The sequence below is a fragment of the Electrophorus electricus genome, unplaced genomic scaffold (genome assembly GCF_041902795.1).
Source record: "Electrophorus electricus isolate QZ-2024a unplaced genomic scaffold, ASM4190279v1 Scaffold35, whole genome shotgun sequence".
In the NCBI taxonomy this organism is placed as follows: Eukaryota; Metazoa; Chordata; class Actinopteri; order Gymnotiformes; family Gymnotidae; genus Electrophorus; species Electrophorus electricus.
In genome coordinates, this window is record NW_027658638.1 from 582942 (window position 1) to 727120 (window position 144179).

Here is a 144179-nt window from a genome sequence, read left to right on the forward strand (position 1 = left end):
AGAGGTCAAACACAGTCATGCCCAGCAAAGTAGCTCTGGGCCTGGGCACACTTCAAGAAGTTTGACCCTTTATATAAGCCTAGAAATAGACTTCCAGGCCCAAGAGGTCAAACACAGTCATGCACAGCAAAGTAGCTCTGGGCCTGGGCACACTTCAAGAAGTTTGACCCTTTATATAAGCCTAGAAATAGACTTCCAGGCCCAAGAGGTCAAACACAGTCATGCACAGCAAAGTAGCTCTGGGCCTGGGCACACTTCAAGAAGTTTGACCCTTTATATAAGCCTAGAAATAGACTTCCAGGCCCAAGAGGTCAAACACAGTCATGCACAGCAAAGTAGCTCTGGGCCTGGGCACACTTCAATCACTTTGTGCCTTTAAATCATACTACTACTACCAGACTTCCAGGGCCAAGAGGTCACACAGTCATGCCCAGCAAAGTAGCTCTGGGACTGGGCACACTTCAAGAAGTTTGACCCTTTATATAAGCCTAGAAATAGACTTCCAGGCCCAAGAGGTCAAACACAGTCATGCACAGCAAAGTAGCTCTGGGCCTGGGCACACTTCATTAACTTTGTACCTTTAAATCATACTACTACTACGACCAGACTTCCAGGCCCAAGAGGTCAAACACAGTCATGCCCAGCAAAGTAGCTCTGGGCCTGGGCACACTTCATTCACTTTGTACCTTTAAATCATACTACTACTACTACTACCAGACTTCCAGGCCCAAGAGGTCAAACACAGTCATGCCCAGCAAAGTAGCTCTGGGCCTGGGCACACTTCAATCACTTTGTGCCTTTAAATCATACTACTACTACCACCAGACTTCCAGGGCCAAGAGGTCAAACACAGTCATGCCCAGCAAAGTAGCTCTGGGCCTGGGCACACTTCATTCACTTTGTACCTTTAAATCATACTACTACTACCAGACTTCCAGGCCCAAGAGGTCAAACACAGTCATGCCCAGCAAAGTAGCTCTGGGCCTGGGCACACTTCAATCACTTTGTGCCTTTAAATCATACTACTACTACCACCAGACTTCCAGGGCCAAGAGGTCAAACACAGTCATGCCAAGCAAAGTAGCTCTGGGCCTGGGCACACTTCAAGAAGTTTGACCCTTTATATAAGCCTAGAAATAGACTTCCAGGCCCAAGAGGTCAAACACAGTCATGCACAGCAAAGTAGCTCTGGGCCTGGGCACACTTCATTCACTTTGTACCTTTAAATCATACTACTACTACCAGACTTCCAGGCCCAAGAGGTCAAACACAGTCATGCCCAGCAAAGTAGCTCTGGGCCTGGGCACACTTCAATCACTTTGTGCCTTTAAATCATACTACTACTACCACCAGACTTCCAGGGCCAAGAGGTCAAACACAGTCATGCCCAGCAAAGTAGCTCTGGGCCTGGGCACACTTCAATCACTTTGTGCCTTTAAATCATACTACTACTACCAGACTTCCAGGGCCAAGAGGTCACACAGTCATGCCCAGCAAAGTAGCTCTGGGACTGGGCACACTTCAAGAAGTTTGACCCTTTATATAAGCCTAGAAATAGACTTCCAGGCCCAAGAGGTCAAACACAGTCATGCACAGCAAAGTAGCTCTGGGCCTGGGCACACTTCAAGAAGTTTGACCCTTTATATAAGCCTAGAAATAGACTTCCAGGCCCAAGAGGTCAAACACAGTCATGCACAGCAAAGTAGCTCTGGGCCTGGGCACACTTCAATCACTTTGTGCCTTTAAATCATACTACTACTACCACCAGACTTCCAGGGCCAAGAGGTCACACAGTCATGCACAGCAAAGTAGCTCTGGGCCTGGGCACACTTCAAGAAGTTTGACCCTTTATATAAGCCTAGAAATAGACTTCCAGGCCCAAGAGGTCAAACACAGTCATGCACAGCAAAGTAGCTCTGGGCCTGGGCACACTTCAAGAAGTTTGACCCTTTATATAAGCCTAGAAATAGACTTCCAGGCCCAAGAGGTCAAACACAGTCATGCCCAGCAAAGTAGCTCTGGGCCTGGGCACACTTCAATCACTTTGTGCCTTTAAATCATACTACTACTACCACTAGACGTCCAGGGCCAAGAGGTCACACAGTCATGCACAGCAAAGTAGCTCTGGGCCTGGACACACTTCAAGAAGTTTGACCCTTTATATAAGCCTAGAAATAGACTTCCAGGCCCAAGAGGTCAAACACAGTCATGCCCAGCCAAGTAGCTCTGGGCCTGGGCACACTTCATTCACTTTGTACCTTTAAATCATACTACTACTACTACTACCAGACTTCCAGGCCCAAGAGGTCAAACACAGTCATGCCCAGCAAAGTAGCTCTGGGCCTGGGCACACTTCAATCACTTTGTGCCTTTAAATCATACTACTACTACCACCAGACTTCCAGGGCCAAGAGGTCACACAGTCATGCACAGCAAAGTAGCTCTGGGCCTGGGCACACTTCAAGAAGTTTCACCCTTTATATAAGCCTAGAAATAGACTTCCAGGCCCAAGAGGTCAAACACAGTCATGCACAGCAAAGTAGCTCTGGGCCTGGGCACACTTCATTCACTTTGTACCTTTAAATCATACTAGTACTACCAGACTTCCAGGCCCAAGAGTTCAATCACATTCATGCCCAGCAAAGTAGCTCTGGGCCTGGGCACACTTCAATCACTTTGTGCCTTTAAATCATACTACTACTACCAGACTTCCAGGCCCAAGAGGTCAAACACAGTCATGCCCAGCAAAGTAGCTCTGGGCCTGGGCACACTTCAATCACTTTGTGCCTTTAAATCATACTACTACTACCACCAGACTTCCAGGGCCAAGAGGTCAAACACAGTCATGCCCAGCAAAGTAGCTCTGGGCCTGGGCACACTTCATTCACTTTGTACCTTTAAATCATACTACTACTACCAGACTTCCAGGCCCAAGAGGTCAAACACAGTCATGCCCAGCAAAGTAGCTCTGGGCCTGGGCACACTTCAATCACTTTGTGCCTTTAAATCATACTACTACTACCACCAGACTTCCAGGGCCAAGAGGTCAAACACAGTCATGCCAAGCAAAGTAGCTCTGGGCCTGGGCACACTTCAAGAAGTTTGACCCTTTATATAAGCCTAGAAATAGACTTCCAGGCCCAAGAGGTCAAACACAGTCATGCCCAGCAAAGTAGCTCTGGGCCTGGGCACACTTCAATCACTTTGTGCCTTTAAATCATACTACTACTACCACCAGACTTCCAGGGCCAAGAGGTCAAACACAGTCATGCACAGCAAAGTAGCTCTGGGCCTGGGCACACTTCAAGAAGTTTGACCCTTTATATAAGCCTAGAAATAGACTTCCAGGCCCAAGAGGTCAAACACACTCATGCACAGCAAAGTAGCTCTGGGCCTGGGCACACTTCAAGAAGTTTGACCCTTTATATAAGCCTAGAAATAGACTTCCAGGCCCAAGAGGTCAAACACAGTCATGCACAGCAAAGTAGCTCTGGGCCTGGGCACACTTCAAGAAGTTTGACCCTTTATATAAGCCTAGAAATAGACTTCCAGGCCCAAGAGGTCAAACACAGTCATGCACAGCAAAGTAGCTCTGGGCCTGGGCACACTTCAATCACTTTGTGCCTTTAAATCATACTACTACTACCAGACTTCCAGGGCCAAGAGGTCACACAGTCATGCCCAGCAAAGTAGCTCTGGGACTGGGCACACTTCAAGAAGTTTGACCCTTTATATAAGCCTAGAAATAGACTTCCAGGCCCAAGAGGTCAAACACAGTCATGCACAGCAAAGTAGCTCTGGGCCTGGGCACACTTCATTAACTTTGTACCTTTAAATCATACTACTACTACGACCAGACTTCCAGGCCCAAGAGGTCAAACACAGTCATGCCCAGCAAAGTAGCTCTGGGCCTGGGCACACTTCATTCACTTTGTACCTTTAAATCATACTACTACTACTACTACTACCAGACTTCCAGGCCCAAGAGGTCAAACACAGTCATGCCCAGCAAAGTAGCTCTGGGCCTGGGCACACTTCAATCACTTTGTGCCTTTAAATCATACTACTACTACCACCAGACTTCCAGGGCCAAGAGGTCAAACACAGTCATGCCCAGCAAAGTAGCTCTGGGCCTGGGCACACTTCATTCACTTTGTACCTTTAAATCATACTACTACTACCAGACTTCCAGGCCCAAGAGGTCAAACACAGTCATGCCCAGCAAAGTAGCTCTGGGCCTGGGCACACTTCAATCACTTTGTGCCTTTAAATCATACTACTACTACCACCAGACTTCCAGGGCCAAGAGGTCAAACACAGTCATGCCAAGCAAAGTAGCTCTGGGCCTGGGCACACTTCAAGAAGTTTGACCCTTTATATAAGCCTAGAAATAGACTTCCAGGCCCAAGAGGTCAAACACAGTCATGCACAGCAAAGTAGCTCTGGGCCTGGGCACACTTCATTCACTTTGTACCTTTAAATCATACTACTACTACCAGACTTCCAGGCCCAAGAGGTCAAACACAGTCATGCCCAGCAAAGTAGCTCTGGGCCTGGGCACACTTCAATCACTTTGTGCCTTTAAATCATACTACTACTACCACCAGACTTCCAGGGCCAAGAGGTCAAACACAGTCATGCCCAGCAAAGTAGCTCTGGGCCTGGGCACACTTCAATCACTTTGTGCCTTTAAATCATACTACTACTACCAGACTTCCAGGGCCAAGAGGTCACACAGTCATGCCCAGCAAAGTAGCTCTGGGACTGGGCACACTTCAAGAAGTTTGACCCTTTATATAAGCCTAGAAATAGACTTCCAGGCCCAAGAGGTCAAACACAGTCATGCACAGCAAAGTAGCTCTGGGCCTGGGCACACTTCAATCACTTTGTGCCTTTAAATCATACTAATACTACCACCAGAATTCCAGGGCCAAGAGGTCACACAGTCATGCACAGCAAAGTAGCTCTGGGCCTGGGCACACTTCAAGAAGTTTGACCCTTTATATAAGCCTAGAAATAGACTTCCAGGCCCAAGAGGTCAAACACAGTCATGCACAGCAAAGTAGCTCTGGGCCTGGGCACACTTCAAGAAGTTTGACCCTTTATATAAGCCTAGAAATAGACTTCCAGGCCCAAGAGGTCAAACACAGTCATGCCCAGCAAAGTAGCTCTGGGCCTGGGCACACTTCAATCACTTTGTGCCTTTAAATCATACTACTACTACCACCAGAAGTCCAGGGCCAAGAGGTCACACAGTCATGCACAGCAAAGTAGCTCTGGGCCTGGACACACTTCAAGAAGTTTGACCCTTTATATAAGCCTAGAAATAGACTTCCAGGCCCAAGAGGTCAAACACAGTCATGCCCAGCAAAGTAGCTCTGGGCCTGGGCACACTTCATTCACTTTGTACCTTTAAATCATACTACTACTACTACTACCAGACTTCCAGGCCCAAGAGGTCAAACACAGTCATGCCCAGCAAAGTAGCTCTGGGCCTGGGCACACTTCAATCACTTTGTGCCTTTAAATCATACTACTACTACCACCAGACTTCCAGGGCCAAGAGGTCACACAGTCATGCACAGCAAAGTAGCTCTGGGCCTGGGCACACTTCAAGAAGTTTGACCCTTTATATAAGCCTAGAAATAGACTTCCAGGCCCAAGAGGTCAAACACAGTCATGCACAGCAAAGTAGCTCTGGGCCTGGGCACAGTTCATTCACTTTGTACCTTTAAATCATACTACTACTACCAGACTTCCAGGCCCAAGAGTTCAAACACATTCATGCCCAGCAAAGTAGCTCTGGGCCTGGGCACACTTCAATCACTTTGTGCCTTTAAATCATACTACTACTACCAGACTTCCAGGCCCAAGAGGTCAAACACAGTCATGCCCAGCAAAGTAGCTCTGGGCCTGGGCACACTTCAATCACTTTGTGCCTTTAAATCATACTACTACTACCACCAGACTTCCAGGGCCAAGAGGTCAAACACAGTCATGCCCAGCAAAGTAGCTCTGGGCCTGGGCACACTTCATTCACTTTGTACCTTTAAATCATACTACTACTACCAGACTTCCAGGCCCAAGAGGTCAAACACAGTCATGCCCAGCAAAGTAGCTCTGGGCCTGGGCACACTTCAATCACTTTGTGCCTTTAAATCATACTACTACTACCACCAGACTTCCAGGGCCAAGAGGTCAAACACAGTCATGCCAAGCAAAGTAGCTCTGGGCCTGGGCACACTTCAAGAAGTTTGACCCTTTATATAAGCCTAGAAATAGACTTCCAGGCCCAAGAGGTCAAACACAGTCATGCCCAGCAAAGTAGCTCTGGGCCTGGGCACACTTCAATCACTTTGTGCCTTTAAATCATACTACTACTACCACCAGACTTCCAGGGCCAAGAGGTCAAACACAGTCATGCCCAGCAAAGTAGCTCTGGGCCTGGGCACACTTCAATCACTTTGTGCCTTTAAATCATACTACTACTACCAGACTTCCAGGGCCAAGAGGTCACACAGTCATGCCCAGCAAAGTAGCTCTGGGACTGGGCACACTTCAAGAAGTTTGACCCTTTATATAAGCCTAGAAATAGACTTCCAGGCCCAAGAGGTCAAACACAGTCATGCCCAGCAAAGTAGCTCTGGGCCTGGGCACACTTCAATCACTTTGTGCCTTTAAATCATACTACTACTACCACCAGACTTCCAGGGCCAAGAGGTCAAACACAGTCATGCCCAGCAAAGTAGCTCTGGGCCTGGGCACACTTCAATCACTTTGTGCCTTTAAATCATACTACTACTACCAGACTTCCAGGGCCAAGAGGTCACACAGTCATGCCCAGCAAAGTAGCTCTGGGACTGGGCACACTTCAAGAAGTTTGACCCTTTATATAAGCCTAGAAATAGACTTCCAGGCCCAAGAGGTCAAACACAGTCATGCACAGCAAAGTAGCTCTGGGCCTGGGCACACTTCATTAACTTTGTACCTTTAAATCATACTACTACTACGACCAGACTTCCAGGCCCAAGAGGTCAAACACAGTCATGCCCAGCAAAGTAGCTCTGGGCCTGGGCACACTTCATTCACTTTGTACCTTTAAATCATACTACTACTACTACTACCAGACTTCCAGGCCCAAGAGGTCAAACACAGTCATGCCCAGCAAAGTAGCTCTGGGCCTGGGCACACTTCAATCACTTTGTGCCTTTAAATCATACTACTACTACCACCAAACTTCCAGGGCCAAGAGGTCAAACACAGTCATGCCCAGCAAAGTAGCTCTGGGCCTGGGCACACTTCATTCACTTTGTACCTTTAAATCATACTACTACTACCAGACTTCCAGGCCCAAGAGGTCAAACACAGTCATGCCCAGCAAAGTAGCTCTGGGCCTGGGCACACTTCAATCACTTTGTGCCTTTAAATCATACTACTACTACCACCAGACTTCCAGGGCCAAGAGGTCAAACACAGTCATGCCAAGCAAAGTAGCTCTGGGCCTGGGCACACTTCAAGAAGTTTGACCCTTTATATAAGCCTAGAAATAGACTTCCAGGCCCAAGAGGTCAAACACAGTCATGCACAGCAAAGTAGCTCTGGGCCTGGGCACACTTCATTCACTTTGTACCTTTAAATCATACTACTACTACCAGACTTCCAGGCCCAAGAGGTCAAACACAGTCATGCCCAGCAAAGTAGCTCTGGGCCTGGGCACACTTCAATCACTTTGTGCCTTTAAATCATACTACTACTACCACCAGACTTCCAGGGCCAAGAGGTCAAACACAGTCATGCCCAGCAAAGTAGCTCTGGGCCTGGGCACACTTCAATCACTTTGTGCCTTTAAATCATACTACTACTACCAGACTTCCAGGGCCAAGAGGTCACACAGTCATGCCCAGCAAAGTAGCTCTGGGACTGGGCACACTTCAAGAAGTTTGACCCTTTATATAAGCCTAGAAATAGACTTCCAGGCCCAAGAGGTCAAACACAGTCATGCACAGCAAAGTAGCTCTGGGCCTGGGCACACTTCAAGAAGTTTGACCCTTTATATAAGCCTAGAAATAGACTTCCAGGCCCAAGAGGTCAAACACAGTCATGCACAGCAAAGTAGCTCTGGGCCTGGGCACACTTCAATCACTTTGTGCCTTTAAATCATACTACTACTACCACCAGACTTCCAGGGCCAAGAGGTCACACAGTCATGCACAGCAAAGTAGCTCTGGGCCTGGGCACACTTCAAGAAGTTTCACCCTTTATATAAGCCTAGAAATAGACTTCCAGGCCCAAGAGGTCAAACACAGTCATGCACAGCAAAGTAGCTCTGGGCCTGGGCACACTTCATTCACTTTGTACCTTTAAATCATACTAGTACTACCAGACTTCCAGGCCCAAGAGTTCAATCACATTCATGCCCAGCAAAGTAGCTCTGGGCCTGGGCACACTTCAATCACTTTGTGCCTTTAAATCATACTACTACTACCAGACTTCCAGGCCCAAGAGGTCAAACACAGTCATGCCCAGCAAAGTAGCTCTGGGCCTGGGCACACTTCAATCACTTTGTGCCTTTAAATCATACTACTACTACCACCAGACTTCCAGGGCCAAGAGGTCAAACACAGTCATGCCCAGCAAAGTAGCTCTGGGCCTGGGCACACTTCATTCACTTTGTACCTTTAAATCATACTACTACTACCAGACTTCCAGGCCCAAGAGGTCAAACACAGTCATGCCCAGCAAAGTAGCTCTGGGCCTGGGCACACTTCAATCACTTTGTGCCTTTAAATCATACTACTACTACCACCAGACTTCCAGGGCCAAGAGGTCAAACACAGTCATGCCAAGCAAAGTAGCTCTGGGCCTGGGCACACTTCAAGAAGTTTGACCCTTTATATAAGCCTAGAAATAGACTTCCAGGCCCAAGAGGTCAAACACAGTCATGCACAGCAAAGTAGCTCTGGGCCTGGGCACACTTCATTCACTTTGTACCTTTAAATCATACTACTACTATGACCAGACTTCCAGGCCCAAGAGGTCAAACACAGTCATGCCCAGCAAAGTAGCTCTGGGCCTGGGCACACTTCATTCACTTTGTACCTTTAAATCATACTACTACTACCAGACTTCCAGGCCCAAGAGGTCAAACACAGTCATGCCCAGCAAAGTAGCTCTGGGCCTGGGCACACTTCAATCACTTTGTGCCTTTAAATCATACTACTACTACCACCAGACTTCCAGGGCCAAGAGGTCAAACACAGTCATGCCAAGCAAAGTAGCTCTGGGCCTGGGCACACTTCAAGAAGTTTCACCCTTTATATAAGCCTAGAAATAGACTTCCAGGCCCAAGAGGTCAAACACAGTCATGCCCAGCAAAGTAGCTCTGGGCCTGGGCACACTTCAATCACTTTGTGCCTTTAAATCATACTACTACTACCACCAGACTTCCAGGGCCAAGAGGTCAAACACAGTCATGCCCAGCAAAGTAGCTCTGGGCCTGGGCACACTTCATTCACTTTGTACCTTTAAATCATACTACTACTTCCAGACTTCCAGGCCCAAGAGGTCAAACACAGTCATGCCCAGCAAAGTAGCTCTGGGCCTGGGCACACTTCAATCACTTTGTGCCTTTAAATCATACTACTACTACCACCAGACTTCCAGGGCCAAGAGGTCAAACACAGTCATGCCAAGCAAAGTAGCTCTGGGCCTGGGCACACTTCAAGAAGTTTGACCCTTTATATAAGCCTAGAAATAGACTTCCAGGCCCAAGAGGTCAAACACAGTCATGCACAGCAAAGTAGCTCTGGGCCTGGGCACACTTCAATCACTTTGTGCCTTTAAATCATACTACTACTACCACCAGACTTCCAGGGCCAAGAGGTCACACAGTCATGCACAGCAAAGTAGCTCTGGGCCTGGGCACACTTCAATCACTTTGTGCCTTTAAATCATACTACTACTACCACCAGACTTCCAGGGCCAAGAGGTCAAACACAGTCATGCCCAGCAAAGTAGCTCTGGGCCTGGGCACACTTCAAGAAGTTTGACCCTTTATATAAGCCTAGAAATAGACTTCCAGGCCCAAGAGGTCAAACACAGTCATGCACAGCAAAGTAGCTCTGGGCCTGGGCACACTTCAAGAAGTTTGACCCTTTATATAAGCCTAGAAATAGACTTCCAGGCCCAAGAGGTCAAACACAGTCATGCACAGCAAAGTAGCTCTGGGCCTGGGCACACTTCAAGAAGTTTGACCCTTTATATAAGCCTAGAAATAGACTTCCAGGCCCAAGAGGTCAAACACAGTCATGCACAGCAAAGTAGCTCTGGGCCTGGGCACACTTCAATCACTTTGTGCCTTTAAATCATACTACTACTACCAGACTTCCAGGGCCAAGAGGTCACACAGTCATGCCCAGCAAAGTAGCTCTGGGACTGGGCACACTTCAAGAAGTTTGACCCTTTATATAAGCCTAGAAATAGACTTCCAGGCCCAAGAGGTCAAACACAGTCATGCACAGCAAAGTAGCTCTGGGCCTGGGCACACTTCATTAACTTTGTACCTTTAAATCATACTACTACTACGACCAGACTTCCAGGCCCAAGAGGTCAAACACAGTCATGCCCAACAAAGTAGCTCTGGGCCTGGGCACACTTCATTCACTTTGTACCTTTAAATCATACTACTACTACTACTACCAGACTTCCAGGCCCAAGAGGTCAAACACAGTCATGCCCAGCAAAGTAGCTCTGGGCCTGGGCACACTTCAATCACTTTGTGCCTTTAAATCATACTACTACTACCACCAGACTTCCAGGGCCAAGAGGTCAAACACAGTCATGCCCAGCAAAGTAGCTCTGGGCCTGGGCACACTTCATTCACTTTGTACCTTTAAATCATACTACTACTACCAGACTTCCAGGCCCAAGAGGTCAAACACAGTTATGCCCAGCAAAGTAGCTCTGGGCCTGGGCACACTTCAATCACTTTGTGCCTTTAAATCATACTACTACTACCACCAGACTTCCAGGGCCAAGAGGTCAAACACAGTCATGCCAAGCAAAGTAGCTCTGGGCCTGGGCACACTTCAAGAAGTTTGACCCTTTATATAAGCCTAGAAATAGACTTCCAGGCCCAAGAGGTCAAACACAGTCATGCACAGCAAAGTAGCTCTGGGCCTGGGCACACTTCATTCACTTTGTACCTTTAAATCATACTACTACTACCAGACTTCCAGGCCCAAGAGGTCAAACACAGTCATGCCCAGCAAAGTAGCTCTGGGCCTGGGCACACTTCAATCACTTTGTGCCTTTAAATCATACTACTACTACCACCAGACTTCCAGGGCCAAGAGGTCAAACACAGTCATGCCCAGCAAAGTAGCTCTGGGCCTGGGCACACTTCAATCACTTTGTGCCTTTAAATCATACTACTACTACCAGACTTCCAGGGCCAAGAGGTCACACAGTCATGCCCAGCAAAGTAGCTCTGGGACTGGGCACACTTCAAGAAGTTTGACCCTTTATATAAGCCTAGAAATAGACTTCCAGGCCCAAGAGGTCAAACACAGTCATGCACAGCAAAGTAGCTCTGGGCCTGGGCACACTTCAAGAAGTTTGACCCTTTATATAAGCCTAGAAATAGACTTCCAGGCCCAAGAGGTCAAACACAGTCATGCACAGCAAAGTAGCTCTGGGCCTGGGCACACTTCAATCACTTTGTGCCTTTAAATCATACTACTACTACCACCAGACTTCCAGGGCCAAGAGGTCACACAGTCATGCACAGCAAAGTAGCTCTGGGCCTGGGCACACTTCAAGAAGTTTCACCCTTTATATAAGCCTAGAAATAGACTTCCAGGCCCAAGAGGTCAAACACAGTCATGCACAGCAAAGTAGCTCTGGGCCTGGGCACACTTCAAGAAGTTTGACCCTTTATATAAGCCTAGAAATAGACTTCCAGGCCCAAGAGGTCAAACACAGTCATGCCCAGCAAAGTAGCTCTGGGCCTGGGCACACTTCAATCACTTTGTGCCTTTAAATCATACTACTACTACCACTAGACGTCCAGGGCCAAGAGGTCACACAGTCATGCACAGCAAAGTAGCTCTGGGCCTGGACACACTTCAAGAAGTTTGACCCTTTATATAAGCCTAGAAATAGACTTCCAGGCCCAAGAGGTCAAACACAGTCATGCCCAGCCAAGTAGCTCTGGGCCTGGGCACACTTCATTCACTTTGTACCTTTAAATCATACTACTACTACTACTACCAGACTTCCAGGCCCAAGAGGTCAAACACAGTCATGCCCAGCAAAGTAGCTCTGGGCCTGGGCACACTTCAATCACTTTGTGCCTTTAAATCATACTACTACTACCAGACTTCCAGGCCCAAGAGGTCAAACACAGTCATGCCCAGCAAAGTAGCTCTGGGCCTGGGCACACTTCAATCACTTTGTGCCTTTAAATCATACTACTACTACCACCAGACTTCCAGGCCCAAGAGGTCAAACACAGTCATGCCCAGCAAAGTAGCTCTGGGCCTGGGCACACTTCAATCACTTTGTGCCTTTAAATCATACTACTACTACCACCAGACTTCCAGGGCCAAGAGGTCAAACACAGTCATGCCAAGCAAAGTAGCTCTGGGCCTGGGCACACTTCAAGAAGTTTGACCCTTTATATAAGCCTAGAAATAGACTTCCAGGCCCAAGAGGTCAAACACAGTCATGCACAGCAAAGTAGCTCTGGGCCTGGGCACACTTCATTCACTTTGTACCTTTAAATCATACTACTACTACCAGACTTCCAGGCCCAAGAGGTCAAACACAGTCATGCCCAGCAAAGTAGCTCTGGGCCTGGGCACACTTCAATCACTTTGTGCCTTTAAATCATACTACTACTACCACCAGACTTCCAGGGCCAAGAGGTCAAACACAGTCATGCCCAGCAAAGTAGCTCTGGGCCTGGGCACACTTCAAGAAGTTTGACCCTTTATATAAGCCTAGAAATAGACTTCCAGGCCCAAGAGGTCAAACACAGTCATGCACAGCAAAGTAGCTCTGGGCCTGGGCACACTTCAAGAAGTTTGACCCTTTATATAAGCCTAGAAATAGACTTCCAGGCCCAAGAGGTCAAACACAGTCATGCACAGCAAAGTAGCTCTGGGCCTGGGCACACTTCAAGAAGTTTGACCCTTTATATAAGCCTAGAAATAGACTTCCAGGCCCAAGAGGTCAAACACAGTCATGCACAGCAAAGTAGCTCTGGGCCTGGGCACACTTCAATCACTTTGTGCCTTTAAATCATACTACTACTACCAGACTTCCAGGGCCAAGAGGTCACACAGTCATGCCCAGCAAAGTAGCTCTGGGACTGGGCACACTTCAAGAAGTTTGACCCTTTATATAAGCCTAGAAATAGACTTCCAGGCCCAAGAGGTCAAACACAGTCATGCACAGCAAAGTAGCTCTGGGCCTGGGCACACTTCATTAACTTTGTACCTTTAAATCATACTACTACTACGACCAGACTTCCAGGCCCAAGAGGTCAAACACAGTCATGCCCAGCAAAGTAGCTCTGGGCCTGGGCACACTTCATTCACTTTGTACCTTTAAATCATACTACTACTACTACTACCAGACTTCCAGGCCCAAGAGGTCAAACACAGTCATGCCCAGCAAAGTAGCTCTGGGCCTGGGCACACTTCAATCACTTTGTGCCTTTAAATCATACTACTACTACCACCAGACTTCCAGGGCCAAGAGGTCAAACACAGTCATGCCCAGCAAAGTAGCTCTGGGCCTGGGCACACTTCATTCACTTTGTACCTTTAAATCATACTACTACTACCAGACTTCCAGGCCCAAGAGGTCAAACACAGTCATGCCCAGCAAAGTAGCTCTGGGCCTGGGCACACTTCAATCACTTTGTGCCTTTAAATCATACTACTACTACCACCAGACTTCCAGGGCCAAGAGGTCAAACACAGTCATGCCAAGCAAAGTAGCTCTGGGCCTGGGCACACTTCAAGAAGTTTGACCCTTTATATAAGCCTAGAAATAGACTTCCAGGCCCAAGAGGTCAAACACAGTCATGCACAGCAAAGTAGCTCTGGGCCTGGGCACACTTCATTCACTTTGTACCTTTAAATCATACTACTACTACCAGACTTCCAGGCCCAAGAGGTCAAACACAGTCATGCCCAGCAAAGTAGCTCTGGGCCTGGGCACACTTCAATCACTTTGTGCCTTTAAATCATACTACTACTACCACCAGACTTCCAGGGCCAAGAGGTCAAACACAGTCATGCCCAGCAAAGTAGCTCTGGGCCTGGGCACACTTCAATCACTTTGTGCCTTTAAATCATACTACTACTACCAGACTTCCAGGGCCAAGAGGTCACACAGTCATGCCCAGCAAAGTAGCTCTGGGACTGGGCACACTTCAAGAAGTTTGACCCTTTATATAAGCCTAGAAATAGACTTCCAGGCCCAAGAGGTCAAACACAGTCATGCACAGCAAAGTAGCTCTGGGCCTGGGCACACTTCAAGAAGTTTGACCCTTTATATAAGCCTAGAAATAGACTTCCAGGCCCAAGAGGTCAAACACAGTCATGCACAGCAAAGTAGCTCTGGGCCTGGGCACACTTCAATCACTTTGTGCCTTTAAATCATACTACTACTACCACCAGACTTCCAGGGCCAAGAGGTCACACAGTCATGCACAGCAAAGTAGCTATGGGCCTGGGCACACTTCAAGAAGTTTCACCCTTTATATAAGCCTAGAAATAGACTTCCAGGCCCAAGAGGTCAAACACAGTCATGCACAGCAAAGTAGCTCTGGGCCTGGGCACACTTCATTCACTTTGTACCTTTAAATCATACTAGTACTACCAGACTTCCAGGCCCAAGAGTTCAATCACATTCATGCCCAGCAAAGTAGCTCTGGGCCTGGGCACACTTCAATCACTTTGTGCCTTTAAATCATACTACTACTACCAGACTTCCAGGCCCAAGAGGTCAAACACAGTCATGCCCAGCAAAGTAGCTCTGGGCCTGGGCACACTTCAATCACTTTGTGCCTTTAAATCATACTACTACTACCACCAGACTTCCAGGGCCAAGAGGTCAAACACAGTCATGCCCAGCAAAGTAGCTCTGGGCCTGGGCACACTTCATTCACTTTGTACCTTTAAATCATACTACTACTACCAGACTTCCAGGCCCAAGAGGTCAAACACAGTCATGCCCAGCAAAGTAGCTCTGGGCCTGGGCACACTTCAATCACTTTGTGCCTTTAAATCATACTACTACTACCACCAGACTTCCAGGGCCAAGAGGTCAAACACAGTCATGCCAAGCAAAGTAGCTCTGGGCCTGGGCACACTTCAAGAAGTTTGACCCTTTATATAAGCCTAGAAATAGACTTCCAGGCCCAAGAGGTCAAACACAGTCATGCACAGCAAAGTAGCTCTGGGCCTGGGCACACTTCATTCACTTTGTACCTTTAAATCATACTACTACTACCAGACTTCCAGGCCCAAGAGGTCAAACACAGTCATGCCCAGCAAAGTAGCTCTGGGCCTGGGCACACTTCAATCACTTTGTGCCTTTAAATCATACTACTACTACCACCAGACTTCCAGGGCCAAGAGGTCAAACACAGTCATGCCCAGCAAAGTAGCTCTGGGCCTGGGCACACTTCAAGAAGTTTGACCCTTTATATAAGCCTAGAAATAGACTTCCAGGCCCAAGAGGTCAAACACAGTCATGCACAGCAAAGTAGCTCTGGGCCTGGGCACACTTCAAGAAGTTTGACCCTTTATATAAGCCTAGAAATAGACTTCCAGGCCCAAGAGGTCAAACACAGTCATGCACAGCAAAGTAGCTCTGGGCCTGGGCACACTTCAAGAAGTTTGACCCTTTATATAAGCCTAGAAATAGACTTCCAGGCCCAAGAGGTCAAACACAGTCATGCACAGCAAAGTAGCTCTGGGCCTGGGCACACTTCAATCACTTTGTGCCTTTAAATCATACTACTACTACCAGACTTCCAGGGCCAAGAGGTCACACAGTCATGCCCAGCAAAGTAGCTCTGGGACTGGGCACACTTCAAGAAGTTTGACCCTTTATATAAGCCTAGAAATAGACCTCCAGGCCCAAGAGGTCAAACACAGTCATGCACAGCAAAGTAGCTCTGGGCCTGGGCACACTTCATTAACTTTGTACCTTTAAATCATACTACTACTACGACCAGACTTCCAGGCCCAAGAGGTCAAACACAGTCATGCCCAGCAAAGTAGCTCTGGGCCTGGGCACACTTCATTCACTTTGTACCTTTAAATCATACTACTACTACTACTACCAGACTTCCAGGCCCAAGAGGTCAAACACAGTCATGCCCAGCAAAGTAGCTCTGGGCCTGGGCACACTTCAATCACTTTGTGCCTTTAAATCATACTACTACTACCACCAGACTTCCAGGGCCAAGAGGTCAAACACAGTCATGCCCAGCAAAGTAGCTCTGGGCCTGGGCACACTTCATTCACTTTGTACCTTTAAATCATACTACTACTACCAGACTTCCAGGCCCAAGAGGTCAAACACAGTCATGCCCAGCAAAGTAGCTCTGGGCCTGGGCACACTTCAATCACTTTGTGCCTTTAAATCATACTACTACTACCACCAGACTTCCAGGGCCAAGAGGTCAAACACAGTCATGCCAAGCAAAGTAGCTCTGGGCCTGGGCACACTTCAAGAAGTTTGACCCTTTATATAAGCCTAGAAATAGACTTCCAGGCCCAAGAGGTCAAACACAGTCATGCACAGCAAAGTAGCTCTGGGCCTGGGCACACTTCATTCACTTTGTACCTTTAAATCATACTACTACTACCAGACTTCCAGGCCCAAGAGGTCAAACACAGTCATGCCCAGCAAAGTAGCTCTGGGCCTGGGCACACTTCAATCACTTTGTGCCTTTAAATCATACTACTACTACCACCAGACTTCCAGGGCCAAGAGGTCAAACACAGTCATGCCCAGCAAAGTAGCTCTGGGCCTGGGCACACTTCAATCACTTTGTGCCTTTAAATCATACTACTACTACCACCAGACTTCCAGGGCCAAGAGGTCAAACACAGTCATGCACAGCAAAGTAGCTCTGGGCCTGGGCACACTTCATTCACTTTGTACCTTTAAATCATACTACTACTACCAGACTTCCAGGCCCAAGAGGTCAAACACAGTCATGCCCAGCAAAGTAGCTCTGGGCCTGGGCACACTTCAATCACTTTGTGCCTTTAAATCATACTACTACTACCACCAGACTTCCAGGGCCAAGAGGTCAAACACAGTCATGCCAAGCAAAGTAGCTCTGGGCCTGGGCACACTTCAAGAAGTTTGACCCTTTATATAAGCCTAGAAATAGACTTCCAGGCCCAAGAGGTCAAACACAGTCATGCACAGCAAAGTAGCTCTGGGCCTGGGCACACTTCATTCACTTTGTACCTTTAAATCATACTACTACTACCAGACTTCCAGGCCCAAGAGGTCAAACACAGTCATGCCCAGCAAAGTAGCTCTGGGCCTGGGCACACTTCAATCACTTTGTGCCTTTAAATCATACTACTACTACCACCAGACTTCCAGGGCCAAGAGGTCAAACACAGTCATGCCCAGCAAAGTAGCTCTGGGCCTGGGCACACTTCAAGAAGTTTGACCCTTTATATAAGCCTAGAAATAGACTTCCAGGCCCAAGAGGTCAAACACAGTCATGCACAGCAAAGTAGCTCTGGGCCTGGGCACACTTCAAGAAGTTTGACCCTTTATATAAGCCTAGAAATAGACTTCCAGGCCCAAGAGGTCAAACACAGTCATGCACAGCAAAGTAGCTCTGGGCCTGGGCACACTTCAAGAAGTTTGACCCTTTATATAAGCCTAGAAATAGACTTCCAGGCCCAAGAGGTCAAACACAGTCATGCACAGCAAAGTAGCTCTGGGCCTGGGCACACTTCAATCACTTTGTGCCTTTAAATCATACTACTACTACCAGACTTCCAGGGCCAAGAGGTCACACAGTCATGCCCAGCAAAGTAGCTCTGGGACTGGGCACACTTCAAGAAGTTTGACCCTTTATATAAGCCTAGAAATAGACCTCCAGGCCCAAGAGGTCAAACACAGTCATGCACAGCAAAGTAGCTCTGGGCCTGGGCACACTTCATTAACTTTGTACCTTTAAATCATACTACTACTACGACCAGACTTCCAGGCCCAAGAGGTCAAACACAGTCATGCCCAGCAAAGTAGCTCTGGGCCTGGGCACACTTCATTCACTTTGTACCTTTAAATCATACTACTACTACTACTACCAGACTTCCAGGCCCAAGAGGTCAAACACAGTCATGCCCAGCAAAGTAGCTCTGGGCCTGGGCACACTTCAATCACTTTGTGCCTTTAAATCATACTACTACTACCACCAGACTTCCAGGGCCAAGAGGTCAAACACAGTCATGCCCAGCAAAGTAGCTCTGGGCCTGGGCACACTAAATTCACTTTGTACCTTTAAATCATACTACTACTACCAGACTTCCAGGCCCAAGAGGTCAAACACAGTCATGCCCAGCAAAGTAGCTCTGGGCCTGGGCACACTTCAATCACTTTGTGCCTTTAAATCATACTACTACTACCACCAGACTTCCAGGGCCAAGAGGTCAAACACAGTCATGCCAAGCAAAGTAGCTCTGGGCCTGGGCACACTTCAAGAAGTTTGACCCTTTATATAAGCCTAGAAATAGACTTCCAGGCCCAAGAGGTCAAACACAGTCATGCACAGCAAAGTAGCTCTGGGCCTGGGCACACTTCATTCACTTTGTACCTTTAAATCATACTACTACTACCAGACTTCCAGGCCCAAGAGGTCAAACACAGTCATGCCCAGCAAAGTAGCTCTGGGCCTGGGCACACTTCAATCACTTTGTGCCTTTAAATCATACTACTACTACCACCAGACTTCCAGGGCCAAGAGGTCAAACACAGTCATGCCCAGCAAAGTAGCTCTGGGCCTGGGCACACTTCAATCACTTTGTGCCTTTAAATCATACTACTACTACCAGACTTCCAGGGCCAAGAGGTCACACAGTCATGCCCAGCAAAGTAGCTCTGGGACTGGGCACACTTCAAGAAGTTTGACCCTTTATATAAGCCTAGAAATAGACTTCCAGGCCCAAGAGGTCAAACACAGTCATGCACAGCAAAGTAGCTCTGGGCCTGGGCACACTTCAAGAAGTTTGACCCTTTATATAAGCCTAGAAATAGACTTCCAGGCCCAAGAGGTCAAACACAGTCATGCACAGCAAAGTAGCTCTGGGCCTGGGCACACTTCAATCACTTTGTGCCTTTAAATCATACTACTACTACCACCAGACTTCCAGGGCCAAGAGGTCACACAGTCATGCACAGCAAAGTAGCTCTGGGCCTGGGCACACTTCAAGAAGTTTGACCCTTTATATAAGCCTAGAAATAGACTTCCAGGCCCAAGAGGTCAAACACAGTCATGCACAGCAAAGTAGCTCTGGGCCTGGGCACACTTCAAGAAGTTTGACCCTTTATATAAGCCTAGAAATAGACTTCCAGGCCCAAGAGGTCAAACACAGTCATGCCCAGCAAAGTAGCTCTGGGCCTGGGCACACTTCAATCACTTTGTGCCTTTAAATCATACTACTACTACCACCAGACTTCCAGGGCCAAGAGGTCACACAGTCATGCACAGCAAAGTAGCTCTGGGCCTGGGCACACTTCAAGAAGTTTCACCCTTTATATAAGCCTAGAAATAGACTTCCAGGCCCAAGAGGTCAAACACAGTCATGCACAGCAAAGTAGCTCTGGGCCTGGGCACACTTCATTCACTTTGTACCTTTAAATCATACTAGTACTACCAGACTTCCAGGCCCAAGAGTTCAATCACATTCATGCCCAGCAAAGTAGCTCTGGGCCTGGGCACACTTCAATCACTTTGTGCCTTTAAATCATACTACTACTACCAGACTTCCAGGCCCAAGAGGTCAAACACAGTCATGCCCAGCAAAGTAGCTCTGGGCCTGGGCACACTTCAATCACTTTGTGCCTTTAAATCATACTACTACTACCACCAGACTTCCAGGGCCAAGAGGTCAAACACAGTCATGCCCAGCAAAGTAGCTCTGGGCCTGGGCACACTTCATTCACTTTGTACCTTTAAATCATACTACTACTACCAGACTTCCAGGCCCAAGAGGTCAAACACAGTCATGCCCAGCAAAGTAGCTCTGGGCCTGGGCACACTTCAATCACTTTGTGCCTTTAAATCATACTACTACTACCACCAGACTTCCAGGGCCAAGAGGTCAAACACAGTCATGCCAAGCAAAGTAGCTCTGGGCCTGGGCACACTTCAAGAAGTTTGACCCTTTATATAAGCCTAGAAATAGACTTCCAGGCCCAAGAGGTCAAACACAGTCATACACAGCAAAGTAGCTCTGGGCCTGGGCACACTTCATTCACTTTGTACCTTTAAATCATACTACTACTACCAGACTTCCAGGCCCAAGAGGTCAAACACAGTCATGCCCAGCAAAGTAGCTCTGGGCCTGGGCACACTTCAATCACTTTGTGCCTTTAAATCATACTACTACTACCACCAGACTTCCAGGGCCAAGAGGTCAAACACAGTCATGCCCAGCAAAGTAGCTCTGGGCCTGGGCACACTTCAAGAAGTTTGACCCTTTATATAAGCCTAGAAATAGACTTCCAGGCCCAAGAGGTCAAACACAGTCATGCACAGCAAAGTAGCTCTGGGCCTGGGCACACTTCAAGAAGTTTGACCCTTTATATAAGCCTAGAAATAGACTTCCAGGCCCAAGAGGTCAAACACAGTCATGCACAGCAAAGTAGCTCTGGGCCTGGGCACACTTCAAGAAGTTTGACCCTTTATATAAGCCTAGAAATAGACTTCCAGGCCCAAGAGGTCAAACACAGTCATGCACAGCAAAGTAGCTCTGGGCCAGGGCACACTTCAATCACTTTGTGCCTTTAAATCATACTACTACTACCAGACTTCCAGGGCCAAGAGGTCACACAGTCATGCCCAGCAAAGTAGCTCTGGGACTGGGCACACTTCAAGAAGTTTGACCCTTTATATAAGCCTAGAAATAGACTTCCAGGCCCAAGAGGTCAAACACAGTCATGCACAGCAAAGTAGCTCTGGGCCTGGGCACACTTCATTAACTTTGTACCTTTAAATCATACTACTACTACGACCAGACTTCCAGGCCCAAGAGGTCAAACACAGTCATGCCCAGCAAAGTAGCTCTGGGCCTGGGCACACTTCATTCACTTTGTACCTTTAAATCATACTACTACTACTACTACTACCAGACTTCCAGGCCCAAGAGGTCAAACACAGTCATGCCCAGCAAAGTAGCTCTGGGCCTGGGCACACTTCAATCACTTTGTGCCTTTAAATCATACTACTACTACCACCAGACTTCCAGGGCCAAGAGGTCAAACACAGTCATGCCCAGCAAAGTAGCTCTGGGCCTGGGCACACTTCATTCACTTTGTACCTTTAAATCATACTACTACTACCAGACTTCCAGGCCCAAGAGGTCAAACACAGTCATGCCCAGCAAAGTAGCTCTGGGCCTGGGCACACTTCAATCACTTTGTGCCTTTAAATCATACTACTACTACCACCAGACTTCCAGGGCCAAGAGGTCAAACACAGTCATGCCAAGCAAAGTAGCTCTGGGCCTGGGCACACTTCAAGAAGTTTGACCCTTTATATAAGCCTAGAAATAGACTTCCAGGCCCAAGAGGTCAAACACAGTCATGCACAGCAAAGTAGCTCTGGGCCTGGGCACACTTCATTCACTTTGTACCTTTAAATCATACTACTACTACCAGACTTCCAGGCCCAAGAGGTCAAACACAGTCATGCCCAGCAAAGTAGCTCTGGGCCTGGGCACACTTCAATCACTTTGTGCCTTTAAATCATACTACTACTACCACCAGACTTCCAGGGCCAAGAGGTCAAACACAGTCATGCCCAGCAAAGTAGCTCTGGGCCTGGGCACACTTCAATCACTTTGTGCCTTTAAATCATACTACTACTACCAGACTTCCAGGGCCAAGAGGTCACACAGTCATGCCCAGCAAAGTAGCTCTGGGACTGGGCACACTTCAAGAAGTTTGACCCTTTATATAAGCCTAGAAATAGACTTCCAGGCCCAAGAGGTCAAACACAGTCATGCACAGCAAAGTAGCTCTGGGCCTGGGCACACTTCAAGAAGTTTGACCCTTTATATAAGCCTAGAAATAGACTTCCAGGCCCAAGAGGTCAAACACAGTCATGCACAGCAAAGTAGCTCTGGGCCTGGGCACACTTCAATCACTTTGTGCCTTTAAATCATACTACTACTACCACCAGACTTCCAGGGCCAAGAGGTCACACAGTCATGCACAGCAAAGTAGCTCTGGGCCTGGGCACACTTCAAGAAGTTTCACCCTTTATATAAGCCTAGAAATAGACTTCCAGGCCCAAGAGGTCAAACACAGTCATGCACAGCAAAGTAGCTCTGGGCCTAGGCACACTTCATTCACTTTGTACCTTTAAATCATACTAGTACTACCAGACTTCCAGGCCCAAGAGTTCAATCACATTCATGCCCAGCAAAGTAGCTCTGGGCCTGGGCACACTTCAATCACTTTGTGCCTTTAAATCATACTACTACTACCAGACTTCCAGGCCCAAGAGGTCAAACACAGTCATGCCCAGCAAAGTAGCTCTGGGCCTGGGCACACTTCAATCACTTTGTGCCTTTAAATCATACTACTACTACCACCAGACTTCCAGGGCCAAGAGGTCAAACACAGTCATGCCCAGCAAAGTAGCTCTGGGCCTGGGCACACTTCATTCACTTTGTACCTTTAAATCATACTACTACTACCAGACTTCCAGGCCCAAGAGGTCAAACACAGTCATGCCCAGCAAAGTAGCTCTGGGCCTGGGCACACTTCAATCACTTTGTGCCTTTAAATCATACTACTACTACCACCAGACTTCCAGGGCCAAGAGGTCAAACACAGTCATGCCAAGCAAAGTAGCTCTGGGCCTGGGCACACTTCAAGAAGTTTGACCCTTTATATAAGCCTAGAAATAGACTTCCAGGCCCAAGAGGTCAAACACAGTCATGCACAGCAAAGTAGCTCTGGGCCTGGGCACACTTCATTCACTTTGTACCTTTAAATCATACTACTACTACCAGACTTCCAGGCCCAAGAGGTCAAACACAGTCATGCCCAGCAAAGTAGCTCTGGGCCTGGGCACACTTCAATCACTTTGTGCCTTTAAATCATACTACTACTACCACCAGACTTCCAGGGCCAAGAGGTCAAACACAGTCATGCCCAGCAAAGTAGCTCTGGGCCTGGGCACACTTCAAGAAGTTTGACCCTTTATATAAGCCTAGAAATAGACTTCCAGGCCCAAGAGGTCAAACACAGTCATGCACAGCAAAGTAGCTCTGGGCCTGGGCACACTTCAAGAAGTTTGACCCTTTATATAAGCCTAGAAATAGACTTCCAGGCCCAAGAGGTCAAACACAGTCATGCACAGCAAAGTAGCTCTGGGCCTGGGCACACTTCAAGAAGTTTGACCCTTTATATAAGCCTAGAAATAGACTTCCAGGCCCAAGAGGTCAAACACAGTCATGCACAGCAAAGTAGCTCTGGGCCTGGGCACACTTCAATCACTTTGTGCCTTTAAATCATACTACTACTACCAGACTTCCAGGGCCAAGAGGTCACACAGTCATGCCCAGCAAAGTAGCTCTGGGACTGGGCACACTTCAAGAAGTTTGACCCTTTATATAAGCCTAGAAATAGACTTCCAGGCCCAAGAGGTCAAACACAGTCATGCACAGCAAAGTAGCTCTGGGCCTGGGCACACTTCATTAACTTTGTACCTTTAAATCATACTACTACTACGACCAGACTTCCAGGCCCAAGAGGTCAAACACAGTCATGCCCAGCAAAGTAGCTCTGGGCCTGGGCACACTTCATTCACTTTGTACCTTTAAATCATACTACTACTACTACTACCAGACTTCCAGGCCCAAGAGGTCAAACACAGTCATGCCCAGCAAAGTAGCTCTGGGCCTGGGCACACTTCAATCACTTTGTGCCTTTAAATCATACTACTACTACCACCAGACTTCCAGGGCCAAGAGGTCAAACACAGTCATGCCCAGCAAAGTAGCTCTGGGCCTGGGCACACTTCATTCACTTTGTACCTTTAAATCATACTACTACTACCAGACTTCCAGGCCCAAGAGGTCAAACACAGTCATGCCCAGCAAAGTAGCTCTGGGCCTGGGCACACTTCAATCACTTTGTGCCTTTAAATCATACTACTACTACCACCAGACTTCCAGGGCCAAGAGGTCAAACACAGTCATGCCAAGCAAAGTAGCTCTGGGCCTGGGCACACTTCAAGAAGTTTGACCCTTTATATAAGCCTAGAAATAGACTTCCAGGCCCAAGAGGTCAAACACAGTCATGCACAGCAAAGTAGCTCTGGGCCTGGGCACACTTCATTCACTTTGTACCTTTAAATCATACTACTACTACCAGACTTCCAGGCCCAAGAGGTCAAACACAGTCATGCCCAGCAAAGTAGCTCTGGGCCTGGGCACACTTCAATCACTTTGTGCCTTTAAATCATACTACTACTACCACCAGACTTCCAGGGCCAAGAGGTCAAACACAGTCATGCCCAGCAAAGTAGCTCTGGGCCTGGGCACACTTCAATCACTTTGTGCCTTTAAATCATACTACTACTACCAGACTTCCAGGGCCAAGAGGTCACACAGTCATGCCCAGCAAAGTAGCTCTGGGACTGGGCACACTTCAAGAAGTTTGACCCTTTATATAAGCCTAGAAATAGACTTCCAGGCCCAAGAGGTCAAACACAGTCATGCACAGCAAAGTAGCTCTGGGCCTGGGCACACTTCAAGAAGTTTGACCCTTTATATAAGCCTAGAAATAGACTTCCAGGCCCAAGAGGTCAAACACAGTCATGCACAGCAAAGTAGCTCTGGGCCTGGGCACACTTCAATCACTTTGTGCCTTTAAATCATACTACTACTACCACCAGACTTCCAGGGCCAAGAGGTCACACAGTCATGCACAGCAAAGTAGCTCTGGGCCTGAGCACACTTCAAGAAGTTTCACCCTTTATATAAGCCTAGAAATAGACTTCCAGGCCCAAGAGGTCAAACACAGTCATGCACAGCAAAGTAGCTCTGGGCCTGGGCACACTTCAAGAAGTTTGACCCTTTATATAAGCCTAGAAATAGACTTCCAGGCCCAAGAGGTCAAACACAGTCATGCCCAGCAAAGTAGCTCTGGGCCTGGGCACACTTCAATCACTTTGTGCCTTTAAATCATACTACTACTACCACCAGACGTCCAGGGCCAAGGGGTCACACAGTCATGCACAGCAAAGTAGCTCTGGGCCTGGACACACTTCAAGAAGTTTGACCCTTTATATAAGCCTAGAAATAGACTTCCAGGCCCAAGAGGTCAAACACAGTCATGCACAGCAAAGTAGCTCTGGGCCTGGGCACACTTCATTCACTTTGTACCTTTAAATCATACTACTACTACCAGACTTCCAGGCCCAAGAGTTCAAACACATTCATGCCCAGCAAAGTAGCTCTGGGCCTGGGCACACTTCAATCACTTTGTGCCTTTAAATCATACTACTACTACCAGACTTCCAGGCCCAAGAGGTCAAACACAGTCATGCCCAGCAAAGTAGCTCTGGGCCTGGGCACACTTCAATCACTTTGTGCCTTTAAATCATACTACTACTACCACCAGACTTCCAGGGCCAAGAGGTCAAACACAGTCATGCCCAGCAAAGTAGCTCTGGGCCTGGGCACACTTCATTCACTTTGTACCTTTAAATCATACTACTACTACCAGACTTCCAGGCCCAAGAGGTCAAACACAGTCATGCCCAGCAAAGTAGCTCTGGGCCTGGGCACACTTCAATCACTTTGTGCCTTTAAATCATACTACTTCTACCACCAGACTTCCAGGGCCAAGAGGTCAAACACAGTCATGCCAAGCAAAGTAGCTCTGGGCCTGGGCACACTTCAAGAAGTTTGACCCTTTATATAAGCCTAGAAATAGACTTCCAGGCCCAAGAGGTCAAACACAGTCATGCACAGCAAAGTAGCTCTGGGCCTGGGCACACTTCATTCACTTTGTACCTTTAAATCATACTACTACTACCAGACTTCCAGGCCCAAGAGGTCAAACACAGTCATGCCCAGCAAAGTAGCTCTGGGCCTGGGCACACTTCAATCACTTTGTGCCTTTAAATCATACTACTACTACCACCAGACTTCCAGGGCCAAGAGGTCAAACACAGTCATGCCCAGCAAAGTAGCTCTGGGCCTGGGCACACTTCAATCACTTTGTGCCTTTAAATCATACTACTACTACCAGACTTCCAGGGCCAAGAGGTCACACAGTCATGCCCAGCAACGTAGCTCTGGGACTGGGCACACTTCAAGAAGTTTGACCCTTTATATAAGCCTAGAAATAGACTTCCAGGCCCAAGAGGTCAAACACAGTCATGCACAGCAAAGTAGCTCTGGGCCTGGGCACACTTCAAGAAGTTTGACCCTTTATATAAGCCTAGAAATAGACTTCCAGGCCCAAGAGGTCAAACACAGTCATGCACAGCAAAGTAGCTCTGGGCCTGGGCACACTTCAATCACTTTGTGCCTTTAAATCATACTACTACTACCACCAGACTTCCAGGGCCAAGAGGTCAAACACAGTCATGCCAAGCAAAGTAGCTCTGGGCCTGGGCACACTTCAAGAAGTTTGACCCTTTATATAAGCCTAGAAATAGACTTCCAGGCCCAAGAGGTCAAACACAGTCATGCACAGCAAAGTAGCTCTGGGCCTGGGCACACTTCATTCACTTTGTACCTTTAAATCATACTACTACTACGACCAGACTTCCAGGCCCAAGAGGTCAAACACAGTCATGCCCAGCAAAGTAGCTCTGGGCCTGGGCACACTTCATTCACTTTGTACCTTTAAATCATACTACTACTACCAGACTTCCAGGCCCAAGAGGTCAAACACAGTCATGCCCAGCAAAGTAGCTCTGGGCCTGGGCACACTTCAATCACTTTGTGCCTTTAAATCATACTACTACTACCACCAGACTTCCAGGGCCAAGAGGTCAAACACAGTCATGCCAAGCAAAGTAGCTCTGGGCCTGGGCACACTTCAAGAAGTTTGACCCTTTATATAAGCCTAGAAATAGACTTCCAGGCCCAAGAGGTCAAACACAGTCATGCCCAGCAAAGTAGCTCTGGGCCTGGGCACACTTCAATCACTTTGTGCCTTTAAATCATACTACTACTACCACCAGACTTCCAGGGCCAAGAGGTCAAACACAGTCATGCCCAGCAAAGTAGCTCTGGGCCTGGGCACACTTCATTCACTTTGTACCTTTAAATCATACTACTACTTCCAGACTTCCAGGCCCAAGAGGTCAAACACAGTCATGCCCAGCAAAGTAGCTCTGGGCCTGGGCACACTTCAATCACTTTGTGCCTTTAAATCATACTACTACTACCACCAGACTTCCAGGGCCAAGAGGTCAAACACAGTCATGCCAAGCAAAGTAGCTCTGGGCCTGGGCACACTTCAAGAAGTTTGACCCTTTATATAAGCCTAGAAATAGACTTCCAGGCCCAAGAGGTCAAACACAGTCATGCACAGCAAAGTAGCTCTGGGCCTGGGCACACTTCATTCACTTTGTACCTTTAAATCATACTACTACTACCAGACTTCCAGGCCCAAGAGGTCAAACACAGTCATGCCCTGCAAAGTAGCTCTGGGCCTGGGCACACTTCAATCACTTTGTGCCTTTAAATCATACTACTACTACCACCAGACTTCCAGGGCCAAGAGGTCAAACACAGTCATGCCCAGCAAAGTAGCTCTGGGCCTGGGCACACTTCAAGAAGTTTGACCCTTTATATAAGCCTAGAAATAGACTTCCAGGCCCAAGAGGTCAAACACAGTCATGCACAGCAAAGTAGCTCTGGGCCTGGGCACACTTCAAGAAGTTTGACCCTTTATATAAGCCTAGAAATAGACTTCCAGGCCCAAGAGGTCAAACACAGTCATGCACAGCAAAGTAGCTCTGGGCCTGGGCACACTTCAAGAAGTTTGACCCTTTATATAAGCCTAGAAATAGACTTCCAGGCCCAAGAGGTCAAACACAGTCATGCACAGCAAAGTAGCTCTGGGCCTGGGCACACTTCAATCACTTTGTGCCTTTAAATCATACTACTACTACCAGACTTCCAGGGCCAAGAGGTCACACAGTCATGCCCAGCAAAGTAGCTCTGGGACTGGGCACACTTCAAGAAGTTTGACCCTTTATATAAGCCTAGAAATAGACTTCCAGGCCCAAGAGGTCAAACACAGTCATGCACAGCAAAGTAGCTCTGGGCCTGGGCACACTTCATTAACTTTGTACCTTTAAATCATACTACTACTACGACCAGACTTCCAGGCCCAAGAGGTCAAACACAGTCATGCCCAGCAAAGTAGCTCTGGGCCTGGGCACACTTCATTCACTTTGTACCTTTAAATCATACTACTACTACTACTACTACCAGACTTCCAGGCCCAAGAGGTCAAACACAGTCATGCCCAGCAAAGTAGCTCTGGGCCTGGGCACACTTCAATCACTTTGTGCCTTTAAATCATACTACTACTACCACCAGACTTCCAGGGCCAAGAGGTCAAACACAGTCATGCCCAGCAAAGTAGCTCTGGGCCTGGGCACACTTCATTCACTTTGTACCTTTAAATCATACTACTACTACCAGACTTCCAGGCCCAAGAGGTCAAACACAGTCATGCCCAGCAAAGTAGCTCTGGGCCTGGGCACACTTCAATCACTTTGTGCCTTTAAATCATACTACTACTACCACCAGACTTCCAGGGCCAAGAGGTCAAACACAGTCATGCCAAGCAAAGTAGCTCTGGGCCTGGGCACACTTCAAGAAGTTTGACCCTTTATATAAGCCTAGAAATAGACTTCCAGGCCCAAGAGGTCAAACACAGTCATGCACAGCAAAGTAGCTCTGGGCCTGGGCACACTTCATTCACTTTGTACCTTTAAATCATACTACTACTACCAGACTTCCAGGCCCAAGAGGTCAAACACAGTCATGCCCAGCAAAGTAGCTCTGGGCCTGGGCACACTTCAATCACTTTGTGCCTTTAAATCATACTACTACTACCACCAGACTTCCAGGGCCAAGAGGTCAAACACAGTCATGCCCAGCAAAGTAGCTCTGGGCCTGGGCACACTTCAATCACTTTGTGCCTTTAAATCATACTACTACTACCAGACTTCCAGGGCCAAGAGGTCACACAGTCATGCCCAGCAAAGTAGCTCTGGGACTGGGCACACTTCAAGAAGTTTGACCCTTTATATAAGCCTAGAAATAGACTTCCAGGCCCAAAAGGTCAAACACAGTCATGCACAGCAAAGTAGCTCTGGGCCTGGGCACACTTCAAGAAGTTTGACCCTTTATATAAGCCTAGAAATAGACTTCCAGGCCCAAGAGGTCAAACACAGTCATGCACAGCAAAGTAGCTCTGGGCCTGGGCACACTTCAATCACTTTGTGCCTTTAAATCATACTACTACTACCACTAGACGTCCAGGGCCAAGAGGTCACACAGTCATGCACAGCAAAGTAGCTCTGGGCCTGGACACACTTCAAGAAGTTTGACCCTTTATATAAGCCTAGAAATAGACTTCCAGGCCCAAGAGGTCAAACACAGTCATGCCCAGCCAAGTAGCTCTGGGCCTGGGCACACTTCATTCACTTTGTACCTTTAAATCATACTACTACTACTACTACCAGACTTCCAGGCCCAAGAGGTCAAACACAGTCATGACCAGCAAAGTAGCTCTGGGCCTGGGCACACTTCAATCACTTTGTGCCTTTAAATCATACTACTACTACCAGACTTCCAGGCCCAAGAGGTCAAACACAGTCATGCCCAGCAAAGTAGCTCTGGGCCTGGGCACACTTCAATCACTTTGTGCCTTTAAATCATACTACTACTACCACCAGACTTCCAGGGCCAAGAGGTCAAACACAGTCATGCCCAGCAAAGTAGCTCTGGGCCTGGGCACACTTCATTCACTTTGTACCTTTAAATCATACTACTACTACCAGACTTCCAGGCCCAAGAGGTCAAACACAGTCATGCCCAGCAAAGTAGCTCTGGGCCTGGGCACACTTCAATCACTTTGTGCCTTTAAATCATACTACTACTACCACCAGACTTCCAGGGCCAAGAGGTCAAACACAGTCATGCCAAGCAAAGTAGCTCTGGGCCTGGGCACACTTCAAGAAGTTTGACCCTTTATATAAGCCTAGAAATAGACTTCCAGGCCCAAGAGGTCAAACACAGTCATGCACAGCAAAGTAGCTCTGGGCCTGGGCACACTTCATTCACTTTGTACCTTTAAATCATACTACTACTACCAGACTTCCAGGCCCAAGAGGTCAAACACAGTCATGCCCAGCAAAGTAGCTCTGGGCCTGGGCACACTTCAATCACTTTGTGCCTTTAAATCATACTACTACTACCACCAGACTTCCAGGGCCAAGAGGTCAAACACAGTCATGCCCAGCAAAGTAGCTCTGGGCCTGGGCACACTTCAAGAAGTTTGACCCTTTATATAAGCCTAGAAATAGACTTCCAGGCCCAAGAGGTCAAACACAGTCATGCACAGCAAAGTAGCTCTGGGCCTGGGCAAACTTCAAGAAGTTTGACCCTTTATATAAGCCTAGAAATAGACTTCCAGGCCCAAGAGGTCAAACACAGTCATGCACAGCAAAGTAGCTCTGGGCCTGGGCACACTTCAAGAAGTTTGACCCTTTATATAAGCCTAGAAATAGACTTCCAGGCCCAAGAGGTCAAACACAGTCATGCACAGCAAAGTAGCTCTGGGCCTGGGCACACTTCAATCACTTTGTGCCTTTAAATCATACTACTACTACCAGACTTCCAGGGCCAAGAGGTCACACAGTCATGCCCAGCAAAGTAGCTCTGGGACTGGGCACACTTCAAGAAGTTTGACCCTTTATATAAGCCTAGAAATAGACTTCCAGGCCCAAGAGGTCAAACACAGTCATGCACAGCAAAGTAGCTCTGGGCCTGGGCACACTTCATTAACTTTGTACCTTTAAATCATACTACTACTACGACCAGACTTCCAGGCCCAAGAGGTCAAACACAGTCATGCCCAGCAAAGTAGCTCTGGGCCTGGGCACACTTCATTCACTTTGTACCTTTAAATCATACTACTACTACTACTACCAGACTTCCAGGCCCAAGAGGTCAAACACAGTCATGCCCAGCAAAGTAGCTCTGGGCCTGGGCACACTTCAATCACTTTGTGCCTTTAAATCATACTACTACTACCACCAGACTTCCAGGGCCAAGAGGTCAAACACAGTCATGCCCAGCAAAGTAGCTCTGGGCCTGGGCACACTTCATTCACTTTGTACCTTTAAATCATACTACTACTACCAGACTTCCAGGCCCAAGAGGTCAAACACAGTCATGCCCAGCAAAGTAGCTCTGGGCCTGGGCACACTTCAATCACTTTGTGCCTTTAAATCATACTACTACTACCACCAGACTTCCAGGGCCAAGAGGTCAAACACAGTCATGCCAAGCAAAGTAGCTCTGGGCCTGGGCACACTTCAAGAAGTTTGACCCTTTATATAAGCCTAGAAATAGACTTCCAGGCCCAAGAGGTCAAACACAGTCATGCACAGCAAAGTAGCTCTGGGCCTGGGCACACTTCATTCACTTTGTACCTTTAAATCATACTACTACTACCAGACTTCCAGGCCCAAGAGGTCAAACACAGTCATGCCCAGCAAAGTAGCTCTGGGCCTGGGCACACTTCAATCACTTTGTGCCTTTAAATCATACTACTACTACCACCAGACTTCCAGGGCCAAGAGGTCAAACACAGTCATGCCCAGCAAAGTAGCTCTGGGCCTGGGCACACTTCAATCACTTTGTGCCTTTAAATCATACTACTACTACCAGACTTCCAGGGCCAAGAGGTCACACAGTCATGCCCAGCAAAGTAGCTCTGGGACTGGGCACACTTCAAGAAGTTTGACCCTTTATATAAGCCTAGAAATAGACTTCCAGGCCCAAGAGGTCAAACACAGTCATGCACAGCAAAGTAGCTCTGGGCCTGGGCACACTTCAAGAAGTTTGACCCTTTATATAAGCCTAGAAATAGACTTCCAGGCCCAAGAGGTCAAACACAGTCATGCACAGCAAAGTAGCTCTGGGCCTGGGCACACTTCAATCACTTTGTGCCTTTAAATCATACTACTACTACCACCAGACTTCCAGGGCCAAGAGGTCACACAGTCATGCACAGCAAAGTAGCTCTGGGCCTGGGCACACTTCAAGAAGTTTCACCCTTTATATAAGCCTAGAAATAGACTTCCAGGCCCAAGAGGTCAAACACAGTCATGCACAGCAAAGTAGCTCTGGGCCTGGGCACACTTCATTCACTTTGTACCTTTAAATCATACTAGTACTACCAGACTTCCAGGCCCAAGAGTTCAATCACATTCATGCCCAGCAAAGTAGCTCTGGGCCTGGGCACACTTCAATCACTTTGTGCCTTTAAATCATACTACTACTACCAGACTTCCAGGCCCAAGAGGTCAAACACAGTCATGCCCAGCAAAGTAGCTCTGGGCCTGGGCACACTTCAATCACTTTGTGCCTTTAAATCATACTACTACTACCACCAGACTTCCAGGGCCAAGAGGTCAAACACAGTCATGCCCAGCAAAGTAGCTCTGGGCCTGGGCACACTTCATTCACTTTGTACCTTTAAATCATACTACTACTACCAGACTTCCAGGCCCAAGAGGTCAAACACAGTCATGCCCAGCAAAGTAGCTCTGGGCCTGGGCACACTTCAATCACTTTGTGCCTTTAAATCATACTACTACTACCACCAGACTTCCAGGGCCAAGAGGTCAAACACAGTCATGCCAAGCAAAGTAGCTCTGGGCCTGGGCACACTTCAAGAAGTTTGACCCTTTATATAAGCCTAGAAATAGACTTCCAGGCCCAAGAGGTCAAACACAGTCATGCACAGCAAAGTAGCTCTGGGCCTGGGCACACTTCATTCACTTTGTACCTTTAAATCATACTACTACTACCAGACTTCCAGGCCCAAGAGGTCAAACACAGTCATGCCCAGCAAAGTAGCTCTGGGCCTGGGCACACTTCAATCACTTTGTGCCTTTAAATCATACTACTACTACCACCAGACTTCCAGGGCCAAGAGGTCAAACACAGTCATGCCCAGCAAAGTAGCTCTGGGCCTGGGCACACTTCAAGAAGTTTGACCCTTTATATAAGCCTAGAAATAGACTTCCAGGCCCAAGAGGTCAAACACAGTCATGCACAGCAAAGTAGCTCTGGGCCTGGGCACACTTCAAGAAGTTTGACCCTTTATATAAGCCTAGAAATAGACTTCCAGGCCCAAGAGGTCAAACACAGTCATGCACAGCAAAGTAGCTCTGGGCCTGGGCACACTTCAAGAAGTTTGACCCTTTATATAAGCCTAGAAATAGACTTCCAGGCCCAAGAGGTCAAACACAGTCATGCACAGCAAAGTAGCTCTGGGCCTGGGCACACTTCAATCACTTTGTGCCTTTAAATCATACTACTACTACCAGACTTCCAGGGCCAAGAGGTCACACAGTCATGCCCAGCAAAGTAGCTCTGGGACTGGGCACACTTCAAGAAGTTTGACCCTTTATATAAGCCTAGAAATAGACTTCCAGGCCCAAGAGGTCAAACACAGTCATGCACAGCAAAGTAGCTCTGGGCCTGGGCACACTTCATTAACTTTGTACCTTTAAATCATACTACTACTACGACCAGACTTCCAGGCCCAAGAGGTCAAACACAGTCATGCCCAGCAAAGTAGCTCTGGGCCTGGGCACACTTCATTCACTTTGTACCTTTAAATCATACTACTACTACTACTACCAGACTTCCAGGCCCAAGAGGTCAAACACAGTCATGCCCAGCAAAGTAGCTCTGGGCCTGGGCACACTTCAATCACTTTGTGCCTTTAAATCATACTACTACTACCACCAGACTTCCAGGGCCAAGAGGTCAAACACAGTCATGCCCAGCAAAGTAGCTCTGGGCCTGGGCACACTTCATTCACTTTGTACCTTTAAATCATACTACTACTACCAGACTTCCAGGCCCAAGAGGTCAAACACAGTCATGCCCAGCAAAGTAGCTCTGGGCCTGGGCACACTTCAATCACTTTGTGCCTTTAAATCATACTACTACTACCACCAGACTTCCAGGGCCAAGAGGTCAAACACAGTCATGCCAAGCAAAGTAGCTCTGGGCCTGGGCACACTTCAAGAAGTTTGACCCTTTATATAAGCCTAGAAATAGACTTCCAGGCCCAAGAGGTCAAACACAGTCATGCACAGCAAAGTAGCTCTGGGCCTGGGCACACTTCATTCACTTTGTACCTTTAAATCATACTACTACTACCAGACTTCCAGGCCCAAGAGGTCAAACACAGTCATGCCCAGCAAAGTAGCTCTGGGCCTGGGCACACTTCAATCACTTTGTGCCTTTAAATCATACTACTACTACCACCAGACTTCCAGGGCCAAGAGGTCAAACACAGTCATGCCCAGCAAAGTAGCTCTGGGCCTGGGCACACTTCAATCACTTTGTGCCTTTAAATCATACTACTACTACCAGACTTCCAGGGCCAAGAGGTCACACAGTCATGCCCAGCAAAGTAGCTCTGGGACTGGGCACACTTCAAGAAGTTTGACCCTTTATATAAGCCTAGAAATAGACTTCCAGGCCCAAGAGGTCAAACACAGTCATGCACAGCAAAGTAGCTCTGGGCCTGGGCACACTTCAAGAAGTTTGACCCTTTATATAAGCCTAGAAATAGACTTCCAGGCCCAAGAGGTCAAACACAGTCATGCACAGCAAAGTAGCTCTGGGCCTGGGCACACTTCAATCACTTTGTGCCTTTAAATCATACTACTACTACCACCAGACTTCCAGGGCCAAGAGGTCACACAGTCATGCACAGCAAAGTAGCTCTGGGCCTGGGCACACTTCAAGAAGTTTGACCCTTTATATAAGCCTAGAAATAGACTTCCAGGCCCAAGAGGTCAAACACAGTCATGCACAGCAAAGTAGCTCTGGGCCTGGGCACACTTCAAGAAGTTTGACCCTTTATATAAGCCTAGAAATAGACTTCCAGGCCCAAGAGGTCAAACACAGTCATGCCCAGCAAAGTAGCTCTGGGCCTGGGCACACTTCAATCACTTTGTGCCTTTAAATCATACTACTACTACCACTAGACGTCCAGGGCCAAGAGGTCACACAGTCATGCACAGCAAAGTAGCTCTGGGCCTGGACACACTTCAAGAAGTTTGACCCTTTATATAAGCCTAGAAATAGACTTCCAGGCCCAAGAGGTCAAACACAGTCATGCCCAGCCAAGTAGCTCTGGGCCTGGGCACACTTCATTCACTTTGTACCTTTAAATCATACTACTACTACTACTACCAGACTTCCAGGCCCAAGAGGTCAAACACAGTCATGCCCAGCAAAGTAGCTCTGGGCCTGGGCACACTTCAATCACTTTGTGCCTTTAAATCATACTACTACTACCACCAGACTTCCAGGGCCAAGAGGTCACACAGTCATGCACAGCAAAGTAGCTCTGGGCCTGGGCACACTTCAAGAAGTTTCACCCTTTATATAAGCCTAGAAATAGACTTCCAGGCCCAAGAGGTCAAACACAGTCATGCACAGCAAAGTAGCTCTGGGCCTGGGCACACTTCATTCACTTTGTACCTTTAAATCATACTAGTACTACCAGACTTCCAGGCCCAAGAGTTCAATCACATTCATGCCCAGCAAAGTAGCTCTGGGCCTGGGCACACTTCAATCACTTTGTGCCTTTAAATCATACTACTACTACCAGACTTCCAGGCCCAAGAGGTCAAACACAGTCATGCCCAGCAAAGTAGCTCTGGGCCTGGGCACACTTCAATCACTTTGTGCCTTTAAATCATACTACTACTACCACCAGACTTCCAGGGCCAAGAGGTCAAACACAGTCATGCCCAGCAAAGTAGCTCTGGGCCTGGGCACACTTCATTCACTTTGTACCTTTAAATCATACTACTACTACCAGACTTCCAGGCCCAAGAGGTCAAACACAGTCATGCCCAGCAAAGTAGCTCTGGGCCTGGGCACACTTCAATCACTTTGTGCCTTTAAATCATACTACTACTACCACCAGACTTCCAGGGCCAAGAGGTCAAACACAGTCATGCCAAGCAAAGTAGCTCTGGGCCTGGGCACACTTCAAGAAGTTTGACCCTTTATATAAGCCTAGAAATAGACTTCCAGGCCCAAGAGGTCAAACACAGTCATGCCCAGCAAAGTAGCTCTGGGCCTGGGCACACTTCAATCACTTTGTGCCTTTAAATCATACTACTACTACCACCAGACTTCCAGGGCCAAGAGGTCAAACACAGTCATGCACAGCAAAGTAGCTCTGGGCCTGGGCACACTTCAAGAAGTTTGACCCTTTATATAAGCCTAGAAATAGACTTCCAGGCCCAAGAGGTCAAACACACTCATGCACAGCAAAGTAGCTCTGGGCCTGGGCACACTTCAAGAAGTTTGACCCTTTATATAAGCCTAGAAATAGACTTCCAGGCCCAAGAGGTCAAACACAGTCATGCACAGCAAAGTAGCTCTGGGCCTGGGCACACTTCAAGAAGTTTGACCCTTTATATAAGCCTAGAAATAGACTTCCAGGCCCAAGAGGTCAAACACAGTCATGCACAGCAAAGTAGCTCTGGGCCTGGGCACACTTCAATCACTTTGTGCCTTTAAATCATACTACTACTACCAGACTTCCAGGGCCAAGAGGTCACACAGTCATGCCCAGCAAAGTAGCTCTGGGACTGGGCACACTTCAAGAAGTTTGACCCTTTATATAAGCCTAGAAATAGACTTCCAGGCCCAAGAGGTCAAACACAGTCATGCACAGCAAAGTAGCTCTGGGCCTGGGCACACTTCATTAACTTTGTACCTTTAAATCATACTACTACTACGACCAGACTTCCAGGCCCAAGAGGTCAAACACAGTCATGCCCAGCAAAGTAGCTCTGGGCCTGGGCACACTTCATTCACTTTGTACCTTTAAATCATACTACTACTACTACTACTACCAGACTTCCAGGCCCAAGAGGTCAAACACAGTCATGCCCAGCAAAGTAGCTCTGGGCCTGGGCACACTTCAATCACTTTGTGCCTTTAAATCATACTACTACTACCACCAGACTTCCAGGGCCAAGAGGTCAAACACAGTCATGCCCAGCAAAGTAGCTCTGGGCCTGGGCACACTTCATTCACTTTGTACCTTTAAATCATACTACTACTACCAGACTTCCAGGCCCAAGAGGTCAAACACAGTCATGCCCAGCAAAGTAGCTCTGGGCCTGGGCACACTTCAATCACTTTGTGCCTTTAAATCATACTACTACTACCACCAGACTTCCAGGGCCAAGAGGTCAAACACAGTCATGCCAAGCAAAGTAGCTCTGGGCCTGGGCACACTTCAAGAAGTTTGACCCTTTATATAAGCCTAGAAATAGACTTCCAGGCCCAAGAGGTCAAACACAGTCATGCACAGCAAAGTAGCTCTGGGCCTGGGCACACTTCATTCACTTTGTACCTTTAAATCATACTACTACTACCAGACTTCCAGGCCCAAGAGGTCAAACACAGTCATGCCCAGCAAAGTAGCTCTGGGCCTGGGCACACTTCAATCACTTTGTGCCTTTAAATCATACTACTACTACCACCAGACTTCCAGGGCCAAGAGGTCAAACACAGTCATGCCCAGCAAAGTAGCTCTGGGCCTGGGCACACTTCAATCACTTTGTGCCTTTAAATCATACTACTACTACCAGACTTCCAGGGCCAAGAGGTCACACAGTCATGCCCAGCAAAGTAGCTCTGGGACTGGGCACACTTCAAGAAGTTTGACCCTTTATATAAGCCTAGAAATAGACTTCCAGGCCCAAGAGGTCAAACACAGTCATGCACAGCAAAGTAGCTCTGGGCCTGGGCACACTTCAAGAAGTTTGACCCTTTATATAAGCCTAGAAATAGACTTCCAGGCCCAAGAGGTCAAACACAGTCATGCACAGCAAAGTAGCTCTGGGCCTGGGCACACTTCAATCACTTTGTGCCTTTAAATCATACTACTACTACCACCAGACTTCCAGGGCCAAGAGGTCACACAGTCATGCACAGCAAAGTAGCTCTGGGCCTGGGCACACTTCAAGAAGTTTCACCCTTTATATAAGCCTAGAAATAGACTTCCAGGCCCAAGAGGTCAAACACAGTCATGCACAGCAAAGTAGCTCTGGGCCTGGGCACACTTCATTCACTTTGTACCTTTAAATCATACTAGTACTACCAGACTTCCAGGCCCAAGAGTTCAATCACATTCATGCCCAGCAAAGTAGCTCTGGGCCTGGGCACACTTCAATCACTTTGTGCCTTTAAATCATACTACTACTACCAGACTTCCAGGCCCAAGAGGTCAAACACAGTCATGCCCAGCAAAGTAGCTCTGGGCCTGGGCACACTTCAATCACTTTGTGCCTTTAAATCATACTACTACTACCACCAGACTTCCAGGGCCAAGAGGTCAAACACAGTCATGCCCAGCAAAGTAGCTCTGGGCCTGGGCACACTTCATTCACTTTGTACCTTTAAATCATACTACTACTACCAGACTTCCAGGCCCAAGAGGTCAAACACAGTCATGCACAGCAAAGTAGCTCTGGGCCTGGGCACACTTCAATCACTTTGTGCCTTTAAATCATACTACTACTACCACCAGACTTCCAGGGCCAAGAGGTCAAACACAGTCATGCCAAGCAAAGTAGCTCTGGGCCTGGGCACACTTCAAGAAGTTTGACCCTTTATATAAGCCTAGAAATAGACTTCCAGGCCCAAGAGGTCAAACACAGTCATGCACAGCAAAGTAGCTCTGGGCCTGGGCACACTTCATTCACTTTGTACCTTTAAATCATACTACTACTACCAGACTTCCAGGCCCAAGAGGTCAAACACAGTCATGCCCAGCAAAGTAGCTCTGGGCCTGGGCACACTTCAATCACTTTGTGCCTTTAAATCATACTACTACTACCACCAGACTTCCAGGGCCAAGAGGTCAAACACAGTCATGCCCAGCAAAGTAGCTCTGGGCCTGGGCACACTTCAAGAAGTTTGACCCTTTATATAAGCCTAGAAATAGACTTCCAGGCCCAAGAGGTCAAACACAGTCATGCACAGCAAAGTAGCTCTGGGCCTGGGCACACTTCAAGAAGTTTGACCCTTTATATAAGCCTAGAAATAGACTTCCAGGCCCAAGAGGTCAAACACAGTCATGCACAGCAAAGTAGCTCTGGGCCTGGGCACACTTCAAGAAGTTTGACCCTTTATATAAGCCTAGAAATAGACTTCCAGGCCCAAGAGGTCAAACACAGTCATGCACAGCAAAGTAGCTCTGGGCCTGGGCACACTTCAATCACTTTGTGCCTTTAAATCATACTACTACTACCAGACTTCCAGGGCCAAGAGGTCACACAGTCATGCCCAGCAAAGTAGCTCTGGGACTGGGCACACTTCAAGAAGTTTGACCCTTTATATAAGCCTAGAAATAGACTTCCAGGCCCAAGAGGTCAAACACAGTCATGCACAGCAAAGTAGCTCTGGGCCTGGGCACACTTCATTAACTTTGTACCTTTAAATCATACTACTACTACGACCAGACTTCCAGGCCCAAGAGGTCAAACACAGTCATGCCCATTAAAGTAGCTCTGGGCCTGGGCACACTTCATTCACTTTGTACCTTTAAATCATACTACTACTACTACTACCAGACTTCCAGGCCCAAGAGGTCAAACACAGTCATGCCCAGCAAAGTAGCTCTGGGCCTGGGCACACTTCAATCACTTTGTGCCTTTAAATCATACTACTACTACCACCAGACTTCCAGGGCCAAGAGGTCAAACACAGTCATGCCCAGCAAAGTAGCTCTGGGCCTGGGCACACTTCATTCACTTTGTACCTTTAAATCATACTACTACTACCAGACTTCCAGGCCCAAGAGGTCAAACACAGTCATGCCCAGCAAAGTAGCTCTGGGCCTGGGCACACTTCAATCACTTTGTGCCTTTAAATCATACTACTACTACCACCAGACTTCCAGGGCCAAGAGGTCAAACACAGTCATGCCAAGCAAAGTAGCTCTGGGCCTGGGCACACTTCAAGAAGTTTGACCCTTTATATAAGCCTAGAAATAGACTTCCAGGCCCAAGAGGTCAAACACAGTCATGCACAGCAAAGTAGCTCTGGGCCTGGGCACACTTCATTCACTTTGTACCTTTAAATCATACTACTACTACCAGACTTCCAGGCCCAAGAGGTCAAACACAGTCATGCCCAGCAAAGTAGCTCTGGGCCTGGGCACACTTCAATCACTTTGTGCCTTTAAATCATACTACTACTACCACCAGACTTCCAGGGCCAAGAGGTCAAACACAGTCATGCCCAGCAAAGTAGCTCTGGGCCTGGGCACACTTCAATCACTTTGTGCCTTTAAATCATACTACTACTACCAGACTTCCAGGGCCAAGAGGTCACACAGTCATGCCCAGCAAAGTAGCTATGGGACTGGGCACACTTCAAGAAGTTTGACCCTTTATATAAGCCTAGAAATAGACTTCCAGGCCCAAGAGGTCAAACACAGTCATGCACAGCAAAGTAGCTCTGGGCCTGGGCACACTTCAAGAAGTTTGACCCTTTATATAAGCCTAGAAATAGACTTCCAGGCCCAAGAGGTCAAACACAGTCATGCACAGCAAAGTAGCTCTGGGCCTGGGCACACTTCAATCACTTTTTGCCTTTAAATCATACTACTACTACCACCAGACTTCCAGGGCCAAGAGGTCACACAGTCATGCACAGCAAAGTAGCTCTGGGCCTGGGCACACTTCAAGAAGTTTCACCCTTTATATAAGCCTAGAAATAGACTTCCAGGCCCAAGAGGTCAAACACAGTCATGCACAGCAAAGTAGCTCTGGGCCTGGGCACACTTCATTCACTTTGTACCTTTAAATCATACTAGTACTACCAGACTTCCAGGCCCAAGAGTTCAATCACATTCATGCCCAGCAAAGTAGCTCTGGGCCTGGGCACACTTCAATCACTTTGTGCCTTTAAATCATACTACTACTACCAGACTTCCAGGCCCAAGAGGTCAAACACAGTCATGCCCAGCAAAGTAGCTCTGGGCCTGGGCACACTTCAATCACTTTGTGCCTTTAAATCATACTACTACTACCACCAGACTTCCAGGGCCAAGAGGTCAAACACAGTCATGCCCAGCAAAGTAGCTCTGGGCCTGGGCACACTTCATTCACTTTGTACCTTTAAATCATACTACTACTACCAGACTTCCAGGCCCAAGAGGTCAAACACAGTCATGCACAGCAAAGTAGCTCTGGGCCTGGGCACACTTCAATCACTTTGTGCCTTTAAATCATACTACTACTACCACCAGACTTCCAGGGCCAAGAGGTCAAACACAGTCATGCCAAGCAAAGTAGCTCTGGGCCTGGGCACACTTCAAGAAGTTTGACCCTTTATATAAGCCTAGAAATAGACTTCCAGGCCCAAGAGGTCAAACACAGTCATGCACAGCAAAGTAGCTCTGGGCCTGGGCACACTTCATTCACTTTGTACCTTTAAATCATACTACTACTACCAGACTTCCAGGCCCAAGAGGTCAAACACAGTCATGCCCAGCAAAGTAGCTCTGGGCCTGGGCACACTTCAATCACTTTGTGCCTTTAAATCATACTACTACTACCACCAGACTTCCAGGGCCAAGAGGTCAAACACAGTCATGCCCAGCAAAGTAGCTCTGGGCCTGGGCACACTTCAAGAAGTTTGACCCTTTATATAAGCCTAGAAATAGACTTCCAGGCCCAAGAGGTCAAACACAGTCATGCACAGCAAAGTAGCTCTGGGCCTGGGCACACTTCAAGAAGTTTGACCCTTTATATAAGCCTAGAAATAGACTTCCAGGCCCAAGAGGTCAAACACAGTCATGCACAGCAAAGTAGCTCTGGGCCTGGGCACACTTCAAGAAGTTTGACCCTTTATATAAGCCTAGAAATAGACTTCCAGGCCCAAGAGGTCAAACACAGTCATGCACAGCAAAGTAGCTCTGGGCCTGGGCACACTTCAATCACTTTGTGCCTTTAAATCATACTACTACTACCAGACTTCCAGGGCCAAGAGGTCACACAGTCATGCCCAGCAAAGTAGCTCTGGGACTGGGCACACTTCAAGAAGTTTGACCCTTTATATAAGCCTAGAAATAGACTTCCAGGCCCAAGAGGTCAAACACAGTCATGCACAGCAAAGTAGCTCTGGGCCTGGGCACACTTCATTAACTTTGTACCTTTAAATCATACTACTACTACGACCAGACTTCCAGGCCCAAGAGGTCAAACACAGTCATGCCCAGCAAAGTAGCTCTGGGCCTGGGCACACTTCATTCACTTTGTACCTTTAAATCATACTACTACTACTACTACCAGACTTCCAGGCCCAAGAGGTCAAACACAGTCATGCCAAGCAAAGTAGCTCTGGGCCTGGGCACACTTCAAGAAGTTTGACCCTTTATATAAGCCTAGAAATAGACTTCCAGGCCCAAGAGGTCAAACACAGTCATGCACAGCAAAGTAGCTCTGGGCCTGGGCACACTTCATTCACTTTGTACCTTTAAATCATACTACTACTACCAGACTTCCAGGCCCAAGAGGTCAAACACAGTCATGCCCAGCAAAGTAGCTCTGGGCCTGGGCACACTTCAATCACTTTGTGCCTTTAAATCATACTACTACTACCACCAGACTTCCAGGGCCAAGAGGTCAAACACAGTCATGCCCAGCAAAGTAGCTCTGGGCCTGGGCACACTTCAATCACTTTGTGCCTTTAAATCATACTACTACTACCAGACTTCCAGGGCCAAGAGGTCACACAGTCATGCCCAGCAAAGTAGCTATGGGACTGGGCACACTTCAAGAAGTTTGACCCTTTATATAAGCCTAGAAATAGACTTCCAGGCCCAAGAGGTCAAACACAGTCATGCACAGCAAAGTAGCTCTGGGCCTGGGCACACTTCAAGAAGTTTGACCCTTTATATAAGCCTAGAAATAGACTTCCAGGCCCAAGAGGTCAAACACAGTCATGCACAGCAAAGTAGCTCTGGGCCTGGGCACACTTCAATCACTTTGTGCCTTTAAATCATACTACTACTACCACCAGACTTCCAGGGCCAAGAGGTCACACAGTCATGCACAGCAAAGTAGCTCTGGGCCTGAGCACACTTCAAGAAGTTTCACCCTTTATATAAGCCTAGAAATAGACTTCCAGGCCCAAGAGGTCAAACACAGTCATGCACAGCAAAGTAGCTCTGGGCCTGGGCACACTTCAAGAAGTTTGACCCTTTATATAAGCCTAGAAATAGACTTCCAGGCCCAAGAGGTCAAACACAGTCATGCCCAGCAAAGTAGCTCTGGGCCTGGGCACACTTCAATCACTTTGTGCCTTTAAATCATGCTACTACTACCACCAGACGTCCAGGGCCAAGGGGTCACACAGTCATGCACAGCAAAGTAGCTCTGGGCCTGGACACACTTCAAGAAGTTTGACCCTTTATATAAGCCTAGAAATAGACTTCCAGGCCCAAGAGGTCAAACACAGTCATGCACAGCAAAGTAGCTCTGGGCCTGGGCACACTTCATTCACTTTGTACCTTTAAATCATACTACTACTACCAGACTTCCAGGCCCAAGAGTTCAAACACATTCATGCCCAGCAAAGTAGCTCTGGGCCTGGGCACACTTCAATCACTTTGTGCCTTTAAATCATACTACTACTACCAGACTTCCAGGCCCAAGAGGTCAAACACAGTCATGCCCAGCAAAGTAGCTCTGGGCCTGGGCACACTTCAATCACTTTGTGCCTTTAAATCATACTACTACTACCACCAGACTTCCAGGGCCAAGAGGTCAAACACAGTCATGCCCAGCAAAGTAGCTCTGGGCCTGGGCACACTTCATTCACTTTGTACCTTTAAATCATACTACTACTACCAGACTTCCAGGCCCAAGAGGTCAAACACAGTCATGCCCAGCAAAGTAGCTCTGGGCCTGGGCACACTTCAATCACTTTGTGCCTTTAAATCATACTACTTCTACCACCAGACTTCCAGGGCCAAGAGGTCAAACACAGTCATGCCAAGCAAAGTAGCTCTGGGCCTGGGCACACTTCAAGAAGTTTGACCCTTTATATAAGCCTAGAAATAGACTTCCAGGCCCAAGAGGTCAAACACAGTCATGCACAGCAAAGTAGCTCTGGGCCTGGGCACACTTCATTCACTTTGTACCTTTAAATCATACTACTACTACCAGACTTCCAGGCCCAAGAGGTCAAACACAGTCATGCCCAGCAAAGTAGCTCTGGGCCTGGGCACACTTCAATCACTTTGTGCCTTTAAATCATACTACTACTACCACCAGACTTCCAGGGCCAAGAGGTCAAACACAGTCATGCCCAGCAAAGTAGCTCTGGGCCTGGGCACACTTCAATCACTTTGTGCCTTTAAATCATACTACTACTACCAGACTTCCAGGGCCAAGAGGTCACACAGTCATGCCCAGCAAAGTAGCTCTGGGACTGGGCACACTTCAAGAAGTTTGACCCTTTATATAAGCCTAGAAATAGACTTCCTGGCCCAAGAGGTCAAACACAGTCATGCACAGCAAAGTAGCTCTGGGCCTGGGCACACTTCAAGAAGTTTGACCCTTTATATAAGCCTAGAAATAGACTTCCAGGCCCAAGAGGTCAAACACAGTCATGCACAGCAAAGTAGCTCTGGGCCTGGGCACACTTCAAGAAGTTTGACCCTTTATATAAGCCTAGAAATAGACTTCCAGGCCCAAGAGGTCAAACACAGTCATGCCCAGCAAAGTAGCTCTGGGCCTGGGCACACTTCAATCACTTTGTGCCTTTAAATCATACTACTACTACCACCAGACGTCCAGGGCCAAGAGGTCACACAGTCATGCACAGCAAAGTAGCTCTGGGCCTGGACACACTTCAAGAAGTTTGACCCTTTATATAAGCCTAGAAATAGACTTCCAGGCCCAAGAGGTCAAACACAGTCATGCCCAGCAAAGTAGCTCTGGGCCTGGGCACACTTCATTCACTTTGTACCTTTAAATCATACTACTACTACTACTACCAGACTTCCAGGCCCAAGAGGTCAAACACAGTCATGCCCAGCAAAGTAGCTCTGGGCCTGGGCACACTTCAATCACTTTGTGCCTTTAAATCATACTACTACTACCACCAGACTTCCAGGGCCAAGAGGTCACACAGTCATGCACAGCAAAGTAGCTCTGGGCCTGGGCACACTTCAAGAAGTTTGACCCTTTATATAAGCCTAGAAATAGACTTCCAGGCCCAAGAGGTCAAACACAGTCATGCACAGCAAAGTAGCTCTGGGCCTGGGCACAGTTCATTCACTTTGTGCCTTTAAATCATACTACTACTACCAGACTTCCAGGCCCAAGAGTTCAAACACATTCATGCCCAGCAAAGTAGCTCTGGGCCTGGGCACACTTCAATCACTTTGTGCCTTTAAATCATACTACTACTACCAGACTTCCAGGCCCAAGAGGTCAAACACAGTCATGCCCAGCAAAGTAGCTCTGGGCCTGGGCACACTTCAATCACTTTGTGCCTTTAAATCATACTACTACTACCACCAGACTTCCAGGGCCAAGAGGTCAAACACAGTCATGCCCAGCAAAGTAGCTCTGGGCCTGGGCACACTTCATTCACTTTGTACCTTTAAATCATACTACTACTACCAGACTTCCAGGCCCAAGAGGTCAAACACAGTCATGCCCAGCAAAGTAGCTCTGGGCCTGGGCACACTTCAATCACTTTGTGCCTTTAAATCATACTACTACTACCACCAGACTTCCAGGGCCAAGAGGTCAAACACAGTCATGCCAAGCAAAGTAGCTCTGGGCCTGGGCACACTTCAAGAAGTTTGACCCTTTATATAAGCCTAGAAATAGACTTCCAGGCCCAAGAGGTCAAACACAGTCATGCACAGCAAAGTAGCTCTGGGCCTGGGCACACTTCATTCACTTTGTACCTTTAAATCATACTACTACTACCAGACTTCCAGGCCCAAGAGTTCAAACACATTCATGCCCAGCAAAGTAGCTCTGGGCCTGGGCACACTTCAATCACTTTGTGCCTTTAAATCATACTACTACTACCAGACTTCCAGGCCCAAGAGGTCAAACACAGTCATGCCCAGCAAAGTAGCTCTGGGCCTGGGCACACTTCAATCACTTTGTGCCTTTAAATCATACTACTACTACCACCAGACTTCCAGGGCCAAGAGGTCAAACACAGTCATGCCCAGCAAAGTAGCTCTGGGCCTGGGCACACTTCATTCACTTTGTACCTTTAAATCATACTACTACTACCAGACTTCCAGGCCCAAGAGGTCAAACACAGTCATGCCCAGCAAAGTAGCTCTGGGCCTGGGCACACTTCAATCACTTTGTGCCTTTAAATCATACTACTACTACCACCAGACTTCCAGGGCCAAGAGGTCAAACACAGTCATGCCAAGCAAAGTAGCTCTGGGCCTGGGCACACTTCAAGAAGTTTGACCCTTTATATAAGCCTAGAAATAGACTTCCAGGCCCAAGAGGTCAAACACAGTCATGCACAGCAAAGTAGCTCTGGGCCTGGACACACTTCAAGAAGTTTGTACCTTTAAATCATACTACTACTACCAGACTTCCAGGCCCAAGAGGTCAAACACAGTCATGCCCAGCAAAGTAGCTCTGGGCCTGGGCACACTTCAATCACTTTGTGCCTTTAAATCATACTACTACTACCACCAGACTTCCAGGGCCAAGAGGTCAAACACAGTCATGCCAAGCAAAGTAGCTCTGGGCCTGGGCACACTTCAAGAAGTTTGACCCTTTATATAAGCCTAGAAATAGACTTCCAGGCCCAAGAGGTCAAACACAGTCATGCACAGCAAAGTAGCTCTGGGCCTGGGCACACTTCATTCACTTTGTACCTTTAAATCATACTACTACTACCAGACTTCCAGGCCCAAGAGGTCAAACACAGTCATGCCCAGCAAAGTAGCTCTGGGCCTGGGCACACTTCAATCACTTTGTGCCTTTAAATCATACTACTACTACCACCAGACTTCCAGGGCCAAGAGGTCAAACACAGTCATGCCAAGCAAAGTAGCTCTGGGCCTGGGCACACTTCAAGAAGTTTGACCCTTTATATAAGCCTAGAAATAGACTTCCAGGCCCAAGAGGTCAAACACAGTCATGCACAGCAAAGTAGCTCTGGGCCTGGGCACACTTCATTCACTTTGTACCTTTAAATCATACTACTACTACCAGACTTCCAGGCCCAAGAGGTCAAACACAGTCATGCCCAGCAAAGTAGCTCTGGGCCTGGGCACACTTCAATCACTTTGTGCCTTTAAATCATACTACTACTACCACCAGACTTCCAGGGCCAAGAGGTCAAACACAGTCATGCCCAGCAAAGTAGCTCTGGGCCTGGGCACACTTCAATCACTTTGTGCCTTTAAATCATACTACTACTACCAGACTTCCAGGGCCAAGAGGTCACACAGTCATGCCCAGCAAAGTAGCTCTGGGACTGGGCACACTTCAAGAAGTTTGACCCTTTATATAAGCCTAGAAATAGACTTCCAGGCCCAAGAGGTCAAACACAGTCATGCACAGCAAAGTAGCTCTGGGCCTGGGCACACTTCAAGAAGTTTGACCCTTTATATAAGCCTAGAAATAGACTTCCAGGCCCAAGAGGTCAAACACAGTCATGCACAGCAAAGTAGCTCTGGGCCTGGGCACAGTTCATTCACTTTGTGCCTTTAAATCATACTACTACTACCAGACTTCCAGGCCCAAGAGTTCAAACACATTCATGCCCAGCAAAGTAGCTCTGGGCCTGGGCACACTTCAATCACTTTGTGCCTTTAAATCATACTACTACTACCAGACTTCCAGGCCCAAGAGGTCAAACACAGTCATGCCCAGCAAAGTAGCTCTGGGCCTGGGCACACTTCATTCACTTTGTACCTTTAAATCATACTACTACTACCAGACTTCCAGGCCCAAGAGGTCAAACACAGTCATGCCCAGCAAAGTAGCTCTGGGCCTGGGCACACTTCAATCACTTTGTGCCTTTAAATCATACTACTACTACCACCAGACTTCCAGGGCCAAGAGGTCAAACACAGTCATGCCAAGCAAAGTAGCTCTGGGCCTGGGCACACTTCAAGAAGTTTGACCCTTTATATAAGCCTAGAAATAGACTTCCAGGCCCAAGAGGTCAAACACAGTCATGCACAGCAAAGTAGCTCTGGGCCTGGGCACACTTCATTCACTTTGTACCTTTAAATCATACTACTACTACCAGACTTCCAGGCCCAAGAGGTCAAACACAGTCATGCCCAGCAAAGTAGCTCTGGGCCTGGGCACACTTCAATCACTTTGTGCCTTTAAATCATACTACTACTACCACCAGACTTCCAGGGCCAAGAGGTCAAACACAGTCATGCCCAGCAAAGTAGCTCTGGGCCTGGGCACACTTCAATCACTTTGTGCCTTTAAATCATACTACTACTACCAGACTTCCAGGGCCAAGAGGTCACACAGTCATGCCCAGTAAAGTAGCTCTGGGACTGGGCACACTTCAAGAAGTTTGACCCTTTATATAAGCCTAGAAATAGACTTCCAGGCCCAAGAGGTCAAACACAGTCATGCACAGCAAAGTAGCTCTGGGCCTAGGCACACTTCATTAACTTTGTACCTTTAAATCATACTACTACTACGACCAGACTTCCAGGCCCAAGAGGTCAAACACAGTCATGCCCAGCAAAGTAGCTCTGGGCCTGGGCACACTTCATTCACTTTGTACCTTTAAATCATACTACTACTACTACTACTACCAGACTTCCAGGCCCAAGAGGTCAAACACAGTCATGCCCAGCAAAGTAGCTCTGGGCCTGGGCACACTTCATTCACTTTGTACCTTTAAATCATACTACTACTACCAGACTTCCAGGCCCAAGAGGTCAAACACAGTCATGCCCAGCAAAGTAGCTCTGGGCCTGGGCACACTTCAATCACTTTGTGCCTTTAAATCATACTACTACTACCACCAGACTTCCAGGGCCAAGAGGTCAAACACAGTCATGCCAAGCAAAGTAGCTCTGGGCCTGGGCACACTTCAAGAAGTTTGACCCTTTATATAAGCCTAGAAATAGACTTCCAGGCCCAAGAGGTCAAACACAGTCATGCACAGCAAAGTAGCTCTGGGCCTGGGCACACTTCATTCACTTTGTACCTTTAAATCATACTACTACTACCAGACTTCCAGGCCCAAGAGGTCAAACACAGTCATGCCCAGCAAAGTAGCTCTGGGCCTGGGCACACTTCAATCACTTTGAGCCTTTAAATCATACTACTACTACCACCAGACTTCCAGGGCCAAGAGGTCAAACACAGTCATGCCCAGCAAAGTAGCTCTGGGCCTGGGCACACTTCAATCACTTTGTGCCTTTAAATCATACTACTACTACCAGACTTCCAGGGCCAAGAGGTCACACAGTCATGCCCAGCAAAGTAGCTCTGGGACTGGGCACACTTCAAGAAGTTTGACCCTTTATATAAGCCTAGAAATAGACTTCCAGGCCCAAGAGGTCAAACACAGTCATGCACAGCAAAGTAGCTCTGGGCCTGGGCACACTTCAAGAAGTTTGACCCTTTATATAAGCCTAGAAATAGACTTCCAGGCCCAAGAGGTCAAACACAGTCATGCACAGCAAAGTTGCTCTGGGCCTGGGCACACTTCAATCACTTTGTGCCTTTAAATCATACTACTACTACCACCAGACTTCCAGGGCCAAGAGGTCACACAGTCATGCACAGCAAAGTAGCTCTGGGCCTGAGCACACTTCATTCACTTTGTACCTTTAAATCATACTACTACTACCAGACTTCCAGGCCCAAGAGGTCAAACACAGTCATGCCCAGCAAAGTAGCTCTGGGCCTGGGCACACTTCAATCACTTTGTGCCTTTAAATCATACTACTACTACCACCAGACTTCCAGGGCCAAGAGGTCAAACACAGTCATGCCAAGCAAAGTAGCTCTGGGCCTGGGCACACTTCAAGAAGTTTGACCCTTTATATAAGCCTAGAAATAGACTTCCAGGCCCAAGAGGTCAAACACAGTCATGCACAGCAAAGTAGCTCTGGGCCTGGGCACACTTCATTCACTTTGTACCTTTAAATCATACTACTACTACCAGACTTCCAGGCCCAAGAGGTCAAACACAGTCATGCCCAGCAAAGTAGCTCTGGGCCTGGGCACACTTCAATCACTTTGTGCCTTTAAATCATACTACTACTACCACCAGACTTCCAGGGCCAAGAGGTCAAACACAGTCATGCCCAGCAAAGTAGCTCTGGGCCTGGGCACACTTCAATCACTTTGTGCCTTTAAATCATACTACTACTACCAGACTTCCAGGGCCAAGAGGTCACACAGTCATGCCCAGTAAAGTAGCTCTGGGACTGGGCACACTTCAAGAAGTTTGACCCTTTATATAAGCCTAGAAATAGACTTCCAGGCCCAAGAGGTCAAACACAGTCATGCACAGCAAAGTAGCTCTGGGCCTAGGCACACTTCATTAACTTTGTACCTTTAAATCATACTACTACTACGACCAGACTTCCAGGCCCAAGAGGTCAAACACAGTCATGCCCAGCAAAGTAGCTCTGGGCCTGGGCACACTTCATTCACTTTGTACCTTTAAATCATACTACTACTACTACTACTACCAGACTTCCAGGCCCAAGAGGTCAAACACAGTCATGCCCAGCAAAGTAGCTCTGGGCCTGGGCACACTTCATTCACTTTGTACCTTTAAATCATACTACTACTACCAGACTTCCAGGCCCAAGAGGTCAAACACAGTCATGCCCAGCAAAGTAGCTCTGGGCCTGGGCACACTTCAATCACTTTGTGCCTTTAAATCATACTACTACTACCACCAGACTTCCAGGGCCAAGAGGTCAAACACAGTCATGCCAAGCAAAGTAGCTCTGGGCCTGGGCACACTTCAAGAAGTTTGACCCTTTATATAAGCCTAGAAATAGACTTCCAGGCCCAAGAGGTCAAACACAGTCATGCACAGCAAAGTAGCTCTGGGCCTGGGCACACTTCATTCACTTTGTACCTTTAAATCATACTACTACTACCAGACTTCCAGGCCCAAGAGGTCAAACACAGTCATGCCCAGCAAAGTAGCTCTGGGCCTGGGCACACTTCAATCACTTTGAGCCTTTAAATCATACTACTACTACCACCAGACTTCCAGGGCCAAGAGGTCAAACACAGTCATGCCCAGCAAAGTAGCTCTGGGCCTGGGCACACTTCAATCACTTTGTGCCTTTAAATCATACTACTACTACCAGACTTCCAGGGCCAAGAGGTCACACAGTCATGCCCAGCAAAGTAGCTCTGGGACTGGGCACACTTCAAGAAGTTTGACCCTTTATATAAGCCTAGAAATAGACTTCCAGGCCCAAGAGGTCAAACACAGTCATGCACAGCAAAGTAGCTCTGGGCCTGGGCACACTTCAAGAAGTTTGACCCTTTATATAAGCCTAGAAATAGACTTCCAGGCCCAAGAGGTCAAACACAGTCATGCACAGCAAAGTTGCTCTGGGCCTGGGCACACTTCAATCACTTTGTGCCTTTAAATCATACTACTACTACCACCAGACTTCCAGGGCCAAGAGGTCACACAGTCATGCACAGCAAAGTAGCTCTGGGCCTGAGCACACTTCAAGAAGTTTCACCCTTTATATAAGCCTAGAAATAGACTTCCAGGCCCAAGAGGTCAAACACAGTCATGCACAGCAAAGTAGCTCTGGGCCTGGGCACACTTCAAGAAGTTTGACCCTTTATATAAGCCTAGAAATAGACTTCCAGGCCCAAGAGGTCAAACACAGTCATGCCCAGCAAAGTAGCTCTGGGCCTGGGCACACTTCAATCACTTTGTGCCTTTAAATCATACTACTACTACCACCAGACGTCCAGGGCCAAGGGGTCACACAGTCATGCACAGCAAAGTAGCTCTGGGCCTGGACACACTTCAAGAAGTTTGACCCTTTATATAAGCCTAGAAATAGACTTCCAGGCCCAAGAGGTCAAACACAGTCATGCACAGCAAAGTAGCTCTGGGCCTGGGCACACTTCATTCACTTTGTACCTTTAAATCATACTACTACTACCAGACTTCCAGGCCCAAGAGTTCAAACACATTCATGCCCAGCAAAGTAGCTCTGGGCCTGGGCACACTTCAATCACTTTGTGCCTTTAAATCATACTACTACTACCAGACTTCCAGGCCCAAGAGGTCAAACACAGTCATGCCCAGCAAAGTAGCTCTGGGCCTGGGCACACTTCAATCACTTTGTGCCTTTAAATCATACTACTACTACCACCAGACTTCCAGGGCCAAGAGGTCAAACACAGTCATGCCCAGCAAAGTAGCTCTGGGCCTGGGCACACTTCATTCACTTTGTACCTTTAAATCATACTACTACTACCAGACTTCCAGGCCCAAGAGGTCAAACACAGTCATGCCCAGCAAAGTAGCTCTGGGCCTGGGCACACTTCATTCACTTTGTACCTTTAAATCATACTACTACTACTACTACTACCAGACTTCCAGGCCCAAGAGGTCAAACACAGTCATGCCCAGCAAAGTAGCTCTGGGCCTGGGCACACTTCATTCACTTTGTACCTTTAAATCATACTACTACTACTACTACTACCAGACTTCCAGGCCCAAGAGGTCAAACACAGTCATGCCCAGCAAAGTAGCTCTGGGCCTGGGCACACTTCATTCACTTTGTACCTTTAAATCATACTACTACTACCAGACTTCCAGGCCCAAGAGGTCAAACACAGTCATGCCCAGCAAATTAGCTCTGGGCCTGGGCACACTTCAATCACTTTGTGCCTTTAAATCATACTACTACTACCAGACTTCCAGGCCCAAGAGGTCAAACACAGTCATGCCCAGCAAAGTAGCTCTGGGCCTGGGCACACTTCAATCACTTTGTGCCTTTAAATCATACTACTACTACCACCAGACTTCCAGGGCCAAGAGGTCAAACACAGTCATGCCAAGCAAAGTAGCTCTGGGCCTGGGCACACTTCAAGAAGTTTGACCCTTTATATAAGCCTAGAAATAGACTTCCAGGCCCAAGAGGTCAAACACAGTCATGCACAGCAAAGTAGCTCTGGGCCTGGGCACACTTCATTCACTTTGTACCTTTAAATCATACTACTACTACAAGACTTCCAGGCCCAAGAGGTCAAACACAGTCATGCCCAGCAAAGTAGCTCTGGGCCTGGGCACACTTCAATCACTTTGTGCCTTTAAATCATACTACTACTACCACCAGACTTCCAGGGCCAAGAGGTCAAACACAGTCATGCCCAGCAAAGTAGCTCTGGGCCTGGGCACACTTCAAGAAGTTTGACCCTTTATATAAGCCTAGAAATAGACTTCCAGGCCCAAGAGGTCAAACACAGTCATGCACAGCAAAGTAGCTCTGGGCCTGGGCACACTTCAAGAAGTTTGACCCTTTATATAAGCCTAGAAATAGACTTCCAGGCCCAAGAGGTCAAACACAGTCATGCCCAGCAAAGTAGCTCTGGGCCTGGGCACACTTCATTCACTTTGTACCTTTAAATCATACTACTACTACTACTACCAGACTTCCAGGCCCAAGAGGTCAAACACAGTCATGCCCAGCAAAGTAGCTCTGGGCCTGGGCACACTTCAATCACTTTGTGCCTTTAAATCATACTACTACTACCACCAGACTTCCAGGGCCAAGAGGTCACACAGTCATGCACAGCAAAGTAGCTCTGGGCCTGGGCACACTTCAAGAAGTTTGACCCTTTATATAAGCCTAGAAATAGACTTCCAGGCCCAAGAGGTCAAACACAGTCATGCACAGCAAAGTAGCTCTGGGCCTGGGCACAGTTCATTCACTTTGTGCCTTTAAATCATACTACTACTACCAGACTTCCAGGCCCAAGAGTTCAAACACATTCATGCCCAGCAAAGTAGCTCTGGGCCTGGGCACACTTCAATCACTTTGTGCCTTTAAATCATACTACTACTACCAGACTTCCAGGCCCAAGAGGTCAAACACAGTCATGCCCAGCAAAGTAGCTCTGGGCCTGGGCACACTTCAATCACTTTGTGCCTTTAAATCATACTACTACTACCACCAGACTTCCAGGGCCAAGAGGTCAAACACAGTCATGCCCAGCAAAGTAGCTCTGGGCCTGGGCACACTTCATTCACTTTGTACCTTTAAATCATACTACTACTACCAGACTTCCAGGCCCAAGAGGTCAAACACAGTCATGCCCAGCAAAGTAGCTCTGGGCCTGGGCACACTTCATTCACTTTGTACCTTTAAATCATACTACTACTACTACTACTACCAGACTTCCAGGCCCAAGAGGTCAAACACAGTCATGCCCAGCAAAGTAGCTCTGGGCCTGGGCACACTTCATTCACTTTGTACCTTTAAATCATACTACTACTACTACTACTACCAGACTTCCAGGCCCAAGAGGTCAAACACAGTCATGCCCAGCAAAGTAGCTCTGGGCCTGGGCACACTTCATTCACTTTGTACCTTTAAATCATACTACTACTACCAGACTTCCAGGCCCAAGAGGTCACACAGTCATGCACAGCAAAGTAGCTCTGGGCCTGGGCACACTTCAAGAAGTTTGACCCTTTATATAAGCCTAGAAATAGACTTCCAGGCCCAAGAGGTCAAACACAGTCATGCACAGCAAAGTAGCTCTGGGCCTGGGCACACTTCAAGAAGTTTGACCCTTTATATAAGCCTAGAAATAGACTTCCAGGCCCAAGAGGTCAAACACAGTCATGCCCAGCAAAGTAGCTCTGGGCCTGGGCACACTTCAATCACTTTGTGCCTTTAAATCATACTACTACTACCACTAGACGTCCAGGGCCAAGAGGTCACACAGTCATGCACAGCAAAGTAGCTCTGGGCCTGGACACACTTCAAGAAGTTTGACCCTTTATATAAGCCTAGAAATAGACTTCCAGGCCCAAGAGGTCAAACACAGTCATGCCCAGCAAAGTAGCTCTGGGCCTGGGCACACTTCATTCACTTTGTACCTTTAAATCATACTATTACTACTACTACCAGACTTCCAGGCCCAAGAGGTCAAACACAGTCATGCCCAGCAAAGTAGCTCTGGGCCTGGGCACACTTCAATCACTTAGTGCCTTTAAATCATACTACTACTACCACCAGACTTCCAGGGCCAAGAGGTCAAACACAGTCATGCCAAGCAAAGTAGCTCTGGGCCTGGGCACACTTCAAGAAGTTTGACCCTTTATATAAGCCTAGAAATAGACTTCCAGGCCCAAGAGGTCAAACACAGTCATGCACAGCAAAGTAGCTCTGGGCCTGGGCACACTTCATTCACTTTGTACCTTTAAATCATACTACTACTACGAGACTTCCAGGCCCAAGAGGTCAAACACAGTCATGCCCAGCAAAGTAGCTCTGGGCCTGGGCACACTTCAATCACTTTGTGCCTTTAAATCATACTACTACTACCACCAGACTTCCAGGGCCAAGAGGTCAAACACAGTCATGCCCAGCAAAGTAGCTCTGGGCCTGGGCACACTTCAATCACTTTGTGCCTTTAAATCATACTACTACTACCAGACTTCCAGGGCCAAGAGGTCACACAGTCATGCCCAGCAAAGTAGCTCTGGGACTGGGCACACTTCAAGAAGTTTGACCCTTTATATAAGCCTAGAAATAGACTTCCAGGCCCAAGAGGTCAAACACAGTCATGCACAGCAAAGTAGCTCTGGGCCTGGGCACACTTCATTAACTTTGTACCTTTAAATCATACTACTACTACGACCAGACTTCCAGGCCCAAGAGGTCAAACACAGTCATGCCCAGCAAAGTAGCTCTGGGCCTGGGCACACTTCATTCACTTTGTACCTTTAAATCATACTACTACTACTACTACCAGACTTCCAGGCCCAAGAGGTCAAACACAGTCATGCCCAGCAAAGTAGCTCTGGGCCTGGGCACACTTCATTCACTTTGTACCTTTAAATCATACTACTACTACCAGACTTCCAGGCCCAAGAGGTCAAACACAGTCATGCCCAGCAAAGTAGCTCTGGGCCTGGGCACACTTCAATCACTTTGTGCCTTTAAATCATACTACTACTACCACCAGACTTCCAGGGCCAAGAGGTCAAACACAGTCATGCCAAGCAAAGTAGCTCTGGGCCTGGGCACACTTCAAGAAGTTTGACCCTTTATATAAGCCTAGAAATAGACTTCCAGGCCCAAGAGGTCAAACACAGTCATGCACAGCAAAGTAGCTCTGGGCCTGGGCACACTTCATTCACTTTGTACCTTTAAATCATACTACTACTACAAGACTTCCAGGCCCAAGAGGTCAAACACAGTCATGCCCAGCAAAGTAGCTCTGGGCCTGGGCACACTTCAATCACTTTGTGCCTTTAAATCATACTACTACTACCACCAGACTTCCAGGGCCAAGAGGTCAAACACAGTCATGCCCAGCAAAGTAGCTCTGGGCCTGGGCACACTTCAAGAAGTTTGACCCTTTATATAAGCCTAGAAATAGACTTCCAGGCCCAAGAGGTCAAACACAGTCATGCACAGCAAAGTAGCTCTGGGCCTGGGCACACTTCAAGAAGTTTGACCCTTTATATAAGCCTAGAAATAGACTTCCAGGCCCAAGAGGTCAAACACAGTCATGCCCAGCAAAGTAGCTCTGGGCCTGGGCACACTTCATTCACTTTGTACCTTTAAATCATACTACTACTACTACTACCAGACTTCCAGGCCCAAGAGGTCAAACACAGTCATGCCCAGCAAAGTAGCTCTGGGCCTGGGCACACTTCAATCACTTTGTGCCTTTAAATCATACTACTACTACCACCAGACTTCCAGGGCCAAGAGGTCACACAGTCATGCACAGCAAAGTAGCTCTGGGCCTGGGCACACTTCAAGAAGTTTGACCCTTTATATAAGCCTAGAAATAGACTTCCAGGCCCAAGAGGTCAAACACAGTCATGCACAGCAAAGTAGCTCTGGGCCTGGGCACAGTTCATTCACTTTGTGCCTTTAAATCATACTACTACTACCAGACTTCCAGGCCCAAGAGTTCAAACACATTCATGCCCAGCAAAGTAGCTCTGGGCCTGGGCACACTTCAATCACTTTGTGCCTTTAAATCATACTACTACTACCAGACTTCCAGGCCCAAGAGGTCAAACACAGTCATGCCCAGCAAAGTAGCTCTGGGCCTGGGCACACTTCAATCACTTTGTGCCTTTAAATCATACTACTACTACCACCAGACTTCCAGGGCCAAGAGGTCAAACACAGTCATGCCCAGCAAAGTAGCTCTGGGCCTGGGCACACTTCATTCACTTTGTACCTTTAAATCATACTACTACTACCAGACTTCCAGGCCCAAGAGGTCAAACACAGTCATGCCCAGCAAAGTAGCTCTGGGCCTGGGCACACTTCATTCACTTTGTACCTTTAAATCATACTACTACTACTACTACTACCAGACTTCCAGGCCCAAGAGGTCAAACACAGTCATGCCCAGCAAAGTAGCTCTGGGCCTGGGCACACTTCATTCACTTTGTACCTTTAAATCATACTACTACTACTACTACTACCAGACTTCCAGGCCCAAGAGGTCAAACACAGTCATGCCCAGCAAAGTAGCTCTGGGCCTGGGCACACTTCATTCACTTTGTACCTTTAAATCATACTACTACTACCAGACTTCCAGGCCCAAGAGGTCACACAGTCATGCACAGCAAAGTAGCTCTGGGCCTGGGCACACTTCAAGAAGTTTGACCCTTTATATAAGCCTAGAAATAGACTTCCAGGCCCAAGAGGTCAAACACAGTCATGCACAGCAAAGTAGCTCTGGGCCTGGGCACACTTCAAAAAGTTTGACCCTTTATATAAGCCTAGAAATAGACTTCCAGGCCCAAGAGGTCAAACACAGTCATGCCCAGCAAAGTAGCTCTGGGCCTGGGCACACTTCAATCACTTTGTGCCTTTAAATCATACTACTACTACCACTAGACGTCCAGGGCCAAGAGGTCACACAGTCATGCACAGCAAAGTAGCTCTGGGCCTGGACACACTTCAAGAAGTTTGACCCTTTATATAAGCCTAGAAATAGACTTCCAGGCCCAAGAGGTCAAACACAGTCATGCCCAGCAAAGTAGCTCTGGGCCTGGGCACACTTCATTCACTTTGTACCTTTAAATCATACTATTACTACTACTACCAGACTTCCAGGCCCAAGAGGTCAAACACAGTCATGCCCAGCAAAGTAGCTCTGGGCCTGGGCACACTTCAATCACTTAGTGCCTTTAAATCATACTACTACTACCACCAGACTTCCAGGGCCAAGAGGTCAAACACAGTCATGCCAAGCAAAGTAGCTCTGGGCCTGGGCACACTTCAAGAAGTTTGACCCTTTATATAAGCCTAGAAATAGACTTCCAGGCCCAAGAGGTCAAACACAGTCATGCACAGCAAAGTAGCTCTGGGCCTGGGCACACTTCATTCACTTTGTACCTTTAAATCATACTACTACTACCAGACTTCCAGGCCCAAGAGGTCAAACACAGTCATGCCCAGCAAAGTAGCTCTGGGCCTGGGCACACTTCAATCACTTTGTGCCTTTAAATCATACTACTACTACCACCAGACTTCCAGGGCCAAGAGGTCAAACACAGTCATGCCCAGCAAAGTAGCTCTGGGCCTGGGCACACTTCAATCACTTTGTGCCTTTAAATCATACTACTACTACCAGACTTCCAGGGCCAAGAGGTCACACAGTCATGCCCAGCAAAGTAGCTCTGGGACTGGGCACACTTCAAGAAGTTTGACCCTTTATATAAGCCTAGAAATAGACTTCCAGGCCCAAGAGGTCAAACACAGTCATGCACAGCAAAGTAGCTCTGGGCCTGGGCACACTTCATTAACTTTGTACCTTTAAATCATACTACTACTACGACCAGACTTCCAGGCCCAAGAGGTCAAACACAGTCATGCCCAGCAAAGTAGCTCTGGGCCTGGGCACACTTCATTCACTTTGTACCTTTAAATCATACTACTACTACTACTACCAGACTTCCAGGCCCAAGAGGTCAAACACAGTCATGCCCAGCAAAGTAGCTCTGGGCCTGGGCACACTTCATTCACTTTGTACCTTTAAATCATACTACTACTACCAGACTTCCAGGCCCAAGAGGTCAAACACAGTCATGCCCAGCAAAGTAGCTCTGGGCCTGGGCACACTTCAATCACTTTGTGCCTTTAAATCATACTACTACTACCACCAGACTTCCAGGGCCAAGAGGTCAAACACAGTCATGCCAAGCAAAGTAGCTCTGGGCCTGGGCACACTTCAAGAAGTTTGACCCTTTATATAAGCCTAGAAATAGACTTCCAGGCCCAAGAGGTCAAACACAGTCATGCACAGCAAAGTAGCTCTGGGCCTGGGCACACTTCATTCACTTTGTACCTTTAAATCATACTACTACTACAAGACTTCCAGGCCCAAGAGGTCAAACACAGTCATGCCCAGCAAAGTAGCTCTGGGCCTGGGCACACTTCAATCACTTTGTGCCTTTAAATCATACTACTACTACCACCAGACTTCCAGGGCCAAGAGGTCAAACACAGTCATGCCCAGCAAAGTAGCTCTGGGCCTGGGCACACTTCAAGAAGTTTGACCCTTTATATAAGCCTAGAAATAGACTTCCAGGCCCAAGAGGTCAAACACAGTCATGCACAGCAAAGTAGCTCTTGGCCTGGGCACACTTCAAGAAGTTTGACCCTTTATATAAGCCTAGAAATAGACTTCCAGGCCCAAGAGGTCAAACACAGTCATGCACAGCAAAGTAGCTCTGGGCCTGGGCACACTTCAATCACTTTGTGCCTTTAAATCATACTAATACTACCACCAGAATTCCAGGGCCAAGAGGTCACACAGTCATGCACAGCAAAGTAGCTCTGGGCCTGGGCACACTTCAAGAAGTTTGACCCTTTATATAAGCCTAGAAATAGACTTCCAGGCCCAAGAGGTCAAACACAGTCATGCACAGCAAAGTAGCTCTGGGCCTGGGCACACTTCAAGAAGTTTGACCCTTTATATAAGCCTAGAAATAGACTTCCAGGCCCAAGAGGTCAAACACAGTCATGCCCAGCAAAGTAGCTCTGGGCCTGGGCACACTTCAATCACTTTGTGCCTTTAAATCATACTACTACTACCACCAGAAGTCCAGGGCCAAGAGGTCACACAGTCATGCACAGCAAAGTAGCTCTGGGCCTGGACACACTTCAAGAAGTTTGACCCTTTATATAAGCCTAGAAATAGACTTCCAGGCCCAAGAGGTCAAACACAGTCATGCCCAGCAAAGTAGCTCTGGGCCTGGGCACACTTCATTCACTTTGTACCTTTAAATCATACTACTACTACTACTACCAGACTTCCAGGCCCAAGAGGTCAAACACAGTCATGCCCAGCAAAGTAGCTCTGGGCCTGGGCACACTTCAATCACTTTGTGCCTTTAAATCATACTACTACTACCACCAGACTTCCAGGGCCAAGAGGTCACACAGTCATGCACAGCAAAGTAGCTCTGGGCCTGGGCACACTTCAAGAAGTTTGACCCTTTATATAAGCCTAGAAATAGACTTCCAGGCCCAAGAGGTCAAACACAGTCATGCACAGCAAAGTAGCTCTGGGCTTGGGCACAGTTCATTCACTTTGTACCTTTAAATCATACTACTACTACCAGACTTCCAGGCCCAAGAGTTCAAACACATTCATGCCCAGCAAAGTAGCTCTGGGCCTGGGCACACTTCAATCACTTTGTGCCTTTAAATCATACTACTACTACCACCAGACTTCCAGGGCCAAGAGGTCAAACACAGTCATGCCCAGCAAAGTAGCTCTGGGCCTGGGCACACTTCATTCACTTTGTACCTTTAAATCATACTACTACTACCAGACTTCCAGGCCCAAGAGGTCAAACACAGTCATGCCCAGCAAAGTAGCTCTGGGCCTGGGCACACTTCAATCACTTTGTGCCTTTAAATCATACTACTACTACCACCAGACTTCCAGGGCCAAGAGGTCAAACACAGTCATGCCAAGCAAAGTAGCTCTGGGCCTGGGCACACTTCAAGAAGTTTGACCCTTTATATAAGCCTAGAAATAGACTTCCAGGCCCAAGAGGTCAAACACAGTCATGCACAGCAAAGTAGCTCTGGGCCTGGGCACACTTCATTCACTTTGTACCTTTAAATCATACTACTACTACCAGACTTCCAGGCCCAAGAGGTCAAACACAGTCATGCCCAGCAAAGTAGCTCTGGGCCTGGGCACACTTCAATCACTTTGTGCCTTTAAATCATACTACTACTACCACCAGACTTCCAGGGCCAAGAGGTCAAACACAGTCATGCCCAGCAAAGTAGCTCTGGGCCTGGGCACACTTCAATCACTTTGTGCCTTTAAATCATACTACTACTACCAGACTTCCAGGGCCAAGAGGTCACACAGTCATGCCCAGCAAAGTAGCTCTGGGACTGGGCACACTTCAAGAAGTTTGACCCTTTATATAAGCCTAGAAATAGACTTCCAGGCCCAAGAGGTCAAACACAGTCATGCACAGCAAAGTAGCTCTGGGCCTGGGCACACTTCATTAACTTTGTACCTTTAAATCATACTACTACTACGACCAAACTTCCAGGCCCAAGAGGTCAAACACAGTCATGCCCAGCAAAGTAGCTCTGGGCCTGGGCACACTTCATTCACTTTGTACCTTTAAATCATACTACTACTACTACTACCAGACTTCCAGGCCCAAGAGGTCAAACACAGTCATGCCCAGCAAAGTAGCTCTGGGCCTGGGCACACTTCAATCACTTTGTGCCTTTAAATCATACTACTACTACCACCAAACTTCCAGGGCCAAGAGGTCAAACACAGTCATGCCCAGCAAAGTAGCTCTGGGCCTGGGCACACTTCAATCACTTTGTGCCTTTAAATCATACTACTACTACCACCAGACTTCCAGGGCCAAGAGGTCAAACACAGTCATGCCAAGCAAAGTAGCTCTGGGCCTGGGCACACTTCAAGAAGTTTGACCCTTTATATAAGCCTAGAAATAGACTTCCAGGCCCAAGAGGTCAAACACAGTCATGCACAGCAAAGTAGCTCTGGGCCTGGGCACACTTCATTCACTTTGTACCTTTAAATCATACTACTACTACCAGACTTCCAGGCCCAAGAGGTCAAACACAGTCATGCCCAGCAAAGTAGCTCTGGGCCTGGGCACACTTCAATCACTTTGTGCCTTTAAATCATACTACTACTACCACCAGACTTCCAGGGCCAAGAGGTCAAACACAGTCATGCCCAGCAAAGTAGCTCTGGGCCTGGGCACACTTCAATCACTTTGTGCCTTTAAATCATACTACTACTACCACCAGAATTCCAGGGCCAAGAGGTCACACAGTCATGCACAGCAAAGTAGCTCTGGGCCTGGGCACACTTCAAGAAGTTTGACCCTTTATATAAGCCTAGAAATAGACTTCCAGGCCCAAGAGGTCAAACACAGTCATGCACAGCAAAGTAGCTCTGGGCCTGGGCACACTTCAAGAAGTTTGACCCTTTATATAAGCCTAGAAATAGACTTCCAGGCCCAAGAGGTCAAACACAGGCATGCCCAGCAAAGTAGCTCTGGGCCTGGGCACACTTCAATCACTTTGTGCCTTTAAATCATACTACTACTACCACCAGACGTCCAGGGCCAAGAGGTCACACAGTCATGCACAGCAAAGTAGCTCTGGGCCTGGACACACTTCAAGAAGTTTGACCCTTTATATAAGCCTAGAAATAGACTTCCAGGCCCAAGAGGTCAAACACAGTCATGCCCAGCAAAGTAGCTCTGGGCCTGGGCACACTTCATTCACTTTGTACCTTTAAATCATACTACTACTACTACTACTACCAGACTTCCAGGCCCAAGAGGTCAAACACAGTCATGCCCAGCAAAGTAGCTCTGGGCCTGGGCACACTTCAATCACTTTGTGCCTTTAAATCATACTACTACTACCACCAGACTTCCAGGGCCAAGAGGTCACACAGTCATGCACAGCAAAGTAGCTCTGGGCCTGGGCACACTTCAAGAAGTTTGACCCTTTATATAAGCCTAGAAATAGACTTCCAGGCCCAAGAGGTCAAACACAGTCATGCACAGCAAAGTAGCTCTGGGCCTGGGCACAGTTCATTCACTTTGTGCCTTTAAATCATACTACTACTACCAGACTTCCAGGCCCAAGAGTTCAAACACATTCATGCCCAGCAAAGTAGCTCTGGGCCTGGGCACACTTCAATCACTTTGTGCCTTTAAATCATACTACTACTACCAGACTTCCAGGCCCAAGAGGTCAAACACAGTCATGCCCAGCAAAGTAGCTCTGGGCCTGGGCACACTTCAATCACTTTGTGCCTTTAAATCATACTACTACTACCACCAGACTTCCAGGGCCAAGAGGTCAAACACAGTCATGCCCAGCAAAGTAGCTCTGGGCCTGGGCACACTTCATTCACTTTGTACCTTTAAATCATACTACTACTACCAGACTTCCAGGCCCAAGAGGTCAAACACAGTCATGCCCAGCAAAGTAGCTCTGGGCCTGGGCACACTTCATTCACTTTGTACCTTTAAATCATACTACTACTACTACTACTACCAGACTTCCAGGCCCAAGAGGTCAAACACAGTCATGCCCAGCAAAGTAGCTCTGGGCCTGGGCACACTTCATTCACTTTGTACCTTTAAATCATACTACTACTACTACTACTACCAGACTTCCAGGCCCAAGAGGTCAAACACAGTCATGCCCAGCAAAGTAGCTCTGGGCCTGGGCACACTTCATTCACTTTGTACCTTTAAATCATACTACTACTACCAGACTTCCAGGCCCAAGAGGTCAAACACAGTCATGCCCAGCAAAGTAGCTCTGGGCCTGGGCACACTTCAATCACTTTGTGCCTTTAAATCATACTACTACTACCACCAGACTTCCAGGGCCAAGAGGTCAAACACAGTCATGCCAAGCAAAGTAGCTCTGGGCCTGGGCACACTTCAAGAAGTTTGACCCTTTATATAAGCCTAGAAATAGACTTCAAGGCCCAAGAGGTCAAACACAGTCATGCACAGCAAAGTAGCTCTGGGCCTGGGCACACTTCATTCACTTTGTACCTTTAAATCATACTACTACTACCAGACTTCCAGGCCCAAGAGGTCAAACACAGTCATGCCCAGCAAAGTAGCTCTGGGCCTGGGCACACTTCAATCACTTTGTGCCTTTAAATCATACTACTACTACCACCAGACTTCCAGGGCCAAGAGGTCAAACACAGTCATGCCCAGCAAAGTAGCTCTGGGCCTGGGCACACTTCAATCACTTTGTGCCTTTAAATCATACTACTACTACCAGACTTCCAGGGCCAAGAGGTCACACAGTCATGCCCAGCAAAGTAGCTCTGGGACTGGGCACACTTCAAGAAGTTTGACCCTTTATATAAGCCTAGAAATAGACTTCCAGGCCCAAGAGGTCAAACACAGTCATGCACAGCAAAGTAGCTCTGGGCCTGGGCACACTTCAAGAAGTTTGACCCTTTATATAAGCCTAGAAATAGACTTCCAGGCTCAAGAGGTCAAACACAGTCATGCACAGCAAAGTAGCTCTGGGCCTGGGCACACTTCAATCACTTTGTGCCTTTAAATCATACTATTACTACCACCAGACTTCCAGGGCCAAGAGGTCACACAGTCATGCACAGCAAAGTAGCTCTGGGCCTGGGCACACTTCAAGAAGTTTGACCCTTTATATAAGCCTAGAAATAGACTTCCAGGCCCAAGAGGTCAAACACAGTCATGCACAGCAAAGTAGCTCTGGGCCTGGGCACACTTCAAGAAGTTTGACCCTTTATATAAGCCTAGAAATAGACTTCCAGGCCCAAGAGGTCAAACACAGTCATGCCCAGCAAAGTAGCTCTGGGCCTGGGCACACTTCAATCACTTTGTGCCTTTAAATCATACTACTACTACCACTAGACGTCCAGGGCCAAGAGGTCACACAGTCATGCACAGCAAAGTAGCTCTGGGCCTGGACACACTTCAAGAAGTTTGACCCTTTATATAAGCCTAGAAATAGACTTCCAGGCCCAAGAGGTCAAACACAGTCATGCCCAGCAAAGTAGCTCTGGGCCTGGGCACACTTCATTCACTTTGTACCTTTAAATCATACTATTACTACTACTACCAGACTTCCAGGCCCAAGAGGTCAAACACAGTCATGCCCAGCAAAGTAGCTCTGGGCCTGGGCACACTTCAATCACTTTGTGCCTTTAAATCATACTACTACTACCACCAGACTTCCAGGGCCAAGAGGTCAAACACAGTCATGCCAAGCAAAGTAGCTCTGGGCCTGGGCACACTTCAAGAAGTTTGACCCTTTATATAAGCCTAGAAATAGACTTCCAGGCCCAAGAGGTCAAACACAGTCATGCACAGCAAAGTAGCTCTGGGCCTGGGCACACTTCATTCACTTTGTACCTTTAAATCATACTACTACTACAAGACTTCCAGGCCCAAGAGGTCAAACACAGTCATGCCCAGCAAAGTAGCTCTGGGCCTGGGCACACTTCAATCACTTTGTGCCTTTAAATCATACTACTACTACCACCAGACTTCCAGGGCCAAGAGGTCAAACACAGTCATGCCCAGCAAAGTAGCTCTGGGCCTGGGCACACTTCAATCACTTTGTGCCTTTAAATCATACTACTACTACCAGACTTCCAGGGCCAAGAGGTCACACAGTCATGCCCAGCAAAGTAGCTCTGGGACTGGGCACACTTCAAGAAGTTTGACCCTTTATATAAGCCTAGAAATAGACTTCCAGGCCCAAGAGGTCAAACACAGTCATGCACAGCAAAGTAGCTCTGGGCCTGGGCACACTTCAAGAAGTTTGACCCTTTATATAAGCCTAGAAATAGACTTCCAGGCCCAAGAGGTCAAACACAGTCATGCACAGCAAAGTAGCTCTGGGCCTGGGCACACTTCAATCACTTTGTGCCTTTAAATCATACTATTACTACCACCAGACTTCCAGGGCCAAGAGGTCACACAGTCATGCACAGCAAAGTAGCTCTGGGCCTGGGCACACTTCAAGAAGTTTGACCCTTTATATAAGCCTAGAAATAGACTTCCAGGCCCAAGAGGTCAAACACAGTCATGCACAGCAAAGTAGCTCTGGGCCTGGGCACACTTCAAGAAGTTTGACCCTTTATATAAGCCTAGAAATAGACTTCCAGGCCCAAGAGGTCAAACACAGTCATGCCCAGCAAAGTAGCTCTGGGCCTGGGCACACTTCAATCACTTTGTGCCTTTAAATCATACTACTACTACCACTAGACGTCCAGGGCCAAGAGGTCACACAGTCATGCACAGCAAAGTAGCTCTGGGCCTGGACACACTTCAAGAAGTTTGACCCTTTATATAAGCCTAGAAATAGACTTCCAGGCCCAAGAGGTCAAACACAGTCATGCCCAGCAAAGTAGCTCTGGGCCTGGGCACACTTCATTCACTTTGTACCTTTAAATCATACTATTACTACTACTACCAGACTTCCAGGCCCAAGAGGTCAAACACAGTCATGCCCAGCAAAGTAGCTCTGGGCCTGGGCACACTTCAATCACTTTGTGCCTTTAAATCATACTACTACTACCACCAGACTTCCAGTGCCAAGAGGTCACACAGTCATGCACAGCAAAGTAGCTCTGGGCCTGGGCACACTTCAAGAAGTTTGACCCTTTATATAAGCCTAGAAATAGACTTCCAGGCCCAAGAGGTCAAACACAGTCATGCACAGCAAAGTAGCTCTGGGCCTGGGCACACTTCATTCACTTTGTACCTTTAAATCATACTAGTACTACCAGACTTCCAGGCCCAAGAGTTCAATCACATTCATGCCCAGCAAAGTAGCTCTGGGCCTGGGCACACTTCAATCACTTTGTGCCTTTAAATCATACTACTACTACCAGACTTCCAGGCCCAAGAGGTCAAACACAGTCATGCCCAGCAAAGTAGCTCTGGGCCTGGGCACACTTCAAGAAGTTTGACCCTTTATATAAGCCTAGAAATAGACTTCCAGGCCCAAGAGGTCAAACACAGTCATGCACAGCAAAGTAGCTCTGGGCCTGGGCACACTTCAATCACTTTGTGCCTTTAAATCATACTACTACTACCACCAGACTTCCAGGGCCAAGAGGTCACACAGTCATGCACAGCAAAGTAGCTCTGGGCCTGGGCACACTTCAAGAAGTTTGACCCTTTATATAAGCCTAGAAATAGACTTCCAGGCCCAAGAGGTCAAACACAGTCATGCCCAGCAAAGTAGCTCTGGGCCTGGGCACACTTCAATCACTTTGTGCCTTTAAATCATACTACTACTACCACTAGACGTCCAGGGCCAAGAGGTCACACAGTCATGCACAGCAAAGTAGCTCTGGGCCTGGACTTACTTCAAGAAGTTTGACCCTTTATATAAGCCTAGAAATAGACTTCCAGGCCCAAGAGGTCAAACACAGTCATGCCCAGCAAAGTAGCTCTGGGCCTGGGCACACTTCATTCACTTTGTACCTTTAAATCATACTACTACTACTACTACCAGACTTCCAGGCCCAAGAGGTCAAACACAGTCATGCCCAGCAAAGTAGCTCTGGGCCTGGGCACACTTCAATCACTTTGTGCCTTTAAATCATACTACTACTACCACCAGACTTCCAGTGCCAAGAGGTCACACAGTCATGCACAGCAAAGTAGCTCTGGGCCTGGGCACACTTCAAGAAGTTTGACCCTTTATATAAGCCTAGAAATAGACTTCCAGGCCCAAGAGGTCAAACACAGTCATGCACAGCAAAGTAGCTCTGGGCCTGGGCACACTTCATTCACTTTGTACCTTTAAATCATACTAGTACTACCAGACTTCCAGGCCCAAGAGTTCAATCACATTCATGCCCAGCAAAGTAGCTCTGGGCCTGGGCACACTTCAATCACTTTGTGCCTTTAAATCATACTACTACTACCAGACTTCCAGGCCCAAGAGGTCAAACACAGTCATGCCCAGCAAAGTAGCTCTGGGCCTGGGCACACTTCAATCACTTTGTGCCTTTAAATCATACTACTACTACCACCAGACTTCCAGGGCCAAGAGGTCAAACACAGTCATGCCCAGCAAAGTAGCTCTGGGCCTGGGCACACTTCATTCACTTTGTACCTTTAAATCATACTACTACTACCAGACTTCCAGGCCCAAGAGGTCAAACACAGTCATGCCCAGCAAAGTAGCTCTGGGCCTGGGCACACTTCAATCACTTTGTGCCTTTAAATCATACTACTACTACCACCAGACTTCCAGGGCCAAGAGGTCAAACACAGTCATGCCAAGCAAAGTAGCTCTGGGCCTGGGCACACTTCAAGAAGTTTGACCCTTTATATAAGCCTAGAAATAGACTTCCAGGCCCAAGAGGTCAAACACAGTCATGCACAGCAAAGTAGCTCTGGGCCTGGGCACACTTCATTCACTTTGTACCTTTAAATCATACTACTACTACCAGACTTCCAGGCCCAAGAGGTCAAACACAGTCATGCCCAGCAAAGTAGCTCTGGGCCTGGGCACACTTCAATCACTTTGTGCCTTTAAATCATACTACTACTACCACCAGACTTCCAGGGCCAAGAGGTCAAACACAGTCATGCCCAGCAAAGTAGCTCTGGGCCTGGGCACACTTCAAGAAGTTTGACCCTTTATATAAGCCTAGAAATAGACTTCCAGGCCCAAGAGGTCAAACACAGTCATGCACAGCAAAGTAGCTCTGGGCCTGGGCACACTTCAAGAAGTTTGACCCTTTATATAAGCCTAGAAATAGACTTCCAGGCCCAAGAGGTCAAACACAGTCATGCACAGCAAAGTAGCTCTGGGCCTGGGCACACTTCAATCACTTTGTGCCTTTAAATCATACTAATACTACCACCAGAATTCCAGGGCCAAGAGGTCACACAGTCATGCACAGCAAAGTAGCTCTGGGCCTGGGCACACTTCAAGAAGTTTGACCCTTTATATAAGCCTAGAAATAGACTTCCAGGCCCAAGAGGTCAAACACAGTCATGCACAGCAAAGTAGCTCTGGGCCTGGGCACACTTCAAGAAGTTTGACCCTTTATATAAGCCTAGAAATAGACTTCCAGGCCCAAGAGGTCAAACACAGTCATGCCCAGCAAAGTAGCTCTGGGCCTGGGCACACTTCAATCACTTTGTGCCTTTAAATCATACTACTACTACCACCAGAAGTCCAGGGCCAAGAGGTCACACAGTCATGCACAGCAAAGTAGCTCTGGGCCTGGACACACTTCAAGAAGTTTGACCCTTTATATAAGCCTAGAAATAGACTTCCAGGCCCAAGAGGTCAAACACAGTCATGCCCAGCAAAGTAGCTCTGGGCCTGGGCACACTTCATTCACTTTGTACCTTTAAATCATACTACTACTACTACTACCAGACTTCCAGGCCCAAGAGGTCAAACACAGTCATGCCCAGCAAAGTAGCTCTGGGCCTGGGCACACTTCAATCACTTTGTGCCTTTAAATCATACTACTACTACCACCAGACTTCCAGGGCCAAGAGGTCACACAGTCATGCACAGCAAAGTAGCTCTGGGCCTGGGCACACTTCAAGAAGTTTGACCCTTTATATAAGCCTAGAAATAGACTTCCAGGCCCAAGAGGTCAAACACAGTCATGCACAGCAAAGTAGCTCTGGGCCTGGGCACAGTTCATTCACTTTGTACCTTTAAATCATACTACTACTACCAGACTTCCAGGCCCAAGAGTTCAAACACATTCATGCCCAGCAAAGTAGCTCTGGGCCTGGGCACACTTCAATCACTTTGTGCCTTTAAATCATACTACTACTACCAGACTTCCAGGCCCAAGAGGTCAAACACAGTCATGCCCAGCAAAGTAGCTCTGGGCCTGGGCACACTTCAATCACTTTGTGCCTTTAAATCATACTACTACTACCACCAGACTTCCAGGGCCAAGAGGTCAAACACAGTCATGCCCAGCAAAGTAGCTCTGGGCCTGGGCACACTTCATTCACTTTGTACCTTTAAATCATACTACTACTACCAGACTTCCAGGCCCAAGAGGTCAAACACAGTCATGCCCAGCAAAGTAGCTCTGGGCCTGGGCACACTTCAATCACTTTGTGCCTTTAAATCATACTACTACTACCACCAGACTTCCAGGGCCAAGAGGTCAAACACAGTCATGCCAAGCAAAGTAGCTCTGGGCCTGGGCACACTTCAAGAAGTTTGACCCTTTATATAAGCCTAGAAATAGACTTCCAGGCCCAAGAGGTCAAACACAGTCATGCCCAGCAAAGTAGCTCTGGGCCTGGGCACACTTCAATCACTTTGTGCCTTTAAATCATACTACTACTACCACCAGACTTCCAGGGCCAAGAGGTCAAACACAGTCATGCCCAGCAAAGTAGCTCTGGGCCTGGGCACACTTCAATCACTTTGTGCCTTTAAATCATACTACTACTACCAGACTTCCAGGGCCAAGAGGTCACACAGTCATGCCCAGCAAAGTAGCTCTGGGACTGGGCACACTTCAAGAAGTTTGACCCTTTATATAAGCCTAGAAATAGACTTCCAGGCCCAAGAGGTCAAACACAGTCATGCACAGCAAAGTAGCTCTGGGCCTGGGCACACTTCATTAACTTTGTACCTTTAAATCATACTACTACTACGACCAGACTTCCAGGCCCAAGAGGTCAAACACAGTCATGCCCAGCAAAGTAGCTCTGGGCCTGGGCACACTTCATTCACTTTGTACCTTTAAATCATACTACTACTACTACTACCAGACTTCCAGGCCCAAGAGGTCAAACACAGTCATGCCCAGCAAAGTAGCTCTGGGCCTGGGCACACTTCAATCACTTTGTGCCTTTAAATCATACTACTACTACCACCAAACTTCCAGGGCCAAGAGGTCAAACACAGTCATGCCCAGCAAAGTAGCTCTGGGCCTGGGCACACTTCATTCACTTTGTACCTTTAAATCATACTACTACTACCAGACTTCCAGGCCCAAGAGGTCAAACACAGTCATGCCCAGCAAAGTAGCTCTGGGCCTGGGCACACTTCAATCACTTTGTGCCTTTAAATCATACTACTACTACCACCAGACTTCCAGGGCCAAGAGGTCAAACACAGTCATGCCAAGCAAAGTAGCTCTGGGCCTGGGCACACTTCAAGAAGTTTGACCCTTTATATAAGCCTAGAAATAGACTTCCAGGCCCAAGAGGTCAAACACAGTCATGCACAGCAAAGTAGCTCTGGGCCTGGGCACACTTCATTCACTTTGTACCTTTAAATCATACTACTACTACCAGACTTCCAGGCCCAAGAGGTCAAACACAGTCATGCCCAGCAAAGTAGCTCTGGGCCTGGGCACACTTCAATCACTTTGTGCCTTTAAATCATACTACTACTACCACCAGACTTCCAGGGCCAAGAGGTCAAACACAGTCATGCCCAGCAAAGTAGCTCTGGGCCAGGGCACACTTCAATCACTTTGTGCCTTTAAATCATACTACTACTACCAGACTTCCAGGGCCAAGAGGTCACACAGTCATGCCCAGCAAAGTAGCTCTGGGACTGGGCACACTTCAAGAAGTTTGACCCTTTATATAAGCCTAGAAATAGACTTCCAGGCCCAAGAGGTCAAACACAGTCATGCACAGCAAAGTAGCTCTGGGCCTGGGCACACTTCAAGAAGTTTGACCCTTTATATAAGCCTAGAAATAGACTTCCAGGCCCAAGAGGTCAAACACAGTCATGCACAGCAAAGTAGCTCTGGGCCTGGGCACACTTCAATCACTTTGTGCCTTTAAATCATACTACTACTACCACCAGACTTCCAGGGCCAAGAGGTCACACAGTCATGCACAGCAAAGTAGCTCTGGGCCTGGGCACACTTCAAGAAGTTTCACCCTTTATATAAGCCTAGAAATAGACTTCCAGGCCCAAGAGGTCAAACACAGTCATGCACAGCAAAGTAGCTCTGGGCCTGGGCACACTTCATTCACTTTGTACCTTTAAATCATACTAGTACTACCAGACTTCCAGGCCCAAGAGTTCAATCACATTCATGCCCAGCAAAGTAGCTCTGGGCCTGGGCACACTTCAATCACTTTGTGCCTTTAAATCATACTACTACTACCAGACTTCCAGGCCCAAGAGGTCAAACACAGTCATGCCCAGCAAAGTAGCTCTGGGCCTGGGCACACTTCAATCACTTTGTGCCTTTAAATCATACTACTACTACCACCAGACTTCCAGGGCCAAGAGGTCAAACACAGTCATGCCCAGCAAAGTAGCTCTGGGCCTGGGCACACTTCATTCACTTTGTACCTTTAAATCATACTACTACTACCAGACTTCCAGGCCCAAGAGGTCAAACACAGTCATGCCCAGCAAAGTAGCTCTGGGCCTGGGCACACTTCAATCACTTTGTGCCTTTAAATCATACTACTACTACCACCAGACTTCCAGGGCCAAGAGGTCAAACACAGTCATGCCAAGCAAAGTAGCTCTGGGCCTGGGCACACTTCAAGAAGTTTGACCCTTTATATAAGCCTAGAAATAGACTTCCAGGCCCAAGAGGTCAAACACAGTCATGCACAGCAAAGTAGCTCTGGGCCTGGGCACACTTCATTCACTTTGTACCTTTAAATCATACTACTACTACGACCAGACTTCCAGGCCCAAGAGGTCAAACACAGTCATGCCCAGCAAAGTAGCTCTGGGCCTGGGCACACTTCATTCACTTTGTACCTTTAAATCATACTACTACTACCAGACTTCCAGGCCCAAGAGGTCAAACACAGTCATGCCCAGCAAAGTAGCTCTGGGCCTGGGCACACTTCAATCACTTTGTGCCTTTAAATCATACTACTACTACCACCAGACTTCCAGGGCCAAGAGGTCAAACACAGTCATGCCAAGCAAAGTAGCTCTGGGCCTGGGCACACTTCAAGAAGTTTGACCCTTTATATAAGCCTAGAAATAGACTTCCAGGCCCAAGAGGTCAAACACAGTCATGCCCAGCAAAGTAGCTCTGGGCCTGGGCACACTTCAATCACTTTGTGCCTTTAAATCATACTACTACTACCACCAGACTTCCAGGGCCAAGAGGTCAAACACAGTCATGCCCAGCAAAGTAGCTCTGGGCCTGGGCACACTTCATTCACTTTGTACCTTTAAATCATACTACTACTTCCAGACTTCCAGGCCCAAGAGGTCAAACACAGTCATGCCCAGCAAAGTAGCTCTGGGCCTGGGCACACTTCAATCACTTTGTGCCTTTAAATCATACTACTACTACCACCAGACTTCCAGGGCCAAGAGGTCAAACACAGTCATGCCAAGCAAAGTAGCTCTGGGCCTGGGCACACTTCAAGAAGTTTGACCCTTTATATAAGCCTAGAAATAGACTTCCAGGCCCAAGAGGTCAAACACAGTCATGCACAGCAAAGTAGCTCTGGGCCTGGGCACACTTCAATCACTTTGTGCCTTTAAATCATACTACTACTACCACCAGACTTCCAGGGCCAAGAGGTCACACAGTCATGCACAGCAAAGTAGCTCTGGGCCTGGGCACACTTCAATCACTTTGTGCCTTTAAATCATACTACTACTACCACCAGACTTCCAGGGCCAAGAGGTCAAACACAGTCATGCCCAGCAAAGTAGCTCTGGGCCTGGGCACACTTCAAGAAGTTTGACCCTTTATATAAGCCTAGAAATAGACTTCCAGGCCCAAGAGGTCAAACACAGTCATGCACAGCAAAGTAGCTCTGGGCCTGGGCACACTTCAAGAAGTTTGACCCTTTATATAAGCCTAGAAATAGACTTCCAGGCCCAAGAGGTCAAACACAGTCATGCCCAGCAAAGTAGCTCTGGGCCTGGGCACACTTCATTCACTTTGTACCTTTAAATCATACTACTACTACTACTACCAGACTTCCAGGCCCAAGAGGTCAAACACAGTCATGCCCAGCAAAGTAGCTCTGGGCCTGGGCACACTTCAATCACTTTGTGCCTTTAAATCATACTACTACTACCACCAGACTTCCAGGGCCAAGAGGTCACACAGTCATGCACAGCAAAGTAGCTCTGGGCCTGGGCACACTTCAAGAAGTTTGACCCTTTATATAAGCCTAGAAATAGACTTCCAGGCCCAAGAGGTCAAACACAGTCATGCACAGCAAAGTAGCTCTGGGCCTGGGCACAGTTCATTCACTTTGTGCCTTTAAATCATACTACTACTACCAGACTTCCAGGCCCAAGAGTTCAAACACATTCATGCCCAGCAAAGTAGCTCTGGGCCTGGGCACACTTCAATCACTTTGTGCCTTTAAATCATACTACTACTACCAGACTTCCAGGCCCAAGAGGTCAAACACAGTCATGCCCAGCAAAGTAGCTCTGGGCCTGGGCACACTTCAATCACTTTGTGCCTTTAAATCATACTACTACTACCACCACCAGACTTCCAGGGCCAAGAGGTCAAACACAGTCATGCCCAGCAAAGTAGCTCTGGGCCTGGGCACACTTCATTCACTTTGTACCTTTAAATCATACTACTACTACCAGACTTCCAGGCCCAAGAGGTCAAACACAGTCATGCCCAGCAAAGTAGCTCTGGGCCTGTGCACACTTCATTCACTTTGTACCTTTAAATCATACTACTACTACTACTACTACCAGACTTCCAGGCCCAAGAGGTCAAACACAGTCATGCCCAGCAAAGTAGCTCTGGGCCTGGGCACACTTCATTCACTTTGTACCTTTAAATCATACTACTACTACTACTACTACCAGACTTCCAGGCCCAAGAGGTCAAACACAGTCATGCCCAGCAAAGTAGCTCTGGGCCTGGGCACACTTCATTCACTTTGTACCTTTAAATCATACTACTACTACCAGACTTCCAGGCCCAAGAGGTCAAACACAGTCATGCCCAGCAAAGTAGCTCTGGGCCTGGGCACACTTCAATCACTTTGTGCCTTTAAATCATACTACTACTACCACCAGACTTCCAGGGCCAAGAGGTCAAACACAGTCATGCCAAGCAAAGTAGCTCTGGGCCTGGGCACACTTCAAGAAGTTTGACCCTTTATATAAGCCTAGAAATAGACTTCCAGGCCCAAGAGGTCAAACACAGTCATGCACAGCAAAGTAGCTCTGGGCCTGGGCACACTTCATTCACTTTGTACCTTTAAATCATACTACTACTACCAGACTTCCAGGCCCAAGAGGTCAAACACAGTCATGCCCAGCAAAGTAGCTCTGGGCCTGGGCACACTTCAATCACTTTGTGCCTTTAAATCATACTACTACTACCACCAGACTTCCAGGGCCAAGAGGTCAAACACAGTCATGCCCAGCAAAGTAGCTCTGGGCCTGGGCACACTTCAATCACTTTGTGCCTTTAAATCATACTACTACTACCAGACTTCCAGGGCCAAGAGGTCACACAGTCATGCCCAGCAAAGTAGCTCTTGGACTGGGCACACTTCAAGAAGTTTGACCCTTTATATAAGCCTAGAAATAGACTTCCAGGCCCAAGAGGTCAAACACAGTCATGCACAGCAAAGTAGCTCTGGGCCTGGGCACACTTCAAGAAGTTTGACCCTTTATATAAGCCTAGAAATAGACTTCCAGGCTCAAGAGGTCAAACACAGTCATGCACAGCAAAGTAGCTCTGGGCCTGGGCACACTTCAATCACTTTGTGCCTTTAAATCATACTATTACTACCACCAGACTTCCAGGGCCAAGAGGTCACACAGTCATGCACAGCAAAGTAGCTCTGGGCCTGGGCACACTTCAAGAAGTTTGACCCTTTATATAAGCCTAGAAATAGACTTCCAGGCCCAAGAGGTCAAACACAGTCATGCACAGCAAAGTAGCTCTGGGCCTGGGCACACTTCAAGAAGTTTGACCCTTTATATAAGCCTAGAAATAGACTTCCAGGCCCAAGAGGTCAAACACAGTCATGCCCAGCAAAGTAGCTCTGGGCCTGGGCACACTTCAATCACTTTGTGCCTTTAAATCATACTACTACTACCACTAGACGTCCAGGGCCAAGAGGTCACACAGTCATGCACAGCAAAGTAGCTCTGGGCCTGGACACACTTCAAGAAGTTTGACCCTTTATATAAGCCTAGAAATAGACTTCCAGGCCCAAGAGGTCAAACACAGTCATGCCCAGCAAAGTAGCTCTGGGCCTGGGCACACTTCATTCACTTTGTACCTTTAAATCATACTATTACTACTACTACCAGACTTCCAGGCCCAAGAGGTCAAAAACAGTCATGCCCAGCAAAGTAGCTCTGGGCCTGGGCACACTTCAATCACTTTGTGCCTTTAAATCATACTACTACTACCACCAGACTTCCAGGGCCAAGAGGTCAAACACAGTCATGCCAAGCAAAGTAGCTCTGGGCCTGGGCACACTTCAAGAAGTTTGACCCTTTATATAAGCCTAGAAATAGACTTCCAGGCCCAAGAGGTCAAACACAGTCATGCACAGCAAAGTAGCTCTGGGCCTGGGCACACTTCATTCACTTTGTACCTTTAAATCATACTACTACTACAAGACTTCCAGGCCCAAGAGGTCAAACACAGTCATGCCCAGCAAAGTAGCTCTGGGCCTGGGCACACTTCAATCACTTTGTGCCTTTAAATCATACTACTACTACCACCAGACTTCCAGGGCCAAGAGGTCAAACACAGTCATGCCCAGCAAAGTAGCTCTGGGCCTGGGCACACTTCAATCACTTTGTGCCTTTAAATCATACTACTACTACCAGACTTCCAGGGCCAAGAGGTCACACAGTCATGCCCAGCAAAGTAGCTCTGGGACTGGGCACACTTCAAGAAGTTTGACCCTTTATATAAGCCTAGAAATAGACTTCCAGGCCCAAGAGGTCAAACACAGTCATGCACAGCAAAGTAGCTCTGGGCCTGGGCACACTTCAAGAAGTTTGACCCTTTATATAAGCCTAGAAATAGACTTCCAGGCCCAAGAGGTCAAACACAGTCATGCACAGCAAAGTAGCTCTGGGCCTGGGCACACTTCAATCACTTTGTGCCTTTAAATCATACTATTACTACCACCAGACTTCCAGGGCCAAGAGGTCACACAGTCATGCACAGCAAAGTAGCTCTGGGCCTGGGCACACTTCAAGAAGTTTGACCCTTTATATAAGCCTAGAAATAGACTTCCAGGCCCAAGAGGTCAAACACAGTCATGCACAGCAAAGTAGCTCTGGGCCTGGGCACACTTCAAGAAGTTTGACCCTTTATATAAGCCTAGAAATAGACTTCCAGGCCCAAGAGGTCAAACACAGTCATGCCCAGCAAAGTAGCTCTGGGCCTGGGCACACTTCAATCACTTTGTGCCTTTAAATCATACTACTACTACCACTAGACGTCCAGGGCCAAGAGGTCACACAGTCATGCACAGCAAAGTAGCTCTGGGCCTGGACACACTTCAAGAAGTTTGACCCTTTATATAAGCCTAGAAATAGACTTCCAGGCCCAAGAGGTCAAACACAGTCATGCCCAGCAAAGTAGCTCTGGGCCTGGGCACACTTCATTCACTTTGTACCTTTAAATCATACTATTACTACTACTACCAGACTTCCAGGCCCAAGAGGTCAAACACAGTCATGCCCAGCAAAGTAGCTCTGGGCCTGGGCACACTTCAATCACTTTGTGCCTTTAAATCATACTACTACTACCACCAGACTTCCAGTGCCAAGAGGTCACACAGTCATGCACAGCAAAGTAGCTCTGGGCCTGGGCACACTTCAAGAAGTTTGACCCTTTATATAAGCCTAGAAATAGACTTCCAGGCCCAAGAGGTCAAACACAGTCATGCACAGCAAAGTAGCTCTGGGCCTGGGCACACTTCATTCACTTTGTACCTTTAAATCATACTAGTACTACCAGACTTCCAGGCCCAAGAGTTCAATCACATTCATGCCCAGCAAAGTAGCTCTGGGCCTGGGCACACTTCAATCACTTTGTGCCTTTAAATCATACTACTACTACCAGACTTCCAGGCCCAAGAGGTCAAACACAGTCATGCCCAGCAAAGTAGCTCTGGGCCTGGGCACACTTCAAGAAGTTTGACCCTTTATATAAGCCTAGAAATAGACTTCCAGGCCCAAGAGGTCAAACACAGTCATGCACAGCAAAGTAGCTCTGGGCCTGGGCACACTTCAATCACTTTGTGCCTTTAAATCATACTACTACTACCACCAGACTTCCAGGGCCAAGAGGTCACACAGTCATGCACAGCAAAGTAGCTCTGGGCCTGGGCACACTTCAAGAAGTTTGACCCTTTATATAAGCCTAGAAATAGACTTCCAGGCCCAAGAGGTCAAACACAGTCATGCCCAGCAAAGTAGCTCTGGGCCTGGGCACACTTCAATCACTTTGTGCCTTTAAATCATACTACTACTACCACTAGACGTCCAGGGCCAAGAGGTCACACAGTCATGCACAGCAAAGTAGCTCTGGGCCTGGACTTACTTCAAGAAGTTTGACCCTTTATATAAGCCTAGAAATAGACTTCCAGGCCCAAGAGGTCAAACACAGTCATGCCCAGCAAAGTAGCTCTGGGCCTGGGCACACTTCATTCACTTTGTACCTTTAAATCATACTACTACTACTACTACCAGACTTCCAGGCCCAAGAGGTCAAACACAGTCATGCCCAGCAAAGTAGCTCTGGGCCTGGGCACACTTCAATCACTTTGTGCCTTTAAATCATACTACTACTACCACCAGACTTCCAGTGCCAAGAGGTCACACAGTCATGCACAGCAAAGTAGCTCTGGGCCTGGGCACACTTCAAGAAGTTTGACCCTTTATATAAGCCTAGAAATAGACTTCCAGGCCCAAGAGGTCAAACACAGTCATGCACAGCAAAGTAGCTCTGGGCCTGGGCACACTTCATTCACTTTGTACCTTTAAATCATACTAGTACTACCAGACTTCCAGGCCCAAGAGTTCAATCACATTCATGCCCAGCAAAGTAGCTCTGGGCCTGGGCACACTTCAATCACTTTGTGCCTTTAAATCATACTACTACTACCAGACTTCCAGGCCCAAGAGGTCAAACACAGTCATGCCCAGCAAAGTAGCTCTGGGCCTGGGCACACTTCAATCACTTTGTGCCTTTAAATCATACTACTACTACCACCAGACTTCCAGGGCCAAGAGGTCAAACACAGTCATGCCCAGCAAAGTAGCTCTGGGCCTGGGCACACTTCATTCACTTTGTACCTTTAAATCATACTACTACTACCAGACTTCCAGGCCCAAGAGGTCAAACACAGTCATGCCCAGCAAAGTAGCTCTGGGCCTGGGCACACTTCAATCACTTTGTGCCTTTAAATCATACTACTACTACCACCAGACTTCCAGGGCCAAGAGGTCAAACACAGTCATGCCAAGCAAAGTAGCTCTGGGCCTGGGCACACTTCAAGAAGTTTGACCCTTTATATAAGCCTAGAAATAGACTTCCAGGCCCAAGAGGTCAAACACAGTCATGCACAGCAAAGTAGCTCTGGGCCTGGGCACACTTCATTCACTTTGTACCTTTAAATCATACTACTACTACCAGACTTCCAGGCCCAAGAGGTCAAACACAGTCATGCCCAGCAAAGTAGCTCTGGGCCTGGGCACACTTCAATCACTTTGTGCCTTTAAATCATACTACTACTACCACCAGACTTCCAGGGCCAAGAGGTCAAACACAGTCATGCCCAGCAAAGTAGCTCTGGGCCTGGGCACACTTCAAGAAGTTTGACCCTTTATATAAGCCTAGAAATAGACTTCCAGGCCCAAGAGGTCAAACACAGTCATGCACAGCAAAGTAGCTCTGGGCCTGGGCACACTTCAAGAAGTTTGACCCTTTATATAAGCCTAGAAATAGACTTCCAGGCCCAAGAGGTCAAACACAGTCATGCCCAGCAAAGTAGCTCTGGGCCTGGGCACACTTCAATCACTTTGTGCCTTTAAATCATACTACTACTACCACCAGACGTCCAGGGCCAAGGGGTCACACAGTCATGCACAGCAAAGTAGCTCTGGGCCTGGACACACTTCAAGAAGTTTGACCCTTTATATAAGCCTAGAAATAGACTTCCAGGCCCAAGAGGTCAAACACAGTCATGCACAGCAAAGTAGCTCTGGGCCTGGGCACACTTCATTCACTTTGTACCTTTAAATCATACTACTACTACCAGACTTCCAGGCCCAAGAGTTCAAACACATTCATGCCCAGCAAAGTAGCTCTGGGCCTGGGCACACTTCAATCACTTTGTGCCTTTAAATCATACTACTACTACCAGACTTCCAGGCCCAAGAGGTCAAACACAGTCATGCCCAGCAAAGTAGCTCTGGGCCTGGGCACACTTCAATCACTTTGTGCCTTTAAATCATACTACTACTACCACCAGACTTCCAGGGCCAAGAGGTCAAACACAGTCATGCCCAGCAAAGTAGCTCTGGGCCTGGGCACACTTCATTCACTTTGTACCTTTAAATCATACTACTACTACCAGACTTCCAGGCCCAAAAGGTCAAACACAGTCATGCCCAGCAAAGTAGCTCTGGGCCTGGGCACACTTCATTCACTTTGTACCTTTAAATCATACTACTACTACTACTACTACCAGACTTCCAGGCCCAAGAGGTCAAACACAGTCATGCCCAGCAAAGTAGCTCTGGGCCTGGGCACACTTCATTCACTTTGTACCTTTAAATCATACTACTACTACTACTACTACCAGACTTCCAGGCCCAAGAGGTCAAACACAGTCATGCCCAGCAAAGTAGCTCTGGGCCTGGGCACACTTCATTCACTTTGTACCTTTAAATCATACTACTACTACCAGACTTCCAGGCCCAAGAGGTCAAACACAGTCATGCCCAGCAAAGTAGCTCTGGGCCTGGGCACACTTCAATCACTTTGTGCCTTTAAATCATACTACTACTACCACCAGACTTCCAGGGCCAAGAGGTCAAACACAGTCATGCCAAGCAAAGTAGCTCTGGGCCTGGGCACACTTCAAGAAGTTTGACCCTTTATATAAGCCTAGAAATAGACTTCCAGGCCCAAGAGGTCAAACACAGTCATGCACAGCAAAGTAGCTCTGGGCCTGGGCACACTTCATTCACTTTGTACCTTTAAATCATACTACTACTACCAGACTTCCAGGCCCAAGAGGTCAAACACAGTCATGCCCAGCAAAGTAGCTCTGGGCCTGGGCACACTTCAATCACTTTGTGCCTTTAAATCATACTACTACTACCACCAGACTTCCAGGGCCAAGAGGTCAAACACAGTCATGCCCAGCAAAGTAGCTCTGGGCCTGGGCACACTTCAATCACTTTGTGCCTTTAAATCATACTACTACTACCAGACTTCCAGGGCCAAGAGGTCACACAGTCATGCCCAGCAAAGTAGCTCTGGGACTGGGCACACTTCAAGAAGTTTGACCCTTTATATAAGCCTAGAAATAGACTTCCAGGCCCAAGAGGTCAAACACAGTCATGCACAGCAAAGTAGCTCTGGGCCTGGGCACACTTCAAGAAGTTTGACCCTTTATATAAGCCTAGAAATAGACTTCCAGGCTCAAGAGGTCAAACACAGTCATGCACAGCAAAGTAGCTCTGGGCCTGGGCACACTTCAATCACTTTGTGCCTTTAAATCATACTATTACTACCACCAGACTTCCAGGGCCAAGAGGTCACACAGTCATGCACAGCAAAGTAGCTCTGGGCCTGGGCACACTTCAAGAAGTTTGACCCTTTATATAAGCCTAGAAATAGACTTCCAGGCCCAAGAGGTCAAACACAGTCATGCACAGCAAAGTAGCTCTGGGCCTGGGCACACTTCAAGAAGTTTGACCCTTTATATAAGCCTAGAAATAGACTTCCAGGCCCAAGAGGTCAAACACAGTCATGCCCAGCAAAGTAGCTCTGGGCCTGGGCACACTTCAATCACTTTGTGCCTTTAAATCATACTACTACTACCACTAGACGTCCAGGGCCAAGAGGTCACACAGTCATGCACAGCAAAGTAGCTCTGGGCCTGGACACACTTCAAGAAGTTTGACCCTTTATATAAGCCTAGAAATAGACTTCCAGGCCCAAGAGGTCAAACACAGTCATGCCCAGCAAAGTAGCTCTGGGCCTGGGCACACTTCATTCACTTTGTACCTTTAAATCATACTATTACTACTACTACCAGACTTCCAGGCCCAAGAGGTCAAACACAGTCATGCCCAGCAAAGTAGCTCTGGGCCTGGGCACACTTCAATCACTTAGTGCCTTTAAATCATACTACTACTACCACCAGACTTCCAGGGCCAAGAGGTCAAACACAGTCATGCCAAGCAAAGTAGCTCTGGGCCTGGGCACACTTCAAGAAGTTTGACCCTTTATATAAGCCTAGAAATAGACTTCCAGGCCCAAGAGGTCAAACACAGTCATGCACAGCAAAGTAGCTCTGGGCCTGGGCACACTTCATTCACTTTGTACCTTTAAATCATACTACTACTACCAGACTTCCAGGCCCAAGAGGTCAAACACAGTCATGCCCAGCAAAGTAGCTCTGGGCCTGGGCACACTTCAATCACTTTGTGCCTTTAAATCATACTACTACTACCACCAGACTTCCAGGGCCAAGAGGTCAAACACAGTCATGCCCAGCAAAGTAGCTCTGGGCCTGGGCACACTTCAATCACTTTGTGCCTTTAAATCATACTACTACTACCAGACTTCCAGGGCCAAGAGGTCACACAGTCATGCCCAGCAAAGTAGCTCTGGGACTGGGCACACTTCAAGAAGTTTGACCCTTTATATAAGCCTAGAAATAGACTTCCAGGCCCAAGAGGTCAAACACAGTCATGCACAGCAAAGTAGCTCTGGGCCTGGGCACACTTCATTAACTTTGTACCTTTAAATCATACTACTACTACGACCAGACTTCCAGGCCCAAGAGGTCAAACACAGTCATGCCCAGCAAAGTAGCTCTGGGCCTGGGCACACTTCATTCACTTTGTACCTTTAAATCATACTACTACTACTACTACCAGACTTCCAGGCCCAAGAGGTCAAACACAGTCATGCCCAGCAAAGTAGCTCTGGGCCTGGGCACACTTCATTCACTTTGTACCTTTAAATCATACTACTACTACCAGACTTCCAGGCCCAAGAGGTCAAACACAGTCATGCCCAGCAAAGTAGCTCTGGGCCTGGGCACACTTCAATCACTTTGTGCCTTTAAATCATACTACTACTACCACCAGACTTCCAGGGCCAAGAGGTCAAACACAGTCATGCCAAGCAAAGTAGCTCTGGGCCTGGGCACACTTCAAGAAGTTTGACCCTTTATATAAGCCTAGAAATAGACTTCCAGGCCCAAGAGGTCAAACACAGTCATGCACAGCAAAGTAGCTCTGGGCCTGGGCACACTTCATTCACTTTGTACCTTTAAATCATACTACTACTACAAGACTTCCAGGCCCAAGAGGTCAAACACAGTCATGCCCAGCAAAGTAGCTCTGGGCCTGGGCACACTTCAATCACTTTGTGCCTTTAAATCATACTACTACTACCACCAGACTTCCAGGGCCAAGAGGTCAAACACAGTCATGCCCAGCAAAGTAGCTCTGGGCCTGGGCACACTTCAAGAAGTTTGACCCTTTATATAAGCCTAGAAATAGACTTCCAGGCCCAAGAGGTCAAACACAGTCATGCACAGCAAAGTAGCTCTGGGCCTGGGCACACTTCAAGAAGTTTGACCCTTTATATAAGCCTAGAAATAGACTTCCAGGCCCAAGAGGTCAAACACAGTCATGCACAGCAAAGTAGCTCTGGGCCTGGGCACACTTCAATCACTTTGTGCCTTTAAATCATACTAATACTACCACCAGAATTCCAGGGCCAAGAGGTCACACAGTCATGCACAGCAAAGTAGCTCTGGGCCTGGGCACACTTCAAGAAGTTTGACCCTTTATATAAGCCTAGAAATAGACTTCCAGGCCCAAGAGGTCAAACACAGTCATGCACAGCAAAGTAGCTCTGGGCCTGGGCACACTTCAAGAAGTTTGACCCTTTATATAAGCCTAGAAATAGACTTCCAGGCCCAAGAGGTCAAACACAGTCATGCCCAGCAAAGTAGCTCTGGGCCTGGGCACACTTCAATCACTTTGTGCCTTTAAATCATACTACTACTACCACCAGAAGTCCAGGGCCAAGAGGTCACACAGTCATGCACAGCAAAGTAGCTCTGGGCCTGGACACACTTCAAGAAGTTTGACCCTTTATATAAGCCTAGAAATAGACTTCCAGGCCCAAGAGGTCAAACACAGTCATGCCCAGCAAAGTAGCTCTGGGCCTGGGCACACTTCATTCACTTTGTACCTTTAAATCATACTACTACTACTACTACCAGACTTCCAGGCCCAAGAGGTCAAACACAGTCATGCCCAGCAAAGTAGCTCTGGGCCTGGGCACACTTCAATCACTTTGTGCCTTTAAATCATACTACTACTACCACCAGACTTCCAGGGCCAAGAGGTCACACAGTCATGCACAGCAAAGTAGCTCTGGGCCTGGGCACACTTCAAGAAGTTTGACCCTTTATATAAGCCTAGAAATAGACTTCCAGGCCCAAGAGGTCAAACACAGTCATGCACAGCAAAGTAGCTCTGGGCTTGGGCACAGTTCATTCACTTTGTACCTTTAAATCATACTACTACTACCAGACTTCCAGGCCCAAGAGTTCAAACACATTCATGCCCAGCAAAGTAGCTCTGGGCCTGGGCACACTTCAATCACTTTGTGCCTTTAAATCATACTACTACTACCAGACTTCCAGGCCCAAGAGGTCAAACACAGTCATGCCCAGCAAAGTAGCTCTGGGCCTGGGCACACTTCAATCACTTTGTGCCTTTAAATCATACTACTACTACCACCAGACTTCCAGGGCCAAGAGGTCAAACACAGTCATGCCCAGCAAAGTAGCTCTGGGCCTGGGCACACTTCATTCACTTTGTACCTTTAAATCATACTACTACTACCAGACTTCCAGGCCCAAGAGGTCAAACACAGTCATGCCCAGCAAAGTAGCTCTGGGCCTGGGCACACTTCAATCACTTTGTGCCTTTAAATCATACTACTACTACCACCAGACTTCCAGGGCCAAGAGGTCAAACACAGTCATGCCAAGCAAAGTAGCTCTGGGCCTGGGCACACTTCAAGAAGTTTGACCCTTTATATAAGCCTAGAAATAGACTTCCAGGCCCAAGAGGTCAAACACAGTCATGCACAGCAAAGTAGCTCTGGGCCTGGGCACACTTCATTCACTTTGTACCTTTAAATCATACTACTACTACCAGACTTCCAGGCCCAAGAGGTCAAACACAGTCATGCCCAGCAAAGTAGCTCTGGGCCTGGGCACACTTCAATCACTTTGTGCCTTTAAATCATACTACTACTACCACCAGACTTCCAGGGCCAAGAGGTCAAACACAGTCATGCCCAGCAAAGTAGCTCTGGGCCTGGGCACACTTCAATCACTTTGTGCCTTTAAATCATACTACTACTACCAGACTTCCAGGGCCAAGAGGTCACACAGTCATGCCCAGCAAAGTAGCTCTGGGACTGGGCACACTTCAAGAAGTTTGACCCTTTATATAAGCCTAGAAATAGACTTCCAGGCCCAAGAGGTCAAACACAGTCATGCACAGCAAAGTAGCTCTGGGCCTGGGCACACTTCATTAACTTTGTACCTTTAAATCATACTACTACTACGACCAGACTTCCAGGCCCAAGAGGTCAAACACAGTCATGCCCAGCAAAGTAGCTCTGGGCCTGGGCACACTTCATTCACTTTGTACCTTTAAATCATACTACTACTACTACTACCAGACTTCCAGGCCCAAGAGGTCAAACACAGTCATGCCCAGCAAAGTAGCTCTGGGCCTGGGCACACTTCAATCACTTTGTGCCTTTAAATCATACTACTACTACCACCAAACTTCCAGGGCCAAGAGGTCAAACACAGTCATGCCCAGCAAAGTAGCTCTGGGCCTGGGCACACTTCATTCACTTTGTACCTTTAAATCATACTACTACTACCAGACTTCCAGGCCCAAGAGGTCAAACACAGTCATGCCCAGCAAAGTAGCTCTGGGCCTGGGCACACTTCAATCACTTTGTGCCTTTAAATCATACTACTACTACCACCAGACTTCCAGGGCCAAGAGGTCAAACACAGTCATGCCAAGCAAAGTAGCTCTGGGCCTGGGCACACTTCAAGAAGTTTGACCCTTTATATAAGCCTAGAAATAGACTTCCAGGCCCAAGAGGTCAAACACAGTCATGCACAGCAAAGTAGCTCTGGGCCTGGGCACACTTCATTCACTTTGTACCTTTAAATCATACTACTACTACCAGACTTCCAGGCCCAAGAGGTCAAACACAGTCATGCCCAGCAAAGTAGCTCTGGGCCTGGGCACACTTCAATCACTTTGTGCCTTTAAATCATACTACTACTACCACCAGACTTCCAGGGCCAAGAGGTCAAACACAGTCATGCCCAGCAAAGTAGCTCTGGGCCTGGGCACACTTCAATCACTTTGTGCCTTTAAATCATACTACTACTACCACCAGAATTCCAGGGCCAAGAGGTCACACAGTCATGCACAGCAAAGTAGCTCTGGGCCTGGGCACACTTCAAGAAGTTTGACCCTTTATATAAGCCTAGAAATAGACTTCCAGGCCCAAGAGGTCAAACACAGTCATGCACAGCAAAGTAGCTCTGGGCCTGGGCACACTTCAAGAAGTTTGACCCTTTATATAAGCCTAGAAATAGACTTCCAGGCCCAAGAGGTCAAACACAGTCATGCCCAGCAAAGTAGCTCTGGGCCTGGGCACACTTCAATCACTTTGTGCCTTTAAATCATACTACTACTACCACCAGACGTCCAGGGCCAAGAGGTCACACAGTCATGCACAGCAAAGTAGCTCTGGGCCTGGACACACTTCAAGAAGTTTGACCCTTTATATAAGCCTAGAAATAGACTTCCAGGCCCAAGAGGTCAAACACAGTCATGCCCAGCAAAGTAGCTCTGGGCCTGGGCACACTTCATTCACTTTGTACCTTTAAATCATACTACTACTACTACTACCAGACTTCCAGGCCCAAGAGGTCAAACACAGTCATGCCCAGCAAAGTAGCTCTGGGCCTGGGCACACTTCAATCACTTTGTGCCTTTAAATCATACTACTACTACCACCAGACTTCCAGGGCCAAGAGGTCACACAGTCATGCACAGCAAAGTAGCTCTGGGCCTGGGCACACTTCAAGAAGTTTGACCCTTTATATAAGCCTAGAAATAGACTTCCAGGCCCAAGAGGTCAAACACAGTCATGCACAGCAAAGTAGCTCTGGGCCTGGGCACAGTTCATTCACTTTGTGCCTTTAAATCATACTACTACTACCAGACTTCCAGGCCCAAGAGTTCAAACACATTCATGCCCAGCAAAGTAGCTCTGGGCCTGGGCACACTTCAATCACTTTATGCCTTTAAATCATACTACTACTACCAGACTTCCAGGCCCAAGAGGTCAAACACAGTCATGCCCAGCAAAGTAGCTCTGGGCCTGGGCACACTTCAATCACTTTGTGCCTTTAAATCATACTACTACTACCACCAGACTTCCAGGGCCAAGAGGTCAAACACAGTCATGCCCAGCAAAGTAGCTCTGGGCCTGGGCACACTTCATTCACTTTGTACCTTTAAATCATACTACTACTACCAGACTTCCAGGCCCAAGAGGTCAAACACAGTCATGCCCAGCAAAGTAGCTCTGGGCCTGGGCACACTTCATTCACTTTGTACCTTTAAATCATACTACTACTACTACTACTACCAGACTTCCAGGCCCAAGAGGTCAAACACAGTCATGCCCAGCAAAGTAGCTCTGGGCCTGGGCACACTTCATTCACTTTGTACCTTTAAATCATACGACTACTACTACTACTACCAGACTTCCAGGCCCAAGAGGTCAAACACAGTCATGCCCAGCAAAGTAGCTCTGGGCCTGGGCACACTTCATTCACTTTGTACCTTTAAATCATACTACTACTACCAGACTTCCAGGCCCAAGAGGTCAAACACAGTCATGCCCAGCAAAGTAGCTCTGGGCCTGGGCACACTTCAATCACTTTGTGCCTTTAAATCATACTACTACTACCACCAGACTTCCAGGGCCAAGAGGTCAAACACAGTCATGCCAAGCAAAGTAGCTCTGGGCCTGGGCACACTTCAAGAAGTTTGACCCTTTATATAAGCCTAGAAATAGACTTCCAGGCCCAAGAGGTCAAACACAGTCATGCACAGCAAAGTAGCTCTGGGCCTGGGCACACTTCATTCACTTTGTACCTTTAAATCATACTACTACTACCAGACTTCCAGGCCCAAGAGGTCAAACACAGTCATGCCCAGCAAAGTAGCTCTGGGCCTGGGCACACTTCAATCACTTTGTGCCTTTAAATCATACTACTACTACCACCAGACTTCCAGGGCCAAGAGGTCAAACACAGTCATGCCCAGCAAAGTAGCTCTGGGCCTGGGCACACTTCAATCACTTTGTGCCTTTAAATCATACTACTACTACCAGACTTCCAGGGCCAAGAGGTCACACAGTCATGCCCAGCAAAGTAGCTCTGGGACTGGGCACACTTCAAGAAGTTTGACCCTTTATATAAGCCTAGAAATAGACTTCCAGGCCCAAGAGGTCAAACACAGTCATGCACAGCAAAGTAGCTCTGGGCCTGGGCACACTTCAAGAAGTTTGACCCTTTATATAAGCCTAGAAATAGACTTCCAGGCTCAAGAGGTCAAACACAGTCATGCACAGCAAAGTAGCTCTGGGCCTGGGCACACTTCAATCACTTTGTGCCTTTAAATCATACTATTACTACCACCAGACTTCCAGGGCCAAGAGGTCACACAGTCATGCACAGCAAAGTAGCTCTGGGCCTGGGCACACTTCAAGAAGTTTGACCCTTTATATAAGCCTAGAAATAGACTTCCAGGCCCAAGAGGTCAAACACAGTCATGCACAGCAAAGTAGCTCTGGGCCTGGGCACACTTCAAGAAGTTTGACCCTTTATATAAGCCTAGAAATAGACTTCCAGGCCCAAGAGGTCAAACACAGTCATGCCCAGCAAAGTAGCTCTGGGCCTGGGCACACTTCAATCACTTTGTGCCTTTAAATCATACTACTACTACCACTAGACGTCCAGGGCCAAGAGGTCACACAGTCATGCACAGCAAAGTAGCTCTGGGCCTGGACACACTTCAAGAAGTTTGACCCTTTATATAAGCCTAGAAATAGACTTCCAGGCCCAAGAGGTCAAACACAGTCATGCCCAGCAAAGTAGCTCTGGGCCTGGGCACACTTTATTCACTTTGTACCTTTAAATCATACTATTACTACTACTACCAGACTTCCAGGCCCAAGAGGTCAAACACAGTCATGCCCAGCAAAGTAGCTCTGGGCCTGGGCACACTTCAATCACTTTGTGCCTTTAAATCATACTACTACTACCGCCAGACTTCCAGGGCCAAGAGGTCAAACACAGTCATGCCAAGCAAAGTAGCTCTGGGCCTGGGCACACTTCAAGAAGTTTGACCCTTTATATAAGCCTAGAAATAGACTTCCAGGCCCAAGAGGTCAAACACAGTCATGCACAGCAAAGTAGCTCTGGGCCTGGGCACACTTCATTCACTTTGTACCTTTAAATCATACTACTACTACAAGACTTCCAGGCCCAAGAGGTCAAACACAGTCATGCCCAGCAAAGTAGCTCTGGGCCTGGGCACACTTCAATCACTTTGTGCCTTTAAATCATACTACTACTACCACCAGACTTCCAGGGCCAAGAGGTCAAACACAGTCATGCCCAGCAAAGTAGCTCTGGGCCTGGGCACACTTCAATCACTTTGTGCCTTTAAATCATACTACTACTACCAGACTTCCAGGGCCAAGAGGTCACACAGTCATGCCCAGCAAAGTAGCTCTGGGACTGGGCACACTTCAAGAAGTTTGACCCTTTATATAAGCCTAGAAATAGACTTCCAGGCCCAAGAGGTCAAACACAGTCATGCACAGCAAAGTAGCTCTGGGCCTGGGCACACTTCAAGAAGTTTGACCCTTTATATAAGCCTAGAAATAGACTTCCAGGCCCAAGAGGTCAAACACAGTCATGCACAGCAAAGTAGCTCTGGGCCTGGGCACACTTCAATCACTTTGTGCCTTTAAATCATACTATTACTACCACCAGACTTCCAGGGCCAAGAGGTCACACAGTCATGCACAGCAAAGTAGCTCTGGGCCTGGGCACACTTCAAGAAGTTTGACCCTTTATATAAGCCTAGAAATAGACTTCCAGGCCCAAGAGGTCAAACACAGTCATGCACAGCAAAGTAGCTCTGGGCCTGGGCACACTTCAAGAAGTTTGACCCTTTATATAAGCCTAGAAATAGACTTCCAGGCCCAAGAGGTCAAACACAGTCATGCCCAGCAAAGTAGCTCTGGGCCTGGGCACACTTCAATCACTTTGTGCCTTTAAATCATACTACTACTACCACTAGACGTCCAGGGCCAAGAGGTCACACAGTCATGCACAGCAAAGTAGCTCTGGGCCTGGACACACTTCAAGAAGTTTGACCCTTTATATAAGCCTAGAAATAGACTTCCAGGCCCAAGAGGTCAAACACAGTCATGCCCAGCAAAGTAGCTCTGGGCCTGGGCACACTTCATTCACTTTGTACCTTTAAATCATACTATTACTACTACTACCAGACTTCCAGGCCCAAGAGGTCAAACACAGTCATGCCCAGCAAAGTAGCTCTGGGCCTGGGCACACTTCAATCACTTTGTGCCTTTAAATCATACTACTACTACCACCAGACTTCCAGTGCCAAGAGGTCACACAGTCATGCACAGCAAAGTAGCTCTGGGCCTGGGCACACTTCAAGAAGTTTGACCCTTTATATAAGCCTAGAAATAGACTTCCAGGCCCAAGAGGTCAAACACAGTCATGCACAGCAAAGTAGCTCTGGGCCTGGGCACACTTCATTCACTTTGTACCTTTAAATCATACTAGTACTACCAGACTTCCAGGCCCAAGAGTTCAATCACATTCATGCCCAGCAAAGTAGCTCTGGGCCTGGGCACACTTCAATCACTTTGTGCCTTTAAATCATACTACTACTACCAGACTTCCAGGCCCAAGAGGTCAAACACAGTCATGCCCAGCAAAGTAGCTCTGGGCCTGGGCACACTTCAAGAAGTTTGACCCTTTATATAAGCCTAGAAATAGACTTCCAGGCCCAAGAGGTCAAACACAGTCATGCACAGCAAAGTAGCTCTGGGCCTGGGCACACTTCAATCACTTTGTGCCTTTAAATCATACTACTACTACCACCAGACTTCCAGGGCCAAGAGGTCACACAGTCATGCACAGCAAAGTAGCTCTGGGCCTGGGCACACTTCAAGAAGTTTGACCCTTTATATAAGCCTAGAAATAGACTTCCAGGCCCAAGAGGTCAAACACAGTCATGCCCAGCAAAGTAGCTCTGGGCCTGGGCACACTTCAATCACTTTGTGCCTTTAAATCATACTACTACTACCACTAGACGTCCAGGGCCAAGAGGTCACACAGTCATGCACAGCAAAGTAGCTCTGGGCCTGGACTTACTTCAAGAAGTTTGACCCTTTATATAAGCCTAGAAATAGACTTCCAGGCCCAAGAGGTCAAACACAGTCATGCCCAGCAAAGTAGCTCTGGGCCTGGGCACACTTCATTCACTTTGTACCTTTAAATCATACTACTACTACTACTACCAGACTTCCAGGCCCAAGAGGTCAAACACAGTCATGCCCAGCAAAGTAGCTCTGGGCCTGGGCACACTTCAATCACTTTGTGCCTTTAAATCATACTACTACTACCACCAGACTTCCAGTGCCAAGAGGTCACACAGTCATGCACAGCAAAGTAGCTCTGGGCCTGGGCACACTTCAAGAAGTTTGACCCTTTATATAAGCCTAGAAATAGACTTCCAGGCCCAAGAGGTCAAACACAGTCATGCACAGCAAAGTAGCTCTGGGCCTGGGCACACTTCATTCACTTTGTACCTTTAAATCATACTAGTACTACCAGACTTCCAGGCCCAAGAGTTCAATCACATTCATGCCCAGCAAAGTAGCTCTGGGCCTGGGCACACTTCAATCACTTTGTGCCTTTAAATCATACTACTACTACCAGACTTCCAGGCCCAAGAGGTCAAACACAGTCATGCCCAGCAAAGTAGCTCTGGGCCTGGGCACACTTCAATCACTTTGTGCCTTTAAATCATACTACTACTACCACCAGACTTCCAGGGCCAAGAGGTCAAACACAGTCATGCCCAGCAAAGTAGCTCTGGGCCTGGGCACACTTCATTCACTTTGTACCTTTAAATCATACTACTACTACCAGACTTCCAGGCCCAAGAGGTCAAACACAGTCATGCCCAGCAAAGTAGCTCTGGGCCTGGGCACACTTCAATCACTTTGTGCCTTTAAATCATACTACTACTACCACCAGACTTCCAGGGCCAAGAGGTCAAACACAGTCATGCCAAGCAAAGTAGCTCTGGGCCTGGGCACACTTCAAGAAGTTTGACCCTTTATATAAGCCTAGAAATAGACTTCCAGGCCCAAGAGGTCAAACACAGTCATGCACAGCAAAGTAGCTCTGGGCCTGGGCACACTTCATTCACTTTGTACCTTTAAATCATACTACTACTACCAGACTTCCAGGCCCAAGAGGTCAAACACAGTCATGCCCAGCAAAGTAGCTCTGGGCCTGGGCACACTTCAATCACTTTGTGCCTTTAAATCATACTACTACTACCACCAGACTTCCAGGGCCAAGAGGTCAAACACAGTCATGCCCAGCAAAGTAGCTCTGGGCCTGGGCACACTTCAAGAAGTTTGACCCTTTATATAAGCCTAGAAATAGACTTCCAGGCCCAAGAGGTCAAACACAGTCATGCACAGCAAAGTAGCTCTGGGCCTGGGCACACTTCAAGAAGTTTGACCCTTTATATAAGCCTAGAAATAGACTTCCAGGCCCAAGAGGTCAAACACAGTCATGCCCAGCAAAGTAGCTCTGGGCCTGGGCACACTTCAATCACTTTGTGCCTTTAAATCATACTACTACTACCACCAGACGTCCAGGGCCAAGGGGTCACACAGTCATGCACAGCAAAGTAGCTCTGGGCCTGGACACACTTCAAGAAGTTTGACCCTTTATATAAGCCTAGAAATAGACTTCCAGGCCCAAGAGGTCAAACACAGTCATGCACAGCAAAGTAGCTCTGGGCCTGGGCACACTTCATTCACTTTGTACCTTTAAATCATACTACTACTACCAGACTTCCAGGCCCAAGAGTTCAAACACATTCATGCCCAGCAAAGTAGCTCTGGGCCTGGGCACACTTCAATCACTTTGTGCCTTTAAATCATACTACTACTACCAGACTTCCAGGCCCAAGAGGTCAAACACAGTCATGCCCAGCAAAGTAGCTCTGGGCCTGGGCACACTTCAATCACTTTGTGCCTTTAAATCATACTACTACTACCACCAGACTTCCAGGGCCAAGAGGTCAAACACAGTCATGCCCAGCAAAGTAGCTCTGGGCCTGGGCACACTTCATTCACTTTGTACCTTTAAATCATACTACTACTACCAGACTTCCAGGCCCAAAAGGTCAAACACAGTCATGCCCAGCAAAGTAGCTCTGGGCCTGGGCACACTTCATTCACTTTGTACCTTTAAATCATACTACTACTACTACTACTACCAGACTTCCAGGCCCAAGAGGTCAAACACAGTCATGCCCAGCAAAGTAGCTCTGGGCCTGGGCACACTTCATTCACTTTGTACCTTTAAATCATACTACTACTACTACTACTACCAGACTTCCAGGCCCAAGAGGTCAAACACAGTCATGCCCAGCAAAGTAGCTCTGGGCCTGGGCACACTTCATTCACTTTGTACCTTTAAATCATACTACTACTACCAGACTTCCAGGCCCAAGAGGTCAAACACAGTCATGCCCAGCAAAGTAGCTCTGGGCCTGGGCACACTTCAATCACTTTGTGCCTTTAAATCATACTACTACTACCACCAGACTTCCAGGGCCAAGAGGTCAAACACAGTCATGCCAAGCAAAGTAGCTCTGGGCCTGGGCACACTTCAAGAAGTTTGACCCTTTATATAAGCCTAGAAATAGACTTCCAGGCCCAAGAGGTCAAACACAGTCATGCACAGCAAAGTAGCTCTGGGCCTGGGCACACTTCATTCACTTTGTACCTTTAAATCATACTACTACTACCAGACTTCCAGGCCCAAGAGGTCAAACACAGTCATGCCCAGCAAAGTAGCTCTGGGCCTGGGCACACTTCAATCACTTTGTGCCTTTAAATCATACTACTACTACCACCAGACTTCCAGGGCCAAGAGGTCAAACACAGTCATGCCCAGCAAAGTAGCTCTGGGCCTGGGCACACTTCAATCACTTTGTGCCTTTAAATCATACTACTACTACCAGACTTCCAGGGCCAAGAGGTCACACAGTCATGCCCAGCAAAGTAGCTCTGGGACTGGGCACACTTCAAGAAGTTTGACCCTTTATATAAGCCTAGAAATAGACTTCCAGGCCCAAGAGGTCAAACACAGTCATGCACAGCAAAGTAGCTCTGGGCCTGGGCACACTTCAAGAAGTTTGACCCTTTATATAAGCCTAGAAATAGACTTCCAGGCTCAAGAGGTCAAACACAGTCATGCACAGCAAAGTAGCTCTGGGCCTGGGCACACTTCAATCACTTTGTGCCTTTAAATCATACTATTACTACCACCAGACTTCCAGGGCCAAGAGGTCACACAGTCATGCACAGCAAAGTAGCTCTGGGCCTGGGCACACTTCAAGAAGTTTGACCCTTTATATAAGCCTAGAAATAGACTTCCAGGCCCAAGAGGTCAAACACAGTCATGCACAGCAAAGTAGCTCTGGGCCTGGGCACACTTCAAGAAGTTTGACCCTTTATATAAGCCTAGAAATAGACTTCCAGGCCCAAGAGGTCAAACACAGTCATGCCCAGCAAAGTAGCTCTGGGCCTGGGCACACTTCAATCACTTTGTGCCTTTAAATCATACTACTACTACCACTAGACGTCCAGGGCCAAGAGGTCACACAGTCATGCACAGCAAAGTAGCTCTGGGCCTGGACACACTTCAAGAAGTTTGACCCTTTATATAAGCCTAGAAATAGACTTCCAGGCCCAAGAGGTCAAACACAGTCATGCCCAGCAAAGTAGCTCTGGGCCTGGGCACACTTCATTCACTTTGTACCTTTAAATCATACTATTACTACTACTACCAGACTTCCAGGCCCAAGAGGTCAAACACAGTCATGCCCAGCAAAGTAGCTCTGGGCCTGGGCACACTTCAATCACTTAGTGCCTTTAAATCATACTACTACTACCACCAGACTTCCAGGGCCAAGAGGTCAAACACAGTCATGCCAAGCAAAGTAGCTCTGGGCCTGGGCACACTTCAAGAAGTTTGACCCTTTATATAAGCCTAGAAATAGACTTCCAGGCCCAAGAGGTCAAACACAGTCATGCACAGCAAAGTAGCTCTGGGCCTGGGCACACTTCATTCACTTTGTACCTTTAAATCATACTACTACTACCAGACTTCCAGGCCCAAGAGGTCAAACACAGTCATGCCCAGCAAAGTAGCTCTGGGCCTGGGCACACTTCAATCACTTTGTGCCTTTAAATCATACTACTACTACCACCAGACTTCCAGGGCCAAGAGGTCAAACACAGTCATGCCCAGCAAAGTAGCTCTGGGCCTGGGCACACTTCAATCACTTTGTGCCTTTAAATCATACTACTACTACCAGACTTCCAGGGCCAAGAGGTCACACAGTCATGCCCAGCAAAGTAGCTCTGGGACTGGGCACACTTCAAGAAGTTTGACCCTTTATATAAGCCTAGAAATAGACTTCCAGGCCCAAGAGGTCAAACACAGTCATGCACAGCAAAGTAGCTCTGGGCCTGGGCACACTTCATTAACTTTGTACCTTTAAATCATACTACTACTACGACCAGACTTCCAGGCCCAAGAGGTCAAACACAGTCATGCCCAGCAAAGTAGCTCTGGGCCTGGGCACACTTCATTCACTTTGTACCTTTAAATCATACTACTACTACTACTACCAGACTTCCAGGCCCAAGAGGTCAAACACAGTCATGCCCAGCAAAGTAGCTCTGGGCCTGGGCACACTTCATTCACTTTGTACCTTTAAATCATACTACTACTACCAGACTTCCAGGCCCAAGAGGTCAAACACAGTCATGCCCAGCAAAGTAGCTCTGGGCCTGGGCACACTTCAATCACTTTGTGCCTTTAAATCATACTACTACTACCACCAGACTTCCAGGGCCAAGAGGTCAAACACAGTCATGCCAAGCAAAGTAGCTCTGGGCCTGGGCACACTTCAAGAAGTTTGACCCTTTATATAAGCCTAGAAATAGACTTCCAGGCCCAAGAGGTCAAACACAGTCATGCACAGCAAAGTAGCTCTGGGCCTGGGCACACTTCATTCACTTTGTACCTTTAAATCATACTACTACTACAAGACTTCCAGGCCCAAGAGGTCAAACACAGTCATGCCCAGCAAAGTAGCTCTGGGCCTGGGCACACTTCAATCACTTTGTGCCTTTAAATCATACTACTACTACCACCAGACTTCCAGGGCCAAGAGGTCAAACACAGTCATGCCCAGCAAAGTAGCTCTGGGCCTGGGCACACTTCAAGAAGTTTGACCCTTTATATAAGCCTAGAAATAGACTTCCAGGCCCAAGAGGTCAAACACAGTCATGCACAGCAAAGTAGCTCTGGGCCTGGGCACACTTCAAGAAGTTTGACCCTTTATATAAGCCTAGAAATAGACTTCCAGGCCCAAGAGGTCAAACACAGTCATGCACAGCAAAGTAGCTCTGGGCCTGGGCACACTTCAATCACTTTGTGCCTTTAAATCATACTAATACTACCACCAGAATTCCAGGGCCAAGAGGTCACACAGTCATGCACAGCAAAGTAGCTCTGGGCCTGGGCACACTTCAAGAAGTTTGACCCTTTATATAAGCCTAGAAATAGACTTCCAGGCCCAAGAGGTCAAACACAGTCATGCACAGCAAAGTAGCTCTGGGCCTGGGCACACTTCAAGAAGTTTGACCCTTTATATAAGCCTAGAAATAGACTTCCAGGCCCAAGAGGTCAAACACAGTCATGCCCAGCAAAGTAGCTCTGGGCCTGGGCACACTTCAATCACTTTGTGCCTTTAAATCATACTACTACTACCACCAGAAGTCCAGGGCCAAGAGGTCACACAGTCATGCACAGCAAAGTAGCTCTGGGCCTGGACACACTTCAAGAAGTTTGACCCTTTATATAAGCCTAGAAATAGACTTCCAGGCCCAAGAGGTCAAACACAGTCATGCCCAGCAAAGTAGCTCTGGGCCTGGGCACACTTCATTCACTTTGTACCTTTAAATCATACTACTACTACTACTACCAGACTTCCAGGCCCAAGAGGTCAAACACAGTCATGCCCAGCAAAGTAGCTCTGGGCCTGGGCACACTTCAATCACTTTGTGCCTTTAAATCATACTACTACTACCACCAGACTTCCAGGGCCAAGAGGTCACACAGTCATGCACAGCAAAGTAGCTCTGGGCCTGGGCACACTTCAAGAAGTTTGACCCTTTATATAAGCCTAGAAATAGACTTCCAGGCCCAAGAGGTCAAACACAGTCATGCACAGCAAAGTAGCTCTGGGCTTGGGCACAGTTCATTCACTTTGTACCTTTAAATCATACTACTACTACCAGACTTCCAGGCCCAAGAGTTCAAACACATTCATGCCCAGCAAAGTAGCTCTGGGCCTGGGCACACTTCAATCACTTTGTGCCTTTAAATCATACTACTACTACCAGACTTCCAGGCCCAAGAGGTCAAACACAGTCATGCCCAGCAAAGTAGCTCTGGGCCTGGGCACACTTCAATCACTTTGTGCCTTTAAATCATACTACTACTACCACCAGACTTCCAGGGCCAAGAGGTCAAACACAGTCATGCCCAGCAAAGTAGCTCTGGGCCTGGGCACACTTCATTCACTTTGTACCTTTAAATCATACTACTACTACCAGACTTCCAGGCCCAAGAGGTCAAACACAGTCATGCCCAGCAAAGTAGCTCTGGGCCTGGGCACACTTCAATCACTTTGTGCCTTTAAATCATACTACTACTACCACCAGACTTCCAGGGCCAAGAGGTCAAACACAGTCATGCCAAGCAAAGTAGCTCTGGGCCTGGGCACACTTCAAGAAGTTTGACCCTTTATATAAGCCTAGAAATAGACTTCCAGGCCCAAGAGGTCAAACACAGTCATGCACAGCAAAGTAGCTCTGGGCCTGGGCACACTTCATTCACTTTGTACCTTTAAATCATACTACTACTACCAGACTTCCAGGCCCAAGAGGTCAAACACAGTCATGCCCAGCAAAGTAGCTCTGGGCCTGGGCACACTTCAATCACTTTGTGCCTTTAAATCATACTACTACTACCACCAGACTTCCAGGGCCAAGAGGTCAAACACAGTCATGCCCAGCAAAGTAGCTCTGGGCCTGGGCACACTTCAATCACTTTGTGCCTTTAAATCATACTACTACTACCAGACTTCCAGGGCCAAGAGGTCACACAGTCATGCCCAGCAAAGTAGCTCTGGGACTGGGCACACTTCAAGAAGTTTGACCCTTTATATAAGCCTAGAAATAGACTTCCAGGCCCAAGAGGTCAAACACAGTCATGCACAGCAAAGTAGCTCTGGGCCTGGGCACACTTCATTAACTTTGTACCTTTAAATCATACTACTACTACGACCAGACTTCCAGGCCCAAGAGGTCAAACACAGTCATGCCCAGCAAAGTAGCTCTGGGCCTGGGCACACTTCATTCACTTTGTACCTTTAAATCATACTACTACTACTACTACCAGACTTCCAGGCCCAAGAGGTCAAACACAGTCATGCCCAGCAAAGTAGCTCTGGGCCTGGGCACACTTCAATCACTTTGTGCCTTTAAATCATACTACTACTACCACCAAACTTCCAGGGCCAAGAGGTCAAACACAGTCATGCCCAGCAAAGTAGCTCTGGGCCTGGGCACACTTCATTCACTTTGTACCTTTAAATCATACTACTACTACCAGACTTCCAGGCCCAAGAGGTCAAACACAGTCATGCCCAGCAAAGTAGCTCTGGGCCTGGGCACACTTCAATCACTTTGTGCCTTTAAATCATACTACTACTACCACCAGACTTCCAGGGCCAAGAGGTCAAACACAGTCATGCCAAGCAAAGTAGCTCTGGGCCTGGGCACACTTCAAGAAGTTTGACCCTTTATATAAGCCTAGAAATAGACTTCCAGGCCCAAGAGGTCAAACACAGTCATGCACAGCAAAGTAGCTCTGGGCCTGGGCACACTTCATTCACTTTGTACCTTTAAATCATACTACTACTACCAGACTTCCAGGCCCAAGAGGTCAAACACAGTCATGCCCAGCAAAGTAGCTCTGGGCCTGGGCACACTTCAATCACTTTGTGCCTTTAAATCATACTACTACTACCACCAGACTTCCAGGGCCAAGAGGTCAAACACAGTCATGCCCAGCAAAGTAGCTCTGGGCCTGGGCACACTTCAATCACTTTGTGCCTTTAAATCATACTACTACTACCACCAGAATTCCAGGGCCAAGAGGTCACACAGTCATGCACAGCAAAGTAGCTCTGGGCCTGGGCACACTTCAAGAAGTTTGACCCTTTATATAAGCCTAGAAATAGACTTCCAGGCCCAAGAGGTCAAACACAGTCATGCACAGCAAAGTAGCTCTGGGCCTGGGCACACTTCAAGAAGTTTGACCCTTTATATAAGCCTAGAAATAGACTTCCAGGCCCAAGAGGTCAAACACAGTCATGCCCAGCAAAGTAGCTCTGGGCCTGGGCACACTTCAATCACTTTGTGCCTTTAAATCATACTACTACTACCACCAGACGTCCAGGGCCAAGAGGTCACACAGTCATGCACAGCAAAGTAGCTCTGGGCCTGGACACACTTCAAGAAGTTTGACCCTTTATATAAGCCTAGAAATAGACTTCCAGGCCCAAGAGGTCAAACACAGTCATGCCCAGCAAAGTAGCTCTGGGCCTGGGCACACTTCATTCACTTTGTACCTTTAAATCATACTACTACTACTACTACCAGACTTCCAGGCCCAAGAGGTCAAACACAGTCATGCCCAGCAAAGTAGCTCTGGGCCTGGGCACACTTCAATCACTTTGTGCCTTTAAATCATACTACTACTACCACCAGACTTCCAGGGCCAAGAGGTCACACAGTCATGCACAGCAAAGTAGCTCTGGGCCTGGGCACACTTCAAGAAGTTTGACCCTTTATATAAGCCTAGAAATAGACTTCCAGGCCCAAGAGGTCAAACACAGTCATGCACAGCAAAGTAGCTCTGGGCCTGGGCACAGTTCATTCACTTTGTGCCTTTAAATCATACTACTACTACCAGACTTCCAGGCCCAAGAGTTCAAACACATTCATGCCCAGCAAAGTAGCTCTGGGCCTGGGCACACTTCAATCACTTTATGCCTTTAAATCATACTACTACTACCAGACTTCCAGGCCCAAGAGGTCAAACACAGTCATGCCCAGCAAAGTAGCTCTGGGCCTGGGCACACTTCAATCACTTTGTGCCTTTAAATCATACTACTACTACCACCAGACTTCCAGGGCCAAGAGGTCAAACACAGTCATGCCCAGCAAAGTAGCTCTGGGCCTGGGCACACTTCATTCACTTTGTACCTTTAAATCATACTACTACTACCAGACTTCCAGGCCCAAGAGGTCAAACACAGTCATGCCCAGCAAAGTAGCTCTGGGCCTGGGCACACTTCATTCACTTTGTACCTTTAAATCATACTACTACTACTACTACTACCAGACTTCCAGGCCCAAGAGGTCAAACACAGTCATGCCCAGCAAAGTAGCTCTGGGCCTGGGCACACTTCATTCACTTTGTACCTTTAAATCATACGACTACTACTACTACTACCAGACTTCCAGGCCCAAGAGGTCAAACACAGTCATGCCCAGCAAAGTAGCTCTGGGCCTGGGCACACTTCATTCACTTTGTACCTTTAAATCATACTACTACTACCAGACTTCCAGGCCCAAGAGGTCAAACACAGTCATGCCCAGCAAAGTAGCTCTGGGCCTGGGCACACTTCAATCACTTTGTGCCTTTAAATCATACTACTACTACCACCAGACTTCCAGGGCCAAGAGGTCAAACACAGTCATGCCAAGCAAAGTAGCTCTGGGCCTGGGCACACTTCAAGAAGTTTGACCCTTTATATAAGCCTAGAAATAGACTTCCAGGCCCAAGAGGTCAAACACAGTCATGCACAGCAAAGTAGCTCTGGGCCTGGGCACACTTCATTCACTTTGTACCTTTAAATCATACTACTACTACCAGACTTCCAGGCCCAAGAGGTCAAACACAGTCATGCCCAGCAAAGTAGCTCTGGGCCTGGGCACACTTCAATCACTTTGTGCCTTTAAATCATACTACTACTACCACCAGACTTCCAGGGCCAAGAGGTCAAACACAGTCATGCCCAGCAAAGTAGCTCTGGGCCTGGGCACACTTCAATCACTTTGTGCCTTTAAATCATACTACTACTACCAGACTTCCAGGGCCAAGAGGTCACACAGTCATGCCCAGCAAAGTAGCTCTGGGACTGGGCACACTTCAAGAAGTTTGACCCTTTATATAAGCCTAGAAATAGACTTCCAGGCCCAAGAGGTCAAACACAGTCATGCACAGCAAAGTAGCTCTGGGCCTGGGCACACTTCAAGAAGTTTGACCCTTTATATAAGCCTAGAAATAGACTTCCAGGCTCAAGAGGTCAAACACAGTCATGCACAGCAAAGTAGCTCTGGGCCTGGGCACACTTCAATCACTTTGTGCCTTTAAATCATACTATTACTACCACCAGACTTCCAGGGCCAAGAGGTCACACAGTCATGCACAGCAAAGTAGCTCTGGGCCTGGGCACACTTCAAGAAGTTTGACCCTTTATATAAGCCTAGAAATAGACTTCCAGGCCCAAGAGGTCAAACACAGTCATGCACAGCAAAGTAGCTCTGGGCCTGGGCACACTTCAAGAAGTTTGACCCTTTATATAAGCCTAGAAATAGACTTCCAGGCCCAAGAGGTCAAACACAGTCATGCCCAGCAAAGTAGCTCTGGGCCTGGGCACACTTCAATCACTTTGTGCCTTTAAATCATACTACTACTACCACTAGACGTCCAGGGCCAAGAGGTCACACAGTCATGCACAGCAAAGTAGCTCTGGGCCTGGACACACTTCAAGAAGTTTGACCCTTTATATAAGCCTAGAAATAGACTTCCAGGCCCAAGAGGTCAAACACAGTCATGCCCAGCAAAGTAGCTCTGGGCCTGGGCACACTTTATTCACTTTGTACCTTTAAATCATACTATTACTACTACTACCAGACTTCCAGGCCCAAGAGGTCAAACACAGTCATGCCCAGCAAAGTAGCTCTGGGCCTGGGCACACTTCAATCACTTTGTGCCTTTAAATCATACTACTACTACCGCCAGACTTCCAGGGCCAAGAGGTCAAACACAGTCATGCCAAGCAAAGTAGCTCTGGGCCTGGGCACACTTCAAGAAGTTTGACCCTTTATATAAGCCTAGAAATAGACTTCCAGGCCCAAGAGGTCAAACACAGTCATGCACAGCAAAGTAGCTCTGGGCCTGGGCACACTTCATTCACTTTGTACCTTTAAATCATACTACTACTACAAGACTTCCAGGCCCAAGAGGTCAAACACAGTCATGCCCAGCAAAGTAGCTCTGGGCCTGGGCACACTTCAATCACTTTGTGCCTTTAAATCATACTACTACTACCACCAGACTTCCAGGGCCAAGAGGTCAAACACAGTCATGCCCAGCAAAGTAGCTCTGGGCCTGGGCACACTTCAATCACTTTGTGCCTTTAAATCATACTACTACTACCAGACTTCCAGGGCCAAGAGGTCACACAGTCATGCCCAGCAAAGTAGCTCTGGGACTGGGCACACTTCAAGAAGTTTGACCCTTTATATAAGCCTAGAAATAGACTTCCAGGCCCAAGAGGTCAAACACAGTCATGCACAGCAAAGTAGCTCTGGGCCTGGGCACACTTCAAGAAGTTTGACCCTTTATATAAGCCTAGAAATAGACTTCCAGGCCCAAGAGGTCAAACACAGTCATGCACAGCAAAGTAGCTCTGGGCCTGGGCACACTTCAATCACTTTGTGCCTTTAAATCATACTATTACTACCACCAGACTTCCAGGGCCAAGAGGTCACACAGTCATGCACAGCAAAGTAGCTCTGGGCCTGGGCACACTTCAAGAAGTTTGACCCTTTATATAAGCCTAGAAATAGACTTCCAGGCCCAAGAGGTCAAACACAGTCATGCACAGCAAAGTAGCTCTGGGCCTGGGCACACTTCAAGAAGTTTGACCCTTTATATAAGCCTAGAAATAGACTTCCAGGCCCAAGAGGTCAAACACAGTCATGCCCAGCAAAGTAGCTCTGGGCCTGGGCACACTTCAATCACTTTGTGCCTTTAAATCATACTACTACTACCACTAGACGTCCAGGGCCAAGAGGTCACACAGTCATGCACAGCAAAGTAGCTCTGGGCCTGGACACACTTCAAGAAGTTTGACCCTTTATATAAGCCTAGAAATAGACTTCCAGGCCCAAGAGGTCAAACACAGTCATGCCCAGCAAAGTAGCTCTGGGCCTGGGCACACTTCATTCACTTTGTACCTTTAAATCATACTATTACTACTACTACCAGACTTCCAGGCCCAAGAGGTCAAACACAGTCATGCCCAGCAAAGTAGCTCTGGGCCTGGGCACACTTCAATCACTTTGTGCCTTTAAATCATACTACTACTACCACCAGACTTCCAGTGCCAAGAGGTCACACAGTCATGCACAGCAAAGTAGCTCTGGGCCTGGGCACACTTCAAGAAGTTTGACCCTTTATATAAGCCTAGAAATAGACTTCCAGGCCCAAGAGGTCAAACACAGTCATGCACAGCAAAGTAGCTCTGGGCCTGGGCACACTTCATTCACTTTGTACCTTTAAATCATACTAGTACTACCAGACTTCCAGGCCCAAGAGTTCAATCACATTCATGCCCAGCAAAGTAGCTCTGGGCCTGGGCACACTTCAATCACTTTGTGCCTTTAAATCATACTACTACTACCAGACTTCCAGGCCCAAGAGGTCAAACACAGTCATGCCCAGCAAAGTAGCTCTGGGCCTGGGCACACTTCAAGAAGTTTGACCCTTTATATAAGCCTAGAAATAGACTTCCAGGCCCAAGAGGTCAAACACAGTCATGCACAGCAAAGTAGCTCTGGGCCTGGGCACACTTCAATCACTTTGTGCCTTTAAATCATACTACTACTACCACCAGACTTCCAGGGCCAAGAGGTCACACAGTCATGCACAGCAAAGTAGCTCTGGGCCTGGGCACACTTCAAGAAGTTTGACCCTTTATATAAGCCTAGAAATAGACTTCCAGGCCCAAGAGGTCAAACACAGTCATGCCCAGCAAAGTAGCTCTGGGCCTGGGCACACTTCAATCACTTTGTGCCTTTAAATCATACTACTACTACCACTAGACGTCCAGGGCCAAGAGGTCACACAGTCATGCACAGCAAAGTAGCTCTGGGCCTGGACTTACTTCAAGAAGTTTGACCCTTTATATAAGCCTAGAAATAGACTTCCAGGCCCAAGAGGTCAAACACAGTCATGCCCAGCAAAGTAGCTCTGGGCCTGGGCACACTTCATTCACTTTGTACCTTTAAATCATACTACTACTACTACTACCAGACTTCCAGGCCCAAGAGGTCAAACACAGTCATGCCCAGCAAAGTAGCTCTGGGCCTGGGCACACTTCAATCACTTTGTGCCTTTAAATCATACTACTACTACCACCAGACTTCCAGTGCCAAGAGGTCACACAGTCATGCACAGCAAAGTAGCTCTGGGCCTGGGCACACTTCAAGAAGTTTGACCCTTTATATAAGCCAAGAAATAGACTTCCAGGCCCAAGAGGTCAAACACAGTCATGCACAGCAAAGTAGCTCTGGGCCTGGGCACACTTCATTCACTTTGTACCTTTAAATCATACTAGTACTACCAGACTTCCAGGCCCAAGAGTTCAATCACATTCATGCCCAGCAAAGTAGCTCTGGGCCTGGGCACACTTCAATCACTTTGTGCCTTTAAATCATACTACTACTACCAGACTTCCAGGCCCAAGAGGTCAAACACAGTCATGCCCAGCAAAGTAGCTCTGGGCCTGGGCACACTTCAATCACTTTGTGCCTTTAAATCATACTACTACTACCACCAGACTTCCAGGGCCAAGAGGTCAAACACAGTCATGCCCAGCAAAGTAGCTCTGGGCCTGGGCACACTTCATTCACTTTGTACCTTTAAATCATACTACTACTACCAGACTTCCAGGCCCAAGAGGTCAAACACAGTCATGCCCAGCAAAGTAGCTCTGGGCCTGGGCACACTTCAATCACTTTGTGCCTTTAAATCATACTACTACTACCACCAGACTTCCAGGGCCAAGAGGTCAAACACAGTCATGCCAAGCAAAGTAGCTCTGGGCCTGGGCACACTTCAAGAAGTTTGACCCTTTATATAAGCCTAGAAATAGACTTCCAGGCCCAAGAGGTCAAACACAGTCATGCACAGCAAAGTAGCTCTGGGCCTGGGCACACTTCATTCACTTTGTACCTTTAAATCATACTACTACTACCAGACTTCCAGGCCCAAGAGGTCAAACACAGTCATGCCCAGCAAAGTAGCTCTGGGCCTGGGCACACTTCAATCACTTTGTGCCTTTAAATCATACTACTACTACCACCAGACTTCCAGGGCCAAGAGGTCAAACACAGTCATGCCCAGCAAAGTAGCTCTGGGCCTGGGCACACTTCAAGAAGTTTGACCCTTTATATAAGCCTAGAAATAGACTTCCAGGCCCAAGAGGTCAAACACAGTCATGCACAGCAAAGTAGCTCTGGGCCTGGGCACACTTCAAGAAGTTTGACCCTTTATATAAGCCTAGAAATAGACTTCCAGGCCCAAGAGGTCAAACACAGTCATGCACAGCAAAGTAGCTCTGGGCCTGGGCACACTTCAATCACTTTGTGCCTTTAAATCATACTAATACTACCACCAGAATTCCAGGGCCAAGAGGTCACACAGTCATGCACAGCAAAGTAGCTCTGGGCCTGGGCACACTTCAAGAAGTTTGACCCTTTATATAAGCCTAGAAATAGACTTCCAGGCCCAAGAGGTCAAACACAGTCATGCACAGCAAAGTAGCTCTGGGCCTGGGCACACTTCAAGAAGTTTGACCCTTTATATAAGCCTAGAAATAGACTTCCAGGCCCAAGAGGTCAAACACAGTCATGCCCAGCAAAGTAGCTCTGGGCCTGGGCACACTTCAATCACTTTGTGCCTTTAAATCATACTACTACTACCACCAGAAGTCCAGGGCCAAGAGGTCACACAGTCATGCACAGCAAAGTAGCTCTGGGCCTGGACACACTTCAAGAAGTTTGACCCTTTATATAAGCCTAGAAATAGACTTCCAGGCCCAAGAGGTCAAACACAGTCATGCCCAGCAAAGTAGCTCTGGGCCTGGGCACACTTCATTCACTTTGTACCTTTAAATCATACTACTACTACTACTACCAGACTTCCAGGCCCAAGAGGTCAAACACAGTCATGCCCAGCAAAGTAGCTCTGGGCCTGGGCACACTTCAATCACTTTGTGCCTTTAAATCATACTACTACTACCACCAGACTTCCAGGGCCAAGAGGTCACACAGTCATGCACAGCAAAGTAGCTCTGGGCCTGGGCACACTTCAAGAAGTTTGACCCTTTATATAAGCCTAGAAATAGACTTCCAGGCCCAAGAGGTCAAACACAGTCATGCACAGCAAAGTAGCTCTGGGCCTGGGCACAGTTCATTCACTTTGTACCTTTAAATCATACTACTACTACCAGACTTCCAGGCCCAAGAGTTCAAACACATTCATGCCCAGCAAAGTAGCTCTGGGCCTGGGCACACTTCAATCACTTTGTGCCTTTAAATCATACTACTACTACCAGACTTCCAGGCCCAAGAGGTCAAACACAGTCATGCCCAGCAAAGTAGCTCTGGGCCTGGGCACACTTCAATCACTTTGTGCCTTTAAATCATACTACTACTACCACCAGACTTCCAGGGCCAAGAGGTCAAACACAGTCATGCCCAGCAAAGTAGCTCTGGGCCTGGGCACACTTCATTCACTTTGTACCTTTAAATCATACTACTACTACCAGACTTCCAGGCCCAAGAGGTCAAACACAGTCATGCCCAGCAAAGTAGCTCTGGGCCTGGGCACACTTCAATCACTTTGTGCCTTTAAATCATACTACTACTACCACCAGACTTCCAGGGCCAAGAGGTCAAACACAGTCATGCCAAGCAAAGTAGCTCTGGGCCTGGGCACACTTCAAGAAGTTTGACCCTTTATATAAGCCTAGAAATAGACTTCCAGGCCCAAGAGGTCAAACACAGTCATGCCCAGCAAAGTAGCTCTGGGCCTGGGCACACTTCAATCACTTTGTGCCTTTAAATCATACTACTACTACCACCAGACTTCCAGGGCCAAGAGGTCAAACACAGTCATGCCCAGCAAAGTAGCTCTGGGCCTGGGCACACTTCAATCACTTTGTGCCTTTAAATCATACTACTACTACCAGACTTCCAGGGCCAAGAGGTCACACAGTCATGCCCAGCAAAGTAGCTCTGGGACTGGGCACACTTCAAGAAGTTTGACCCTTTATATAAGCCTAGAAATAGACTTCCAGGCCCAAGAGGTCAAACACAGTCATGCCCAGCAAAGTAGCTCTGGGCCTGGGCACACTTCAATCACTTTGTGCCTTTAAATCATACTACTACTACCACCAGACTTCCAGGGCCAAGAGGTCAAACACAGTCATGCCCAGCAAAGTAGCTCTGGGCCTGGGCACACTTCAATCACTTTGTGCCTTTAAATCATACTACTACTACCAGACTTCCAGGGCCAAGAGGTCACACAGTCATGCCCAGCAAAGTAGCTCTGGGACTGGGCACACTTCAAGAAGTTTGACCCTTTATATAAGCCTAGAAATAGACTTCCAGGCCCAAGAGGTCAAACACAGTCATGCACAGCAAAGTAGCTCTGGGCCTGGGCACACTTCATTAACTTTGTACCTTTAAATCATACTACTACTACGACCAGACTTCCAGGCCCAAGAGGTCAAACACAGTCATGCCCAGCAAAGTAGCTCTGGGCCTGGGCACACTTCATTCACTTTGTACCTTTAAATCATACTACTACTACTACTACCAGACTTCCAGGCCCAAGAGGTCAAACACAGTCATGCCCAGCAAAGTAGCTCTGGGCCTGGGCACACTTCAATCACTTTGTGCCTTTAAATCATACTACTACTACCACCAAACTTCCAGGGCCAAGAGGTCAAACACAGTCATGCCCAGCAAAGTAGCTCTGGGCCTGGGCACACTTCATTCACTTTGTACCTTTAAATCATACTACTACTACCAGACTTCCAGGCCCAAGAGGTCAAACACAGTCATGCCCAGCAAAGTAGCTCTGGGCCTGGGCACACTTCAATCACTTTGTGCCTTTAAATCATACTACTACTACCACCAGACTTCCAGGGCCAAGAGGTCAAACACAGTCATGCCAAGCAAAGTAGCTCTGGGCCTGGGCACACTTCAAGAAGTTTGACCCTTTATATAAGCCTAGAAATAGACTTCCAGGCCCAAGAGGTCAAACACAGTCATGCACAGCAAAGTAGCTCTGGGCCTGGGCACACTTCATTCACTTTGTACCTTTAAATCATACTACTACTACCAGACTTCCAGGCCCAAGAGGTCAAACACAGTCATGCCCAGCAAAGTAGCTCTGGGCCTGGGCACACTTCAATCACTTTGTGCCTTTAAATCATACTACTACTACCACCAGACTTCCAGGGCCAAGAGGTCAAACACAGTCATGCCCAGCAAAGTAGCTCTGGGCCTGGGCACACTTCAATCACTTTGTGCCTTTAAATCATACTACTACTACCAGACTTCCAGGGCCAAGAGGTCACACAGTCATGCCCAGCAAAGTAGCTCTGGGACTGGGCACACTTCAAGAAGTTTGACCCTTTATATAAGCCTAGAAATAGACTTCCAGGCCCAAGAGGTCAAACACAGTCATGCACAGCAAAGTAGCTCTGGGCCTGGGCACACTTCAAGAAGTTTGACCCTTTATATAAGCCTAGAAATAGACTTCTTGGCCCAAGAGGTCAAACACAGTCATGCACAGCAAAGTAGCTCTGGGCCTGGGCACACTTCAATCACTTTGTGCCTTTAAATCATACTACTACTACCACCAGACTTCCAGGGCCAAGAGGTCACACAGTCATGCACAGCAAAGTAGCTCTGGGCCTGGGCACACTTCAAGAAGTTTGACCCTTTATATAAGCCTAGAAATAGACTTCCAGGCCCAAGAGGTCAAACACAGTCATGCCCAGCAAAGTAGCTCTGGGCCTGGGCACACTTTATTCACTTTGTACCTTTAAATCATACTATTACTACTACTACCAGACTTCCAGGCCCAAGAGGTCAAACACAGTCATGCCCAGCAAAGTAGCTCTGGGCCTGGGCACACTTCAATCACTTTGTGCCTTTAAATCATACTACTACTACCGCCAGACTTCCAGGGCCAAGAGGTCAAACACAGTCATGCCAAGCAAAGTAGCTCTGGGCCTGGGCACACTTCAAGAAGTTTGACCCTTTATATAAGCCTAGAAATAGACTTCCAGGCCCAAGAGGTCAAACACAGTCATGCACAGCAAAGTAGCTCTGGGCCTGGGCACACTTCATTCACTTTGTACCTTTAAATCATACTACTACTACAAGACTTCCAGGCCCAAGAGGTCAAACACAGTCATGCCCAGCAAAGTAGCTCTGGGCCTGGGCACACTTCAATCACTTTGTGCCTTTAAATCATACTACTACTACCACCAGACTTCCAGGGCCAAGAGGTCAAACACAGTCATGCCCAGCAAAGTAGCTCTGGGCCTGGGCACACTTCAATCACTTTGTGCCTTTAAATCATACTACTACTACCAGACTTCCAGGGCCAAGAGGTCACACAGTCATGCCCAGCAAAGTAGCTCTGGGACTGGGCACACTTCAAGAAGTTTGACCCTTTATATAAGCCTAGAAATAGACTTCCAGGCCCAAGAGGTCAAACACAGTCATGCACAGCAAAGTAGCTCTGGGCCTGGGCACACTTCAAGAAGTTTGACCCTTTATATAAGCCTAGAAATAGACTTCCAGGCCCAAGAGGTCAAACACAGTCATGCACAGCAAAGTAGCTCTGGGCCTGGGCACACTTCAATCACTTTGTGCCTTTAAATCATACTATTACTACCACCAGACTTCCAGGGCCAAGAGGTCACACAGTCATGCACAGCAAAGTAGCTCTGGGCCTGGGCACACTTCAAGAAGTTTGACCCTTTATATAAGCCTAGAAATAGACTTCCAGGCCCAAGAGGTCAAACACAGTCATGCACAGCAAAGTAGCTCTGGGCCTGGGCACACTTCAAGAAGTTTGACCCTTTATATAAGCCTAGAAATAGACTTCCAGGCCCAAGAGGTCAAACACAGTCATGCCCAGCAAAGTAGCTCTGGGCCTGGGCACACTTCAATCACTTTGTGCCTTTAAATCATACTACTACTACCACTAGACGTCCAGGGCCAAGAGGTCACACAGTCATGCACAGCAAAGTAGCTCTGGGCCTGGACACACTTCAAGAAGTTTGACCCTTTATATAAGCCTAGAAATAGACTTCCAGGCCCAAGAGGTCAAACACAGTCATGCCCAGCAAAGTAGCTCTGGGCCTGGGCACACTTCATTCACTTTGTACCTTTAAATCATACTATTACTACTACTACCAGACTTCCAGGCCCAAGAGGTCAAACACAGTCATGCCCAGCAAAGTAGCTCTGGGCCTGGGCACACTTCAATCACTTTGTGCCTTTAAATCATACTACTACTACCACCAGACTTCCAGTGCCAAGAGGTCACACAGTCATGCACAGCAAAGTAGCTCTGGGCCTGGGCACACTTCAAGAAGTTTGACCCTTTATATAAGCCTAGAAATAGACTTCCAGGCCCAAGAGGTCAAACACAGTCATGCACAGCAAAGTAGCTCTGGGCCTGGGCACACTTCATTCACTTTGTACCTTTAAATCATACTAGTACTACCAGACTTCCAGGCCCAAGAGTTCAATCACATTCATGCCCAGCAAAGTAGCTCTGGGCCTGGGCACACTTCAATCACTTTGTGCCTTTAAATCATACTACTACTACCAGACTTCCAGGCCCAAGAGGTCAAACACAGTCATGCCCAGCAAAGTAGCTCTGGGCCTGGGCACACTTCAAGAAGTTTGACCCTTTATATAAGCCTAGAAATAGACTTCCAGGCCCAAGAGGTCAAACACAGTCATGCACAGCAAAGTAGCTCTGGGCCTGGGCACACTTCAATCACTTTGTGCCTTTAAATCATACTACTACTACCACCAGACTTCCAGGGCCAAGAGGTCACACAGTCATGCACAGCAAAGTAGCTCTGGGCCTGGGCACACTTCAAGAAGTTTGACCCTTTATATAAGCCTAGAAATAGACTTCCAGGCCCAAGAGGTCAAACACAGTCATGCCCAGCAAAGTAGCTCTGGGCCTGGGCACACTTCAATCACTTTGTGCCTTTAAATCATACTACTACTACCACTAGACGTCCAGGGCCAAGAGGTCACACAGTCATGCACAGCAAAGTAGCTCTGGGCCTGGACTTACTTCAAGAAGTTTGACCCTTTATATAAGCCTAGAAATAGACTTCCAGGCCCAAGAGGTCAAACACAGTCATGCCCAGCAAAGTAGCTCTGGGCCTGGGCACACTTCATTCACTTTGTACCTTTAAATCATACTACTACTACTACTACCAGACTTCCAGGCCCAAGAGGTCAAACACAGTCATGCCCAGCAAAGTAGCTCTGGGCCTGGGCACACTTCAATCACTTTGTGCCTTTAAATCATACTACTACTACCACCAGACTTCCAGTGCCAAGAGGTCACACAGTCATGCACAGCAAAGTAGCTCTGGGCCTGGGCACACTTCAAGAAGTTTGACCCTTTATATAAGCCAAGAAATAGACTTCCAGGCCCAAGAGGTCAAACACAGTCATGCACAGCAAAGTAGCTCTGGGCCTGGGCACACTTCATTCACTTTGTACCTTTAAATCATACTAGTACTACCAGACTTCCAGGCCCAAGAGTTCAATCACATTCATGCCCAGCAAAGTAGCTCTGGGCCTGGGCACACTTCAATCACTTTGTGCCTTTAAATCATACTACTACTACCAGACTTCCAGGCCCAAGAGGTCAAACACAGTCATGCCCAGCAAAGTAGCTCTGGGCCTGGGCACACTTCAATCACTTTGTGCCTTTAAATCATACTACTACTACCACCAGACTTCCAGGGCCAAGAGGTCAAACACAGTCATGCCCAGCAAAGTAGCTCTGGGCCTGGGCACACTTCATTCACTTTGTACCTTTAAATCATACTACTACTACCAGACTTCCAGGCCCAAGAGGTCAAACACAGTCATGCCCAGCAAAGTAGCTCTGGGCCTGGGCACACTTCAATCACTTTGTGCCTTTAAATCATACTACTACTACCACCAGACTTCCAGGGCCAAGAGGTCAAACACAGTCATGCCAAGCAAAGTAGCTCTGGGCCTGGGCACACTTCAAGAAGTTTGACCCTTTATATAAGCCTAGAAATAGACTTCCAGGCCCAAGAGGTCAAACACAGTCATGCACAGCAAAGTAGCTCTGGGCCTGGGCACACTTCATTCACTTTGTACCTTTAAATCATACTACTACTACCAGACTTCCAGGCCCAAGAGGTCAAACACAGTCATGCCCAGCAAAGTAGCTCTGGGCCTGGGCACACTTCAATCACTTTGTGCCTTTAAATCATACTACTACTACCACCAGACTTCCAGGGCCAAGAGGTCAAACACAGTCATGCCCAGCAAAGTAGCTCTGGGCTTGGGCACACTTCAAGAAGTTTGACCCTTTATATAAGCCTAGAAATAGACTTCCAGGCCCAAGAGGTCAAACACAGTCATGCACAGCAAAGTAGCTCTGGGCCTGGGCACACTTCAAGAAGTTTGACCCTTTATATAAGCCTAGAAATAGACTTCCAGGCCCAAGAGGTCAAACACAGTCATGCACAGCAAAGTAGCTCTGGGCCTGGGCACACTTCAATCACTTTGTGCCTTTAAATCATACTAATACTACCACCAGAATTCCAGGGCCAAGAGGTCACACAGTCATGCACAGCAAAGTAGCTCTGGGCCTGGGCACACTTCAAGAAGTTTGACCCTTTATATAAGCCTAGAAATAGACTTCCAGGCCCAAGAGGTCAAACACAGTCATGCACAGCAAAGTAGCTCTGGGCCTGGGCACACTTCAAGAAGTTTGACCCTTTATATAAGCCTAGAAATAGACTTCCAGGCCCAAGAGGTCAAACACAGTCATGCCCAGCAAAGTAGCTCTGGGCCTGGGCACACTTCAATCACTTTGTGCCTTTAAATCATACTACTACTACCACCAGAAGTCCAGGGCCAAGAGGTCACACAGTCATGCACAGCAAAGTAGCTCTGGGCCTGGACACACTTCAAGAAGTTTGACCCTTTATATAAGCCTAGAAATAGACTTCCAGGCCCAAGAGGTCAAACACAGTCATGCCCAGCAAAGTAGCTCTGGGCCTGGGCACACTTCATTCACTTTGTACCTTTAAATCATACTACTACTACTACTACCAGACTTCCAGGCCCAAGAGGTCAAACACAGTCATGCCCAGCAAAGTAGCTCTGGGCCTGGGCACACTTCAATCACTTTGTGCCTTTAAATCATACTACTACTACCACCAGACTTCCAGGGCCAAGAGGTCACACAGTCATGCACAGCAAAGTAGCTCTGGGCCTGGGCACACTTCAAGAAGTTTGACCCTTTATATAAGCCTAGAAATAGACTTCCAGGCCCAAGAGGTCAAACACAGTCATGCACAGCAAAGTAGCTCTGGGCCTGGGCACAGTTCATTCACTTTGTACCTTTAAATCATACTACTACTACCAGACTTCCAGGCCCAAGAGTTCAAACACATTCATGCCCAGCAAAGTAGCTCTGGGCCTGGGCACACTTCAATCACTTTGTGCCTTTAAATCATACTACTACTACCAGACTTCCAGGCCCAAGAGGTCAAACACAGTCATGCCCAGCAAAGTAGCTCTGGGCCTGGGCACACTTCAATCACTTTGTGCCTTTAAATCATACTACTACTACCACCAGACTTCCAGGGCCAAGAGGTCAAACACAGTCATGCCCAGCAAAGTAGCTCTGGGCCTGGGCACACTTCATTCACTTTGTACCTTTAAATCATACTACTACTACCAGACTTCCAGGCCCAAGAGGTCAAACACAGTCATGCCCAGCAAAGTAGCTCTGGGCCTGGGCACACTTCAATCACTTTGTGCCTTTAAATCATACTACTACTACCACCAGACTTCCAGGGCCAAGAGGTCAAACACAGTCATGCCAAGCAAAGTAGCTCTGGGCCTGGGCACACTTCAAGAAGTTTGACCCTTTATATAAGCCTAGAAATAGACTTCCAGGCCCAAGAGGTCAAACACAGTCATGCCCAGCAAAGTAGCTCTGGGCCTGGGCACACTTCAATCACTTTGTGCCTTTAAATCATACTACTACTACCACCAGACTTCCAGGGCCAAGAGGTCAAACACAGTCATGCCCAGCAAAGTAGCTCTGGGCCTGGGCACACTTCAATCACTTTGTGCCTTTAAATCATACTACTACTACCAGACTTCCAGGGCCAAGAGGTCACACAGTCATGCCCAGCAAAGTAGCTCTGGGACTGGGCACACTTCAAGAAGTTTGACCCTTTATATAAGCCTAGAAATAGACTTCCAGGCCCAAGAGGTCAAACACAGTCATGCCCAGCAAAGTAGCTCTGGGCCTGGGCACACTTCAATCACTTTGTGCCTTTAAATCATACTACTACTACCACCAGACTTCCAGGGCCAAGAGGTCAAACACAGTCATGCCCAGCAAAGTAGCTCTGGGCCTGGGCACACTTCAATCACTTTGTGCCTTTAAATCATACTACTACTACCAGACTTCCAGGGCCAAGAGGTCACACAGTCATGCCCAGCAAAGTAGCTCTGGGACTGGGCACACTTCAAGAAGTTTGACCCTTTATATAAGCCTAGAAATAGACTTCCAGGCCCAAGAGGTCAAACACAGTCATGCACAGCAAAGTAGCTCTGGGCCTGGGCACACTTCATTAACTTTGTACCTTTAAATCATACTACTACTACGACCAGACTTCCAGGCCCAAGAGGTCAAACACAGTCATGCCCAGCAAAGTAGCTCTGGGCCTGGGCACACTTCATTCACTTTGTACCTTTAAATCATACTACTACTACTACTACCAGACTTCCAGGCCCAAGAGGTCAAACACAGTCATGCCCAGCAAAGTAGCTCTGGGCCTGGGCACACTTCAATCACTTTGTGCCTTTAAATCATACTACTACTACCACCAAACTTCCAGGGCCAAGAGGTCAAACACAGTCATGCCCAGCAAAGTAGCTCTGGGCCTGGGCACACTTCATTCACTTTGTACCTTTAAATCATACTACTACTACCAGACTTCCAGGCCCAAGAGGTCAAACACAGTCATGCCCAGCAAAGTAGCTCTGGGCCTGGGCACACTTCAATCACTTTGTGCCTTTAAATCATACTACTACTACCACCAGACTTCCAGGGCCAAGAGGTCAAACACAGTCATGCCAAGCAAAGTAGCTCTGGGCCTGGGCACACTTCAAGAAGTTTGACCCTTTATATAAGCCTAGAAATAGACTTCCAGGCCCAAGAGGTCAAACACAGTCATGCACAGCAAAGTAGCTCTGGGCCTGGGCACACTTCATTCACTTTGTACCTTTAAATCATACTACTACTACCAGACTTCCAGGCCCAAGAGGTCAAACACAGTCATGCCCAGCAAAGTAGCTCTGGGCCTGGGCACACTTCAATCACTTTGTGCCTTTAAATCATACTACTACTACCACCAGACTTCCAGGGCCAAGAGGTCAAACACAGTCATGCCCAGCAAAGTAGCTCTGGGCCTGGGCACACTTCAATCACTTTGTGCCTTTAAATCATACTACTACTACCAGACTTCCAGGGCCAAGAGGTCACACAGTCATGCCCAGCAAAGTAGCTCTGGGACTGGGCACACTTCAAGAAGTTTGACCCTTTATATAAGCCTAGAAATAGACTTCCAGGCCCAAGAGGTCAAACACAGTCATGCACAGCAAAGTAGCTCTGGGCCTGGGCACACTTCAAGAAGTTTGACCCTTTATATAAGCCTAGAAATAGACTTCTTGGCCCAAGAGGTCAAACACAGTCATGCACAGCAAAGTAGCTCTGGGCCTGGGCACACTTCAATCACTTTGTGCCTTTAAATCATACTACTACTACCACCAGACTTCCAGGGCCAAGAGGTCACACAGTCATGCACAGCAAAGTAGCTCTGGGCCTGGGCACACTTCAAGAAGTTTCACCCTTTATATAAGCCTAGAAATAGACTTCCAGGCCCAAGAGGTCAAACACAGTCATGCACAGCAAAGTAGCTCTGGCCCTGGGCACACTTCATTCACTTTGTACCTTTAAATCATACTAGTACTACCAGACTTCCAGGCCCAAGAGTTCAATCACATTCATGCCCAGCAAAGTAGCTCTGGGCCTGGGCACACTTCAATCACTTTGTGCCTTTAAATCATACTACTACTACCAGACTTCCAGGCCCAAGAGGTCAAACACAGTCATGCCCAGCAAAGTAGCTCTGGGCCTGGGCACACTTCAATCACTTTGTGCCTTTAAATCATACTACTACTACCACCAGACTTCCAGGGCCAAGAGGTCAAACACAGTCATGCCCAGCAAAGTAGCTCTGGGCCTGGGCACACTTCATTCACTTTGTACCTTTAAATCATACTACTACTACCAGACTTCCAGGCCCAAGAGGTCAAACACAGTCATGCCCAGCAAAGTAGCTCTGGGCCTGGGCACACTTCAATCACTTTGTGCCTTTAAATCATACTACTACTACCACCAGACTTCCAGGGCCAAGAGGTCAAACACAGTCATGCCAAGCAAAGTAGCTCTGGGCCTGGGCACACTTCAAGAAGTTTGACCCTTTATATAAGCCTAGAAATAGACTTCCAGGCCCAAGAGGTCAAACACAGTCATGCACAGCAAAGTAGCTCTGGGCCTGGGCACACTTCATTCACTTTGTACCTTTAAATCATACTACTACTACGACCAGACTTCCAGGCCCAAGAGGTCAAACACAGTCATGCCCAGCAAAGTAGCTCTGGGCCTGGGCACACTTCATTCACTTTGTACCTTTAAATCATACTACTACTACCAGACTTCCAGGCCCAAGAGGTCAAACACAGTCATGCCCAGCAAAGTAGCTCTGGGCCTGGGCACACTTCAATCACTTTGTGCCTTTAAATCATACTACTACTACCACCAGACTTCCAGGGCCAAGAGGTCAAACACAGTCATGCCAAGCAAAGTAGCTCTGGGCCTGGGCACACTTCAAGAAGTTTCACCCTTTATATAAGCCTAGAAATAGACTTCCAGGCCCAAGAGGTCAAACACAGTCATGCCCAGCAAAGTAGCTCTGGGCCTGGGCACACTTCAATCACTTTGTGCCTTTAAATCATACTACTACTACCACCAGACTTCCAGGGCCAAGAGGTCAAACACAGTCATGCCCAGCAAAGTAGCTCTGGGCCTGGGCACACTTCATTCACTTTGTACCTTTAAATCATACTACTACTTCCAGACTTCCAGGCCCAAGAGGTCAAACACAGTCATGCCCAGCAAAGTAGCTCTGGGCCTGGGCACACTTCAATCACTTTGTGCCTTTAAATCATACTACTACTACCACCAGACTTCCAGGGCCAAGAGGTCAAACACAGTCATGCCAAGCAAAGTAGCTCTGGGCCTGGGCACACTTCAAGAAGTTTGACCCTTTATATAAGCCTAGAAATAGACTTCCAGGCCCAAGAGGTCAAACACAGTCATGCACAGCAAAGTAGCTCTGGGCCTGGGCACACTTCAATCACTTTGTGCCTTTAAATCATACTACTACTACCACCAGACTTCCAGGGCCAAGAGGTCACACAGTCATGCACAGCAAAGTAGCTCTGGGCCTGGGCACACTTCAATCACTTTGTGCCTTTAAATCATACTACTACTACCACCAGACTTCCAGGGCCAAGAGGTCAAACACAGTCATGCCCAGCAAAGTAGCTCTGGGCCTGGGCACACTTCAAGAAGTTTGACCCTTTATATAAGCCTAGAAATAGACTTCCAGGCCCAAGAGGTCAAACACAGTCATGCACAGCAAAGTAGCTCTGGGCCTGGGCACACTTCAAGAAGTTTGACCCTTTATATAAGCCTAGAAATAGACTTCCAGGCCCAAGAGGTCAAACACAGTCATGCACAGCAAAGTAGCTCTGGGCCTGGGCACACTTCAAGAAGTTTGACCCTTTATATAAGCCTAGAAATAGACTTCCAGGCCCAAGAGGTCAAACACAGTCATGCACAGCAAAGTAGCTCTGGGCCTGGGCACACTTCAATCACTTTGTGCCTTTAAATCATACTACTACTACCAGACTTCCAGGGCCAAGAGGTCACACAGTCATGCCCAGCAAAGTAGCTCTGGGACTGGGCACACTTCAAGAAGTTTGACCCTTTATATAAGCCTAGAAATAGACTTCCAGGCCCAAGAGGTCAAACACAGTCATGCACAGCAAAGTAGCTCTGGGCCTGGGCACACTTCATTAACTTTGTACCTTTAAATCATACTACTACTACGACCAGACTTCCAGGCCCAAGAGGTCAAACACAGTCATGCCCAGCAAAGTAGCTCTGGGCCTGGGCACACTTCATTCACTTTGTACCTTTAAATCATACTACTACTACTACTACCAGACTTCCAGGCCCAAGAGGTCAAACACAGTCATGCCCAGCAAAGTAGCTCTGGGCCTGGGCACACTTCAATCACTTTGTGCCTTTAAATCATACTACTACTACCACCAGACTTCCAGGGCCAAGAGGTCAAACACAGTCATGCCCAGCAAAGTAGCTCTGGGCCTGGGCACACTTCATTCACTTTGTACCTTTAAATCATACTACTACTACCAGACTTCCAGGCCCAAGAGGTCAAACACAGTTATGCCCAGCAAAGTAGCTCTGGGCCTGGGCACACTTCAATCACTTTGTGCCTTTAAATCATACTACTACTACCACCAGACTTCCAGGGCCAAGAGGTCAAACACAGTCATGCCAAGCAAAGTAGCTCTGGGCCTGGGCACACTTCAAGAAGTTTGACCCTTTATATAAGCCTAGAAATAGACTTCCAGGCCCAAGAGGTCAAACACAGTCATGCACAGCAAAGTAGCTCTGGGCCTGGGCACACTTCATTCACTTTGTACCTTTAAATCATACTACTACTACCAGACTTCCAGGCCCAAGAGGTCAAACACAGTCATGCCCAGCAAAGTAGCTCTGGGCCTGGGCACACTTCAATCACTTTGTGCCTTTAAATCATACTACTACTACCACCAGACTTCCAGGGCCAAGAGGTCAAACACAGTCATGCCCAGCAAAGTAGCTCTGGGCCTGGGCACACTTCAATCACTTTGTGCCTTTAAATCATACTACTACTACCAGACTTCCAGGGCCAAGAGGTCACACAGTCATGCCCAGCAAAGTAGCTCTGGGACTGGGCACACTTCAAGAAGTTTGACCCTTTATATAAGCCTAGAAATAGACTTCCAGGCCCAAGAGGTCAAACACAGTCATGCACAGCAAAGTAGCTCTGGGCCTGGGCACACTTCAAGAAGTTTGACCCTTTATATAAGCCTAGAAATAGACTTCCAGGCCCAAGAGGTCAAACACAGTCATGCACAGCAAAGTAGCTCTGGGCCTGGGCACACTTCAATCACTTTGTGCCTTTAAATCATACTACTACTACCACCAGACTTCCAGGGCCAAGAGGTCACACAGTCATGCACAGCAAAGTAGCTCTGGGCCTGGGCACACTTCAAGAAGTTTCACCCTTTATATAAGCCTAGAAATAGACTTCCAGGCCCAAGAGGTCAAACACAGTCATGCACAGCAAAGTAGCTCTGGGCCTGGGCACACTTCAAGAAGTTTGACCCTTTATATAAGCCTAGAAATAGACTTCCAGGCCCAAGAGGTCAAACACAGTCATGCCCAGCAAAGTAGCTCTGGGCCTGGGCACACTTCAATCACTTTGTGCCTTTAAATCATACTACTACTACCACTAGACGTCCAGGGCCAAGAGGTCACACAGTCATGCACAGCAAAGTAGCTCTGGGCCTGGACACACTTCAAGAAGTTTGACCCTTTATATAAGCCTAGAAATAGACTTCCAGGCCCAAGAGGTCAAACACAGTCATGCCCAGCCAAGTAGCTCTGGGCCTGGGCACACTTCATTCACTTTGTACCTTTAAATCATACTACTACTACTACTACCAGACTTCCAGGCCCAAGAGGTCAAACACAGTCATGCCCAGCAAAGTAGCTCTGGGCCTGGGCACACTTCAATCACTTTGTGCCTTTAAATCATACTACTACTACCAGACTTCCAGGCCCAAGAGGTCAAACACAGTCATGCCCAGCAAAGTAGCTCTGGGCCTGGGCACACTTCAATCACTTTGTGCCTTTAAATCATACTACTACTACCACCAGACTTCCAGGGCCAAGAGGTCAAACACAGTCATGCCCAGCAAAGTAGCTCTGGGCCTGGGCACACTTCATTCACTTTGTACCTTTAAATCATACTACTACTACCAGACTTCCAGGCCCAAGAGGTCAAACACAGTCATGCCCAGCAAAGTAGCTCTGGGCCTGGGCACACTTCAATCACTTTGTGCCTTTAAATCATACTACTACTACCACCAGACTTCCAGGGCCAAGAGGTCAAACACAGTCATGCCAAGCAAAGTAGCTCTGGGCCTGGGCACACTTCAAGAAGTTTGACCCTTTATATAAGCCTAGAAATAGACTTCCAGGCCCAAGAGGTCAAACACAGTCATGCACAGCAAAGTAGCTCTGGGCCTGGGCACACTTCATTCACTTTGTACCTTTAAATCATACTACTACTACCAGACTTCCAGGCCCAAGAGGTCAAACACAGTCATGCCCAGCAAAGTAGCTCTGGGCCTGGGCACACTTCAATCACTTTGTGCCTTTAAATCATACTACTACTACCACCAGACTTCCAGGGCCAAGAGGTCAAACACAGTCATGCCCAGCAAAGTAGCTCTGGGCCTGGGCACACTTCAAGAAGTTTGACCCTTTATATAAGCCTAGAAATAGACTTCCAGGCCCAAGAGGTCAAACACAGTCATGCACAGCAAAGTAGCTCTGGGCCTGGGCACACTTCAAGAAGTTTGACCCTTTATATAAGCCTAGAAATAGACTTCCAGGCCCAAGAGGTCAAACACAGTCATGCACAGCAAAGTAGCTCTGGGCCTGGGCACACTTCAAGAAGTTTGACCCTTTATATAAGCCTAGAAATAGACTTCCAGGCCCAAGAGGTCAAACACAGTCATGCACAGCAAAGTAGCTCTGGGCCTGGGCACACTTCAATCACTTTGTGCCTTTAAATCATACTACTACTACCAGACTTCCAGGGCCAAGAGGTCACACAGTCATGCCCAGCAAAGTAGCTCTGGGACTGGGCACACTTCAAGAAGTTTGACCCTTTATATAAGCCTAGAAATAGACTTCCAGGCCCAAGAGGTCAAACACAGTCATGCACAGCAAAGTAGCTCTGGGCCTGGGCACACTTCATTAACTTTGTACCTTTAAATCATACTACTACTACGACCAGACTTCCAGGCCCAAGAGGTCAAACACAGTCATGCCCAGCAAAGTAGCTCTGGGCCTGGGCACACTTCATTCACTTTGTACCTTTAAATCATACTACTACTACTACTACCAGACTTCCAGGCCCAAGAGGTCAAACACAGTCATGCCCAGCAAAGTAGCTCTGGGCCTGGGCACACTTCAATCACTTTGTGCCTTTAAATCATACTACTACTACCACCAGACTTCCAGGGCCAAGAGGTCAAACACAGTCATGCCCAGCAAAGTAGCTCTGGGCCTGGGCACACTTCATTCACTTTGTACCTTTAAATCATACTACTACTACCAGACTTCCAGGCCCAAGAGGTCAAACACAGTCATGCCCAGCAAAGTAGCTCTGGGCCTGGGCACACTTCAATCACTTTGTGCCTTTAAATCATACTACTACTACCACCAGACTTCCAGGGCCAAGAGGTCAAACACAGTCATGCCAAGCAAAGTAGCTCTGGGCCTGGACACACTTCAAGAAGTTTGACCCTTTATATAAGCCTAGAAATAGACTTCCAGGCCCAAGAGGTCAAACACAGTCATGCACAGCAAAGTAGCTCTGGGCCTGGGCACACTTCATTCACTTTGTACCTTTAAATCATACTACTACTACCAGACTTCCAGGCCCAAGAGGTCAAACACAGTCATGCCCAGCAAAGTAGCTCTGGGCCTGGGCACACTTCAATCACTTTGTGCCTTTAAATCATACTACTACTACCACCAGACTTCCAGGGCCAAGAGGTCAAACACAGTCATGCCCAGCAAAGTAGCTCTGGGCCTGGGCACACTTCAATCACTTTGTGCCTTTAAATCATACTACTACTACCAGACTTCCAGGGCCAAGAGGTCACACAGTCATGCCCAGCAAAGTAGCTCTGGGACTGGGCACACTTCAAGAAGTTTGACCCTTTATATAAGCCTAGAAATAGACTTCCAGGCCCAAGAGGTCAAACACAGTCATGCACAGCAAAGTAGCTCTGGGCCTGGGCACACTTCAAGAAGTTTGACCCTTTATATAAGCCTAGAAATAGACTTCCAGGCCCAAGAGGTCAAACACAGTCATGCACAGCAAAGTAGCTCTGGGCCTGGGCACACTTCAATCACTTTGTGCCTTTAAATCATACTACTACTACCACCAGACTTCCAGGGCCAAGAGGTCACACAGTCATGCACAGCAAAGTAGCTATGGGCCTGGGCACACTTCAAGAAGTTTCACCCTTTATATAAGCCTAGAAATAGACTTCCAGGCCCAAGAGGTCAAACACAGTCATGCACATCAAAGTAGCTCTGGGCCTGGGCACACTTCATTCACTTTGTACCTTTAAATCATACTAGTACTACCAGACTTCCAGGCCCAAGAGTTCAATCACATTCATGCCCAGCAAAGTAGCTCTGGGCCTGGGCACACTTCAATCACTTTGTGCCTTTAAATCATACTACTACTACCAGACTTCCAGGCCCAAGAGGTCAAACACAGTCATGCCCAGCAAAGTAGCTCTGGGCCTGGGCACACTTCAATCACTTTGTGCCTTTAAATCATACTACTACTACCACCAGACTTCCAGGGCCAAGAGGTCAAACACAGTCATGCCCAGCAAAGTAGCTCTGGGCCTGGGCACACTTCATTCACTTTGTACCTTTAAATCATACTACTACTACCAGACTTCCAGGCCCAAGAGGTCAAACACAGTCATGCCCAGCAAAGTAGCTCTGGGCCTGGGCACACTTCAATCACTTTGTGCCTTTAAATCATACTACTACTACCACCAGACTTCCAGGGCCAAGAGGTCAAACACAGTCATGCCAAGCAAAGTAGCTCTGGGCCTGGGCACACTTCAAGAAGTTTGACCCTTTATATAAGCCTAGAAATAGACTTCCAGGCCCAAGAGGTCAAACACAGTCATGCACAGCAAAGTAGCTCTGGGCCTGGGCACACTTCATTCACTTTGTACCTTTAAATCATACTACTACTACCAGACTTCCAGGCCCAAGAGGTCAAACACAGTCATGCCCAGCAAAGTAGCTCTGGGCCTGGGCACACTTCAATCACTTTGTGCCTTTAAATCATACTACTACTACCACCAGACTTCCAGGGCCAAGAGGTCAAACACAGTCATGCCCAGCAAAGTAGCTCTGGGCCTGGGCACACTTCAAGAAGTTTGACCCTTTATATAAGCCTAGAAATAGACTTCCAGGCCCAAGAGGTCAAACACAGTCATGCACAGCAAAGTAGCTCTGGGCCTGGGCACACTTCAAGAAGTTTGACCCTTTATATAAGCCTAGAAATAGACTTCCAGGCCCAAGAGGTCAAACACAGTCATGCACAGCAAAGTAGCTCTGGGCCTGGGCACACTTCAAGAAGTTTGACCCTTTATATAAGCCTAGAAATAGACTTCCAGGCCCAAGAGGTCAAACACAGTCATGCACAGCAAAGTAGCTCTGGGCCTGGGCACACTTCAATCACTTTGTGCCTTTAAATCATACTACTACTACCAGACTTCCAGGGCCAAGAGGTCACACAGTCATGCCCAGCAAAGTAGCTCTGGGACTGGGCACACTTCAAGAAGTTTGACCCTTTATATAAGCCTAGAAATAGACTTCCAGGCCCAAGAGGTCAAACACAGTCATGCCCAGCAAAGTAGCTCTGGGCCTGGGCACACTTCATTCACTTTGTACCTTTAAATCATACTACTACTACTACTACCAGACTTCCAGGCCCAAGAGGTCAAACACAGTCATGCCCAGCAAAGTAGCTCTGGGCCTGGGCACACTTCAATCACTTTGTGCCTTTAAATCATACTACTACTACCACCAGACTTCCAGGGCCAAGAGGTCAAACACAGTCATGCCCAGCAAAGTAGCTCTGGGCCTGGGCACACTTCATTCACTTTGTACCTTTAAATCATACTACTACTACCAGACTTCCAGGCCCAAGAGGTCAAACACAGTCATGCCCAGCAAAGTAGCTCTGGGCCTGGGCACACTTCAATCACTTTGTGCCTTTAAATCATACTACTACTACCACCAGACTTCCAGGGCCAAGAGGTCAAACACAGTCATGCCAAGCAAAGTAGCTCTGGGCCTGGGCACACTTCAAGAAGTTTGACCCTTTATATAAGCCTAGAAATAGACTTCCAGGCCCAAGAGGTCAAACACAGTCATGCACAGCAAAGTAGCTCTGGGCCTGGGCACACTTCATTCACTTTGTACCTTTAAATCATACTACTACTACCAGACTTCCAGGCCCAAGAGGTCAAACACAGTCATGCCCAGCAAAGTAGCTCTGGGCCTGGGCACACTTCAATCACTTTGTGCCTTTAAATCATACTACTACTACCACCAGACTTCCAGGGCCAAGAGGTCAAACACAGTCATGCCCAGCAAAGTAGCTCTGGGCCTGGGCACACTTCAATCACTTTGTGCCTTTAAATCATACTACTACTACCAGACTTCCAGGGCCAAGAGGTCACACAGTCATGCCCAGCAAAGTAGCTCTGGGACTGGGCACACTTCAAGAAGTTTGACCCTTTATATAAGCCTAGAAATAGACTTCCAGGCCCAAGAGGTCAAACACAGTCATGCACAGCAAAGTAGCTCTGGGCCTGGGCACACTTCAAGAAGTTTGACCCTTTATATAAGCCTAGAAATAGACTTCCAGGCCCAAGAGGTCAAACACAGTCATGCACAGCAAAGTAGCTCTGGGCCTGGGCACACTTCAATCACTTTGTGCCTTTAAATCATACTACTACTACCACCAGACTTCCAGGGCCAAGAGGTCACACAGTCATGCACAGCAAAGTAGCTCTGGGCCTGGGCACACTTCAAGAAGTTTGACCCTTTATATAAGCCTAGAAATAGACTTCCAGGCCCAAGAGGTCAAACACAGTCATGCACAGCAAAGTAGCTCTGGGCCTGGGCACACTTCAAGAAGTTTGACCCTTTATATAAGCCTAGAAATAGACTTCCAGGCCCAAGAGGTCAAACACAGTCATGCCCAGCAAAGTAGCTCTGGGCCTGGGCACACTTCAATCACTTTGTGCCTTTAAATCATACTACTACTACCACTAGACGTCCAGGGCCAAGAGGTCACACAGTCATGCACAGCAAAGTAGCTCTGGGCCTGGACACACTTCAAGAAGTTTGACCCTTTATATAAGCCTAGAAATAGACTTCCAGGCCCAAGAGGTCAAACACAGTCATGCCCAGCCAAGTAGCTCTGGGCCTGGGCACACTTCATTCACTTTGTACCTTTAAATCATACTACTACTACTACTACCAGACTTCCAGGCCCAAGAGGTCAAACACAGTCATGCCCAGCAAAGTAGCTCTGGGCCTGGGCACACTTCAATCACTTTGTGCCTTTAAATCATACTACTACTACCACCAGACTTCCAGGGCCAAGAGGTCACACAGTCATGCACAGCAAAGTAGCTCTGGGCCTGGGCACACTTCAAGAAGTTTCACCCTTTATATAAGCCTAGAAATAGACTTCCAGGCCCAAGAGGTCAAACACAGTCATGCACAGCAAAGTAGCTCTGGGCCTGGGCACACTTCATTCACTTTGTACCTTTAAATCATACTAGTACTACCAGACTTCCAGGCCCAAGAGTTCAATCACATTCATGCCCAGCAAAGTAGCTCTGGGCCTGGGCACACTTCAATCACTTTGTGCCTTTAAATCATACTACTACTACCAGACTTCCAGGCCCAAGAGGTCAAACACAGTCATGCCCAGCAAAGTAGCTCTGGGCCTGGGCACACTTCAATCACTTTGTGCCTTTAAATCATACTACTACTACCACCAGACTTCCAGGGCCAAGAGGTCAAACACAGTCATGCCCAGCAAAGTAGCTCTGGGCCTGGGCACACTTCATTCACTTTGTACCTTTAAATCATACTACTACTACCAGACTTCCAGGCCCAAGAGGTCAAACACAGTCATGCCCAGCAAAGTAGCTCTGGGCCTGGGCACACTTCAATCACTTTGTGCCTTTAAATCATACTACTACTACCACCAGACTTCCAGGGCCAAGAGGTCAAACACAGTCATGCCAAGCAAAGTAGCTCTGGGCCTGGGCACACTTCAAGAAGTTTGACCCTTTATATAAGCCTAGAAATAGACTTCCAGGCCCAAGAGGTCAAACACAGTCATACACAGCAAAGTAGCTCTGGGCCTGGGCACACTTCATTCACTTTGTACCTTTAAATCATACTACTACTACCAGACTTCCAGGCCCAAGAGGTCAAACACAGTCATGCCCAGCAAAGTAGCTCTGGGCCTGGGCACACTTCAATCACTTTGTGCCTTTAAATCATACTACTACTACCACCAGACTTCCAGGGCCAAGAGGTCAAACACAGTCATGCCCAGCAAAGTAGCTCTGGGCCTGGGCACACTTCAAGAAGTTTGACCCTTTATATAAGCCTAGAAATAGACTTCCAGGCCCAAGAGGTCAAACACAGTCATGCACAGCAAAGTAGCTCTGGGCCTGGGCACACTTCAAGAAGTTTGACCCTTTATATAAGCCTAGAAATAGACTTCCAGGCCCAAGAGGTCAAACACAGTCATGCACAGCAAAGTAGCTCTGGGCCTGGGCACACTTCAAGAAGTTTGACCCTTTATATAAGCCTAGAAATAGACTTCCAGGCCCAAGAGGTCAAACACAGTCATGCACAGCAAAGTAGCTCTGGGCCAGGGCACACTTCAATCACTTTGTGCCTTTAAATCATACTACTACTACCAGACTTCCAGGGCCAAGAGGTCACACAGTCATGCCCAGCAAAGTAGCTCTGGGACTGGGCACACTTCAAGAAGTTTGACCCTTTATATAAGCCTAGAAATAGACTTCCAGGCCCAAGAGGTCAAACACAGTCATGCACAGCAAAGTAGCTCTGGGCCTGGGCACACTTCATTAACTTTGTACCTTTAAATCATACTACTACTACGACCAGACTTCCAGGCCCAAGAGGTCAAACACAGTCATGCCCAGCAAAGTAGCTCTGGGCCTGGGCACACTTCATTCACTTTGTACCTTTAAATCATACTACTACTACTACTACTACCAGACTTCCAGGCCCAAGAGGTCAAACACAGTCATGCCCAGCAAAGTAGCTCTGGGCCTGGGCACACTTCAATCACTTTGTGCCTTTAAATCATACTACTACTACCACCAGACTTCCAGGGCCAAGAGGTCAAACACAGTCATGCCCAGCAAAGTAGCTCTGGGCCTGGGCACACTTCATTCACTTTGTACCTTTAAATCATACTACTACTACCAGACTTCCAGGCCCAAGAGGTCAAACACAGTCATGCCCAGCAAAGTAGCTCTGGGCCTGGGCACACTTCAATCACTTTGTGCCTTTAAATCATACTACTACTACCACCAGACTTCCAGGGCCAAGAGGTCAAACACAGTCATGCCAAGCAAAGTAGCTCTGGGCCTGGGCACACTTCAAGAAGTTTGACCCTTTATATAAGCCTAGAAATAGACTTCCAGGCCCAAGAGGTCAAACACAGTCATGCACAGCAAAGTAGCTCTGGGCCTGGGCACACTTCATTCACTTTGTACCTTTAAATCATACTACTACTACCAGACTTCCAGGCCCAAGAGGTCAAACACAGTCATGCCCAGCAAAGTAGCTCTGGGCCTGGGCACACTTCAATCACTTTGTGCCTTTAAATCATACTACTACTACCACCAGACTTCCAGGGCCAAGAGGTCAAACACAGTCATGCCCAGCAAAGTAGCTCTGGGCCTGGGCACACTTCAATCACTTTGTGCCTTTAAATCATACTACTACTACCAGACTTCCAGGGCCAAGAGGTCACACAGTCATGCCCAGCAAAGTAGCTCTGGGACTGGGCACACTTCAAGAAGTTTGACCCTTTATATAAGCCTAGAAATAGACTTCCAGGCCCAAGAGGTCAAACACAGTCATGCACAGCAAAGTAGCTCTGGGCCTGGGCACACTTCAAGAAGTTTGACCCTTTATATAAGCCTAGAAATAGACTTCCAGGCCCAAGAGGTCAAACACAGTCATGCACAGCAAAGTAGCTCTGGGCCTGGGCACACTTCAATCACTTTGTGCCTTTAAATCATACTACTACTACCACCAGACTTCCAGGGCCAAGAGGTCACACAGTCATGCACAGCAAAGTAGCTCTGGGCCTGGGCACACTTCAAGAAGTTTCACCCTTTATATAAGCCTAGAAATAGACTTCCAGGCCCAAGAGGTCAAACACAGTCATGCACAGCAAAGTAGCTCTGGGCCTAGGCACACTTCATTCACTTTGTACCTTTAAATCATACTAGTACTACCAGACTTCCAGGCCCAAGAGTTCAATCACATTCATGCCCAGCAAAGTAGCTCTGGGCCTGGGCACACTTCAATCACTTTGTGCCTTTAAATCATACTACTACTACCAGACTTCCAGGCCCAAGAGGTCAAACACAGTCATGCCCAGCAAAGTAGCTCTGGGCCTGGGCACACTTCAATCACTTTGTGCCTTTAAATCATACTACTACTACCACCAGACTTCCAGGGCCAAGAGGTCAAACACAGTCATGCCCAGCAAAGTAGCTCTGGGCCTGGGCACACTTCATTCACTTTGTACCTTTAAATCATACTACTACTACCAGACTTCCAGGCCCAAGAGGTCAAACACAGTCATGCCCAGCAAAGTAGCTCTGGGCCTGGGCACACTTCAATCACTTTGTGCCTTTAAATCATACTACTACTACCACCAGACTTCCAGGGCCAAGAGGTCAAACACAGTCATGCCAAGCAAAGTAGCTCTGGGCCTGGGCACACTTCAAGAAGTTTGACCCTTTATATAAGCCTAGAAATAGACTTCCAGGCCCAAGAGGTCAAACACAGTCATGCACAGCAAAGTAGCTCTGGGCCTGGGCACACTTCATTCACTTTGTACCTTTAAATCATACTACTACTACCAGACTTCCAGGCCCAAGAGGTCAAACACAGTCATGCCCAGCAAAGTAGCTCTGGGCCTGGGCACACTTCAATCACTTTGTGCCTTTAAATCATACTACTACTACCACCAGACTTCCAGGGCCAAGAGGTCAAACACAGTCATGCCCAGCAAAGTAGCTCTGGGCCTGGGCACACTTCAAGAAGTTTGACCCTTTATATAAGCCTAGAAATAGACTTCCAGGCCCAAGAGGTCAAACACAGTCATGCACAGCAAAGTAGCTCTGGGCCTGGGCACACTTCAAGAAGTTTGACCCTTTATATAAGCCTAGAAATAGACTTCCAGGCCCAAGAGGTCAAACACAGTCATGCACAGCAAAGTAGCTCTGGGCCTGGGCACACTTCAAGAAGTTTGACCCTTTATATAAGCCTAGAAATAGACTTCCAGGCCCAAGAGGTCAAACACAGTCATGCACAGCAAAGTAGCTCTGGGCCTGGGCACACTTCAATCACTTTGTGCCTTTAAATCATACTACTACTACCAGACTTCCAGGGCCAAGAGGTCACACAGTCATGCCCAGCAAAGTAGCTCTGGGACTGGGCACACTTCAAGAAGTTTGACCCTTTATATAAGCCTAGAAATAGACTTCCAGGCCCAAGAGGTCAAACACAGTCATGCACAGCAAAGTAGCTCTGGGCCTGGGCACACTTCATTAACTTTGTACCTTTAAATCATACTACTACTACGACCAGACTTCCAGGCCCAAGAGGTCAAACACAGTCATGCCCAGCAAAGTAGCTCTGGGCCTGGGCACACTTCATTCACTTTGTACCTTTAAATCATACTACTACTACTACTACCAGACTTCCAGGCCCAAGAGGTCAAACACAGTCATGCCCAGCAAAGTAGCTCTGGGCCTGGGCACACTTCAATCACTTTGTGCCTTTAAATCATACTACTACTACCACCAGACTTCCAGGGCCAAGAGGTCAAACACAGTCATGCCCAGCAAAGTAGCTCTGGGCCTGGGCACACTTCATTCACTTTGTACCTTTAAATCATACTACTACTACCAGACTTCCAGGCCCAAGAGGTCAAACACAGTCATGCCCAGCAAAGTAGCTCTGGGCCTGGGCACACTTCAATCACTTTGTGCCTTTAAATCATACTACTACTACCACCAGACTTCCAGGGCCAAGAGGTCAAACACAGTCATGCCAAGCAAAGTAGCTCTGGGCCTGGGCACACTTCAAGAAGTTTGACCCTTTATATAAGCCTAGAAATAGACTTCCAGGCCCAAGAGGTCAAACACAGTCATGCACAGCAAAGTAGCTCTGGGCCTGGGCACACTTCATTCACTTTGTACCTTTAAATCATACTACTACTACCAGACTTCCAGGCCCAAGAGGTCAAACACAGTCATGCCCAGCAAAGTAGCTCTGGGCCTGGGCACACTTCAATCACTTTGTGCCTTTAAATCATACTACTACTACCACCAGACTTCCAGGGCCAAGAGGTCAAACACAGTCATGCCCAGCAAAGTAGCTCTGGGCCTGGGCACACTTCAATCACTTTGTGCCTTTAAATCATACTACTACTACCAGACTTCCAGGGCCAAGAGGTCACACAGTCATGCCCAGCAAAGTAGCTCTGGGACTGGGCACACTTCAAGAAGTTTGACCCTTTATATAAGCCTAGAAATAGACTTCCAGGCCCAAGAGGTCAAACACAGTCATGCACAGCAAAGTAGCTCTGGGCCTGGGCACACTTCAAGAAGTTTGACCCTTTATATAAGCCTAGAAATAGACTTCCAGGCCCAAGAGGTCAAACACAGTCATGCACAGCAAAGTAGCTCTGGGCCTGGGCACACTTCAATCACTTTGTGCCTTTAAATCATACTACTACTACCACCAGACTTCCAGGGCCAAGAGGTCACACAGTCATGCACAGCAAAGTAGCTCTGGGCCTGAGCACACTTCAAGAAGTTTCACCCTTTATATAAGCCTAGAAATAGACTTCCAGGCCCAAGAGGTCAAACACAGTCATGCACAGCAAAGTAGCTCTGGGCCTGGGCACACTTCAAGAAGTTTGACCCTTTATATAAGCCTAGAAATAGACTTCCAGGCCCAAGAGGTCAAACACAGTCATGCCCAGCAAAGTAGCTCTGGGCCTGGGCACACTTCAATCACTTTGTGCCTTTAAATCATACTACTACTACCACCAGACGTCCAGGGCCAAGGGGTCACACAGTCATGCACAGCAAAGTAGCTCTGGGCCTGGACACACTTCAAGAAGTTTGACCCTTTATATAAGCCTAGAAATAGTCTTCCAGGCCCAAGAGGTCAAACACAGTCATGCACAGCAAAGTAGCTCTGGGCCTGGGCACACTTCATTCACTTTGTACCTTTAAATCATACTACTACTACCAGACTTCCAGGCCCAAGAGTTCAAACACATTCATGCCCAGCAAAGTAGCTCTGGGCCTGGGCACACTTCAATCACTTTGTGCCTTTAAATCATACTACTACTACCAGACTTCCAGGCCCAAGAGGTCAAACACAGTCATGCCCAGCAAAGTAGCTCTGGGCCTGGGCACACTTCAATCACTTTGTGCCTTTAAATCATACTACTACTACCACCAGACTTCCAGGGCCAAGAGGTCAAACACAGTCATGCCCAGCAAAGTAGCTCTGGGCCTGGGCACACTTCATTCACTTTGTACCTTTAAATCATACTACTACTACCAGACTTCCAGGCCCAAGAGGTCAAACACAGTCATGCCCAGCAAAGTAGCTCTGGGCCTGGGCACACTTCAATCACTTTGTGCCTTTAAATCATACTACTTCTACCACCAGACTTCCAGGGCCAAGAGGTCAAACACAGTCATGCCAAGCAAAGTAGCTCTGGGCCTGGGCACACTTCAAGAAGTTTGACCCTTTATATAAGCCTAGAAATAGACTTCCAGGCCCAAGAGGTCAAACACAGTCATGCACAGCAAAGTAGCTCTGGGCCTGGGCACACTTCATTCACTTTGTACCTTTAAATCATACTACTACTACCAGACTTCCAGGCCCAAGAGGTCAAACACAGTCATGCCCAGCAAAGTAGCTCTGGGCCTGGGCACACTTCAATCACTTTGTGCCTTTAAATCATACTACTACTACCACCAGACTTCCAGGGCCAAGAGGTCAAACACAGTCATGCCCAGCAAAGTAGCTCTGGGCCTGGGCACACTTCAATCACTTTGTGCCTTTAAATCATACTACTACTACCAGACTTCCAGGGCCAAGAGGTCACACAGTCATGCCCAGCAACGTAGCTCTGGGACTGGGCACACTTCAAGAAGTTTGACCCTTTATATAAGCCTAGAAATAGACTTCCAGGCCCAAGAGGTCAAACACAGTCATGCACAGCAAAGTAGCTCTGGGCCTGGGCACACTTCAAGAAGTTTGACCCTTTATATAAGCCTAGAAATAGACTTCCAGGCCCAAGAGGTCAAACACAGTCATGCACAGCAAAGTAGCTCTGGGCCTGGGCACACTTCAATCACTTTGTGCCTTTAAATCATACTACTACTACCACCAGACTTCCAGGGCCAAGAGGTCAAACACAGTCATGCCAAGCAAAGTAGCTCTGGGCCTGGGCACACTTCAAGAAGTTTGACCCTTTATATAAGCCTAGAAATAGACTTCCAGGCCCAAGAGGTCAAACACAGTCATGCACAGCAAAGTAGCTCTGGGCCTGGGCACACTTCATTCACTTTGTACCTTTAAATCATACTACTACTACGACCAGACTTCCAGGCCCAAGAGGTCAAACACAGTCATGCCCAGCAAAGTAGCTCTGGGCCTGGGCACACTTCATTCACTTTGTACCTTTAAATCATACTACTACTACCAGACTTCCAGGCCCAAGAGGTCAAACACAGTCATGCCCAGCAAAGTAGCTCTGGGCCTGGGCACACTTCAATCACTTTGTGCCTTTAAATCATACTACTACTACCACCAGACTTCCAGGGCCAAGAGGTCAAACACAGTCATGCCAAGCAAAGTAGCTCTGGGCCTGGGCACACTTCAAGAAGTTTGACCCTTTATATAAGCCTAGAAATAGACTTCCAGGCCCAAGAGGTCAAACACAGTCATGCCCAGCAAAGTAGCTCTGGGCCTGGGCACACTTCAATCACTTTGTGCCTTTAAATCATACTACTACTACCACCAGACTTCCAGGGCCAAGAGGTCAAACACAGTCATGCCCAGCAAAGTAGCTCTGGGCCTGGGCACACTTCATTCACTTTGTACCTTTAAATCATACTACTACTTCCAGACTTCCAGGCCCAAGAGGTCAAACACAGTCATGCCCAGCAAAGTAGCTCTGGGCCTGGGCACACTTCAATCACTTTGTGCCTTTAAATCATACTACTACTACCACCAGACTTCCAGGGCCAAGAGGTCAAACACAGTCATGCCAAGCAAAGTAGCTCTGGGCCTGGGCACACTTCAAGAAGTTTGACCCTTTATATAAGCCTAGAAATAGACTTCCAGGCCCAAGAGGTCAAACACAGTCATGCACAGCAAAGTAGCTCTGGGCCTGGGCACACTTCATTCACTTTGTACCTTTAAATCATACTACTACTACCAGACTTCCAGGCCCAAGAGGTCAAACACAGTCATGCCCTGCAAAGTAGCTCTGGGCCTGGGCACACTTCAATCACTTTGTGCCTTTAAATCATACTACTACTACCACCAGACTTCCAGGGCCAAGAGGTCAAACACAGTCATGCCCAGCAAAGTAGCTCTGGGCCTGGGCACACTTCAAGAAGTTTGACCCTTTATATAAGCCTAGAAATAGACTTCCAGGCCCAAGAGGTCAAACACAGTCATGCACAGCAAAGTAGCTCTGGGCCTGGGCACACTTCAAGAAGTTTGACCCTTTATATAAGCCTAGAAATAGACTTCCAGGCCCAAGAGGTCAAACACAGTCATGCACAGCAAAGTAGCTCTGGGCCTGGGCACACTTCAAGAAGTTTGACCCTTTATATAAGCCTAGAAATAGACTTCCAGGCCCAAGAGGTCAAACACAGTCATGCACAGCAAAGTAGCTCTGGGCCTGGGCACACTTCAATCACTTTGTGCCTTTAAATCATACTACTACTACCAGACTTCCAGGGCCAAGAGGTCACACAGTCATGCCCAGCAAAGTAGCTCTGGGACTGGGCACACTTCAAGAAGTTTGACCCTTTATATAAGCCTAGAAATAGACTTCCAGGCCCAAGAGGTCAAACACAGTCATGCACAGCAAAGTAGCTCTGGGCCTGGGCACACTTCATTAACTTTGTACCTTTAAATCATACTACTACTACGACCAGACTTCCAGGCCCAAGAGGTCAAACACAGTCATGCCCAGCAAAGTAGCTCTGGGCCTGGGCACACTTCATTCACTTTGTACCTTTAAATCATACTACTACTACTACTACCAGACTTCCAGGCCCAAGAGGTCAAACACAGTCATGCCCAGCAAAGTAGCTCTGGGCCTGGGCACACTTCAATCACTTTGTGCCTTTAAATCATACTACTACTACCACCAGACTTCCAGGGCCAAGAGGTCAAACACAGTCATGCCCAGCAAAGTAGCTCTGGGCCTGGGCACACTTCATTCACTTTGTACCTTTAAATCATACTACTACTACCAGACTTCCAGGCCCAAGAGGTCAAACACAGTCATGCCCAGCAAAGTAGCTCTGGGCCTGGGCACACTTCAATCACTTTGTGCCTTTAAATCATACTACTACTACCACCAGACTTCCAGGGCCAAGAGGTCAAACACAGTCATGCCAAGCAAAGTAGCTCTGGGCCTGGGCACACTTCAAGAAGTTTGACCCTTTATATAAGCCTAGAAATAGACTTCCAGGCCCAAGAGGTCAAACACAGTCATGCACAGCAAAGTAGCTCTGGGCCTGGGCACACTTCATTCACTTTGTACCTTTAAATCATACTACTACTACCAGACTTCCAGGCCCAAGAGGTCAAACACAGTCATGCCCAGCAAAGTAGCTCTGGGCCTGGGCACACTTCAATCACTTTGTGCCTTTAAATCATACTACTACTACCACCAGACTTCCAGGGCCAAGAGGTCAAACACAGTCATGCCCAGCAAAGTAGCTCTGGGCCTGGGCACACTTCAATCACTTTGTGCCTTTAAATCATACTACTACTACCAGACTTCCAGGGCCAAGAGGTCACACAGTCATGCCCAGCAAAGTAGCTCTGGGACTGGGCACACTTCAAGAAGTTTGACCCTTTATATAAGCCTAGAAATAGACTTCCAGGCCCAAGAGGTCAAACACAGTCATGCACAGCAAAGTAGCTCTGGGCCTGGGCACACTTCAAGAAGTTTGACCCTTTATATAAGCCTAGAAATAGACTTCCAGGCCCAAGAGGTCAAACACAGTCATGCACAGCAAAGTAGCTCTGGGCCTGGGCACACTTCAATCACTTTGTGCCTTTAAATCATACTACTACTACCACTAGACGTCCAGGGCCAAGAGGTCACACAGTCATGCACAGCAAAGTAGCTCTGGGCCTGGACACACTTCAAGAAGTTTGACCCTTTATATAAGCCTAGAAATAGACTTCCAGGCCCAAGAGGTCAAACACAGTCATGCCCAGCCAAGTAGCTCTGGGCCTGGGCACACTTCATTCACTTTGTACCTTTAAATCATACTACTACTACTACTACCAGACTTCCAGGCCCAAGAGGTCAAACACAGTCATGCCCAGCAAAGTAGCTCTGGGCCTGGGCACACTTCAATCACTTTGTGCCTTTAAATCATACTACTACTACCAGACTTCCAGGCCCAAGAGGTCAAACACAGTCATGCCCAGCAAAGTAGCTCTGGGCCTGGGCACACTTCAATCACTTTGTGCCTTTAAATCATACTACTACTACCACCAGACTTCCAGGGCCAAGAGGTCAAACACAGTCATGCCCAGCAAAGTAGCTCTGGGCCTGGGCACACTTCATTCACTTTGTACCTTTAAATCATACTACTACTACCAGACTTCCAGGCCCAAGAGGTCAAACACAGTCATGCCCAGCAAAGTAGCTCTGGGCCTGGGCACACTTCAATCACTTTGTGCCTTTAAATCATACTACTACTACCACCAGACTTCCAGGGCCAAGAGGTCAAACACAGTCATGCCAAGCAAAGTAGCTCTGGGCCTGGGCACACTTCAAGAAGTTTGACCCTTTATATAAGCCTAGAAATAGACTTCCAGGCCCAAGAGGTCAAACACAGTCATGCACAGCAAAGTAGCTCTGGGCCTGGGCACACTTCATTCACTTTGTACCTTTAAATCATACTACTACTACCAGACTTCCAGGCCCAAGAGGTCAAACACAGTCATGCCCAGCAAAGTAGCTCTGGGCCTGGGCACACTTCAATCACTTTGTGCCTTTAAATCATACTACTACTACCACCAGACTTCCAGGGCCAAGAGGTCAAACACAGTCATGCCCAGCAAAGTAGCTCTGGGCCTGGGCACACTTCAAGAAGTTTGACCCTTTATATAAGCCTAGAAATAGACTTCCAGGCCCAAGAGGTCAAACACAGTCATGCACAGCAAAGTAGCTCTGGGCCTGGGCACACTTCAAGAAGTTTGACCCTTTATATAAGCCTAGAAATAGACTTCCAGGCCCAAGAGGTCAAACACAGTCATGCACAGCAAAGTAGCTCTGGGCCTGGGCACACTTCAAGAAGTTTGACCCTTTATATAAGCCTAGAAATAGACTTCCAGGCCCAAGAGGTCAAACACAGTCATGCACAGCAAAGTAGCTCTGGGCCTGGGCACACTTCAATCACTTTGTGCCTTTAAATCATACTACTACTACCAGACTTCCAGGGCCAAGAGGTCACACAGTCATGCCCAGCAAAGTAGCTCTGGGACTGGGCACACTTCAAGAAGTTTGACCCTTTATATAAGCCTAGAAATAGACTTCCAGGCCCAAGAGGTCAAACACAGTCATGCACAGCAAAGTAGCTCTGGGCCTGGGCACACTTCATTAACTTTGTACCTTTAAATCATACTACTACTACGACCAGACTTCCAGGCCCAAGAGGTCAAACACAGTCATGCCCAGCAAAGTAGCTCTGGGCCTGGGCACACTTCATTCACTTTGTACCTTTAAATCATACTACTACTACTACTACCAGACTTCCAGGCCCAAGAGGTCAAACACAGTCATGCCCAGCAAAGTAGCTCTGGGCCTGGGCACACTTCAATCACTTTGTGCCTTTAAATCATACTACTACTACCACCAGACTTCCAGGGCCAAGAGGTCAAACACAGTCATGCCCAGCAAAGTAGCTCTGGGCCTGGGCACACTTCATTCACTTTGTACCTTTAAATCATACTACTACTACCAGACTTCCAGGCCCAAGAGGTCAAACACAGTCATGCCCAGCAAAGTAGCTCTGGGCCTGGGCACACTTCAATCACTTTGTGCCTTTAAATCATACTACTTCTACCACCAGACTTCCAGGGCCAAGAGGTCAAACACAGTCATGCCAAGCAAAGTAGCTCTGGGCCTGGGCACACTTCAAGAAGTTTGACCCTTTATATAAGCCTAGAAATAGACTTCCAGGCCCAAGAGGTCAAACACAGTCATGCACAGCAAAGTAGCTCTGGGCCTGGGCACACTTCATTCACTTTGTACCTTTAAATCATACTACTACTACCAGACTTCCAGGCCCAAGAGGTCAAACACAGTCATGCCCAGCAAAGTAGCTCTGGGCCTGGGCACACTTCAATCACTTTGTGCCTTTAAATCATACTACTACTACCACCAGACTTCCAGGGCCAAGAGGTCAAACACAGTCATGCCCAGCAAAGTAGCTCTGGGCCTGGGCACACTTCAATCACTTTGTGCCTTTAAATCATACTACTACTACCAGACTTCCAGGGCCAAGAGGTCACACAGTCATGCCCAGCAACGTAGCTCTGGGACTGGGCACACTTCAAGAAGTTTGACCCTTTATATAAGCCTAGAAATAGACTTCCAGGCCCAAGAGGTCAAACACAGTCATGCACAGCAAAGTAGCTCTGGGCCTGGGCACACTTCAAGAAGTTTGACCCTTTATATAAGCCTAGAAATAGACTTCCAGGCCCAAGAGGTCAAACACAGTCATGCACAGCAAAGTAGCTCTGGGCCTGGGCACACTTCAATCACTTTGTGCCTTTAAATCATACTACTACTACCACCAGACTTCCAGGGCCAAGAGGTCAAACACAGTCATGCCAAGCAAAGTAGCTCTGGGCCTGGGCACACTTCAAGAAGTTTGACCCTTTATATAAGCCTAGAAATAGACTTCCAGGCCCAAGAGGTCAAACACAGTCATGCACAGCAAAGTAGCTCTGGGCCTGGGCACACTTCATTCACTTTGTACCTTTAAATCATACTACTACTACGACCAGACTTCCAGGCCCAAGAGGTCAAACACAGTCATGCCCAGCAAAGTAGCTCTGGGCCTGGGCACACTTCATTCACTTTGTACCTTTAAATCATACTACTACTACCAGACTTCCAGGCCCAAGAGGTCAAACACAGTCATGCCCAGCAAAGTAGCTCTGGGCCTGGGCACACTTCAATCACTTTGTGCCTTTAAATCATACTACTACTACCACCAGACTTCCAGGGCCAAGAGGTCAAACACAGTCATGCCAAGCAAAGTAGCTCTGGGCCTGGGCACACTTCAAGAAGTTTGACCCTTTATATAAGCCTAGAAATAGACTTCCAGGCCCAAGAGGTCAAACACAGTCATGCCCAGCAAAGTAGCTCTGGGCCTGGGCACACTTCAATCACTTTGTGCCTTTAAATCATACTACTACTACCACCAGACTTCCAGGGCCAAGAGGTCAAACACAGTCATGCCCAGCAAAGTAGCTCTGGGCCTGGGCACACTTCATTCACTTTGTACCTTTAAATCATACTACTACTTCCAGACTTCCAGGCCCAAGAGGTCAAACACAGTCATGCCCAGCAAAGTAGCTCTGGGCCTGGGCACACTTCAATCACTTTGTGCCTTTAAATCATACTACTACTACCACCAGACTTCCAGGGCCAAGAGGTCAAACACAGTCATGCCAAGCAAAGTAGCTCTGGGCCTGGGCACACTTCAAGAAGTTTGACCCTTTATATAAGCCTAGAAATAGACTTCCAGGCCCAAGAGGTCAAACACAGTCATGCACAGCAAAGTAGCTCTGGGCCTGGGCACACTTCATTCACTTTGTACCTTTAAATCATACTACTACTACCAGACTTCCAGGCCCAAGAGGTCAAACACAGTCATGCCCTGCAAAGTAGCTCTGGGCCTGGGCACACTTCAATCACTTTGTGCCTTTAAATCATACTACTACTACCACCAGACTTCCAGGGCCAAGAGGTCAAACACAGTCATGCCCAGCAAAGTAGCTCTGGGCCTGGGCACACTTCAAGAAGTTTGACCCTTTATATAAGCCTAGAAATAGACTTCCAGGCCCAAGAGGTCAAACACAGTCATGCACAGCAAAGTAGCTCTGGGCCTGGGCACACTTCAAGAAGTTTGACCCTTTATATAAGCCTAGAAATAGACTTCCAGGCCCAAGAGGTCAAACACAGTCATGCACAGCAAAGTAGCTCTGGGCCTGGGCACACTTCAAGAAGTTTGACCCTTTATATAAGCCTAGAAATAGACTTCCAGGCCCAAGAGGTCAAACACAGTCATGCACAGCAAAGTAGCTCTGGGCCTGGGCACACTTCAATCACTTTGTGCCTTTAAATCATACTACTACTACCAGACTTCCAGGGCCAAGAGGTCACACAGTCATGCCCAGCAAAGTAGCTCTGGGACTGGGCACACTTCAAGAAGTTTGACCCTTTATATAAGCCTAGAAATAGACTTCCAGGCCCAAGAGGTCAAACACAGTCATGCACAGCAAAGTAGCTCTGGGCCTGGGCACACTTCATTAACTTTGTACCTTTAAATCATACTACTACTACGACCAGACTTCCAGGCCCAAGAGGTCAAACACAGTCATGCCCAGCAAAGTAGCTCTGGGCCTGGGCACACTTCATTCACTTTGTACCTTTAAATCATACTACTACTACTACTACCAGACTTCCAGGCCCAAGAGGTCAAACACAGTCATGCCCAGCAAAGTAGCTCTGGGCCTGGGCACACTTCAATCACTTTGTGCCTTTAAATCATACTACTACTACCACCAGACTTCCAGGGCCAAGAGGTCAAACACAGTCATGCCCAGCAAAGTAGCTCTGGGCCTGGGCACACTTCATTCACTTTGTACCTTTAAATCATACTACTACTACCAGACTTCCAGGCCCAAGAGGTCAAACACAGTCATGCCCAGCAAAGTAGCTCTGGGCCTGGGCACACTTCAATCACTTTGTGCCTTTAAATCATACTACTACTACCACCAGACTTCCAGGGCCAAGAGGTCAAACACAGTCATGCCAAGCAAAGTAGCTCTGGGCCTGGGCACACTTCAAGAAGTTTGACCCTTTATATAAGCCTAGAAATAGACTTCCAGGCCCAAGAGGTCAAACACAGTCATGCACAGCAAAGTAGCTCTGGGCCTGGGCACACTTCATTCACTTTGTACCTTTAAATCATACTACTACTACCAGACTTCCAGGCCCAAGAGGTCAAACACAGTCATGCCCAGCAAAGTAGCTCTGGGCCTGGGCACACTTCAATCACTTTGTGCCTTTAAATCATACTACTACTACCACCAGACTTCCAGGGCCAAGAGGTCAAACACAGTCATGCCCAGCAAAGTAGCTCTGGGCCTGGGCACACTTCAATCACTTTGTGCCTTTAAATCATACTACTACTACCAGACTTCCAGGGCCAAGAGGTCACACAGTCATGCCCAGCAAAGTAGCTCTGGGACTGGGCACACTTCAAGAAGTTTGACCCTTTATATAAGCCTAGAAATAGACTTCCAGGCCCAAGAGGTCAAACACAGTCATGCACAGCAAAGTAGCTCTGGGCCTGGGCACACTTCAAGAAGTTTGACCCTTTATATAAGCCTAGAAATAGACTTCCAGGCCCAAGAGGTCAAACACAGTCATGCACAGCAAAGTAGCTCTGGGCCTGGGCACACTTCAATCACTTTGTGCCTTTAAATCATACTACTACTACCACTAGACGTCCAGGGCCAAGAGGTCACACAGTCATGCACAGCAAAGTAGCTCTGGGCCTGGACACACTTCAAGAAGTTTGACCCTTTATATAAGCCTAGAAATAGACTTCCAGGCCCAAGAGGTCAAACACAGTCATGCCCAGCCAAGTAGCTCTGGGCCTGGGCACACTTCATTCACTTTGTACCTTTAAATCATACTACTACTACTACTACCAGACTTCCAGGCCCAAGAGGTCAAACACAGTCATGCCCAGCAAAGTAGCTCTGGGCCTGGGCACACTTCAATCACTTTGTGCCTTTAAATCATACTACTACTACCAGACTTCCAGGCCCAAGAGGTCAAACACAGTCATGCCCAGCAAAGTAGCTCTGGGCCTGGGCACACTTCAATCACTTTGTGCCTTTAAATCATACTACTACTACCACCAGACTTCCAGGGCCAAGAGGTCAAACACAGTCATGCCCAGCAAAGTAGCTCTGGGCCTGGGCACACTTCATTCACTTTGTACCTTTAAATCATACTACTACTACCAGACTTCCAGGCCCAAGAGGTCAAACACAGTCATGCCCAGCAAAGTAGCTCTGGGCCTGGGCACACTTCAATCACTTTGTGCCTTTAAATCATACTACTAC